The sequence below is a fragment of the Elephas maximus genome, chromosome 9, assembly GCF_024166365.1.
Source record: "Elephas maximus indicus isolate mEleMax1 chromosome 9, mEleMax1 primary haplotype, whole genome shotgun sequence".
Classification (NCBI taxonomy): Eukaryota; Metazoa; Chordata; class Mammalia; order Proboscidea; family Elephantidae; genus Elephas; species Elephas maximus.
Genome location: NC_064827.1, coordinates 64329314 through 64473492, shown reverse-complemented (window position 1 = coordinate 64473492; position 144179 = coordinate 64329314). Strand labels below are relative to the sequence as shown.

General features: G+C 42.5%; 1 protein-coding gene across 7 annotated transcripts; it reads left to right on the top strand.

The window, feature by feature from the left end:
* Positions 1-35140: 35140 nt before the first annotated feature.
* Positions 35141-134551, top strand: TNC (tenascin C). 7 transcript variants are annotated; one of them, XM_049895121.1, is made up of 30 exons: positions 35141-35330; positions 64672-65256; positions 68531-69940; positions 71197-71460; positions 73213-73328; positions 74102-74258; positions 77404-77673; positions 78903-79088; positions 79356-79445; positions 80907-81170; positions 87512-87784; positions 88363-88635; positions 89247-89519; positions 92225-92497; positions 94723-94995; positions 96284-96556; positions 99008-99283; positions 103077-103349; positions 104908-105180; positions 110957-111079; positions 113159-113302; positions 116133-116252; positions 118483-118626; positions 119402-119532; positions 121661-121793; positions 123725-123876; positions 124341-124437; positions 125317-125478; positions 131974-132137; positions 133849-134551. In XM_049895121.1, the coding sequence occupies exons 2-30, from the start codon at positions 64800-64802 to the stop codon at positions 133957-133959; spliced, it is 7155 nt and encodes a 2384-aa protein (XP_049751078.1). In that variant the 5' UTR covers positions 35141-35330; positions 64672-64799; the 3' UTR covers positions 133960-134551. The 7 variants fall into 7 exon arrangements, with proteins under 7 accessions (XP_049751078.1, XP_049751079.1, XP_049751080.1 ...); XM_049895122.1 differs by lacking the exon at positions 89247-89519; XM_049895123.1 differs by lacking the exons at positions 96284-96556; positions 99008-99283.
* The last annotated feature ends 9628 nt before the right edge of the window (positions 134552-144179 follow it).

Here is a 144179-nt window from a genome sequence, read left to right as displayed (position 1 = left end):
CAGATCCCAGATAATTCTTCTGACTCATTCTTTATATAGAACTCTAAGCAGTCACTAACAATTATTCCACACTGATATATAAGTCAACACTGAATTGCCTCCTTCAAACTAGATGACCCTTGAAGTTCATTCCAAAATTGACAATCTGTTTCCATAATTCCGGTACTCATGTGAATCCCAACTTGTTTCATGAATTCAATGCAGACAGACAGGAGCCCACGTGGCACCGTGGTTAAGAGTTTGGCTGTTAAGCAAAAGGTCGGCAGTTCAAATCTACCAGCCAATCCTTGGAAACCATATGGGGCAGCTCTATTCTGTCCTATAGGGTCGCTATGAGTTGGAATCCACTCGACAGCAACAGGCTTCTAAAATTCAAGTTAGTTTTTCCCACTTCTCAGTTGTAGAGTCTGGCCAGGTAAGTCAATGTGAACTTGACTTCCGGTTGCTTTGTATTGTTAGCTCATCGTTACCTCTACAAACATGCTGCCTCCCTTGGGAGATTAAAATAAATTATAGAAAGTGTATCTCATTAAGCAGTTCTCGAACTGGGGTACACTGTACCCCCCAGAGGTACTCAAAGGTTTTCCATAGGCTACTGTTGGCAGAGAGTTTTAAGGGGATTTTGAGATCTTCAACTTCCATTTGTCCTGTTTCTTAAGAATCTGAGGATAACACAGACCCTTTTTATAAATACCTTTCTCCCACTTACAAAAGAAAGTCATAGCTCTCACTCATCTAAAATTGCCTTGGGGTGTAAAAATCTCTGGGTGACTCAACAAAGGTACAATTCAAGTTCTGTGGTAGTATTCAGAAAGTGAATGACGAATGACTGAGTAACAAATCATTTTGCAAGACAGGTGACTTCCAATGCTTTGGTTACAACAAAACTGAGGAAGAACCTAATTCAATCACTGAAAATACTTTTTGATACTTGATCCCTATGTGATTTTTGGCATGTAACTTGGTAGGAGGTTATAACACTGCTATGACAAAAATCCTTCTTTTCCCATCTACTTATTTCCGTGAATAGGTTTCTCAGTGCTTACAATGACAAAGTGAAAAGTAGGAATAGAGTTCACGTAATACCTCTCAGCCTGGCATTCCTCAGCAGATACTTGATCTAGTTGAGAAAAAAGAAAAAAAGCCATAATGTTAAGAAAGGCATTTCCAATAAAACTTTGTTTTATTTCATAAATATTTATCAAAATTTTAATAAAGGTACCAAAAGGTTGGTGGTTCGAACCCCCAGCAGCTCTGTAGGAGAAAAGACCTATCGATCTGCTACCTAAAAGATTACAGCCTAGGAAACCCTATGGGGCACTTCTACGCTGTCCTATAGGGTTTCTACAATTCAGAATGGACTCGACAACACACAACAACAACAACAACATGGTGGTTTGATCAATTGGCTACTTGTAATAATTGTTATGATAATTCAGCCCAGAAGAAATTGTTCGTGTTACGACTTCATACTTACAGAACCGGAAAGTCAATTTTATTTTCTATTTATACACGTTTTGCTCCAGAGAAATACGGTAAGATGATTAGTGAAAGACTTCAAGTATAAAAATATACTACATTAGAATAAACTTCTGTGGAGGAAATGAAATGGAAATACACATTTAAGGAGAAAAGGAAACTATGTAAGTTTTTGACTTAAGTAAAATCTTATTCGTATTTTTTTTTAATGAATGAATGGTGGCATGTAATCACTATAGAATTTGGATTCTAGTACATCTATTTAAAAAGAGTAATACAAAATTTTTATTTTTAAATGGTTATATCCTTTGCAACTATTTACTTAAATTTATAATAAAAACACTTGTCAACTTAAAAAAAAGTACATAGTTTTCCAAGGTTATTTAAAAAAAAAAAAAAAACTCTTGAGGACCATTGCATTTTTGCCACAATTAATTCTCTTTAATGAACACAATTGTTGCTGTCATCTGCAGTTGAGTCGGTTGTGTCTCATAGCGACCCTATGTACAACAGAACAAACATAGCCTGGTCCATAAATACAATAAACAACAACAACAAAAAATCCTGTTGCCATCGAGTCAATTATGACTCATAGCAGCCCTATAGGACAGAGTAAAACTGCCCCATAGGGTTTCCAAAGACTGGCTGGTAGATTCAAACTACCCACCTTTTGGTTAGTAGTCTGAGCTCTTAACCACTGCACCACCAGGGTTCCATAAGTACAAAAGGGAAGGTAAAATGGTATGTGTTCAAGGGACTCTGTTTTGCTGATGGACTAATCTGTTTAAATGAGGTGTGGATGACCCATTTTCTGAGTATAAATGTCACCCTTCAGTTTTAGACAGAGATTGGACTAGGTCTCAGGCTTTCTTGTCCTTCTTTGGCCAGGTAATCCAGGTTCAGTGTCCTTACCCCTCCCTGGATCCATGCGGTCCTGTGTAACTGGGTTCCCTAACTTGCATTAGAAAATTGAAAAATTTCTAAGTCTTGACTCTCTGTTGAGAGGTAAAAATTCTCCTTGATTACAGTACATAATGCTGGTGCCTTGGAATTGATCTCTTGTCAAGCAAAGCAACTAACATTTGTCTCTATCATTTCATAGGAGGTCCTTTCCTTCTTTGGTCTACCCCATACACCTTCTTTTCTCAACAGAGATTGCTGAGCTGGGATGAAAACGAGGAAGGAGGTGGCAGAAGGAAAAAAGGCATGTTATCTACTTCCTGTTGCTATAGTTTCAAGTGGGGTTTACTTATCCATCTATTCATTCAGAAAGTCCTTCCTAAATGCCCACTCTGTGCCAGGCTCTGGGCTAGAATCTAGAACTACAAAGGCCAAAAAGGCATAGATTCTGCCCTTGAAGAAGTTTACTAAGGGAGAGGCAAATACATGAACTAATAATTTAGATACTCTGTAGTAAGTGCTGTAGAACAACTATCAAGGTGCTAGGAATCAGAGAAATGGAGCAATCAACTCTACAAGAGTTGACTGATATCTGAGTGATATCTGAGCAGGATATTAATTAAGAAGTGAGAAGTAAGGGCAGTCCTGGTGGAGGGTACAGCAAACACTTTGACATGGAGGCATATATGATCATGACATTGTGATGAATGATAAGTATAGTGTGGTTAAACCAGAGGGTAGAATCAGCATTTAAGAAGTGGGGCAGGAGATAACGCTAAAGAAGCAAGTTGGGAACAGATCACAAAAGGCCTTGAAGGCCTTGCTGCAGCATTTGAAATTTGAACTTGATCCTTTGGGCAACAGGAAGGAACATAACTAGATCAGGATTTTAGGATAATCTGGTGGGGGCGGGGGGAGGTATGAATTAGAAAAATGCCTAGCCCAGGACTGGACACGGATTCTCCAAAAAACTTTTGTTGACCTCTCAATTCCCTTTTCTCTACCAAAGAAAGCAGGGCACTGAATCCACAAAACAGTGCATCCAGTAAGTATTTTACACTGAAAAGAGAAAATAAATAAAAAATAAGGTAAGAATCACTCGTTTTATCAGTATCAGGTGTCTACTCCTTTTTTTTTTAGAGATATATATACACACACACACACATATACACATATATTCCACCCCCCCACACACAACTAATTGGCCAAGTAGGAACTGTTATCTCCACTTTACTGAATGGACGCTGAGTCACAGGTGGGTTGAATAACTTGCCCAAGGTCACATAACTAATAAGAACTAGACTATTTACAAGCCCAGGCAGTCTGCTTAGGGCACATACACTTAACCACTGTCCTGTCTCTTTTACTATTACTATTTTATTGGTATGAATTGTGAGAATAAAAACACACCAAGCCAGCAGTGAGAGGGCCTATAGGGATGAACTTGGCTTACCTTTGGCTCAATTTCAAGTGAGGGGGTGCATATAAGTACTCATGGGCCAAATCTGGAGATGAGTGGAACATGACCTTGTTTCCTGCTGAGGTCAGGCTCAAAGAGGAGGCCTTTGGCTTCTGTTGCAAGCCTGAGCTTGGACCACTAAGTCCCAACTGTGGTCATTCCTCTAGTCCCATTTCAATAAACTGCATCACTATCCACTAGGCAACCCATCCAAACTTCGCTTCTCTCTACTTTATTCCCCATATCGAATCAATCACCAAGCCCTGCCAGTTTGTTTTTCATATTGCTAGAATCTTCCTATTTCCCTAAATACCCACAGCTCCCACCCTGGTTCAATTGCCATTTTCTATTGTTGGATTAATACAGCAGCCCCTCACTGGCCTCTCGGACGCCAACTTGTCTTCTCCTAAACTCTGTTTCACAATGCAGCCAGGATGATATCTCTATATCATAGACCTATCCTCGTCTCTCTCTTGTTGAAACCCTGGAATGACCTCCTATTAGCTACCTGCAAGGGAAGAGTTCGGAATCCTTAGAAGGGCTCTCAAGACCCTGCGTGAAAACTCGCCAGCCTTGCCTCCTCTCCAACCGACCCCCAGCACACATCCCCACACCCTCACTCTACTAACCTTCCCAGAATGCAACATGCTGTTTCTCATCTCCATGCGCTGGTAGGGCCAGATCCTCTGCCTCAAACAAATCCCCCTACCCTTTGCTTTTGTCCTCTGTCCACCTTAACTCCACATCACATTCCAGTGTTTGTTCAGGTGTAACTTTCTCTAGAAAGCCTCCCTTCTTCACCCTCACTCACCATTGGCTCGTAGGACCTCTCTCTATTTGCCCTATCAAATATATTATCACATTGGATTACAACTTTCACTTTGCCAGTCTGTCTCCTCCTCTAAACTATGAGTTTCTTAAGGGTAAGCCCTCTGGTTCATCTAAATTCCTCCCTGCCCAACACAGTGCTTAACAAATAGCAAGTAATCAGTAAATATGTATTAGATAAATGAATAAACATGCTCATTATCATCCTCACCTTGTAAAGAATGTGATGCGTTGGCAAATTTAGTGATCACAAAAGTCAAATAAACGTCACTAACTTATGAAGACCGCTCTCAGCCTTCCTCTCCCAGGATGGTAAAGGGAGCTGCCTCATCTCCACGGGACAATGTATTCTTCAGTGGGGAAAACAACTCATCTAGATAATTAAAAACAAGGGCTACCAAACACTCCTGCAATTTTTTTTTCTTTCCACTCCCTTTGCAATTTTAAAGGTCTGAACCAGCCTTTGAGCGTGGATGAGAAGATAAATTTTTCACACCTCCTTTCCCAAAAGAGAAAAGAATCCACTCCAAGCTCTGCAAAAAGAAGGGCTCTTGTAACGTTTTCTTTTGGGGGGAAGTTTTCCAATATGGTGGGCCCAGACTACTGAATCAAGTCATTTCCTCACACTTCCCTTTTCCCTGCAATACACACACACACCCTTAGAAGCAGATGTTTGAGGATTTTCGTAAATTAGTAATTGACCCATGGAAGAGCTGTGTTTCACAAGCTGTTTCATGAAGGGAAAGAGACATTGGGCTTGGCAAGGTCAAGAAAGAAGATAAAGGGCAGAACAAGAATTGGTCCCCATGCCCTAGCTCTGCCCCATATTAAGACACACAGCTTTTTAGGGGCAAAAGTTTTTCAAATCTGATTCTGAAAAATATCATGACGTCATATGATGAAGCCCAGAATAATACATGTCCTTTACATCCTGGTATACGCTTATGGCAGAAGCTCAAGATACTTGAAACTCTGACTCCTTGGACACATCACTGTTGATCTTTCCTAATATATCTTTTAACATAAAACAGGCTTGGGTAGATATTATGTTACTTGGGTAAAGAAAAGAAGGATTCCAAGAATTTTAATAACATTTATTTTTTCCCTACCTTGCCCAGGAAACAGTTACGCCTTGCTAGTAGGATCTACAGAGCTGAATAAGGCTCTTTTTTTAATGCCCTCAAGGAGCTTAAAATCTCAAAGCCTCCATTTTCTTGTTTTTAATATGGGGTTATGTTCTAGATTGAATTGTGTCCCCCAACAGTGTGTGTCAACTTGGCGAGGCCATGATTCCCAGTATTGTGTGGTTGTTCACCATTTTGTGATCTGATGTGATTATCATATGCGTTGTAAATTCTAATATCTGCCTGTGCTTAATGAGAAAATATTAGGTTATGTTAAAGAGAATTAAGATGGAATACAAAGCCCTTACTCAGGTTATAGCCCTGATCCGATTTAAGAGGAATTTCCCTGGGGTGTGGTCTACATCACCTTTTATCTTACAAGAGATAAAAGGAGAGAGAAGCAAGCAGAGAAAGAGACCTCATACCACCAAGAAAGAAGCCCCAGGAGTGAAGTGCCTCATTTTGGCCCCAGGGCCCCTGCATTGAGAAGCTCCTAGACCAGGGGAGGGTTGATGACAAGGACCTTCCACCAGAGCCGAAAGAGAGAGAAAGCCTTCCCCTGGAGCTCGAGCCCTGAATTCAGACTTCTAGCCTACTTGACTGTGAGAGAATAAATTTCTGTTTGTTAAAGCCATCCACTTGTGGAATTTCTGTTAAAGCAGCATTAGATAGCTAAGACAGGCTAGTAACATCTTCCCCACAGTCAATTTGAGAAGATATGAAATATCATTTATAAAACAGCTCAGTGCCTAGAACATACAGGCTCATAATAAGTGGTCCTCTCTCCTTATTTTATAATCTTTTGAGAGATGCACACATGGAAGCAATTATTAAGGATCCAGAGTAAAATAATCAAGGAATAGAAGTACAAGTGAAATACAGAGAGGGATTCTGGGCTGAAATATCAAGGAACGATTTTCAGGGAAGGTGGCGTTTGGGTTGAGCATTACGAGATGAAATGGCATTTTAGATGGAATGAGAAGACTGTTTTCTCAGAAGTCTGTATAACTGAAGTGTATCATCTGAGTGTGGAAAGAGATACTTTCTGGCTCAGCTAGTTACTATTGTGTCATTTGTTAACATTATCAAATCTTTTCCATGTGGTTCTGCTTCCTATCCAAAAATAGATAACAAAAGAGGAACAGATTCTACTTGCCATCGCATCCTCATCATTTGTCTCCTCAGTGGATGCTGATGGTTTAAAGGCATTGAGTAGGAATATTCTATATGGGGGCTCACCCTTCTTCTCTGGAGAATGGAAACAGTCAGCAATTCCTCAGGGATAGAGGGAAGAAGAACATCATTGTATGGGAAAGTCCTTGGCAAAACACACAGGAGTACCTACTGAGTAGAGAATCAGTGCTCACTCCATCACACATTGCTATGAGAGATTAGAATGTGTAGCAAAGATTGCATGTGGATGACAGCCGCAAGGGGCACAGGGCTAGCGGAAGCCCCTAGCCTAGTCACATGCACTGGAGGTGATTGTTGTTGTTTTTGTTAGGTGCTGTTGGGTCAGTTCTGACTCATAGCGAACCTATGTACAACAGAATGAAGCACTGCCTGGTCCTGCACCACGCACACAATCATTGTTATGCTTAAGCCCATTGTTGCAGCCACTGTGTCAATCCATCTCATTGAGGGTCTTCCTTTTTTTTGTTGAGCCTTTACCAAGTATGATGTCCTTCCCCAGGGACTGATCTCTCCTGACAACATGTCCAACGTGCTGGAGGTGCTGGTGGTGCCCAAATCACTATGTGAGAGCAGTGATTCCACTTTAGGACCAGTCGTGGGCAGTCCCATCGTGTGCTGTGAAGCTCAGTATTCACAAGTAGATGTCATATTTGGAAGGTCAGAAAAGCTAAATAAATTTCACACTCCTTAGATGAGCATATAGTACTTTTATGGATTGAATTGTGTCCCACAAAAATTTACGTCGAAGTTGTAACTCCTGGGATCTATGAACATGACCTTATTTGGACAATAGGGTCTTTGAAGGTGTTATCTGTTAACATGAGGTCATACCGGAGTATGTTGGGTCCTAATTCAATCTGGGTGGTGCCCTTATAAAACAGCATAAGAGACAAAGACAGAAAGATGGGAAAGAGCCATGTGATGACAGAATTATGCTGCAGCTGAGAGCCCAGAGGAGCCCTGATGGTGGAGTGGTTAAAGTGTAACTGCTAACCAAAAGGTCGGCAGTTTGAACCCACCAGCAGATCCTCAGGAGAAAGATGTGGCAGTCTGCTTCCACAAAGGCTCACGGCCTTGGAAACCCTATGGAGTAGGTCCGTTCTACTCTGTCCTACAGGCTCGCTATTAAGTCAGAATCAACTCTATGGCAGTAGGTTTGGTTTTGGTGCAAGCCAAGGAATGCCTAGGACTACCAGAATCTGGAAGAGTCAAGAAAGAATCTTCCCTTAGAGCCTTGAGAGAGAACATGGCCCTACTGACACCCTGGATTTGAACTACTAGTCTCCAGAACTGGGAGACAATGAATTTTTTGTTTATTATAAACTTATAAGCTACCCAGTTCGCAGTATTTTGTTTAAGCAGCCTGGGAAACCAATACAAATACTCTCCATGATCTATCCCAGCCATATCTCTCCCTCATGGTTCCTGTGCCCATGTCTCCCAAGCTGCTCCCAGGCCCTGAATGCTCTCCCGTGCATCCTTGTCTTTGTACATGCTATGCCTTCTACCAGAACAACCTTCCCCAATGGCTATGCTTTGGGAATGTTTCAAAACTCAATTCAGAGATAAATCAGTCAGTGAAACCTCCCCACTCTGGATTGGCATGTACCTACCTCAGTCAGGGCACTCATTCTATGGGACTGTAATATTACTTTTTCACACTTTACTGTAAGCCACTCAAAGCAGGGCCTTGATCATTAGGTCCCTGGTCCCTAGAATTCTGTCTAGTAGGCACAAATGAATATCTGTGGAATCAATGAATTAACTAAAACATTGGCAGATTCATATGGAACAGAGATAATAGGGCTCCTCTAGCCTTCTTTTCAAAGAGTTCTATTCTCATCCTACAAATTGGTTGACTTAGGCCAGTCCCTAGTCTACCGTTGTCAACAGGAGGCAGGTCTGTATGTAGAAAAAATTAGCCATCAACTGAAGGATGAGATCTGAGGGGCATGGCCAAATGTGTTACCTACCAAAATTTCCCCCAAGTTTCTGTACATCTCTACCATATTCAAAAACAAACTTAGAGCTATCCACTGTGAGAAAAACTGTTTCACTTCCAATAAAATTTATTTTCTCATCTTCCTGGGACATGTAGATAGACTACATTTCCCAGCTTTCCTTGCAGGTAGGTGTGGCCATGTGATTAGGTTCTAGCTAATGGAGTGTCACTTCTGGGTCTAGTCCATCACCCTCTCCCCATACTCCTCGCTGTTTCCTCTTCTGTTGGCTAATTGCAGGTAAGCACAGTGTCCATGGAAGCCAAGATGGTGGACCCATAAGGTGGAAGGGTTCTCTTCTCACTGCCTTAAGGAGAGTTAATCCTCTATCAGGTCTTTACATGATTCAGATACAACTTTCCATAATAGAAAGCCACTGAAATTGTGGCTTGTTTCTGTTATATGTCCATCACTGCTCAGTGGCCACAGGGTCTTGGATTAGCCATGCTCTGCAAATGTTTTTACCCTAGTAAATATATCCTCTATATGCACGTCTCACCTTTGAGCCCAGTGACACTGTTTACCAGATAAGCAGAACAAGAATTCTGAGATGGGCCACAATGAGGACAGGGAACACCCCAAGCCTGAGACAGGAGGTAACAGCAGGAGGTATACATTGGGGGAAAGATAGAAAGCAGGCCAAAGTGAGATGTGCCAAGAACTAGATTCATCTATTTGCTAAAGAGCCAAGATGAGTCACACATATGTCCATTACTGCTCAGTGGCCATACAGTCTTGGATTAGCCATGCTCTCTGCAAAAGATTAGCTCTATCCTCATTAAAACCGAACTAAACTGCCTAGTGAGAGGCATCTAGCCTAGTGGTTAAGACCCACGTCTTGAAAGAAATCAGAAATGGGTTGAAATCCTGGTCTTCCACTTAGTGCTTGTTGTCCTTGGGTGAGCAGTTTTACTGGCCCTCCATTAGGTCAGCACTCAAATGGAGATGCTAATTTCCAAACTCAGTGTTTTAGAATTGAATGAGATAATCCACTTCGGGTGCATAACACAGTACTTGGTTTATTACAATTGCTCAGTAGCCAGCATCCATTTATACTCTTTCACATGAAATACAACTCCCACAATATTTCTATCATTTATGTATTTGTTTTAAGAAATGACTGAACACTTAGCCGCCTGTCATGACAAGCATAAAAGATACATAAACAGAAATAACCAGTCTCTGCCCCCAATGGCCCACTCAACAAAGGATGCCAATACCTTTTTGGATTGTTTCTATTTCTCAACTTCCTCCCTTTTGATAGAACTGCAAACAGGACCCCTCTCCTTTCTTGGGTGAATTTGTGTTCTGGGAGGTGAAAGGCCAGCTCAGAGTGCATGCAGCAACTGTGGGTCCCTCAGAGCTGCAGCTGCCGTTCATGTAATCAGATCTGGCCACAGAGAATGTGACTAAACGAAATCCCATCTGCTGCGAGGTTTCCCTTGGTTCCCAGGAGGGACCAGAGCAGGATATGAGGTGGCGGCGGCAGTGAGGTGAGGGGTCTGCACGGAAATGGTGAGATTTCCCACACGTAGTGTGTCTCACCACAGGCCAGCGTGGGTCTCCCCCAGCATGACATCATCCTGGAGCTCACCAGGGCTCAGGTCCACACACACACTGCTCTCTCCTTTCAGACAGAGGAGCTGGGGTGTGCACGTGTGTACACATGCATTCTATGTGATGTGTATGCATGTGTGTATGTATGGTCCTGGAGGGCATGAACCAGGGTTTCTCAACCCCCACACTATGGGCATTTTGAGCTGGATATTCCTTTTTGTGGCCATTGTCTTGTTCATTGCTGGATGTTTAGCAGCACCTCTGGCCTCTACCCTCTAGAAACCACAGCACGCCCCCTCTCCCAGCTATGACAGCCAAAAAATGTCTCCGATCATTGCTAGATGTCCCCTGGGGGCCAAAATTTCATCCAGTTGAGAACAACTGGCATAAATCAAAACATGAAACAAAGTAGACACTATTAAAGGCAGAGAAAAGAATTCAGGAGAAAAATAAAATACAAATCTCCTGTAACTCCTTGTCTAATTTTAGGAATGAACTGCAGGCTGGGGAGGTAGCCTTGTTTGATAGTTCAGATGATATCTGTTAAATAAAGAGGAAATCTACAACTAATAATAAAACTGCTTATTGTTAAGTCACCAGGGCTCAGGTCCACACACACACTGCTCTCTCCTTTCAGACAGGGGAGCTGGGGTGTGCACGTGTGTACACGTGCACTCTATGTGATGTGTGTGCATGTGTGTATGCATGTATGTATGGGCCTGGAGGGCATGAACCAGGGTTTCTCAACCCTGGTTCCCAGCTCATGGCAACCCTAACTCATGACAACAATATGTGAACATTCTCATTATTTCTGTTCTGGTTGTACGTGTCAGAGTAGAACTGTGCTCCACAGGGTTTTCAATGGCTGATTTTTCGGAAGTAGGTCACCAGGTTTTTCTTCTCAGGTGCCTCTGGGTGGACTTGGTTTGCAAATGAGTGTGTTAACTGTTTGTACCACCCAGAGACTCCTAGAAGTAATAATAATTACTGACTATTTAATAGCATGGTACTAATGCTTTATCTCATTAACTCTTTATGAAAACCCTGAAGGTGGGTACTCTTATCTCTATTTCATAAGTGAGGACACTGAGGCTCAAGAGGTGAAGAGTCTTGCCCAGAAATATACAATTGGTAAGTAACTGAAATAGGATTTGAACCAGGTCTGTATGCTTTTAAAGACAGAACTCAGGGCCATTCAACTTTCTTAGTATATTACTTTGGCATCTGTATTCAATCCCATAAAAATTTCAAGGAATAGCCAACAATTACTTTAAAACAAAGATGCAAATGTTAAGGGGGTAGGGAAACTAGATTAATGGAAATGAAACAACCAGAAGTAATGAGAATGTTCACACATTGTAAAGAATGTAACCAATCTCACCAAACAATTTGTGTAGAAGTTGTTGAACAGGAACCTAAACTGTTGTGTAAACCTTCACCAAAAACACAATAAAACATTATTTTAAAAAAAAATTTCAAGGTCTATGCAGTAAACCAATGAGTATTTAATAAGAACGTCTACATCCAGCATCAGCCTAGACAGAAAATGGATGGATTTGAGTGGAAGAATCAAATTTTCCATGCCTTTACTTAAACAAGTCTAACCCACATGATATATCTATAAATTGACATGAGATAACACGTGACTTGCCCCTATACTGGTTGCACATGTTAGGTACATAAATAGTTGGCTGTAGAGAAAGCACTTATTTTAACCACTGTATTTATTATTAATAAGTGAAACTGTCCCTCAGTGCAGTGACCCTTATTCCACGGGGCTCATCAGCGTGGACTTGGAGTTGAGAACATAGACTTGACATTAGACAGTTCTGATTTCTAATCCCAGCGCTGCCGTTCACCAGTTGCATAACTTTGGGCAAAGCACTTTACAACCAGGAGCCTCAGTTTTCTCATCAACAAATGGAGATTAAAATACTCACCGCTCAAGATCGATGGAGTTAACAAAAACAATATAGCGGGAACTAATGTAGAGGGAAGGAGCTCTGGTGGGGCAATGGTTAAAGTGCTCGGCTGCTAATTGAAAGGTTGGTGGTTCGAACCCACCAGTGGCTCCTCAGAAGAAAAGACTTGGCGGCCTGCTCCTATAAAGATTACAGCATAGGAAACCCTATGGGCCAGTTCTTCTCTGTCTTATAGGGGCACTATGCATCAGAATTGGCTCAAGGGCACACGGCAACAACAACAACATTGTTTGCTCCTCTCTCTGGCTTTCTAAAGTCCTACATCTATATGTTGATATTCTATCAGCTTGTGACATCCTCTCATTTGGGTATCTTCCTGCTAACTTAGGTTATATATGTAGCTTCGATGTCAGTAGGGTATCCATAGACAGGAGAAAGGAATCCATCTGCCGGTCATGGTTCAGAGAACTGCCAGGGACTAGCCCACCCTGAGGCCCTTAAAAAGACCCTCCCCCACACCAGCCTGGCCTGTCTGTCTGTTATGGATTAGATCGTGTCCCCTGAAAATATATGCTGAAGCCCTGACCTCTCTACCTGTGAATGTGATTCTATTTTACAATACAGTTTTTCTTTAGTTATGTTAATGAGGTCATGCCAGAGTAGGGTGGGTCCTAAACCTAACTCCTTCTGAGCTGTGCCTTATAAAGGGGAGTACAGACACAGAAAGAGAGACACACACATGCGGGGAAGATGCCATGAGACGTCAGAGGCAGATCATCTAAAAAGACGGGAACACCATGGATTGCCATCAGCAATCCAACAAGCTGAAAGAGGCAAAGAAGGACCTTCCTTTAGAGCCAATGCCCTGAATTCAGACTTCTAGCCTCCTGGACTGTGAAAAATAAGTTTCTGTCCTTTAAAGCCCCCCATGTGTAGTACTATGTTATGGTAGCCTTAGGAAACTAGACACTGCCCATTGCAAGAGGGACACTGGGCACAGCCTCTTTAAATTTAGCCAGGTCCTGGGCTGGGGTTTATCTCTGCCTCAGCTTTGGTGACAGAGCTTGAAAAGCATTAAGTAGAACCATTATGAAAGTACCTTTTTTGTAGAGCAAATAGGATATCAGCCATTTCATATGAATCAACCTGCTAGATGAATTGGGCAAGCAATATTGCAACTTGCTTAAGAGCCAAACTACCTCCACTTCCCTCAAAAGCAACCATTTACTATTGATTTCTGCTCATTAAGCCAGGTACCCAGAAGACCTCTCCTTGGCAATACTTTGGTAGCTTAGATAAGCTACTGGCAGAATAGACTTCAAAGGTAAGCACCCTTAATTTGTCTTCTCCAGTGCAGCTGTCTCACTGTTCCATCCTGGCTCCCACCCCCTCCTGTCCATGGGGATTATCAAGGCTTCACCAAAATTTCCTTATAAAGTATTTCCATGGAAGAATCTGCTATCATCTGCCTCGGACGATGAGTCATCTATCTATACTCACTTCAGAACACCCCCCGTACACCATTCATCTGCAAGTTGAGTCCAATCCTGGTCTGGGCAGGTGTTCCAAAGAATTTAGAAAGCCTTTGAACCTCCCCTGAAGAGGCTTTTCTGTGAGACAGTGTCTGAAGGATAGGCTTGGCACCTCACGAAGGGGCTCCTTTGGTTCCCAGATACCAGAGCCACCTCTGGTGAGATCACTGAGCAAATGGAAAGCCAGAGGGAAGCCGAAAAGAGAGGCAGGACTTGAACATTGTTCACAGAAGTACTAAGGGAATGGAGAGTCTGGCATGTGTCCACTTGGTCTTCTCCAACCCTTCTTATCTCTTTTCTACTTAAGTAGAAGAATAACAGTATGTTGAGGGACTTTTCAAGCTATAAACACCCTTAGTTTTTATGGATTTTTACACTAATCTAGATAAATCCCTTCCTCCACATGGAACATTGTTTCAAGAATAAGATGACCTAGATTTTAGCCTGTAAATTTACCTCAAATTTACAGTATGTGGGCAAGTCAGGCAAGCTCTTAATTTATTATCTCTAACTTGAGCATGATGATCTTTTAACTCTTTTTAATTTGACAGTGTACTGTGTATGAGTACTCTGAGTTATAGATGAGCAGCTACTCAGATAAATCTGACACTTGTAAAGTCAGGCTGACCCTGGAATGACAAGGATGTAATGTTTAAGTCCAGATTTACTCCTTGCTGTGGGCTAAATCAATCAGCATTGAAAAACCATCAACAGGCCACTTTAAAACTGTTGGGCTAATGGTGCCTTCACCAATTTCTCTTTCCTTCTTTCTCCTCCGGTCAATACCTGCACAGTTATATTAAAGGAGATGTAACAAAAAGGCATTTGATTCAGAAATAAAACCACATATCTGTGATCAACTGATTTTTGATGAGAGTGCTAAGTCCATTCAGCGGGGAAAGAAGAATCTCTTCAATAAATGGTGCTGGGAAAATCAGGTTTCCACATGCAGAAAAATGAAAGAGGGTCTATGCCTCACACCATACACAAAAACAAATTCAAAATGGATTAAGGGCCTAAATATGTAAACTGAAACCATAAAATTCTTAAAAGGAAATGCAGGGGCAAAGCTGCCAGGCCTAGCTTTTGACAATGGATTATCTAATATAATAACAAAAGCACAAACAGCAAAAGACAAAATAAATAAATGGGACCTCATAAAAATTTTAGACTTTTGTTCATCAAAAGACTTTACCAAAAAACAGAAAAGCTACTGACTGGGAGAATATCTCCAGAAACCATATATCTGATAAGAATCTAATAAATGAAATACATATAAAACTTTTGACAACTTAACAACAAAAAGACAAATAACCAAATCATAAAATGGGCAAATGGGCAAAGGACTTATACAGACATTTCACCAAAGGGAACATTCAAATGGCCACCAAACCATGAAAAGATGCTCAGTGTCATTAGTCATTAGAACGATGCAAATCAAAACCACAATGAGATATCATTACACTTCCACTAGGATGGCTAGCATAAAAAAAGAAAGAGAAAAAGAAAATAACAAATGTTGGCAAGGATGTGGTGAAATTGGAAGCCTTGTCCATTGCTGATGGGAAGCAAAATGGTACAGTCATTATGGAAAACAGTGTGGTAGTTCCTCAGAAAACTAAAAATAGAACTACTGTATGACTTAGCAATTCCACTCCTAGGTATATGCCCAAAAGGCTTGAAAGCAGAGACTCAAAAAGAGACTTTCACACCAATGTTCAATGCAGCACCATTCACAATAGCCAAAAGGTGGAAACAACCTAAATTCCCCTTAACAGATGAATGGCTAAACAAAATATGGTACATACCTACAAAGGAATGATACTCAGTCAGTAGGAGAAATGAAGCCTTGATACATGCTACAATATGGATGGAGCTGGAAGACATTAAGCAGAGTGAAGTAAGTCAATCACAAAAGAACAAATATTGTATGACCTCACTTATATAAAAAGATAAGAAAAAGCAAATGTACAGAGACCAAAGTTTATTAGTGTTTACCAGGGGCAGGGGAAGAGGGAAAAGGGGAAGAGATTAACAGTGATGGAAAACTCACATTGATTAAGGGTAGGATTGAACAGACGATTGTTGTAATTGTTGTCAATAAGTTGTACACCTGTAAAAAGTTGAATTGGCAAAAGTTGTGTGATAGACATACTTACAATGACAAAAAAAAGATGAGCTGCTGAAACTGCTTATGTACAACCAACCACGTCATGTGATTTGATTCCTTAATTTGGAGGTTTAGGGTCATGGTTTCATGGGACATCTCAGTTAATTGACTTAATAACGTGTTTAGTGCTTCTGTTCTAGCTCCTAGTTTGGTGCGTAGTGCCTGGGGTCTTAAAAACTTGCAATCGGCTGTCCAAGCACAACAATTGGTCTCTTTTCACCTTCAGCAACAGAGGAAGGAGAGTCAGGAATAGGAGGAGGATATGGAATGTGTGGCTAATTGCCTCCGTGAACACTGCCTACTTTGCCACGAGACCAGAGGAACTGGATAGTGTCCAGTTACTATTACTGAACATTTTGATCAAAGCTTTCATAGAAGAATCTTGATCAAAGCGGTAAAATGTGGAACAGAATTTCAAATTTGCATGAACTCTAGACATTCTGGATCCATAGTTGGTGGATGAACCCCTGAAAGTACTGCCCTGAGATCATCTTTAAACTTTAAACCAAAAATATCCCCTGAAGTCATCTTAATACCAAAGTAGCTTCACTAGTAAAAAAGGTCGGTAGTGAGCATTATGCTTTTTTAAGAACTATCTATACATATTTTTTTTATCTATATGAGATCGAATTGATAATAGCACTTACTGATAAGGATCAAAGACTACAGCCTTCAGTATGGATTACACATCAACATAAAGAAAAATGAAAATCCTCTCAACTGGACTAATAAGCAACATCATGATAAATAGAAACAAGATTGAAGTTGTCAAGGATTTCATTTAACTTGGATCTACAAACAACACCCATGGAAGCAGCAGTCAAGGAATCAAAAGATGCATTGCATTGGACAAATCTGCTGCAAAAGACATTTTTAAAGTGTTAGAAAGTAAAGGTATCACTTTAAGGACTAAGTGTGTCTGACCCAAGACAGGGTATTTTCAATCACGTCATATGCATGTGAAAGCTGGACAAAGAAGACAGAAGAAGAATCGATGCCTTTGAATTAGGATGTTGGTGAAGAATATTGAATATACCACGGACTGCCAAAATAACAGATCTGTCTTGGAAGAAGTACAGCCAGAATGCTCCTTAGAAGCAAGGACGGCAAGACTTCATCTCATATACTTTGGACCTGTTGTCAGGAGACACCAGTCCCTGGAGAAGGACATCATGCTTGGTAAAGTAGAGCGTCAGCGAAAAAGAGGAAGATCCTCTATGATATGGATTGACACCGTGGCTGCAACAATGGGCTCAACCATAGCAACGATTATGAGGATGGTGCAAGACGGGATGGTATTTTCGTTCTGTTGTACATAGGACCCCTATGAGTCAGAACCAACTTGAGGACACCTAACAACAACAACATATGGGATCAAACTGACAATAGCAACTTAGATTAGATAGGAAACTTAGGGAACAGTTTATGTTAATGAGGGAAGAAAAACTCAGAAGAGGAGGTTGAGAATGGGTGCACAACTTAAAGAATGTAATCAATGCCACTAAATTGTACACGTAGAAATTGTTGAGTTGGTGTATGTTTTGCTATGTATATTCTCAACTACAACAAAATAAATAAAATTTAGGAAAAAAAAGGTATTTGAAAATCTAATGGCATGGAATTACCATTTTTAAGCCTCTGATATGCACAAGCAGAGATATTACACTTTATGATTGCTGCGGTAAAAATTACCAGTAACTTAGTGTCTTTTTTTTTTTTTTTTTTAGTGTCTTAGAACAACAGACATTTATTTTCTTACGGTTTTGGAGGCCAGAAGTCTGAAATGAATCTAACTGGACTAACATCAAGGTGTCAGCAGGGCTGGCTCCTTCTGGGGGCTCCAGGATAGAATCCACTCTTTGCCTCTTTCAGCTTCTGGTGGCTGCTGGCATTCCTTGGCTTGTGACCATATCATTTCAAATCTCTGTTCCCTGGTCACATTGCCTCCTCTCCTTAATGTACTCACATCTGCAAAGTCCCTCTTGCCGTACGAAGTAACATTCACAAGTTCCAAAGATTAGGACATGGACATCTTGGGGAGCCGTTTTTCAGCCTGGTGCAGTCTTCATGTCAACTCTGTGAAGTGGGTATTCTCGTGTGTGTTTTACAGGTAGACACAAGATGGGGCTCACAAGAGTGAAGGAATTTGAAAATTTTTATACACTAATAAATGGCAGAGTGAGAGACTGAACCCAAGGCTGTTTAGTTTCAAATACTGAGCTTCTTCTGTTATGTAATAGCACCCTATACAACTAATAATAAAATAACAGTTTGTGTATGGTCTCTGTAGTGGAAACCAAAGAGCCCATATTTTGTGTATGGGGATCTTCTGACAAACCACCCACTGGCCATGTGAATTTAAGCCAGTCTCTGGACATCTGTTCACCTCACTTTCCTCATTTGTAATATGAGGGTAGCCTCAGGGTGAACGCTCAGATAATATACCTGCTTTGTAATGTAGTTAACTAAGGTACCGTTTGCTGTCAAGTCAATTCTGGCTCATGGCACCCTGTGAGTTTCAGAGTAGAACTGCCCCTTAGGGTTTCCATGGCTGTGAAGTTCCAGAAGCAGATCTTCAGGCCTTTCTTCTGAGGCACCTCTGGGTAAGTTTGAACTGCTAACCTTTCAGTTAGTAGCCAGACGCTTTGTCATTTGCACCATCCAGGGACTCCTATTAGCTAATGTAAGTGGGTATGTTTACTTCCTGCTATTGGAAGGTTGTGTGATGAAGGATTACAGGTAAGCATGCCCAGTCAGGACAAAGGGCTAGCCTGGTGACTTGCCATGGAGGGAGGTGACTCACATTCCTGTGTCATGCCAGCGCATCAACCTCTAGGCCCTGCTGAGGGAGCTTCTGGCTCTGAGGCAAGTAATGCTACCCAACTGACTCAATACGGGAGATTTACCTTTACTGGTTTACCAGAAGACACAGGAAACTATGGAAAACAATGAGAGAACAGAGGCCTTAAGTGGATAGGCAAATGTACTTCCACTTTTCAAAGGAAGTTAAGACTATTTCTCCCAGTCAAAACAATCTCTCAGACAAACGTTAAACAACCTTTCAGGAAAATACTCATTTCAATGAGCTCATGTGCACAATGTGTGTGTGTGTGTGTGTGTGTGTGTGTGGTATGGTGTGGTGTGGTGTGTGTGGGGGGTGTGTGTGTGTGTGTGTGTGTGTGTGGTGTATGTGTGTGGCAGGATGGAGGGGGGCTTTATGAAGGGTACTGGAGTAAATGGAGTTGCCAATACACTCAGTTTGGTCAGTCTAGGAATGTCACAGCCAGTCGCAAAAACAGCTACGTATTCTTTATAAGCTTATACATTTTTTTTTTTTTATTAACCCTTCTTACTTTAGTGAACATACTTCTGGACGATATCTCTGAGATTACTTTTTCCTCTGCTTACAGATGAGAAAACAAAGGCCCAGAGTAGCATAAATGGCTGTCCTATAATAGCCGATAGACACTATTTTGAGATAACTTAGAATATGACAAGAAATAGCATTGTTGTTGTTGTTGTTAGGTGCTGTCGAGTCAGTTCCAACTCACAGCAACCCTATGCACAGCAGAACGAAACACTGCCCGGTCCTGTGCCATCCTTACAATCGTTGTCATGCTTGAGCTCATTGTTGCAGCCACTGTGTCAGTCCACCTAGTTGAGGGTCTTCCTCTTTTCCACTGACCCTGTACTCTGCCAAGCATGATGTCCTTCTCCAGGGACGAATCCCTCCTGACAACATGCCCAAAGTATGTAAGACGCAGTCTCGCCATCCTTGCCTCCAAGGAGCATTCTGGCCGCACTTCTTCCAAGACAGATTTGTTCGTTCTTTTGGCAGTCCAGGGTATATTCAATATTCTTTGCCAAAACCACAATTCAAAGGCGTCAACCCTTCTTCCGTCTTCCTTATTCATTGTCCAGCTTTCACATGCACATGATGCGATTGAAAATACCATGGCTTGGGTCAGGCACACCGTAGCCTTCAGGGTGACATCTTTGCTCTTCAACACTTTGAAGAGGTCCTTTGCAGCAGATTTGCCCAATGCAATGCATTTTTTGATTTCTTGACTGCTGCTTCCATGGTTGTTGACTGTGGATGCAAGTAAAATGAAATCCTTGACAACTTCAATCTTTTCTCCGTTTATCATGATGTTGCTCATTGATCCACTTGTGAGGATTTTTGTTTTCTTTATGTTGAGGCGCAGTCCATGCTGAAGGCTGTGGTCTTTGATCTTCATTAGTAAGTGCTTCAAGTCCTCTTCACTTTCAGCAAGCAAGGTTGTGTCACCTGCATAACGCAGGTTGTTAATGAGTCTTCCTCCAATCCTGATGCCCCGTTCTTTTTCATATAGTCCGGCTTCTCGTATTGTTTGTTCAGCATACAGATTAAATAGGTATGGTGAAAGAATACCACCCTGACGCTCGCCTTTCCTGACTTTAAACCAATCAGTATCCCCTTGTTCTGTCCAAAAAACTGCCTCTTGATCTATGTAAGGGTTCCTCATGAGTACAATTAAGTGTTCTGGAATCCCCATTCTTCACAGTGTTATCCATAGTTTGTTATGATCCACACAGTCGAATGCCTTTGCATAGTCAATAAAACACAGGTAAACATCCTTCTGGTATTCTCTGCTTTCAGCCAGGATCCACCTGACATCAGCAATCATATCCCTGGTTCCATGTCCTCTTCTGAAACCAGCCTGAATTTCTGGCAGTTCCCTGTAGATATAGTGCTGCAGCCGTTTTTCAATGATCTTCAGCAAAATTTTGCTTGCGTGTGACATTAATGATATTGTTCTATAATTTCCACATTCGGTTGGATCACCTTTCTTGGGGAATAGGCGTAAATATGGATCTCTTCCAATCAGCTGGCCAGGAAGCTGTCTTCCATATTTCTTGGCATAGACGAGTGAGCACCTTCAGCACTGCATCTGTTTGTTGAAACATCTCAACTGATATTCCATCGATTCCTGGAGCCTTGTTTTTCACCAATGCCTTCAGAGCAGCTTGGATTTCTTCCTTCAGTACCATCGGTTCCTGATTATATGCCACCTCTTGAAATGGTTGAATATCGACTGATTCTTTTTGGTATAATGACTCTGTGTATTCCTTCCATCTTCTTTTGATGCTTCCTGCATCATTTAATATTTTCCCCATGGAATCCTTCACTATTGCAACTCAGGGCTTGAATTTTTTCTTCAGTTCTTTCAGCTTGAGAAACGCTGAGCGTGTTCTTCCCTTTTGTTTTTCCATCTCCAGCTCTTTGCACATGTCATAATACTTTACTTTGTCTTCTCGAGAGGCCCTTTGAAATCTTCTGTTCAGTTCTTTTACTTCATCAATTCTTCCTTTTGCTTTAGCTGCTCGATGCTCAAGAGCAAGTTTCAGAGTCCCCTCTGACATCCATCCTGGTCTTTTCTTTCTTTCCGGTCTTTTCTTTCTTTCCTGTCTTTTCAGTGACCTCTAAGAAATAGCATAACATTTGAAAAAGTGTATTTTCTTTAATCCTGAGAGTGACTGCAAGAAGTGTCAGTTATTATTGTACCCATTTTACAGCTGAGGAGATGATAACAGAGAAGATAAGTAGCTTTCCCAAGGTCCTACTCATTTCACAGCTAGTTAGTGAAAAGTGGCTAAATTAGGATGGGAACCAGAATCCATTTACTCCCATGATCCAGCCAGATGTGGACTTTTCACTGTACCATACTGGCATAGTACCCAAAGCAATATAATCAGTGTGCTCCTTGCCTCATTAGATCTTTATGTACAGACTCTATAGTCACTCACCATGGTCCACCTGCTTCCAGGAATGCCTTTTGGCCTTGGGCAATCGTTAAATTAGCTACATGAGAAAGCACCACAATAGTAGAGTTGGATGCTAGAGTCTACAACCTGGATTTGGATTCTCTTGCTTCCATTTATTACCTGTGTGGCCTTGGACAATCCACTTAGCCTCACTATATCTCACAACTTTTATCAGTAAAATGAGAGGACTAATAGTACCTTCTCAATAGACTCATTGTAAAGATTACAGAATTTAATACATGCAAATTGCTTGAATAGTACCTTAATTGCAGGAACTGCTCAATCAATATTATCCCCTGTTATCCTTTGTTGTCAAATAAACCTAAGAAAAAGCAAGGAGAGAAATAAGTTATACTTCCTCCCAAGTACCTAACCCAGGAAAGAAATTTGATCTGCACTGATTGGTATTCTCTCTGTGCCTGCATTAATCCTCAAGATGGTTTGACTTACTTTTATTCATTGTTGCAGCCTGGATTCAGACCAGTAAACATGACAAAAAATACCTCCCCAGCTTTGTGTAGGGAATATACAACTCCAGACCTTCTAATTTACCTTTGGGCAGTGCTGGTCTTCTAAGCTTTCCCTCTTCCCCTTCAGGCTCCAACTAAGAGGCAATCTTTAGAAGGTGTTAGCAGACAAGATAGTACCAGGTGGCCTCCCTGTCTTCCCCCTGCTAAGCCCTGAAGAGCCTAAAAATGCTTCAGATAGAAGCTGAAGCTCATGTTTTTACAAGGCTGTGCAAAGTGTGAGCTTTTGACTGGGTTTCTGAAGGAAGAAATGTTCCTCCTCATCAAAAAGTCTGTAGAGGGCATCGCAGTTTGCTGAGCACTTTACCTCCACCCCCTTACTTGATCTTCACATCAACTCTGAGGTACTCAAGGTAGGAATTTTGATCCCAGTCTCACAAAGGAGGAGGAATCCGAGCTTCAGAGAGGGGATGTGATTTTCTTGTAAACAGTCAAACTGAATTAGAACCCAAGACTGCTTCTGTCAATCTTATACTTTTCCATCATTCATCCAACCATCCATTCATTCAGTCAGCCAATCAGTAAGTCATTTCATGGGAACACTGACTTTCCAGAGCTTTGGGCATGGAGGAATGGAAAGCACAGTTCTTTTCCTCAAGTAGCCCTCGCAGCCCAGTAGGGGAAATGGATGAAAAAATCAATGCTAGCAGTTAAGGGCTTTCATGATCTAATAATTCATTTCAAGAATATTTTATTGTTTACTTCCAAAATCCACTATAGTTCATATGGCATTGTAAGAACTGTGATATTCAGGAATGATGTTCAAAATAATTAACAAATGGCACTGTACAGGCATCAACTGGTGAGCAGATGAAAAAGCTCAGTACAAACTCTCAAGGATTCCCCGGTCTAGTGGAGTAAGAAGGCAAAAAGAATACAACGTGCAACATGCTAAAAACAGGGGGGTGAGAGACTGGGTATGCATGAGAAAGGGGCTCTTTGAATGTGAGGGGTCAAGAAAACCTTTTTGGAAGAAATAATATGAAGTAAATCTTAAAGAATAAAACAGGAATTTGCCATGTGGACAAAGTAGGGAGAGGAAGTGTATTCTAAGAACAGGTAATTGAAAATGCAATGGCTTAGAGTCCTCTAAATTATTTCTTTGAATTATTTTACTTAAAATATTTGAGTGGCTGAGGGCCATAGAAATCACTCATTCGGTAACCAGGACACTGAGGTCAGAGAAGGAAAGAGATTTGCCCAACGTCATGGAGTAAGTAGCCGGCAGCATCAGGACTTGAACCCCTCCAAACCAAGCTCTTTCCACTCTGCCATGCTAACCACTTGCTGACTGTGCATCTGATTTGCCCTAGTCCACCAGGCACAGACATTCCCATCTGTCTTCCCACTAATTTGGTAAGGCCTTTGGTCTTTTTTGTCCTTTGTTCAAGAGAAGTTAAAGTAGATTGATAAAAAAAGGGCTTTGAACAAAGGCTGCACACAGGAAGCTAGGGACTCCAACAAGGTGCCCACATCCATTTAACGGGGAAGAAACAGCCTCTTTAACAAATGATGCTGACAAAACTGAATATACATTTGCATAAAAATAAAACAGAATCTGTACCTAACACCATACACAAAAACTAACCCAAAATGGATGAAAGATCTGAAAGTTTAAGCTAAAACTATAAAGTTCCTGGAAGATAATATAGGGACAAAACAGTGGGACCTAATTTTTTTCAGTAATAAATTCTTAAAAACAACTACAAATGCATGAACAACGGAAGACAAAATAGGTAACTGGGACCTCCTAAAAATTAAATATTTATGCTCATCAAAAGACTTTATCAAAAGAGTGAAAAGAGAAACTACAGATTGGGAAAAAAATCTTTGGGGACAGTATATCTGATAAGGGTCTGATCTCTAAAATATATAGAAAACTTCAACAACTCAGCAACAAAAAGAAAAACAATCCAAATAAAAATGGGCAAAGGACATGAACAGACATTTCATCAAAGAGGACATTCAAGTGGCCAAAAAACACATGAAAAGATGCTTGCAATCATTGGCTATTAGAGAGATGCAAATCAAAACTACAATGAGGTAACATCTCACCCCTGCAAAAATGGCACTGATCAAAAAAACAGAAAACGGCAAATGCTGGCGAGGTTGTGGAGTAACGGAACATTTATCCACTGCTGGTAGAATTGTAAAATGGTGCAACTACTATGGAAAATGGTATTGTTCTTCCTCAAAAAGCTAGAAATAGGAATTTCTTATGATCCAGCAATACCACTTCTAGGTTTATATTCTGGAGACCTAACAGCAGTGATACAAATAGACATATGTGCACCTATGTTAATTGTGGCATTATTCACAGTAGTAAAAAGATAAAAACAACCGAAGTGTTCATCAAGGGATGAATGGATAAAGAAAATGTGGTACACACATACAATGGAATACTACACAGCTATAAAGAATAATGATGAGTCCATGAAACATCTTATAACACAGAAGAATCTGGAAGGCATAATGATGAATGAAATAAGTCAAGCATGAAAGGACAAATATTGTATGATACCACTTTTGTAAAAGACAAAGCTCAGTATACGTAGAGAAATCAACATTTTTTTTGGTGGTTACCAGGGATGGGAGGGAGACTCACTCTCTAGACAGTTGTAAAAATGGCATGGGGGCAGTGTCTGACCTCCTCTAACTTTATAAGGGGGAAGGAGAACCAGGATCAACAGCCCAAGGCTGATTCCTATGAGGTGAAGGTCAGACCCTCCTCCTCTCTCCTCCACCTCTACCAAGTCTGGCACCAACTGTCCCTCTCATAGCACTCTCTACTAGGCTTGATAATTCATTGCAGTAGTCACTGTCTTAGTCATCTAGTGCTGCTATAACAGAAATACCACAAGTGGATGGCTTTAACAAAGAGAAGTTTATTCTCTCACAGTCCAGTAGGCTGGAAGTCCAAATTCAGGGCGTTGGCTCCAGGGGAAGGCTTTCTCTGCCGAATCTGAAAGAAGGTCCTTGTGATGCATCAGTCTTCCCTTGGTCTGGGAGCATCTCAGCACAGGAACCTCAAGTCCAAATGATGCACTCTGCTTCTGATGCTTCTTTCTTGGTGGTAAGAGTTCTGTACATCTCCCTACTCACTTCTCTCTTTTATATCTCAAAGAAATTTACTTAAGACACTATCTAATCTTGTATATTTCATCAATATAACTGCCACTAATCCATCTCATTTCATCATAGTGATAGTATTTACAACACGTAGGGAAATCACATAAAATGGTGGACAATCACACAATACTAGGACTCATGGCCCAGCTAAGTTGACAGATAATTTGGGGGACACAATTCAATCCATGACAGCCACACAGAACTCACAGGCCGTACTCACAATTATGAGGTTTATTAGGGAAGTAACAGTTATAGTTTAGGCTCAAGAACACTCAGGATACAGTTCTTGCATCAGGATAGCCTTCCCCAAGCTGTGCTCATAGGCATGCCTCTCCCTGACCCTCAGTCTCTGCCCAAAGGCACTCAGCTTTCTCTCTCCATGGGCCAGGAAACTTGCCATGTCATCTTCTGCTGCCAGGTCTCTGCTGCTAGGTCTGTCCTGCTGGTTTCTTCTTCCTTGGTCCTGGTGGGCTCCTCCTCCCTGCTCTGGAATTGGCTCTCACTTAAGACAAAACTGACCAATCCCCTAGGCAGCCACAATTACCCTATCACACAGTGGGAATTACAAGACCATGGCTAGAAAAGCCACACACAAAAGTAATTAATCGCAATGCAACAGTAGACATCTGTTATTTTTGGTGATGGGAAAGGCAATATCAAATGTGGGTGAATTGTGGAAAACTTAACCAAAGTAAATGATGACGTTAAGAATACCCAAGATTAACGGATCTTATTCGTAAATGCTATAACATACACATTTTGGCAACAACAGCATTCAAAAACCCAGGGCCGTCGAGTTGATTCTGACTCATAGCAACCCTATAGGACAGAGTAGAACTGCCCCGTGGAGTTTCCAGGGGGCACCTGGCAGGTTCGAACTGCCGACCCTTAGGTTAGCAGCCATAGCACTTAACCACTACACCCCCAGGGTTTGCACAACAGCATTAGCAACCAAAAAATATGTGACTGGTTGCATAGGTAGATATGTATTCATATATGTGTATAACAAGGTATATGTGTGCATATATGTGTGCATATATAGATGTACCTGTAGGCATAGGCATATACATGTTTGTGTGCATTGCACATATATTTATATACATAATACATAGGGGGTACAGTCACAGATACTACCCAGACATAACCAAACACCTTGCGGAATTGGCTTACTTGGTTGGAAGTCTCAGGGCCATAGTCTTGTGGGACAACTTGGTCAATTGGCACAATATAGTCTATAAAGTTTATGTTCTACATATTAATTTGGTAAGCAGTGTCTGGGGTCTTGAAAACTTGCAAGTAGTCATCTAAGATACAACAATTGGTCTCTACTCATCTGTAGCAAAAGAAAAAGAACCCAAAGACTCAAAGAAGAAACTAGCTTACACTTAGGACCACCTCATCTATCCAGAGACAGAAGAACTAGATGGTCCCCAGCTACCGTTACTTACCGTTCTGACTAGGGACAAGATATATGGTCCTAGATAGAATGGGAGAAAACTGTAGAACAAAAATCTAATTCTTAAAAAAAAAAAAAAGCCAGACTTATTGAACCAATAGAGACTTGAGGAACCCCTGAGACTATCACCCTGAGATACCCTTTAAACTTTGAGCTGAAACTACTCCTGGAGGTCACCTTTCAGCTAAATAACAGATTGGCTCATAAAATACACAATATCGCCTGTGAGTACTGTGCTTCTTTAAAAAATGAAAATAAGTAATCATGTATATGAGACCAAATGGTCAACATTTACCCTAAAGCAAAGATGAGAAGTTGGGGGCAAGGAAACTGTATTAATGGAAGTAGAACAACCAGAACAGAAATATTAAGTTAACAAAATGTGGAAAATATAACCAATGTCACTGAACAATAATGGGGGCATATCTTGCTGTGTAAACTTTCACCAAAAACTCAGTAAAATATCAAAAAAAAAAAAAAAAAACCTGGAGAATCTTGACTCTAAATAAATGTTTGAAGCCATTGTAGAATCACATCAAATGGGATGACTGGCCCAAGTGCTTTGTTAGAGCTTTTTAGTCGCTTTGGAAGAGGTTTCTGGCAATCATAGAGTCATGTGGGATTTTGGACAGGAGTTAGCACATTAGATGAATCCCAAGAAGAAGAGGAGGAGGTTGGAGCAGTGAGGGAGAGGGTGAGCAGGCGTGGGAAGCAGGGAATTCCAATGGTAAGTGGACTCCAGACTTCTCAAAGAATCTCGACTTCCTTGGAGAGTGCTAATCTTGGCCAATTCCATCACTAATGGAACAATCAGGGGAAAAAAATGTATTACGTTTAATAGGCCTTCAAGGAAATGAGAATGATCTCACCCGAGGTGAACCCCCACGCTCCCTCAGACCTCCAAACCACAGCCTCTTATTAGCAACTCATGAATGAGACTTGCAAACAAGCAACAACGGAATTAGTCCTTGGCCGAGAACTCCATGCAGAAGATGATGTTTATAAGCATTCATTCTGCCCTCTCACGTGGAATAAAGTGCTTACATTACGGACGCAACCGTGAGAGATCAGGTGCCAACATGTGCAGCTTCTGCCAAACAGGAGGATAAATGGTTATTAATTCCATAAACATCCTCTGTTGTAATATCTGGTGTGGTTTGTTTGCTCAGTCCTGACTGTGATGGCCATTTGCATGGGAAGCAGCCTTTATGGCCTCAGTAAATCATTTCTCCTCTGTGGGCCCTGTTTCCTCAACTGTGCAATTGTGTTTGATAAGATAACCTCATATTCTAATGGGTGAAAAAGGAAGAATTTAATTATAAATTTTAATTATAGAATTTAATTTAAGAATTTAATTTTTGAAGAATGTAATCAATGTCACTGAATCATACCTGTAGAAACAGTTGAATTGGTGTATGTTTTGCTGTGTACATTCTTAACAACAACAAAATTAAATTAAAAAAAAAGAAATGCATAAAAATAAGGGACACTTTTGGTGTATGCTATAACATATGCAATTTTGTAACAACAGTAATAACAACCAAAAAATATGTGTGTGGTTACATAGTTGATATGTACGCATACATGTGTATAAAACCAAAAACCAAACCCGCTGCCATCAAATCAATTCCGACTCACAGCGACCCTATAGGACAGAGTAGAACTGCCCCATATTGTTTCCAAAGAGTGCCTGGCGTATTTGAACTGCAGACCTTTTGGTTAGCAGCTGTAGCTCTTAACCACCAAACCCCGAAAACCAAACCCACTGCCCTCAAGTCGATTCCTACTCACAGCAACCCTATAGGACGGAGTAGAACTGCCCGATAGAGTTTCCAAAGAGCACCTGACGGATTTGAACTGCTGACCTCTTGATTAGCAGCTGTGGCACTTAACCACTACACCACCAGGGTTTCCTCTTAGCCACCAGGGTTTCCATATATGTGTACAGGAAAGTTTATGTGTGTATATACATGTACTTTTATAGATGTACATGCAGGCATATGTATATGCATGTATGTGTGTGCTGCATATATATTCATATATATAATAAAGCACGTAGGGGGCACAGTTACGGATGCGTCCTGGACATAACCAAACCCCTCCTGGGATTGGTTTACTGGGTTTGAAGGCTTAGGACCATAGTCTTATGGAACAACTCAGTTGATTGGCATAACATAGTTCTTAAAGTTTAAGTTCACATCTTAGTTTGGTGAGTAGCGTCTGGAATCTTAAAAGCTTGTGAATGGCCATCTAAGAAACAGCTATTGGTCTCTACTCATCTAGAGCAAAAGAGAAAGACGAAAACCAGAGACTCAAAGAAGAAACTAGTCTACAGGACTAAAAGCCTGCACAAATCACGGCCCCATCTATCCTGAGACCAGAAGAACTAGATGGTTCCCAGCTACCACTACCGACCGTTCTGACCAGGAACATAGTGGTCCTGGATAGAGTGAGAGAGAAATGTAGAACAACACTCAGATTCTCAAAAAAAAAATCTCAAACTTAGGGACTTGTAGAGACTAGAGGAACTCCCAAGACTATCGCCCTGAGATACCCTTCAAACTTTGTAACCACTCACGGAGGTCACCGTTCAGTTAAATAACCGATTGGCTCATACAATAAACAATATCAGCTGTGAGTACTGTGCTCCTTTAGAGCATTATCTATATGAGTCCAAAAGGTCAACGGTCAACCTTTACCGTAACACAAAGAATAGAAAGTCGGGGAGGGGGAAGGGAAGCAAGATTAATGGTAACAGAACAGCCAGTGTGGAAATAAGGAGAATGTTAACACACTGCAAAAAATGTAACCAATGTTACTGAACAATATATATGTCTGTTATTGTTAGGTGCTGTCGAGCTGGTTCTGACTCATAGCAAACCTATGTACAGCAGAACTAAACACTGCCCAGTCCTGCGCCATCCGCATGTTCGTTTTATGCTTGAGCCCATTGTTGCCGCCACTGTATCAGTCCATCTCATTGAGGGTCTCCCTCTTTTCCTATCACCTTCTACTTTACCAAGCCTGATGTTCTTCTCCAGGGACTATTCCCTGATAATATGTATAGAAATTGTTAATGGGAACCTAATTAGCTGTGTAAACTTTCACCAAAAACACAAAATATTATTTAAAAAAAAATAATTTAAATTTAATTTAAGAATTTAATTATAAAGCACAGCACGTCACGCATTCATTTGTCCCTCCATTCCTTCACCCATTCCATAAATATTCACTGAGCTTTTACAATACCCCAGGCTCTGTGCTAAGCACAGATAAGGCAGGTGTGATCACTGCCCTTGGGAAGCTCAGAATCTAGCAGGAAAAACCAGACAACGCATACATAATTAGACCATGTAGAAGCACTAATGGGCCTGACAAAGTTACAGAATGCCACGGTACGTGGAAACATTTCCTGTGGATGAAATCTAGGAAGCTACTGGTAAGGTTGGGTCAGAATTAGAAAACGAATGAATGTGGGGAAATGGAGGTGAAGGTTCCAGGCACAGCATAGCATAAGCAAATGGGCGGAAATTGGAGAGAACGTGGTGTGTGTAAACCCATTTGCCTGGAACAGAGGCTGCAAAAAGTCCAGAGATGGAAAACAAGTCCTTGGCCATGCCCCCCTCACAAAGCCAAGATGTGGTATAAGATCCAGCATAGGTTTTCAGAGAAAGCTCCTTTGACAAGCACCCTTTTCTAGAAGTACATAAAAAAAAAAAAGCTAATCAGCTTTTATGTTATCCAGAACATACTTCTATGATAGCTGTAAACTTAATGATTACTAATATACTTCTCTGTCAGCTCCACTGGCCTGTTTGCTACCTGTTTCAGTTATCCGGTGCTGCTATAACAGAAATACCACAAGTGGGTGGCTTTAACAAACAGAAATTTATTTTCTCACAGTTGAGGAGGCAAGGAGTCTGAATTCAGGGTGCTGGCTCTTGGGAAAGGCTTTCTCTATCTGTCAGCTCTGGAGGAAGGTCCTTGTCTCTTCGGAGCTTCTGCTCCCTGGCAATCTTCGTGTGGCTTGGCATCTTTCTTCCCCATCTCTGCTTCCATAAACTACTCCTTTTATATTTTGTAAGAGATTGACTCAAGACACACTTTGCCACTAATTCTGTCTTATTGACAAAGACAGCTCATTCCCAAATAGGATTATAACCACAGGCATAAAACCAAAAGCCAAACCCAGTGCTGTCGAGTCGATTCCAACTCACAGCGACCCTACAGGACAGAGTAGAACTGCCCCACAGAGTTTCCAAGGAGCCCCTGGCGGATTCGAACTACCAACCATTTGGTTAGCAGCCATAGCACTTAACCACTATGCCACCAGTGTTTCCAACCACAGGCATAGAGGTTAGGATTTACAACATATATTTTGGGGGGACACAATTCAATCCGTAACAGTACCTTGAGGGCCAGTCTGGTCTTTTGGGCTTATTTTCCCTGTGATTGGCTAAGCCTCTTGCAGTAGGCACTAATCAATGATTGTGGAATATGAAGGGAGTGGCCTTCATAAGAATATGAATATGAAGAAGCCATATTTATCACCCAGTTTGCAAGTGCACTCTACACATTTAAGCACATACGTATAGACACACACACGTACACACACTACATTTATTGCCTGATTTTTGTTTTCTTAATTATACAAGAAATATTATCTCATTCTAGAAATTAGAAAAATGCAGAAAAGCACAAAGATACGTTCAATGAGCACCTGCAATACTGTCACCCAGAGAGAACCTCTGGCATGGTTCCTTCTTTCCTGAGTTCCATTTCGCTATTCCTCTTTCTGTCTGTATTGTCCTTTCCTCATTCTATGCCAATGTTTTTCCTTCTGCTCTTCTCCTACTGTCTTCTCTCATTGCTCACATTACTGTGTTTAATTTTCTGATTTTTGCTGTCTGCAAAACTCACCTTTCCTGGTCTCTAACAATCTCCAAAGGATTCTACACTCACCCTCTTCCTGATCTACCTGTTATTTCTCCATAATCTCTTCTGAGATGCTGGGAACCCCAACTGCAGTGACTAGATTTTAGACTATTTTTATGTCTGAAATGCAATTCCCAAACCCAGCTTTGTCTTCCCCTAGGCCTTTACTCCAACTACCCTTTATTCTCTACTTTTCAAATGTCATTATATTACCCCAACCCTTCTGCAGCCACCAGCTCCGCTCTAGGTGCGATCTAAATCCTTATACACAACAGCAGCAAAAATTCACAAAACTGGAGCATCCACACTCATCATCTTCCTGTCATATGGACGTGCCATATAGATACATTAATAAAGAAATGTCAGTATGCTTTCAAATACGTGTCCTATTTGTCTTATGCACTCTGAAAGTCCTACCACATGGGTAGAATGGGTTTTGCTGTCCCTATTTTGTAGGTATGGAAACTGTATCACAGAAGAAATAAAAACAGCATCCACTTAGATCTCAGGCCAGGCATTCCCACATATTTCATCATATTTCACCCTTAAAACACAAATAATTTAGCTCCATTGTAAAGATTAGGAAACCGAGGTCCCTCAAAGTGAAATACCCTGCTTGGGGTCATAGAAAGCAGTAGAGATGGGATTGCCGCCTAGGTCCAAAACAATGAACCCTGTAACTGAACCAAAAGTTTGTGTTAACTTGGTCCAGGTCATGAAAAAAGTCAGAAGCTGAAGGGAGTAGAACCAAAATCCCAACTCCCAGTCTAACTCTTTCTTCAAGGAAACATTCTTATAGCTGCATTTAATCAGCACCCAGGAAGCAATAAGCACTGTGCGCAGAGGGCAAAGGTAGGACCTAAAATGGAGGAAGCCTTTAAATTCATTTGGTTATACTCAAGAATGCTCAGAGATAATTGCAGAAACATATCGCTTATATGTTATATGTAAATATAGTTTATATGTCACATAACATGTATTATATACTATTTTAATGTTTATACCCTAGCCCAGGAGATAACTCGGTAGACTTTGGAAAGCCAGGAAACACAGAAGTATTCAATACCGACTGAGAGACGCAGCCTCCTGCTACTGCAGTATGCTTTGGCTAAAACATAGAATTAAAAACTTGTAATACAAAATACAACCAACACTAGAATCAGCCAAAATGATTCAAAAGTTCAAATGAGCTGTTTTATGACATGACTGTTTATGGACTTTCTTGCTGTCTGGGAGGGTCATGTAAGCAGAGAATCCTAGAATGCCAGAGCCAGAGGGACCATACAGAAGATCTACCATTTTTTTATGCAAATAATGCACGCTTGCTGTATTCGTTTGCCCGTCACACCCTCCCCCAGCCCAGGTTATTTTTGTAAGTGCACTATGCTAATTTTTTTTTCTGTTACAGCAATATGTAAAACAAAATTGGCATAGTGGCCAATTTTTCCTCAGATGAGGAAACTGAGGCCCACAGCAATGATAATAACTGTGCAGATGATCTCATTCATATTGAAAATCATTGGAAACTCCTTTATTAGTTAATAAAACTCAAGGTCTCCTAACTAGCTCCACAGTGCAAAAGAAATATATTTTCCATATTCAAATATAGAGGTGATTTCTGAAACACAAACATTGTTACAATGTAATAGGGCGTAAAACACCATTTTAAAATCACTTTACAATATTCCTGGACAGTAATATGTAATGGAAAGAACTTTGGAGTCAAGTGTGTAAACTCAACACTTCCCAGGTATATTAACTTAGTGAAGTAACAGTAGTTCTTTGAACCTCAGTTTCCTCATCTATCAAAACAGGGCACATTCACGCCTATCTCACATGAGAGTTGTGAGAATGTAATGAAATAAGGTTCATAAAGTATCTTGTGCAGCAAAATACTTAATAAAGGAGGACTCAGTGGTAGCTACAGGCTCTCTTTTTCCTCTGGAGTCCCTGGGTGGCACAAATATTAAGCACTGGACTATTAACCGAAAGGCTGATACTTCGAACCCACCCGGAGACACCTAGGAAGTAAGGCCTGGTAAACTGCTTCTGAAAGGTCACATGATTGAAAACCGTAAGGAGTACAGTTCTACCCTGCACACATGGGGTCGCCATGAGTCGGCGTTGACTAACAACAGTATCACAAAACTATGTGCCACAACAAGCCCAGAGGTAATGCCAGCATGGGTGCCCAGTCCTTGCTTCTTCCCCACTCCCTCAAATGTTCTGTGTCCTGCGGATCTTCAATGCACGCTAACCAGCAACTGAACAGATGACTCAGACCTTGGAACCCATCCACAGCAGGCTGGAGAAAAGGGAGCAGTTTAAGTCTCCACAATTAAGTTGTTACTCCCCCCCCCCCCCTTTAAAGGCTTATAATGGGCACCTTTCAGCACTGAGAGGAAAACACTCAGAGGCCCTTCCCCCAAGATCCACCTTAGAAGACAGCACCACACACAGGACAGGGACAAAGTCCAAAAGTCACTCCCCCATAGGGTACCGGGGCTCACTGGGACAATGGCTCTACAGGCAGCTGGGCACGGCTGACTTCCACATAGGAGAAGCTGGACACATTAGCGCTCCCAGCACTGTCCCCACCTGCTGAGAACTAATCCTGGGTTATCTCTCTGCTGGCGCGGAGAAACCCGAAACCCTCTGGGCTTTTGAAGGGCTTTATCTCCTCTTTCCAGGAACTGGCTCAATCCCCTTGCTTTCTCCGAGGTACCACTGAGCAGCTGCTGCCCAGAGCCTGGCCAGCCCCTGGTGGTGTTTCCAGCCTCCTGAGTAGCGAAGCCAGAGGGGCTAAACTGCCCCCCTCGCTACCGGGGCTTCAGTCTCACAATCAGAAAACCCGTTTTGGGAGCAAAGCAAAAATCACACTTCACTAACAAGTACTCTGTGTCGGGGGCAAGTGGTGGCGTAAACCGGGCATTTCTACTTTGGCCATAAATTGTATGCAGATGGGTCCCTTTCTTGGCAGAGAGCAAGGAGCGAGTGGGTGTTTCATGAGCTAACCCTGCTCCGCTGGGAGGGCTGTTCCTTTAATTCACCAACCGAAAAAGTGGGAAAGGATATCTGGAGGCGAGGCGTCCCATTACAGAGGAAGGAGCTCGCTATATAAGCCAGCCAAAGCTGGCTGCTCTGGCCACAGCCTGCCAACTGTCACAGGCTTCTCCGGCGCAGACATACACTCGCCTGCCTCTCGGCACAAAGACAGCGCTGTGCTTGTGGCCAGCCCGCTGCTCCTGACTTCCAGGTACTTTAACCCATGGAGCTGGTTCCCTCAAGGATCTAGGCTTTCCCCCTGGGAAAGGTAAGTCTGCTTCACCCCATCCCCAATGATCATTATGATACACTGTTGGTGTTCCTGGTACCAAATGCGCTGTAGCGTTGTAATTGTAAAACTGTTGCTTTATCTTCGCTGCTGGCAAAATGGAATTTATGTAGGATACACCTTGTTTGACTGTTTTCTTCTTGCCCCATCCAGTCTTGTACACATATATATATATATTTAGCTCTATAAATAGTTACACTTGGAAGGAACTTTTTGTAAAGTTTTTATCTCTGTGATTCTCCCTGCCTGGCTCATTCACCTGTGAATAGTTTTTGTTTGGGGTTTAGGTGAGCAGCGTTTGAAAGTGGAGTTTGCTCATGGCTTGACTCGGGTAGGGCAGAGGGGAGATTGACAGAGGAATATAGAGAGAATAACAAAAGTTTATATCTATACAGCCCATACTTACAGTTTACAAAGACTTTTGTATTCATCCTCACAATACCGACCCTGTGGGTCAGACCTGGAAGGGGACAAGGTTTGGGGGTCGATAGGAAGAAGGTGACTCCTAGGGTCAGATAAACAAGTATGAATGACAAGATGGTTGCGGTGGGCACCAGCTTCAGTTCTTCCTGTGGGTACCTCCTGGTTTACACGGCCCGGTGCGCTTGTGTGTCTGTAGTTCTTAGGGACAGCAGTATGCTGTTTCTCTCTCAAACTTCCTCCCCTCCTTACTCTCAGAGCAGAAAGCCCTGAGGACTAAGCTACCTTAGGGGTAGGGAGCTTTACAGGAACTGGTAGGCTGTAGAAAGAAAGTGCAAGTTCTCCTCTCCCTTCAGGGTTGTCCCAGGATTGAGAGCTCAGTTCTGAAGCCTGAGGAAGCCTAGATTCAAATCCTGCTTGCCCTTGTCTCTCTCTCTCTCTCTCACACACACACACACACACACACACACACAGAGTACCCTGAGAAAAATGCAGCACCTCTCTGAACCTCGGTTCCCACTTCTCCAAAATGGGACAATAACTTGTAACATTGTTATGAGGAGAGATGAGGTAGAAAGAGATTGGCAGAGGGAGCGCTCAATGACTGGGAATTTAGATGGTCACGGTCAGTGCTGAAACTTGCCATCACCCTGTAGGTTGTAAGGGGCACATCGCCAATGTTAAATTGTTTCCTGGGAGTGTCTCACTTCCCCAACCCCACCTTTTCATCTCTCATGGTCTGGGGATGTCTCACTAGGCTGGCAGGTCAGAGATTTGGCTCTTTGACAAGCAGGAGATCATGTTGGCACAGGTCTGGAGAAAAGGTAACCGCCCAGGGCTGGCTATAAATGTCAGGTCCTGATTCCATAGCGTCAGGAGGTTTTGAGTTTGGGCATTTGCAGATTCTAAAGCTGTCAGCTAAAGTGTGATGCTGCCAGGGACTTTGGAAACGCTTTCTGTCCGGAGAGAGAGTGGGACTGGGAGGCCCACTTGAAGGAGAATGAATGCCTCTTTCTCAAGTTTTTGTGAACTTTTCCCCCTCTTTTATGGAGCTTTACTGTATGTGCTTTAGACATAAAAACTGCTGCCCACCCCAACCAGTTTCCCACCTTGTCCTGAGATTCCGCAAGCCCAGTTCAGGACTGGCGAGAGGTTTATTCAGAGCAAATAAAGGAGTGGAAAGTTGCTGGCATCATGAGCATCCAGACTTTGCAGTAGGTGCATGTTAGGGGGCCCTGGTCCTGTTCACTTCAGGGAGGGGACGGCCTTTGGGGCAAGAAAAGGGAGCATGATATGAATATTCTCAGGTTTGCCAGAACTGTGAATTGGATAAGAATTGAAAGCAGGTGTGTTGCCAAACTATTGTCATTTTAAAGTTTTTGTTTTTGGTTTTTTACCCCTCTCTGCTTTGGTTAATAAACCTAGCTTCTCTGTCTCATCTCCCACTAATAGTCCTCCACCTGGTTTGGAAGTTGCTAAGCTTCCAGCCTCGGACTTTGTCATCCATACAAAGCGAACAACAATCTATAATTCATAGGTTCTTTTTTTTGTGTGTGTGACATAGCAAGGGCTCAATAGATGGAGGTTTTCACTGATTTTCCTCCTTATCAATTTATAGCACTTGCCCAAGATTAGGAAACCCTGGTGGCATAGTGGTTAAGTGCTATGGCTGCTAACCAAAAGGTCAGCAGTTTGAATCCACCAGGCACCCCTTGGAAACTCTATGGGGCAGTTCTATTCTGTCTATAGGGTTGCTATGAGGTGGAATTGACTCTATGGCAATAGGTTTGGTTTTTGTTTTGTTTTGTTTTTTGCCCAAGATTAACCTTCTAAAATAATGGTTTCAAGCTTGTTTGTAGCAGAAGAAATATTCACTGAACAAAAGTTAGGGCAAAACCATCATCTACAAAACGGGTATAGCTGGGGCTGCTTTGGTTAAAGTGGAGCAGGTCGGGCCAAAACTCACCCCATTGTCGTCATCTCTTGGGACATTTCCCAGAAACCTGATGGACACAAATCACGGTTTAAAATCACAAAGCAGGGCAATGAGTGTTCAGATTGCAATTCTACACCTTGACAAGAATTTTTGCCCCTCGAAGTCATTTTTTTTTTTTTTTAGGTCCCCACCTTCAAAGGGAGTAAGGGTAATTTCCCAACTAATACAGTAGACATGAATCTGTGTGGAAAATTTAAAGCACTTAACAAAGTATGAATGTTCCTTCAAATAAACAAAATTTTAATTATAACAGTAGTCAAAATGTATGGAGAATTTACTCTCTATACCATAGGCCTTTGCGTGCGTCTCACTAAGTGTCAACAACATGTGAGAAATGGGTTACACCTATTCCTCAAAAAGATGGCTTGAAGATCAGAGATTTGAGAAACTTGTCCAACGTCATAGAACTCGGGGCAATGGAATCAGTTTCTAGACCCAAATCCCCATAATCACCAGGTCAGAAACACATTCTGCCGTGTCCTTCTGAATGCTTCGGCTTCTTGCATGCCATTTGAAGGAAAACACCTCCTTTCTTACTAAATCTGTCCTTCCAGCCAGACTGTGGCCACCCATAAATACAGCAGTAGCGTGATCATATAACTGGAATGGAATTTGGAAAAAGAATTCAAGCTGACAGAATGAAAAACATATCCCTTAATCCTACCCTTTCTAATGCTTACAGTGAACTAAGAACACCTATTCTCCCCTCCCCTTGGATTTCTGTAAATACACAGCCATTTGTCTTACAGGGAAAATATTTACTTGGCCTAGTACCCAAGCCCCTCCATACTGAAGCCACTTCAGTTTGAAAAGTAGAAAGTAAATAACTAAATAACAAACACTTAGCTTGCTCTAAATACATAATTCCTTTGTGACTACAAAACACCCCCAGCCACAGTTATCGTTACTATTGAGAGCACTTCTCACATATGACAGGAGGCCTTTGGTTTCTTTGCCTATGGTTTCACATCAATTCTCACTATAATTATAGCTCCATTTTATTGATAGTGAAACTGAGGCCCAAAAGGTTAAGTGACTTATCCAAGTTTTTTCCATGAGTGAGGTGCAGAGTTGGCTTTGAACCCAAACTTTCTGACTAAAACCCTCCTGCTCATTCTTGCCAACTGACCTCATGTAAAACCTCATGGTTGCGGTGGGGAGGCTGGCCAAGATGGCGGAGAAGCCCCTGACTGGCATTGATGTCTATTGATTTTACAGACTAGCCCTGCAGGTATCATTTTCCATCATGTTCAGAAAAGGTCAGCTCATGATGGTGCAAGTCTCTGCCTAGAAGCAGAGAAGTTCCAATTTCAGCCCCAGGAGATGGAAGTATGAGACTAGAGGTAGCAGTCAGGTCATTACTGATGATTTTTATCCCAGAAAAGCAAGCACACACTTTGGTGTGTTCCAAAGGTTACTCATGGAAGCTCTGATTGGGAAAGCAGGGCTGGACCTGTACCCTCTCTGAGAGCAAGCTGAGCCAAGGAACTGAGCGTCTGGCTTTAAAAGGGCTGATTGGAAGATAAAGTGCAATCAGCCTGCTCCAGCCTCAGGGCAGGGAATCCTAGGACAAATGGGAAATGGTTGCTGGCTCCCAGCCAAAAGTTCAGCCAAAGCTTCAGAGATGAGAATATGGTTCAATTACCTCTCACTTTGAGAAGATCACCCGGAATCCCCTTGAACCTAATCCCAAGCCAGTTTGAACACCTTCAACTTGTGGGAAATATTAGATGAAAAAGCTGCCTTCCAAGAAGGAAAACCCCCCTCAAAGGGTGGTGAAGCTAACCTCCCACAAACTCTGGGGCATAATTCTATCCAGTGCAAAAGACACTGATGGCCTTACCTACCATAAAGGGGCCAGATGGTCCTTGTGGCTTCTTTGTAGAGGAGAAATGTCTACCAAATCTACTTGATCATAACCCTGGTGATCAGACTTTTATTCAGTTGTGCCCTTGAGCTAAGCAATATTTTTTTCTGTTTCCTTTTCTCTGTCTCACATTCCCAGCCTCTCTTTAACTTTGCAACAACCTAGCATCCAATACTATCATTGTTCCATTTGACTCTCAATAATGGTATTAAAGAAAAATGCCCAGGTTCAAAGTAGAGCACAAATGGAAAACCCCTTCCACGTGTATTTCTGGTCCTCTTATTAGTGTAAATAAATAATAAAAAAAATTCTTTTCATACCAAGCTTTCTCAGATACTTCAAAGTTTCTAAAGTTCATAGAAAATTATGCAGCCACGGTAATTCCAATGGCTTTGGTTGGCCTTTTAGCCCTACCTAAACACCCTAGGCCAAGAGCTAGAGAGAGTTCATGGGCACTCCAAGTAGAGCCTTGCTTCCTCTTACCCTAGAGGAGATGAGTTGACTGCTGATAGCTTTTGTATGAATATGTCCAAAAAGTTCTTTTAGGAGGGACCTAGGGAATAATGGGAATCCTGGTGGCATAGTGGTTAAGAGCTATATGGCTGCTAACCAAAAGACTGACAGTTTGAATCCACCAGGTGCTTCTTGGAAACGCTATGGGGCAGTTCAGCTCTGTCCTATAGGGTTGCTGTGAGTTGGAATCTATGGCAACGGGGTAGGGGAAAATAGCTAACATTTACAGAGCACTCTACAGGCATTGTGCCATTTAATTGTTGACCATTTAAGTATAATTAGCTCCACTTCACATATGGTGAGCCTGGGCCTGAAAAAGTTTAAGTAGCTTATCCAACACCACACAGACAGTGACTGATGGAGGCAGAACTCAAATCCAACTCCAAGTCCCAAGAAAGTGGTCATAGCCATTAGAGTAAACAAGTCATGCTCAGCACCATAATTATTCTGTTCGTCTCTGAGAAGAGACAGACAGACAGCAAAGCTAAGAAATAGCCAACAGATTATCTTTTGAACCTTGATTTTCTTTTCAGCAAAGCAGCCATTTTTGCTATCTCCAACTTGCTCTTTCAGGTTGCACCTTCCAGCAGAAACTGTAGTTATATAATTAGTATATGATTACAAACCACATGAGGGCAACACATTATCCCCACCACCCACATCCTTCCTAACAGCCTGAGAGCTGAAGCAGAGACACTAAATAAGCAAGTGCTGCCTGAGTGATGACTTGCTTGCCCTGCAGGCTGGGTTAAATCCCCCTCCTCTGGGCCCCCACAGGGCTCTATGCCTCCCCTACTGCGCCATGATTGCCTTCCCAGCCCCAGCAGGCTGCATGCCAAGAGCATCAGTGAGGACAGGAGCTACGTCTACCAAACCCTCCTTTCCCCAAAGCCTAGCAACCTGCTGGAGGTATCAGTAAGTTATTGTGGAAGAAACTCTCCCCTGTCCCGAAGGAAACAGATCAATAACACAATACTACTTTGCTTTTGAACGATGTTATATGATTTATGAAGCATTTTCACATTCAGGATACATTTTTAACAAAGTAGGGTACACATAAATTTATAAATATATAACATTACAAAATAACTTTTCTGTGCATCACCCTCAGATTCTCCCAGGACCTGTATATTATTTTTCAGCTTCAGTTTCCCCATATGTGAAGTGGGGCCAATTATACTTAAATGACCAATGATTAAATAGCATAATACCTGTAGAGTGCTCGGTAAATGTTAGCTGTTATGATTATCACCTAGGTCCCTTCTAAAACTGAGTTCTGGAAAGGTTAAGTTACTTGCACAAGGTAGAAAGTGGGTGGCTAAATCCCCAGACTGCTTCTTCCACTGCGTCACACATCACTCAAGTATTATTCCCTTGTTCCAGATGAGGAAAGAGGCTAGAGGCAGCAGGCTACTTTCTTGAGGAGATTTTACATTTTAAAGGGCAGTGAAGTAGAGAGGGCAATGTTCCACACAATGAGTCAATTCCTAACTGTAGACTGTAGGCAAGGGGATATTTTAGAGGAATGTGTGTTCAAATCTCATCAACCAAGGGATGTGTTCAGAGATAAAACCATATCTGGTAGGTATTAAAAAAAAAAAAAAAAGGTAACAGGTACTGAATATTGAGTATAAGTTACTTTATATTTGTTCAAAGTGCTAAGCTTATAGATGCAACACAGGAAGGCCCTGGATAATAACATGTAACTTCACCTGCAGTAGTGACACTCCACAGCCAGAACAAAGAGCGCCCAGAGCTCCACTGGACCTCCCTCCTTTCCCACCGGCCAGAGAGCTTTGGGAAAACTGCATCCAATGTAGGCACTGAAACACAAAATAATAACAATTTTTAAAAAGGCAAAGGCACAAGTAAATCCAGGGAAGGAAGCCATGACTTTCCACCCAGAGAAGAGAGAGTCCGGGGGAGGCAAATTCCTAAAAAGTTTTAGTGCAGTCAAGGGAGCCCATCTTCTGGGGAGTTCTGGAAGCCAGAAACAGACTCAGCATGGATCAAATGCATCTTTAAAACTGCTCTTAAGGGAAGTTGCCAGTTCTCTGAAGACTTACTCCCTGGGTTCCTGAGATGGTTAAAGAGAGGTACCTCGATACAGAGATGTCACAGAAGAGTGCTCTAACTTGTAGATTGGTTACTTAAAGAAAAATCTCCCTAAAACCCATAGAATGTTGGGACTAAATGTCTCAGAGGTAGCCTCTAAGCTAGGGGCTTGCAGACTGGATTTGAAAATGCTCCTCAGAGGTGATTTGCGTGCTGTCATGGAAAGATGGTTCTTCTTCCCAGTCTGTCTTAGTTTGGAAGCTCAGCTGAAACCTGTCCTCCATGGGTGACCCTGCTGGTATCTGAATACCAGTGGCATAGCTTCCAGCATCACAGCAACACGCAAGCCCCCACAGTACGACAAACTGACAGACACATGGTATTTTCAATCGCATCATATGCATGTGAAAGCTGGACAATGAATAAGGAAGACCAAAGAAGAATTCAGGCCTTTGAATTGTGGTGTTGGCAAAGAATATTGAATATACCATGGACTGCCAAAAGAACGAACAAATCTGTCTTAGAAGTACAACCAGAATGCTCCTTAGAAGCAAGGATGGCGAGACTGCGTCTTACATACTTTGGACATGTTGTCAGGAGGGATCAGTCCCTGGAGAAGGGCATCATGCTTGGCAGAGTACAGAGTCAGCGGAGAAGAGGAAGACCTTCAACGAGGTGGATTGACACAGTGGCTGCAACAATGAGCTCAAGCATAACAACGACTGTAAGGATGATGCAGGACCAGGCAGTGTTTCATTCTGTTGTGCATGGGGTAGCTGTGAGTCGGAACCCACTCGACGGCACTAACAACAACAACATGGGGAGATGGGAAGGCTAAGCAGGGGCTCCACTCAAATTTATTTCTACTAAAGCCCCTCCACTTTTATCTTTTATATACAGTGGCTTCCTCATGAAATTTCATTTGATGAAAGGTATCTGAAAAAAAAAAGTTTTTGTAAATTGCTGACCTAGTTTAACTCCCCTCGTTTTAAAGATGATGTAACTGAGACAGAGAGAAGGGAAGGATCCTGCTAAGATCTCATGCCAGTTGGCAATAGGGTCAGGGCTAAATCCTAGGTCTTCTGACTCTTGCCCTTGGAAGCCAGGGACAATATAAAATGCTTCAGAACTAATATATTCTTTTAGAAAAGAAAAATGAACATAGTCTTATTCTCTGAACAGCCTTGACGCACATGGATGAAGCAAGAAGTCCTCTGTATTAGTAATCTATGCTATATACAAATTATCACAAAATTAATGACTTAAAACAACACATATTTATTATCTTGTAGTTTCTGTGGGTCAGAAATTTGGGCATAGCTGAGCAGAGTTTTCTCCATCATGGTCTCTCAAGAGGCTGCAATCACAGTGTTGGCCTGCGGTGGGGTCTCATCTGAAGACTGGACTTGGGAATATTTGCTTCCAAGCCCATTTACATGGCTATTGGCTGGATTCAGTTCCTTGAGGTTTATTGGACTAAGGACCTCAGTTCTTTGATGGCTGTTTGCCAGAGGCCACCTTAGTTCCTTGCCAGGTGGGCCTCTCCATTGTAGCTGCTTGCCAGTAAAGGAGATCACCTGCAAGCAAGACAGACATCACAGTCTTGTTCAGCCTAATCATAGAAGTGGCATCCAGTCACCTTTGCCATGTTCCATTGGTTAGAAGCCAGCCACCAAATCAGCCCGTACTCAAGAAAAGAGGGTTACACGAGGGTATGTATCCCAGGAGGTGGTATCATTGGGGACCATCTTAGAGTCTGTCTGCCAGCCCTCCAATATCCCTTATTCTTGACAAATTCTTATCAATGACAAGTTCACCCAACCCAGCTGCGTTTCTGGTTAATGAGCAATTAATAATTATGGCAGCCATTGGGTGGGCAGTGTTGTTTAAGCTTCTCATCCATTTTATCTGTTTTGCAACAGATATCATAGTTCATTGGGGAGACACAATTCCTCTTAAATATCACTTCAGGTAAGGATCTTTCAAGTCAAGGACCTCAGATGTATTTTATTCAAAGATAAGACATTCAAAGTGATCAAAACTGAAACTCGGCATTGCCCTTCTCCTTAATCTATTCCTCTCTTAGCAGATGTAATGAAGACTAAAGGAGTAATTCCAGACTCCTTTTCCCTTACCACCCTATACATCGAATCTTATAGCCTCTACTGCCTTGATAAGTAAATCAGTTCACTGCCTCCCACCCCACTCATCATCACCTAGCTCAGGCCTTGGTATCTCACGGATGGATCAGCGCAACAGCTTCTCTATCAGTTCCAATCTCATCAGCCTCCCCCTTCAATCCTTCCAAACAGTTCTCTTTTGCCTACAAGAAAAATTCAAACCCCCAGCCTGGTGTTCAAGGTTTTCCATGATCTAGCTCCTGCTCTCCAAACAGACTCTGTACTTCAGGTGTAAGTTATGCTCTCCACACCAATGATTTCATGCTTTTTCTACTTTTAGATATACCATTTCCTTTTGCCTACATCCCCCTTCCCTGTGCTTTTCACCTACTCACATTCTGCTTTCAACATCCAGTTCAGGCACCACTTCCTCCAGGTAGATAAGATGCCCCTTTGCTGTCATTCTATCCCACACCATCTTTTTCTCTATTGTCATCCTTATCATTCAGGAAGAAAAATTGTATCTGGTTTATCAGGACCCAAAGCCAAGCACAACCAGAATGAAATTGATCTTCAACGACTAACAAGAATCCTTTTTGGGTTCCCAGATTTGGACTGACTTACCATCTTTTGTTCAGGAAACCCTGAGCTTGAAGTTGCTTTCATGCGTTACCCTCTAGGTTCACAACTGTGCAGAGTGATGTCATAACATGTGGCAGGCAGGAGCCAGCTCAGCTCTGGGATGGGAAACCATCTCAGGACACGGACTTCAAGGAATGCCCTTGCTTTCTGAGGTGGCCCCAGGATCAAAGCATGCATGGCTTGGGATTTTGAAAAACCAGTACCAAGGACAGAGGAGGTCTGTTTAGGGATTTGAGACTGAGTCACCAGAGACAGCTGAAAATCTGGAGCTCATAACAAGGGATCAGTCCATACCTAGTGGGAGGAAGGAAAGGGCTTGAGGAAGGGACGGAGACAAAGGGCTTTTCTATCTCAGGGCAGGGAGGAATTTCTAGCCCAGAGGAAAGATTGAATAATGGTTAAGAGCATGGCTTTGGCATCAGAGTTCTGGGTTCAGGAAATATTTACTCTCTATATGATCTTGGAGGAGCCCTGGTAGTGCAGTGGTTAAACCACTCAGCTGCTAACCAAAAGGTTGATGGTTTGAACCCACCAGTCGATCCATGGGAGAAAGATGTGGCAGTCTGCTTCTGTAAATATTACAGCTTTGGAAACCCTATGGGGGAGTTCCACCCTGTCCTATAGGGTTGCTCTGAGTCAGAATCAGCTTGGCAGCAATGGATTCTGGTTTGGTTTATATGATCTTGGCCAAGTTACTTAACTTCTCTAACTTTCATTTTCCTCATCTCTATAAGGGCAAAATAATGATAGCAACTACTTCATAAGGTTGTAGGCATGATTAAATGACACAGTGCAGATACAGTGCTTGGCACAGAAACTGGAACTCAATGTCACCGTTTTATTGTCTTTATTGTTGTTAGCTGTTGCTGAAATGGTTCTTGGTAATAAGACCCCGCTAGACAAGCAATTCCCCCAAACTTTATCATGTGGAACATCGTTCTCATGAGATCCACCTAAAAAGGGGTCCATGGTCAAATAGTATGGAGATCACTTGACACTGTGTTCTATTCTTGGAAATTCAGACCTCATACATCCATTAAACACATAGTTCCAAGGGTGGAGACACAACAGCAAACAAGACAAGCAAGGTTCTTTCACTAAAGGAACTTACGTTTTAGTGGGAGAAGGTAAACAATAAAAAGCAATCAAATAAAGTTATAATTTAATTTCAGGTAGTAACAGTAACTAAGAAGAGATACAAAGCAGGATAAGGGAATGGAAAATGACTGGTGGCGGGAGCAGTGCCCTTTTAGATTGAGTAGGACATGGAAATGATGTTTGAGCAGAAATCTGAATGAAATGATGGGCTGAGTTCTGTGCATAGTAGAAAGAGTTTGGATTTTATTCTCAATGTGATTAGAAACCAATGGAAGCTTTGGGGCAGAAGAATGCATAATCTGAGAAATCCTGTAGCAACCCTTGTGTTGACCGTTGTTGACCCCAGTATCCCCAAGTTTATTTGAACACAAGTACCCTTCTCCACCTGACACCTACCTAACAACATCTTAGAATACAGTCTGGGAAATTCTGCCCTGGATCACAAGGCTTTGTAGATTTTAAAGGAACTGTGAATTTTTCTTTCACTCACCTAAATCTACAGTAAACAGCTAAACAGACCTCATGGGCCAAAACAGGCATGCCCAGAGCAGGAAGGTCTAGCTCTAGAGTTGGAGATAAGCAGCGTGTCTAATTAGCAACCTTTTTTGGCTAAGATCATCAATGAGCACAGCCAGGCCTCATCAGACCCTGAAACCCCATCTTGAGCCATAGGACATTTGCCGACATCTGCCCAGAAGCTAATAAGCTTTTGCCAACAGCACACCTTGGCTTAAGCTTTCTCCAAAGGGGAAATGTGTAAAACTTGAGATTCAGCCAGAGGCTCTGGGGGACAGAGGTCAAAATATTTCAGTGCTTACACGTGGACAGCCACCAGAGAGCTGCTGAAGATCTAGGAAAAGGAACATGAAGGTAACTACTTAGGCACTGCTCTTTACTGAGTGCCGCCCATTTACGTTTTCACCTAATATGAACTGAAGGAAGTTGCTTTAAGGAGTCAGCCCAGTGTAGTTGTTGAGAGCATACACATTAGAGACACAAACCAGAGTCCAAAAGCTGACTCTGCTTATTAACCAAGTCACTGAGCCTCTCTAAGTCTCAATTTAATTCCTAAATAGGTGTAATAATACCTGCCTCACCAGGTTGTCATAACAAATGACAGGATAAATGATAACATGTATAAAAAAGCATCTAGCATAAGGCTTGGCACAAACAGGTATAGAGTAGGTGCTCAACAAAATGTTAATTACCTTCTCATCCAATTCAACCTGTGTTTGGTTTTATAATACTAAAAAAAAAAATAGCTGCCATTTATTGAGCAACTACTATATTTCAGCAAGAGTCAGCAAATGAGGGCCTGTAGGCTACCAGCCTGTTTTTGTAAATAAAGTTTTATTGAAACACAGCCATGTTCATTCATTTATGTATTGTCCAGGCTACTTTCACTACAGTGGTAAAGTTGAGTAGCTGTGACAGTAATTGGCCCACAAAGCCTAGAATATTTACTGGCTGGTCTTTAAAGAAAAACATTTGCTGAGCCCTGCCAGTCAGTGTGCTAAGTTTATATACATAATTTCTAATCTTCACCACAACCTAGCAAGGTGGATGGTATTATATACATATAAAGATTGAAGCAGAAATAAAGGTTCATCTAGGTTCAATAACTGGTGATTTTCACCACCCCAAATAATGCCAAATGCTATACCTGAAGGAAGCTTAGAAGAATGATTTTTAAAAAGTTGTTCAATTGTGTGATTCATTCTCTGCTTGCCCCCGCCTACCTCTGGCTTTATTTCTCTCTGCCTAATTTCTTGATTTTGATTTTTCTGACATATACTGATTTAAACGATTCTGCCTAGAAGGGATTTCCCTCTCTTTCCTTACTTATTTGTTCATGTAAGTCCATGTTTCCAGAAATAAGGATTGTAATCTCTAGCTCCTCTGAAATGCTCTCATACCTTGACTAATTTCTTGGAACCCATACTCTTTTTAGATAATACATAGCGTGAGACCCAATTTTCCAGAAGGAATATTTTTCAGGCCCCCTCTCTGCTACGTCTCACTTTGTCTTCCTCTCACTCACTCATCTTCTCTCCAGCCCAGCCTGGAGGAGTGGAGGCTGTTCTCTGGGAGCTTTGAAGGCTTCCCTGAGATACAATAGTATTTTGGCACATTTTGCTTTACGTTCTGCCATGTGTTCAAAACTGGAAATAAAATAGTCACGTGCAGCCTAATTCCCCAACACCACCCTACCAAGTTGTCCCTTTTCAGGAATTCATCAACTATATGTCAAAGATGGTAGATCCCCCTTTGACTTTTTATTACAGAAATATTAATTCTTTAAACTGAACAATGAACCTTGCTGCAAAAGAGAACTTGATGTAGCAGAAAGAGCATTTGGAAATAGAAGACAAGGTTCTTAATTCTCATTCATTTTACTACTAACTGGTCAATTTTTTTGAGCTTATCATGGCTTCAATTCTCTTAATAGTAAAATAGAAACAACGCTCCCTAACTCATAAAGTTAGTGTCACAATTAATTGGCATGTATAGAGTGCCAGGCCCAGGATAAGTGTTCAATTATTTTTCTTGTTCTTAGTTTAAATTGCTCAAGAACCTCCATCCTAGAGCTTCACACATATCAGACATGTTATCATTAGGTACATCATTACTCCCATCTAGTACATACAATAGTCCCGAGGTAGCGGAAACGGTTTGTGCTCAACTGCTAAACTAAAGGTTGGCAGTTCAAACCCACCCAGCAACACCATGGAAGCTAGGCCTGGAAATCTGCTCCCATTAAGATTATAGCCAAGAAAACCCTATGGAGTAGTTCTACTTTGTAACACCTGGGGTCGCGATGAATCAGAATCAGCTCAACAACACAAACAGCATATAAGGAAAAGAAAGGAGAAAGGGCCAAGGATTTGTTCTGCATCAGCACCTCCACCATTCTGTGCCGTCAAACCCAGTCCCGTGGCATGCTCCAAACACAAAATAATCAAGCGAGTTTGAGAAACGCCATAAAATCTCCTCGTCCCGGAGAGTCCCAATAAACACGAACACAATAAAGACCTTGGAAAATTCTGAAGGAAAGAAAGTTGTGTAACTCGTTTGGTTTAAAATAGCATTTTCCAAATGTGTTTAATTAGGAAATCTTTTTCCCTGCATTAATACCTATCGGTATGTTACAGATTACACTTTAGGAAATGCACTTAAAGTTACACAGCCAAGTTGAACCCAAGTCAAGGGCTAAAAATATCTCTATTTTTCAGGCTCGTGTGCAGCTTTTCTCTGTATGTCATAAAGATCTTTTGTTGCCAATTCTGGATCCCAACCATTGTGTCCTTTTGAAGTTCAGTCCTTTTAACTTAGTCATGCAAACCACCCCATGGCATCATTAAAGGATGGAAGCAAAGCTGGTGTGGTCAAGTATGGGTTCTCTGACTTGTGAGCAAGTCAGCCTGAATTAAATTCCTGCTCCCTCTTTCTAACTGTGTGACCATGAGCTGTGTGGGCCTCAGTTTCCTCATCCATAAACTGGGGAGAATAAAAGTAGCTACTTCAGAGGTCTTGGAGAGAATTCAATGAAATAATCTACATAAAACACATAAAGCAGTGCCTGGCACTGACGTGTTAAATTAATGGTAGTTATTGTAGTGTTTAAATGGCCCCATTTTGAAAAAGAGAAAGTAGACAATGAAAGTATGTTGGTCTTGCCTGGGATCACACACATTAATTACTGGAGTAGTTTTAATATTCCCTGAGAGTCCAGTTTCCTGTTTACAGCCTCAGAGGCATACTTGCATTTCAGGAGGTCTTTTCCATCAAAGGAGCCCTGGTGGCGCAGTGGTTAAAAGCTTGGCTGCTAACCAAAAGTTCGGCAGTTCAGATCCACCAGCCACTCCTTGGAAACCCTACGGGGTAGTTCTACTCTGTCCTATAGGGTCACTATGAGTCGGAATCAACTCGACGGCAACGGGTTTGGTTTTTTTTTTTTTTTTCTTATTGAAAGATATTGACTGTTATTGAACTTGATTCATATAAGTTTTTATAATTGTCAGCAACTCTGTCTGGCACCCTCTGACACAGATCTCAGTCAAGCAGAATTCCACTCATTTAAATACCAAAACTAACTCAGCACATTAGGGCTGGAAAAGATTTCCAAACCTATCTAATCCTGCTGTGTCAAATATTTGGCACACATATCAACATTCCCTCACTTCTGTATCCATGGCAGACATTCCTAAGCCATCACAGCATTTTCTCCCCTTGAGTTCAAACATGGCCCCAGAATCTTTCTCAAAGCAGGTCGACTGCCATTCCAACTAATTAAAGTTGACATTGAAGCTGAGACTTAACTGCCATCCCAAAACAATTCAACCTCCGATTCAGTGCTTAAACCATCTCTTGAATAGTACTGGCTCTTTTTGAACATGTTGATAAGGCCGCTATGAGTCCAAATTGACTCGACAGCAATGGGTTTGGTTTTTTATTTTTTGGTTTAGTGTCATAGAGCTCCCTAATAGGAAAGACAAGGAGGAAAAGGAGGGAAAAAAAGAGAATGGGTACTAACGTGTGGGCACCATTTATTATTAATATGCCATTAATATATCCATTACCCCATTCACTCTCTCCAACTATGCTGGAGAGGTCCCCATTTTATGGTTAAAGAAGCCACAGTTCAGAAAAGTTATAGGACTTGTCCAAGGTGTCCCAGCAGGTAAGCAAAATTTGATCTCAGGTCCTTCTGACTTTAAAGGCTGTGTGTTTTCTCTCTCCCTCCTTGAGATGTCAAAATCTTTCAAGGTTAAATCCCTGTCATTGAGTGGCTAATAACAGTTTTCACAAAGACCACATGTCACAGAGCCTCTTTCAGAAATTATTTGGGGTAGAGTTGTGAGCCATCCTATCATTTACTTGTGCATAGATAAATCTCTTTAATTTCTTGACCTTGGCTCAAGAGATCAAGAACCCATTTTCCAATATTTGTGACAGAACCAACTGGATTTCTTAAAATTTTGGATGAAGGCCAAAGTATAGGAGGTCATTGCTCCGTTGGGAAATGAATTCAAATCTATTTTTGAAAGACTTTTCCAGGAATCTATATTGTGGCCACTTGGTCAGCCCCATTTTTTATTTTCATTTCTTTCTGTCTTAGGCAAGAAATAGAAGAGAGAAAGCAAGTGTTCTGCTAAAGTTTTAGTTCAAAAATTGAAACCAGACCATGCCAGGGCAGTCTGTGGTCTGAATGTATCAATGGATCTGGTTATATTTCACCCAAGCTTTTCTTAGGTATACTAAACCACAATTATGAATCTCGTTATTGTGTCTAGATGGAAATATTTTATGGATTACGGTTTGTGGATTTAATTTGGTTGGTAATGAAACTGCTGTTGGGAGAGGGAGCAAGGGGCCACAAAGCACCAAAATTTCTTATGCCAAACAACTGAAGAAATAAACACTCAGCATTTGGTTTTTTGTACTTACTATCAGCCATTTGACTTAGGTCTAAAGCGAAAGCCAAAATTAAGTTCCACAGAAATATTGCTGAATTAACAATGGATCACAGGTTGCTAGAAGTGAAGAGACCTTAGAATTGGAGGCCACACAGAATTTCTTATTTTACAGGAGAAACTGAAGATGGAAGAATGGTTGTGACTTGCCCAATGTCAGACAATGGATAGTTGGCAGAACTGGTCTCAGAGTTCATCAGTTTGTTGCACTTTCTACTACATGGCCCCACGAAAGCCTCAAATCTCCAGGAACTTGAAACTAAGTAATAAAAGGTCAAAATTAAAAGGGAGAAAGGGTGACCTAAATATAACAAACAACAAATACTGCAGCGAAATTGTAGGGGTTACAGGCTAATAACCCCAATTTATTACCAAAGCTAGGCTTTTGTGCTAAGTATATTATAGGCCTGGCCAAGTCTACCTTCTGCCAGAGGTCCAGTAGAGTTTACTTTGGTCATGCAGAAGAGTCATCTCAAAACAAACAGCACTAGGCTCTCAAGAGCCCTTTGGGTATTGACTAGAAGCTCTTTGTGGGAAGAGCTTGGTCAGTTTTGTACCACCAATGTTTAGCATAGTAAGAACTCGTGAATCGCTGGTAAGAGGAAGAAAATGAACTAATTACAGGGGTGAGGCTGGGATGAATTCCTTGATACATTTTGCCTTAGAAGAGATCACAGGAGAACTAATTGCATTAGGGTCTCAGGAAAATAAGAGTATTTGTTCACTCATTAATTCTACAGATAATGAATATCTGCAATATGTAGTTCAAATCAAAAATACGGTTTTATTTTATTCAACATAAATGTGTCTACTACATTCGAAGCACGGTGCTTAGTGTTAGGTATTCAGAGATGAATGACTCAGACATAGTCTTTGCCCCCTTGGAGCTTAGAGTCTAGTAAGATAACCTAAGTATAAGCTAAAAAAATTGCTAATTTCCCTAAAAGAGGGAGGTATACATACGTCATAAAGCCACCCGAAATCATTTTTTCAATTATATGATGGAAATAATATCAGATCAAGCACTCAGAGAATTCAGAAGAAGGAAAGATCAATTTTGGCTGAAGTTATTAGAGAAAACCTCCAATAATCGTTTTGTTCTGTTTGAGACATGTCTTGAAGGACAGATAGATTTGTCCATTCAGAGATGGCACAAGGACTGTCTAGGAGCCTTTGAGGCAGCTGGCATCCTCTCTGAATGGTAATTGAGACATGACAACTTCTCGAAGGTTCCTGCCAGGTTTCTTCCTCTCCACAGCACACACAGGCTGTCTAGCACCTTACGGCCTTAATTCCAGAGGATTAATAGGATTCCCTTTTGAGCCAGGTGTTGGGAAATTGTAGACAGAGCTTGGGCCTGGTCTTAAACGATAACTTCTTTCCTTGGCCCTTCAGCATAAAAGGTTATATAATATATAAGATGGTGGTTCAGAGTGTTGACCTTGGACTCAAATGCTCTTAAGTTCAAATCCTGGCTACACAATTTAATAGCTGTCTGAACTTGCACAGGATATTTAATTATTCTATGCCTCTGTCTTTTCATCTGCAAGATGAGTATAAAGATAATTCCTTTTATCATTCTGTGGGAATTTGAAATTGGAGATGTAAAATGCTTAGCACAGGCTCTGGCACAATAATCACTCAATAAATGGTAGGTATTGAAATCTTTATCATTACTGTTGTTGCTGTTGTTGTCATCATTATTATTAGTTCAACTTCTCCCTAATCTTCCACAGCCTCTTCATATTTAGTGGTTTTAAGCCCTTTGTTCTCCAGGAAGCCCTCTGTGAACTTCCAAACTGAGTATCCTCATTCAGACCAGCACTACTATTGAACCTCTCTTGTATATGTTCTTCCAGTTACTGAGCTCTCTGGGAGTAGGGTGCAGGTCCTCTCTATTCTTTCCAGCACGCAGCACACTGTGTGGCCCATAGTAGGTAAGCAACAAGTAGCTCTTACGTGAATCTCAACATTTATAGTCTTGCTCTAGGCTGGAGATTGTGCACCATATTCCCAATCTGCAGAAACATTTAAGAATTCACAAATTTTAAATACACAATATGTACATAAATTTTAAAATCAACCTTTTTTTGCCCTTTGGGAGGAATTTGTAAAAATAAAGGAAATGTTTATCTTATTCATTGTTGTAACACTCATGCTTAACTCAGGGCTTGACACATAGTAGGTATTTAATAAATAATATACTGAAAAGATGGACAGTTGGATGGCTGGATGGGCGGATGGACGGGCGGATGGACGGGCGGATGGACGGGCGGATGGATGGGCGTGTGACGGAAAGAAGGAAAAAAAAAGAAGAAAACCTACAGAACCAAGAAGGCTGGGATTCTCTTAACACAGGTGATCTCCAAGATTCCACTGCTGATATTTCTCTCTGGGAACCATTACGGTAAACTCAGACTGAAAACTGCTGGAAGCTTTTCATACGTACTTCTTTTTAAAACCCTCCCAGTGATGTGGAAGAAGAGATAAACCGTGATCAAATTTCTGGAATATCTAGATTTTAATATTAGCTTTGCCACTAATTAGCTGGGTGACCCCCTTGGGATATCAGCTTCTCTAATTCTTAAATAAGTAGATTGAGGTGCAAGCAGATATGTGATAGCCTGCTAACCGAGAAGCTGGTGGTTCAAGTCCATGCAGAGGCACCTCAAAAGTAAGACCTGGTGATTTACCTCAGAAAAAGTCAGTCACTGAAAACGCTATGGAGCACAGTTCTATTCTGGCATAGGGTCACCATGAGTCGGAACTGATTTAACAGCAACTAGTAGCTGGTACGGTATGGGTTTTTTTAGTAACTGGTACGGTGAATAAGTTTTATGTCATGTACGACCTCTACTTGACTGAATGTCATGGCCTGGAGTGATATATTCAGGATGACTCTGAAGTGAAAGTGTGTGAAAGCTCCCCAGAAGTGTGCTGGGATTTATTAGCGATGTCTGCCACAAATACCAGAAGGATTGAGTGGGTGCCATGTATTTCCCACCCCTGGATTTTATGATCTTCTGCAGTGCTTCTAAGCTTAAGCAACTGCTTCTAAGCTCAAGCAGTTGCTCAAGTCTGATTTTGATTCTATGATCTGATGTCTGTCTGTGTCTATGGAAAGTGCTGAGAAGCTGGGCCAAGTGTTTCCCGTCAGGAGTTTTGCTTTGCAAGACTAAACCACAGGCAGCCTGTTCTGGAGAAAGCCCTGGCTTAGCAGCATGGACAACCATCCCAGTAGCAGCACTGCCTCTGAGAAGTTTTGGCCAGGACACTGACCTCCCAGAAAAAGGCCCCACCCCAGGCTCATTGACTTGCTTTTTTCGCTACTGAATAAGGGTAAGCCAGAGGAAAAACAGGGCTGTAGCCACAGACTTCCCAATCTCCTATGGATTTCAGAGTACACTGTCACTTGACAGACTGAAAATACTAAGAATTACACATGTCCATGGAAACAGCAGCAGTTCTCCAAACAAAAGATATAACTAACCATACAATAATAACACATACCTGTTACTAAGATTTCCCTCCTGATAGGCACTGTCCTAAGTGTTTGACATACATTATCTCATTTAATTTTATTTTTTCTCACTTGCAGATGAAAGAATTTTATTGTGGGGTTGATATTAGTGTTCCCATTTTACAGACTAGAAAATTGAAGCTCAGAGAGGCATATCCAAGGTCACAGTTATTCAGTTAAAAAAAAAAAAAAAATCCACTGCTGTCGAATCAATTGCGACTCATAGTGACCTTATAGAACACAATAGAACTGCCCCATAGGGTTTCCAAAGAGCACCTGGTGGATTTGAACTACTGACCTTTTGGTTAGCAGCCATAGCTCTTTAACCACTATGCCACCAGAGTTTCCTGCTGCTAGGTTTAGCCATATGAATTTGCCACTATCCAACCATTTGTGACCTACAAGAATGGCAATTCCATACGGTTCAACTTAATAATAAGTGGCAGAACCAGGGTCCACAAGTGTTTGACTGATTCTATAGCAGATGTGCTCAAGCATTGCAGGGACTCTCACTGGATGTTTGTGAATTTTAGCATTTATCAGTCTCCTCTATAAGTATCCACATATCTACCTCCTTTACTGTACTGTGAACTCATTGAGGGAAGAAACTATACATCACAGATCATTGAAATACCGCATCACTTTTGGGCTTTCCCATAGCCGGGTCTATAGCACTTATTCAACTTATCTTTATTGAATGCCAGAATGAATGATTTTTTTTTTTAATGAATTAATTCTCAGATCTCTGGGATGATTGCCAGATTTCACTAACATCTTAGCCGGGCAACAGTTAAGCCTCCATGCTTCCCTAAGTGGATAAATGCTTCTCAGTGCTGGAATTCAAACACCTAGGGCTTGCAGGGTCTTTGGCTTGGCAGTTAGAGTTTTCTTAGTTTCTTTAAGACACAGGTTGTACTGGACTCACTCAAATGCGGACATCAGATGGTCCTCGGAAAAAAATTCACACTTAAAGCTGTTTCCTGGCTCCTCTCTTTTCCTGACACATTGCAAGAAGGAATTTATGGATGTTGGGAAGGACGTAGGGTGAAGAATTTCTAGAACCTTTAAGAACGCTCATGTAAGCAACTCCATGCTCAACTGACTGTGCACAATAAAATTCCCTTGCCTGTAAATGAGAAGAAATATTTGGTGTGAGCTGCCTCATGTGTTGCCAATGTGATGTGGAAAGTCATTCATCTACATTTCCAAACAGTAGGAATTCCCCTGTCCCCTTAAACCTAGGATACTTCATGTACGTGCCTAAGTCAACAAAATAAATTTATTCTCTGAGCTATTAAGAATGAAGTCATAAGTAAGTAATTCTGAAATATGATTCTAGCCAGTTGGAAGTGTTATCTTTATCTAAAAAATGAAGTTGTTTATTCTCCAGCTGTGACCAAGGGAAAAATTCAAAGATTGTTGACTTCATCTAGCAAGGTTCTTTGTCCAGTGATGAGGGGCCTAAAAATAGCCATTAGTTTATTCCATGCTATTTCCAAAAGGTTAGATACCAAACAGCTCTACTGAAAAAACAAGTAATATTCAGGAACAAGCCAACAGGCATCTTAAAGTATAAATAAAAAGTCCTTGGGATATGGCTGTCATGATACTAGCCTTGGTTTTGCCACCTTTTGAAAAACACAACACAATCATGTTCTGGAAAAAAATCTATAATGCCAAAATCTGGAGAAATCATCCTATACTGGCAACACCTAATACCAAGGAAATTGAAACAAGAACTCAATTCACATGTTTCATCAGTGATTGTCCTAACACTTTAAAAAGATAAAAATAAAAAACTTTCAGCACCATTGTTGTTTTGTTTTGTTTTCTTTCTGTAGAAGATGAGGGAAGGGATGAGGATAGAAAACGTGCCAAATATTTGACGTTCAAGGGACTAAGTACAGAAGCTTATTTTCTTCCCACCATTCTCAATAGATGGCTGACTGTAAGCAAGTAGGCCCCTAGTCTTAGAAAGGTATGACATTGCTTACTGGGTTAAGTTCCAGCTCTTCACATTGACCTTTAATGCCCTCCTCAATATGTCTTCTACCAATCCTACATACACTCTCCCTTTCCATTCCCCTACACGTATTTAACACCCCAGTGGGACTGGACCTCTCAGTAGTCCCTACATATACTACATTGCATGTATCAGGCATCCACAAAGGGAACCTACTATTATTGTCATCTTCTTCATTCTCCTTATCACCCATGGCTTCCAACTTCCTTGCCTTTTCTCATGATGGTGCCTCTTTCTAGACTGCCATAGGGTTCAAATTGTACCTACCCACTGCAGTTATGGAACCCGTGGTGGTGTAGTGGTTAAGAGCTACAGCTGCTAACCAAAAATTTCGTAACCTGAATCCACCAGGTGTTCCTTGGAAACTATGGGGCAGTTATACTCTGTCCTATAGGGTCTCTATGAGTCAGAATTGACTCAATGGCAATGGGTTTTTTTGTTTGTTGTTTTACTGTGGTTATATCCATTCACTTTTCAGAATCCCACCCATTCTCCAAGTCTATTTCAAATGCCAGCTCTCTCAAGGTATCTTTTGTAAACCTGTCAGAAAAATGTGGCCTGGCTCCACTTTGAATATTAATAGACCTAGGTTAGTCAATCTCTTTTGTTACCTATTATATCATTGTTATAGTCTTGAGTGTATCTCTCTACTTCTCCTGACCCTTCTGGATGTAAAGTTTCCTTTCTGACCTATTCTCTATTTGACCAGTGTTGTGATTGTTTCTATTATCATTAGCTACCATATATTAATCACCTACTGTGTGCCACATACTGTGCTAGTAGCTTAACATACATCTTCTAATTTCATGCCATGGTCCCACAACATTATGGAACAGGCATATTTATCACCATGTAGGGTATGAGGCAAGCTAGGCTTCCAAAGTCCATTGCCACCGAGTTGATTCCAACTCATAGCAACCCTACAGGACAGAACAGAACTGCCCCATACGGTTTCCAATAGAGTGGCTAGTGGACTTGAACTGCGAACCTTTTGATTAGCAGCTGAACATTTAACCACTGTGCCACCAGAACTCCAAGTGAGACTTAGAGAAGGAAAATGAATGACCACAAGGAGCTGCTATAAGTGGTAGAGTTGGATTCTAACATGAGTCTACCTCACTCCAAAGACGAGGCTCTTTCCTCTACGTGCAGCTGCTTTATCAACAGCAGTGTTCAGAGGCTGAAGGAAATGGATTGAGTCCCCTCAAAAACTCTGGAGCAAAGTAGTACAGTATCAACAGAGGAATAAGAGCTGTGAGCTGTCCTTGACAACCTCTACCAGCTTCTAAGAGATAGTTGAAACAGGGCAGGACAAGGTGTTAACCTTGGCCAGAGTGGTTCCTGAAGCAACTTAGCTGTGGTTTGATTTGAGGATAAGAGTTTCATGGAAAATTTAGGGCTCTAAGGTATGCAGAGAAAGAAAGATTTCTTCCCCCAAGGATGCGGTGGGGAAGAAGGATGCTTATCTGGCCGCTTCAGATTTGAGGAGGGCAATAGCCTTAAAAGGACCCCTGGTGACTCAATGGTTAAGTGCTAACTGAGAGGTTGGCAGTTTGAACCCACCTAGCAGCTCCACAGGAGGAAGACCTGGCAATCTGCTCCCACAAAGATTACAGCTAGAAAACACTATGGGGCAGTTCTACTCTGTCATAGGAGGCCGCTATGAGTGGAAAATCAACTCAACAGCATCGAACAAAAACAAAAGCCTTAACAACCATTCCTTACTTGTATCTGGATATGTTTGAACACATAAGGTACAGAAACTACAGCAAACATATATGTTTACTAATATTCACATGAGTTACTAAAAAGACACCATCTTCTTTCTCTAGTCCCTTAGCACCTGTGTCTGAGGTACTCACTCATTTTCACTAAACAGGAATATTTAAAAATATCAGAACTTACTTATGGCCCCACATATCACTACTTTGACATCTCTGAGCCTCAGTTTCCTTATTTGTACCATGGGCTCACTATCACCATGCAACCCTATTAAACCAAGAGTACTTTCTGTTCTTCATCTCCGTGGTTTGATACTGTTACCACCATAACCACTAGCCACATGTGGCTATTAACCACTTGAAATGTGGGTAGTGCAACTGAGTAATTAATTTTTAGTTTTATTTAATTATAATTAATTTTTATTGTAAAAGTCATGCATGACTTCTTGCTGTTAGTTGCCATTGGGTCAATCTCACTTCATGACAACCTCACGTGTGCAGAGTTAAACTGTTTCAGAGGGTTTCCAAGGCTGTGGCCTTTCAGAGCAGATCACCAGGAACGTCTTCCGAGCATTTGGAAAGTTCAAAATGCCAACCTTTTGGGTCGAAGTCATGCATTTAACCGTTTGTGCCACCCTGGGACTCCCACAAACGATTAGTGCAACTCTACAGCAATGAATTTAACGTCTTAAATCTCCTAGAGAAATCCTTGTGATAGAGGAATTAAGTTTTCAGAAGTTAACATGAATGCGGATACCAAGAGAGTGTCAGAAAAACAATTCCATGATTTACAGCAGTTCATTTGGCTCTAAGAATTGCTTTTCATAAAGATAGAAAGTGAACTCTGATCCACAAGTGTATTTTTTGGCATTAGGCATATGCCCTGGGACAGAGTACAGAGCAGGGCTACAGCAGAATTTGGAAATAGCCCCTTTGTCCTGGATATGTGACCCCAAGATTTGTCTGTTGAGCCAGTACAAAGGCTGTGCCTCACCTTACAGCCCTCCTTTGCAAACATGGACTCATCAAATCCTTTAATCTCACCATCAAAGAAGAAACAAGGGATACTTGCCAGGGAACGGGGATCCCTGAGAGAGGAGAAGGCCACTTTGCTGCCCAACTCTTATCCTTGCTTAAAAACAGACCTGCATGTGCCAAGGTAGAGGACAAGGGTTGGGAGAAAGAAAATCCTGAAAAAAATACGAACTGAAATTTACATATCTCACTATGTCAAAGAAGAAAATCTTGTGCTCTGTTAGGAGTGAAAGAAAAAGAATTTTATTGAATAATACAGCTCAAGCTGCGCAGTGCTAAGTAAAAATACAAAGCATTCCTCTGTCTATCGAGTTAGAGGTTTTTATTCATAGAGAACAAAGTAAAGGTAGTGGGCTAATAATTGATTAGACTCCAGCTTTGGAGTCCTTGGAAATAAAAAGGTCAGCCATTTGGCTGGCGAGGTAGGGTGAATGGTGTCATCCAGTTGGGTGATACACACTCTTCCTAGGAACAAATTGTTTACAACCTGACACATTCTTCCCAGGAACAAATTGTTTACATCCTGACCTTTTGCTTCCTGTGCATACATGTAGATCCCGACATTCCTGTCCTGAGATGAGTGTGTCCATATTTGAAAATTTCATCTGCAACTACAAAAGTTTCCCATTTATTGAGCTGTTGATATTTGCCAAGGAGTGTGCCATTCCTTCACACATAGTAGCTCATGCACTATTCACAACCACCCTACAAAGACACTTTTATCATATTTTACCAGTGATGTGACTCTGGCTTAAGGTAGTAGGCAATATCTTGCCCAGGGGATTTGAACTGCCAACCTTTTGATTAGCAGCCATAGCTCTTAACCACCATGCCACCAAAGTTTCTATACAAAGAAGAGGAATGGTCAAACAGTGATTCAAACCAGATACAGTTCGTCTATAAAACCTGTGCTTTTTTTTTTTTTTTTAACACTTTTCTGTTTACATTCCAGTGTCTTGGAGCTTGCTACGTTCTCGAAGAAGCCCATTCTATTGTATGATAATGCCAACAAGAAAACTGTTTCTCCTGTTTATTGAAATTTAGCTTCTGGTAATCAACACTTCCCTCCCCATCCACCTTCTCACCTCCCCGCCCCCCGCCCCACCATACACGCCATGGCGCTCCTGCTCCTTCGTTGGAACAGCGTGGAACAGGCAGCCCTGCTTCCCCAGGACTTACACGCTGTAATGCTGTCCTCCTCAACCTTGGTTTTCTCAATTACAAGAGAAACAAACACAGTTCTCCAATCCTTCCTCCCACAAGATACTTTCCAGACCTTTCAATGCCTGATCACTTCCTATAAAGAACCAGCTTGTGTTTTTTTAAGAGTTTCTGAAGAAAAAGTTGCTCATTCTGAAATTTTAAAAGCTCTACTGTCAGGACATGATTCTTCATGTCTAACCTAAATCTCTCAAACTGCAATCTAAAGCAATTTTCCCTAGTTCTCTCCTCAAAGGAAACATAAACCATCCAGTCCTCTGCATGAGGCTATTTTACATTCTTTAAGGTCGTTATTTGCTCCCTATCTTTTTCCTGTCTGGTATAAACATGCCCAGTTCTAACAAATTTATCTTCATACAATGTACCTTCCCACCCATCAGTGATTTATGCAGCTCCCCTTGATCTAGATTCTCTTTGTTGCTGTGTTTAGAACCGGATCCAACTGGGAGGTCAAGTTTAGGCTTAAGCCATGAAAGGAGTCAAATGGCTTGGCCTCTCCTTTCGGAAGGTTGTGTTCTTATGCTAATACAGGAGTGCAACAAAATAGCAACTGCTTTGTTTTTTAACGTGTGCCTACTATGGGCCTGACATCATGCTAGGTGCTTTATGTATAGCTCTCTAAGCGTTACCCCATTCTAGAAGTGTTTTATAATGGTTTAGAGCTGATATGTAGCTTGCCAACATCAAACAGTTAGCAAGTGGCACTTGAAGCCAGTTTGGTCTAATTCCAAAGCCTAGGCGCTTTCTACTACACCAGAGACATATTGGTCATCGTTGCCGATGAGTCGGTCGGTGCTGGCTCAGGGCAGTAGACGTGCTCTTGGCTATAATCTTTATGGAAGCATATCACCAGGATTTTCTTCCACAGCACTTCCGGATGGATTTGAACCACCGACCTTTGGGTTAGCAGTTGACTGCAAACCTTTTGCACTACCCAGACCACCATAGGCCAGCGTGAAGTACACGGCACTCAAGAATCACATTTCCTTCCTTCAAACAATGTAACGTTTTGTTTGCTAGTGCACATCTCTTACAAACACAGATAAAAATCCTCACCCCTGCATCTAGTCTGGTCATTATTACTCTAGACTCATTGCTTTAGTCTCAACCAGCAACTCTAATAGCCTTTTTTGATGGAAATTTAAGTCATTTAGCAACACACACAAAAGTGTTGGATACAAGTCCAAAAGCATTTCAGGCTTGGCTCATGGCCCTTCCTCAAAACGAAGAGCTAAGAATTGGTGAGAAGGGGACAGAAGAAAGGACTTTGCGGAAGGCAGAGAGAGTTAAAGCAGCCCTTCCATAGAGCATGCAATCAATAAATATTTGCCCAGTAAACAAATAAGACGGCCAACCTGTTTGAGAGAAGAGAATGAGCCAAGCTCTGCTCTTCATAATAACCTTCATTCACTGGATATACCCACACTCATAAACCCACAAATTCTCCTTTAGGAAATTAATTTGAATGAGAAAGCATGCTCAGAAGAGTTTTTTTTTTTTTTTTTTTTTTTTTTGCCTAACCAAGGAATAGATGTTCTGAGTAGATGTTCTAAGTTGTAAGTTACATGGATAGTTGGTAAGACATAAAATATGCATATATTTTGGGTGATAGTGGGCGTGGAGATGTATATAGGACATTCTTGATGAAATGCACAGCTGGTGCTTTCTAGGTCTACAGCCCTTCCCCACCCACCCCACCCCGTGCAGTCCTACGGAAATGCTTCTCGGTTCAATTTTCCCTACCACAGTCTCTCTCCAGGTTTTGCAAAGATTTTCTGTCATCATGAAGGTGATCAGTTGGGATAATATTGATGCGTTCTATTCTTGGGATAATCGTTCTGGGAAAAAAGTTAGAAAACCTCTTACAGGATAAGCAATCCAAATAGCAGTGCTGGTTGACACTTGCTGGGTAACTGCAAGGATAACATGAACATAAGGAAATGTCCATTTGTGAAATGCCTGGTTAATAATCAAAAAGCTCTTCAGTTATCTCCTTGAACAACATTCAGATATATTTACTAATTAAAGAAGGCCATGAATTTGACCTCATGCCACGTTTAGATGATTCTTGCATGTGTCTGAGGATTAGTCAATATTATGCTATCCAAAGTTAGCCATCTCTTCCCACCTTTATTCTATGGTTTTTTAGCTGCCTTTAACAGCCCCCCTTTCCTCTGATACCCGATTGTCCGTACAGATGAGCGGCCATAGGATAGATGAATAAGACAACTTGGCAAAGTGAGAAATGCCTCATGGTAGCATATCCTCCTCCGTACTCTATTTCCATCTAATCCTCTGCACTCTTTAAGGTTCAGCTTAAATTCTGTCCCTTGCAGTAATCCATGCCCTACCACCCTTTTGACAATCCCTTTTGTTTTTCAAACTCCATACACTGTTACATCCTGTATCACAAAATGGATTCTTTGCATTCCTTCTTGCTTTCTTCCTCAAGTTTGAATGGATGATTCCATTTTTTTCTTAACTCTATCGTAAATCCTCTGAGACTAGACACTTGGTCTCTTACTTATTTCTGTTATGCACAGAATTTTGATTATTGTGGAAAACTGAGTAAGAATTCTATAAGGACTTGTTGATTGGACAAACCATGAGAGGCGTATGTACTTCTTTTCTGAGCCATCCACTTGCCCTGAAGCACAGTTTGGACAACACGGGCTCAGGGATACTTTGTCAGACTTTTCTAAAAACTTGACTTTTTAAGGTTGAGAGATAAATCAAGGATAAAGGAAGCTGAGGTTCACAGAGGTAGAGTCATATGCCAACAGGTGCATAACTAGTGAGAAGCTCATCTGGGATTAGAACTCTATTTGCCTTCTGTATTCCTTTACTTTAGCCACTGCCTCCCAAGACATAGGTGAGCCAGAAAACGGCATTGAGCTAGTTTAGAGGGTCAATACTAAGAGGCAGGAGTTTCTGAACATTGACTGGGACTATGTTTTTCATCTGACCATATTGAATCACTCAGAGTGCTAAGCTAGTAAATATTTAAGGCATGAATGAATATATGAATGATTCACTTACATCAATATTTTGACCCTACTATTAGCCATTAGGAAACCCTGGTGGCATAGTGGTTAAGAGCTATGGCTGCTAACCAAAAGGTCAGCAGTTCAAATCCATCAGGCACTCCTTGGAAACCCTACAGGCCAGTTCTACTCTGTCCTATTGGGTCGCTATGAGTTAGAATCGACTTGATGGCAATGGGTTTATTTTGGTTTGGTTTATTAGTCATTATGAGCTTCACTGTACAAAAAGATAAATAAGGCAAAGCAAACTTATATAACTTACTTCAGGGCCCAGAGCTAGAGCTAAGATTAAAACCCAAATCTGTTGTATTCCAAAATTTTGCTCTTTCTCCTGTAATTTGCTGTCTACTTAAATTTCCTGAAGTTGAAGAATGAGTGAAATCATTCCTCCAAGATTGCAAAATTCCTTTTCAGGCCATTTTATATCAACACTACAGTGAATACTGGAAGGAGTATCAGGAGAGCTTCAAACACCAGAGGTGTAAAATCAAAATTCACTTGGCACTGCAGATATAATACATTGATTTAGTAGTGTATACTAATAAGCATGTTTTCCTTTGTTTACTTGTAGACAATAATTTCTTCGAGAAGATAAGGAACAACTGATTTGAATTCTACCCTGTGCTTCCAAGCTTCCAATTTGAGCCTGAAAGTGAAAAACCCTAAGGCTCCAGCAGCATCCAGCCAACACTCCTCACCATGGGGGCCACAACTAGGCTGTTGGTGGGGATCTTCATAGCTTTGCTTGCTCTCCCCACCAAAGGTGGGGTCCTTAAGAAAGTCATCCGGCACAAACAACAAAGTGGGGTGAACCTCACCCTGCCAGAGGAGAACCAACCAGTGGTGTTTAACCATGTCTACAATATCAAGCTGCCTATGGGGTCTCAGTGTTCAGTGGATCTAGAATCAGCCGGTGTGGAGAAAGACCTGGCCCCACAGTCAGAGCCCAGCGAAAGCTTCCAGGAGCAGACGGTAGACGGGGAAAACCAGATCGTCTTCACACACCGCATCAATATCCCTCGCCGAGCCTGTGGCTGTGCCGCCGCCCCTGATATCAAGGAGCTCCTGAGCAGGCTAGAGGAGCTGGAGAGCCTGGTCTCTTCCTTGCGGGAGCAGTGTACCACGGGAGCAAGCTGCTGTCCTCAGTCTGCCGAAGGTATGAGCTGGGGATCAGTGCAGTCTTCTTTTCCCCACCCCCCCCCCCATACAGATGGGAGAAATGGTGGGCTTAACGGGAGCCACCAGTTATTTCCAAAGTGGCTTCCCAGAAAAGTTGTCTCACGGAGTGTTCACCATAGATTTCATGGTGAAGTAAATGTGGGGAATGTAGCCATCTCTATCCTGCTCTTGAACAGTCATAGTGACAAATGACTCTCAGAGTAATTTTCAGGCCTCTGAGAAGTCCTGCTTTAAAAAATACATATACTTTAGTTACAAGTTTCTAAAACTTACTTAACCATGAAATCTATTCCTTCTCTACCCCAAAACCTAATAACATACCATGAAATTCCTGACCCAAAAAGTACACTTGGGCACATCCTGATATAGGCCAATCACTTCATTGTACAAATAGGGAAACTGAGACCCAGAAGGATGATGGGACCCCTCAAAGTCCCGCAGTGGGTTGTTGAGTTGGTACTTAAACCATATTGTTCTACACCCCGGTATTATTACAGATGTGTAACACTGCTCATGGTGACACTAAGTCTCTGGGGTTTGAAAAAAATATTCCAATTTAATGGTGATCGCGATCACAACCATAAACTGAGCCTCCTTTATGTACTAGATGGAGTCCTGCACTCAACTGCTAACCAAAAGGTTGGAGGTTGGCATCCACCCAGAGGTGCCTTGTAAGAAAGGCCTGACAATCTACTTGCAAAAAATCAGCAACTGAAAACCCTATGGAGCACAGTTTTACTCTGACACACACAGAGTTGTCATGAGTCAGAATCGATTCAATGGTAACTGGTTACTGGTATGTACCAGGCATTGTAATTTGTTATCTCATTTAATCCTCCCAGCAACCCTCTGAGATAAAGTTTTGCAAATCTAAGAATTAAGACTCAAAGAAGTTAACCAACTAACACAAGATAACACAAAGAATGATAAGAGATAAGGTATTTGTCTCCGTGTCTCCAGAGCCCACATTCTCCCCAGTGATACCCTGCTCCCTGTGCATCCTATTTTAAGGAATTCTGCCACTTTGGAATTATGCCACCATGTCCATTCCCTAATGCTGATAGAACTACAAGTAGTTTCAACAATTCTAATCAGACATGACAATCTCTATTTCTGCCACTCAGAAGAAATCACCAGAAAGTATTTTGACAAATTTTTTAAGAGTAGATCTAATCGCCATAAGTGAAGAGTACTACAGAACATGACATAAGTTTCCAAAGCAAAAAACAAAAATTTTTTTTGCATAAAATCATTGATATTCCACTTCTGTCAACTCCCTGACCAAATACAGAGGGGAGTTACACAGTGGGAATACTGCTAAAGAACTGGTTGAATTACCCGAAGCCAACTCTTCAGACAAAGATTAAACTGGACTATGAGACATACAATGATACCGGTGAGGAGTGTGCTTCTTAGCTCAAGTAGACACATGAGATTAAATGTGCAGTTCCTGTCTGGAGGCGAGATGAGAAGGCAGAGGGGGACAGGAGCTAGTTGAGTGGACACGGGAGGGTGAAAAACAGGAGGGTACTGTCACATTGTAGGGAGAGCAACTAGAGTCACATAAGGATCTGTGTATAAGTTTTTGTGTGAGAAACTGACTTGAATTGTAAACTTTCACTTAAAGCAAAAATAATGGGTTGAAATTATCGTTTAGAGCAGTGCTGTCCAATAGAAATATACTACAAGCCACATTTGTCATCTCAAATTTTTCAGTAGTCATATTTTAAAAAGGGAAAAAAGGAAGATAAAATAATTTTAATCAACTGTGTGTTATTTAACCCAACATAACCAAAACGTGAGCTTTTCAGCATGGATTCAATATAAAACTTATTAATGGGATATCTTACATTTTTTTCCTTTTATATTAAGTCTTTGAAATCCAATGTGTACTTCACACTTACAGCACATCTCAGTTTGGACTAGTCACAGTTCAGGTGCTTAATATCTGTGTGTGGTTAGTGGCTGCCACACTGGACAGCAGATCTAGAATCTAACTTTCCAAGCTGACATTTCCCTTGAATGTCCTTCCTTCCTGCTGTCAAGAAGGAAATGAATCATGTTAATCACAGCTGTATCCAGGAGCAGAGAAACTGGAGGTGAGCTTTGTTTCCTGTTGTTGGTTCCACAGAGATCAGACCAGTGGCTGCTGAGAGCTGACAGGATAAAGATTTAGGCGCGGGGAACAGGGTCATGCAGCCCTGACCATGCAGCCGTCAATCCACCCTCCACTGCAGCCTTCGGGATAAAACAGGAAGAAAAGATAAAGGCACATGTGTTTTCTGGGGGAAGAGCCAGATTGAAACGTGCCTTGTCGGAATTAGAGAGCCACTGCTTAGCTGCCTCTTTTCCGTTATGGAAAATTAGGAAGTTTTGCTCACGGAAACCCACATACCAACTTGAGTTAACCCTTACTCCCTCCCCACCCCCTGCAAAAAAAAAAAAAAAAAACCTTAGGAAGAGAAAGCAGAGTAAAGCAAAACAGTAGGCTCTTAATGTCCTCATTTCACCGTCATGCAGCCCAGTGAGGTGGGCCTGTTGGTCCCACTTTTCCAGTGAGGAAGCTGAGCTCCCTCCAGTTCTAAATCCCTTCCCATCTGCTGTTCAGCTAGTAAGTCAAAGAGTCAGAATTTAGTTCAGTTCAACAACTATTTCTTGGGCATCTCCTTGTGCCAGGCCTTGGCTAGGTATGGAAGTAGCAACACAAGCACAACATAGTACGTTCTGTAAGGTGGTAACGGTGATTTGTACTCATTTGCACTCAGGAAACTCCTTGAAAATCTGATTAAAACTATGGATCTTCTCCCTGGGAGTGAAAACACACACACACAATCATTGCACACAGTTCTACATGGTCAGGGAGTACATGGACCCCCTGAAGTTCCAGGTGAAGAAGAATTCCTACCTGGTGTAATCCGAAAGGTTGGTGGTTCAAATGCACTCAGAGGTACCTTGGAAGAAAGGCCTGGCAATGTACTTCAGCCACTGAAAACCCTACTGAGCACAGTTCTATTCTGACACACGTGGGGTCGCCATGAGTGGAAATCCACTCAATATTAACTGGTGGTGATGGCGGTAACTGAATGTGAGTCTCACCTGACTTCATACACTGAGCAACTGGTACTCAGGCCAGATGGGGTCGGGGAATGCATCCATCCTCTGGCCGAATTTGAATCTGGGTTTCACTGGTAGATACAGAGAAATCCAGCCACTTAAGCTCAGCTGAGCACATCTGTTCTCTTGGTTGGCAGGCCGCCTGGATACCCGGCCCTTCTGCAGTGGCCGTGGGAACTTCAGCACCGAAGGATGTGGCTGCGTGTGTGAACCTGGCTGGAAAGGCCCCAACTGCTCTGAGCCCGAATGCCCAGGCAACTGTCACCTGCGAGGCCAGTGCATTGAGGGGCAGTGCGTCTGCCCTGAGGGCTTCACCGGAGAGGACTGCAGCCAGCTGGCCTGTCCCAGCGACTGCAACGACCAGGGCAAGTGTGTAAACGGCGTCTGTGTCTGTTTCGAAGGCTATGCGGGGGCTGACTGCAGCCAGGAGGTCTGCCCTGTGCCCTGCAGCAAGGAGCACGGCAGGTGTGTGGACGGACGGTGTGTGTGCAAGGACGGCTTTGCCGGCGACGACTGCAACGAGCCCCTCTGCCTCAACAACTGCTACAACCGTGGGCGGTGCGTGGAGAACGAGTGTGTGTGCGATGAGGGCTTCACCGGCCAGGACTGCAGCGAGCTCACCTGCCCTAAGGACTGCTTCGACCGGGGCCGCTGCCTCAACGGCACCTGCTCCTGCGAAGAAGGCTTCACCGGGGAAGACTGCGGCCAGCTCACCTGCCCGAATGCCTGCCATGGCCAGGGCCGGTGCGAGGAGGGCCAGTGCGTGTGTGACGAGGGCTTCGCAGGGGCGGACTGCAGTGAGAAGCGGTGTCCTGCAGACTGTCACAACCACGGCCGCTGCGTCGCCGGGCAGTGTGAGTGTGACGATGGCTTCACGGGACCCGAGTGTGGAGAGCTCAAGTGCCCCAACGACTGTAGCCATCACGGCCGCTGCGTCAACGGGCAATGCGTCTGTGACGAGGGCTACACCGGGGAGGACTGCAGCCAGAGGCGCTGCCCCAACGACTGCAACAGCCGGGGTCGCTGTGTCCAGGGCAAGTGTGAGTGTGAGCAAGGCTTCCAGGGCTACGACTGCGGTGAAATGAGCTGCCCCAGTGACTGTCACCAGCGTGGGCACTGTGTGAATGGCGTGTGTGTCTGTGACGACGGTTACACGGGTGAGGACTGCCGGGACCTGCGATGCCCCAAGGACTGTAGCAACCGGGGCCACTGTGTGGACGGGCAGTGTGTGTGCGAGGACGGCTTCACCGGCCCTGACTGTGCAGAACTCTCCTGTCTGAATGACTGCCACCAGCAGGGCCGCTGTGTGAATGGGCAGTGCGTGTGCCACGAAGGTTTCATGGGCAGAGACTGCAAGGAGCAAAGGTGCCCCGATGACTGCAATGGCCGGGGCCGCTGCGTGGATGGCCAGTGCATCTGCCACGAGGGCTTCACAGGCCTGGACTGTGGGCAGCGCTCCTGCCCCAATGACTGCAGCAACTGGGGACAGTGTGTCGCAGGCCGCTGCATCTGCAATGAAGGCCATGCCGGGGAAGACTGTTCTGAGGGTGAGTACCAGCACTCAAGCTAGCATGAAAATGGCTTGGGCTAGTGTGCACCTGTATGGACAGCGATGTGTTATACTGCACACACATACACACACATATGCACACACACACTGACTCTTTGAGGGGGCTCTGGTCATCCACCTATTACAAATGAACATTCTCAGGTTTAGAGAGGTTATATAATTGTCTCCAGGACACACGGCTAACATGTCACAGAGCTAGGGTTTGAGCCAGCCTGATTTGCCTACACTGAATTCAATATCCAGTGCCAAAGATGAGGTTGATGAAATGATAACCTTCCTATTACTTAACATCAACCTTCTTTCCTACTCTCCAGAGACTGAACAGATAGTAGACAAAACCTTCTATTACAGATAGAAATAAAAATTTAGCTAAATTGAATGGGAGAGTGAGATTACATAAGACAAACTGTTTTAAATGCCCACTTAGCTAAAGGATAAATGCTGATCACCCACTAGGCTGACTTGCCTTTTAATCATCTTATCGTTATTTCTTTTATCCCAAGGACTGTGAGCTCCTCAAAGGAGCACTATCCCAGGCAGTTAGCACAGGGCGTGGTTTATAGTAAGTGCTTTGGAAACAGTGGTTGAATGAAAACATAAAGAATGATAATAATCACATACATTGAGAGTCTTCTTTATATGTCTCTCATCCACCCACATATGTGATTGTTGTGACTGAGAATTTCTACCTTGATTAAAGCTATTGGTATCTAAGGATAAATAAGTGACCCTGTGTTTAAGGTGGTCTACTCTGGTTGGATACAATACCAGGTTGGCAGAGGGAAGAAGTGAATTCCAAACTTGATGAGATAAGCAACCTTGGCAAATGCCTCTCCTCGCTGGTCTTCCATCTAGAAAATGAAAGCTTTGGACCAGATGAGTCCAAAATAGCCTTCCTGTGCTAAGAACATATGCCTCGAAGTCCAAAGCAGGGGACCAAAGCCAGGCCACACTTTCCCATGCCAATGACCTTAATCTGAATTAAGACCCACTGAATGCCGGACCACTGACCTTGAACTTTAACCTGAAGGCAATGGGCACCCACTGAAGGTTTTTAAGTTGGGTCACAGCAGGGAGTCCTTGATGGGTTTTACAGCTTAGAAAATGAAAATTGGATTTCAGGGGGGAGGCCTCTGTTACTGGCAGTGAAAGACAGAAGTCAAGAGAAACAAACCTAGAAAGAATCTGCATTGTATATTACTGACCCTATATGTCCTATCTTATTCTTGCCAGTGTCCCCTCCCAAAGACCTCGTCGTGACAGAAGTAACAGAAGAGACAGTGAACCTGGCCTGGGACAATGAGATGCGAGTCACAGAGTATCTCATCATGTACACGCCTACCCACGCAGGTGGCCTAGAAATGCAGTTCCGAGTCCCCGGAAATAAGACATCCACCACCATCCGGGAGTTGGAGCCTGGTGTGGAATACCTCATCCGTGTGTTCGCCATCCTGGAAAACAAGAGAAGTATTCCCGTCAGCGCCAGGGTGGCCACTTGTGAGTGAGCAGAACTCTTCTGGGCCAGCTTCCACCACCCTCAGCAACTCCAGCATACAATGTCCCCCATGAGTTACTCCCTTGTCTTTGCCCCACAGACCTATAGCTGCCTTTTTATAATCACACCAATTAAGAAGAACCTGGAATCCAGTTGTTGTGTTGTTGTGTGCCATTCATTTAATTCTGACTCATAGAAACCCTATAGGATAGAGTAGAACTTCCCCATAGGTTTCCAAGGAGTGGCTGATGGATTCAAATTGCCAACCTTTTTTTTTTTTTTTTTGGTTAGCAGCCAAGCTCTTAACCACCAGGGCACAGTAAACACTTAACAGGTTTTTTTTTTTTTTTTTTAGATAAAGGTTTACAGAACAAACTAGTTTCTCATTAAACAGTTAGTATACCTATTGTTTTATGACATTGGTTAACAAACCCATGACATGTCAACACTCTCTCTTCTCAACCTTGGGTTCCCTATTACCAGCTGTCCTGTCCCCTCCTGCCTTCTAGTCCTTGCCCCTGAGCTGGTATGCCTCTTTAGTCTCATTTTTAGCAAGTGTTTACTATGCAGTAGGCTTTGTTTTAAGTAGTCTGCGTATGCTAACTCATTTAATCCTTATAATAGTCCTCGGAGTTAGGTGCTGTTGTTAGCCCCTCTTTACAAATAAAATTAAGAAGGGTTAAATCTTGTCCCAATACATAAGCTAGAAAGTAGTAGAGATGGGATTTGAACTCTAGCAACCTGGATGCAGAGTTGATGCTCTTAACTACCGTACCCACTTACCTTCTCTGTAGCTCCCTGTCCATTCATTAAAACAAATAAACAAAAGTCAAAACACTGGAAACCCTGGTGGCACAGTGCTTAAGTGCTACAGCTGCTAACTAAAAGGTGGTTGGCAGTTCGATTCCAAGGCTGTCCTTGGAAACTCTATGGGGCAGTTCTACTCTGCTGCTATTTAGAGTTCAAGTTATTCCTTTAAGAGTCCAACTCTTGCATAATTACTTCCACACCTGAAAAACAAATTATGGCTGGAAACTGGTCTTCTCTTGCTTAGTAATAGTAGCAGTGACTGCCATTGATTGAACTCTTGCTAGATGCCAGGAACCACGCCCTGCGCTTTATGTGGATTATTTTACGTAGTCCTCAAAACATTTCCTGGGGCAGGCATATATACTCCCTTCTCATGGGAGAGGAAGCCAAGGCTCAGAGCATTTTGTATTTGTCTGAGGTCACAAAGGTAGCAATGGTAGAGTACAGATTCTTGCCCAAGTCTGTCTGATTCCAAAGCCCGGACTATTATTAGGTTAAACAGTATGAAATTGCCAATATTTAATCATATGGTTGGAGTCCCTGGGTGGCACAAATGATTAAGTGCTCGACTACTAACTAAAAAGTTGGTGGTTCAAGCCCACCCAGAGGCACCTTGGAAGAAAGGTGATCTGCTTCCAAAAGGTCACAGCCTTGAAAATCCTATGGACCACAGAGTTCTACTCTGTACGCATGGGGTCACCATGAGCTGGAATCAACTTGATGGCTACAAGTTGGTTCAGGTTGATAATCGTGTGGTTGGTCCTACTATTGATTTTCCTATCTCCTTGCAATAGACAGTTTCATGGAAGAACCCTTAAACAGACCAGCTGGTGACCAGCCCCAACCAAGGGAGACATCCACCCTTGGGGTTTCCTGAAGTCATGGCTGTCTTGCCCCATCACAGCTGCCTTGTCCTCACCTCCTGTTTGTCTTGTTCCTGACAGACTTGCCTACACCTGAAGGCTTAAAATTCAAGTCCATCAAGGAGACATCTGTGGAAGTAGAGTGGGATCCTCTGGACATTGCTTTTGAAACCTGGGAGATCATCTTCCGGAATATGGTAAGGAGCCCGAAGACCCAGGTGTATTTGACCACAAGGATCTCAAAGATGGCCGAAGGGCTCTGCAGACTTTCACATCAACTCTGTTTCTCCTACTTTAGTTGGGGGGCAAGGCTTTAAAATGAGCAATCTGTGTGTATGCATATATATTTGAAGTGATGTTGGTTTTCCCCTGATTTTAATAAGTCAATAAATGTAGTTCTTAGGGCTAAGAGAGCCTAGGCAAATAGAAATTAAGTCATCTCTCAGTTCCAATGCTCCTCACAGTATGGCATCTCATCTCAGAGGCAAAGAAGAGAATAACTGGTTGCTGTTTCAAAATGCCTCTTGGCATTTCTCAGGTTGGGCATCCCTTCTCTCTGGGCCTAAATGTACATGTGAGACAGGGAACTGAGTTCCTGAGTTCAAGCCTAGGATCTGTCACAGCTGTGTGACTATGGGAGAATTGCCTGACTTCTCTGATGCTGCTCCCTTAGTCTATCAAAGGAGGGGTTCTGGCTTCAGAATTTCTCTGACTTTCACATCCTGTCATTTGACTTGGGTGTCAAATTGGTGAGTAGAGAGATTTACCAGAGGAAGAAAAGAACCTGAGAAATGTCTTCTTAATCATCTTTGTATCCTCAGCATCTAGTGTACTGACCTGGTGCTTTCTAAGTGCTCAGTGAATGGATGAAAGAATAAATGGGGAATGAAAGATTGGGGAATGAATGATTCACATATGAAAAGAGGTCAGCAATTCCTTTGGGTCTTACCAAGTTGTCTCTATCTTTCAGAATAAAGAAGATGAGGGAGAGATCACAAAAAGCCTGAGGAGGCCAGAGACCACATATCAGCAAACTGGCCTAGCTCCTGGGCAAGAGTATGAGATATCACTGCACATCGTGAAAAACAACACCCGAGGTCCTGGTCTGAAAAGGGTGACAACCACCCGTAAGTATCACTTTAATGCCGTTGATACAATGATAAAGCTTATGAAACCTCACAGCACCTTCTGGTTGATAAAGTACCTTCTTATATCCCATCTGTATCAATTAGCTTTTGCTAAGAAACAAATAAGCTCAAAGCTTAGTGGCTTAAAACAACAATTCTGCAGGTTGGCAATTTGGGGCTGGGCTCAATGAGGAATTTTTCTGGTCTTGATTGGGCTCACTTATGCATCTGTGTGGATAGGACTGGTTGGCCTAGACTGGCCTTTCACCTCAACATGATCTCTCATGCTCTAGTAGGCTGGTTTGCGCCTGTTCACGTGGCAGCTAAGCAGACGCCCTAAAAGAACAAGAGGAAGTGTGCAAGGCCTCTTAAGATTTAGGCTCAGAGCTGGCACCATATCACTTGTCCCATTATACTGATCGAAGTAAGCCCTAAGGCCATTTCATATCTAAGGGTGGGGAAACGGATACATCTCTTGATAAGATGAGCTCAAAGTCACGTTTCAAAGGGATATAGAGACAGGAAGGGAAATAACTGAGGCCACTGCAAACAATCTACCACATTGCCTAATTTAATCTTAGCAACAGTCCTGTGAAAGAGGCAGGGAAAATACTAATGTCATTATTTTTCAAGAATAGCAACCGAGGCTTAGAGAAGTTAAATCAGTTTAGCTAACATCACATGGCTGATAGTAACAGAGCCATAACTTTTTAAAACTTGAACCCCATCACCGCTAGCATCCACGAGGCTCTGATTTATGCAGCATGTTTATCCCATGTTTTCAACAGGAAACTAAATAAAGTTTTTTTCAGTACTAATGATGTCAGGGATCCTTGGGGGTAGAAAGGATTTAGCATTGCTAGATTGGGGTGGGGAGGATCTGAATTTGGAGTTATTCTGCCAGGAAGCAAATTTTAAAAAAAGAAAGAAAATCATTTTGCATTGCCCATTTCGTGAAACCTCTTTTTATCTTCTTCAAAACAACACATGCACCTACAGTTTAGGGATTTAACTCTTCTAGGCAGGGGGTTGTTTGAAAAGTTAAATCTGTTGGCTAATGACAAAAAAGAACATCTTGCATTTAAATATGTGCACATTTTGCCTAGCTCAGAGCCAATTCATAGGACTGTCTCCTTAACAAGCAGGTGTTTTCCATCATCCTGACAACATTGCTCTGTGGTAGGTAGAGGCAGGTACCAACAGGAAAAATTAGATCACCAGAAAGGCATAGAAAAGACCTACCAATGCTTATTTGCAGGGAGAAGCTACCCTGAAAATACAAAAAAAGATTTCTTTCATCTTCCTCTACTTAATCTAGATTTGGGGAGTGGCTGTTTTATTTTCTTCTTATTGCAGGATGACCATCCCAACATTTGAAGTTGCAGAATCACATAAATATCAGCACTGAGGGGAAGATGTTTACCTGTTTATTTTGTTGCTATCTCTAAACTTCTTCCACTTTTAAAGGAACGTAAACTTTTGGTAGCAAAATAATTTCTGCTTCTTCCCACTGGTGTTTATATAGCGGTGGTACTATAACCACGTTTGATATGTGAATATTTTCAAGAGACATCATTATGTTAAGGGGAAAGAGCACGGGCTTTGGATTCAGACAGCCCTGAGTCTGAATTCCAGCTTCTCCCCTCACCATCAGCTTGAGCAAGCCCTTTCCTTGGAGCTCAGATGCAACATCTGGGATACGAGTTTATAGGATCCTCCTCATGAGATTGTCTTGAGGGCTAAGATACGTCTTAGCATATGACAAAGTGTCATGGTTGGCACATGATAAGCACAGAGTGTTAGTCCCCTCTGTTCAAGGGTCCAAAATTCAGGGGTAGGTCGGTGTCTTTGGCTGACTCCCAGCTTCTGTAATGACAGGGGTGCTAAGGAAGGCACTGTGTTTTGGGTGCTTGCTAGCAGCTATAAGAACATAGGACAGGTGGCTTCATTGTTGATTTAAAGCATCATTTTCACTGTGCGTTTTAGGGGGTCAAAAGATAGACTCTGTAACTTTCTCACAGTCAGCAATGGATTATTCCTCCTTCATGTTGCCTGTGTAAAACAAAGTCCTTTTCATCTGATATTGTTTATTTAACCAACACTGAAAGCACAAACTGAACTAACTTTTGTAAAAGGCAAGAAATAAACATTGACTGAATGTCTCATATGTGCCTAACTATGATGGGGCTTAAGAGAAGCCTAGGACCCATACTATAAAAGAGTGAATGAATGAATGATTCCATCTAAATTGATAAAACTGTAGGCGAATCTTTTAAAGAACAGTGAGATAAGAACAGTGTTAGAATTCTCTTTAAGGGCAATAGCAACCACAAGGAGGGAGAATGTATTTATTTGATTGCAGCAGGGTCAAAGAAAGCTTCTTTTAGGAGTTGACATAATGAGGTTTCGAAGGATGAATAGGAGACCTTTGGGGTAGGGTAATCTCAGGGAGAAAAAACAGGAACAACATGTGCAAGGACCAGGAGGTGAGAAATAGCTCCACGTGCTTCCGGAATTCCGAGCAGCATCCATTCGGAGCACGTGATACAAGGGTGGATAGGGCAGGAGGAAAGACCAAGATGAGGATACAAAGATAGGAAAGGCTTGTGACAGAGATGACTTTCTTCTCTAAATTCTCTTAACCAAAAATAACTTTCCATACATGTGGAGACAGTCATTGTCTCAGCCTTCTACACCATGACTGTGGGGGTACACTGGAGAAGAAATCAGTAACCCAGGAAGTTTTGTCTAATTAAAAACTAGAGATACTAAATCAAATTTTTCAAGTGAAATAACCTCTAAGTGTGTTTCTTCAACTTACGAAAACAGGAATAATCATATCAACAAAGCAATGACCATTTATCATGCAACTGCCATATGCCAGGCGTCATGCTAGATACTTTGCAAGCATTATCTCCTTGAATATTTGAAAAAAACAAAAACTCCTAAGAGGTAGCTGTCATAATCCCTACTCATAGCTTATCCAACTGGAAACCGAGGTTCAGAAAGGTAAACTAAGGTCAAATGGCCAGTAAACAATGCCGAAATGTACACCCACAGTTCTGAGTGGCAACAACGCCCTCTCTGGTCAGCCACTGACACTGGCCCTGATCTCTGAAACCATTCTGCCCTCTGCCTGTCACAGGCTTGGATGCCCCCAGCCAAGTCGAGGTGAAAGACGTCACAGACACCACTGCTCTGATCACCTGGTTCAAGCCCCTGGCTGAGATTGATGGCATCGAGCTCTCCTATGGGATCAAAGACGTGCGGGGCGACCGCACCACCATCGACCTCATGCCTGATGAGAACCAATACTCCATCGGGAAGCTAAAGCCAGACACTGAGTACGAGGTGTCCCTCATTTCCCGCAGGGGTGACATGTCAAGCAACCCAGCCAGAGAGACCCTCACTACAGGTAACAGTTACAGTAGAGAAAGGATTATGAGACTTCCATGCCACTCCATGTTGGAATGTGTGTCAGTCAGGGTTCACCAAAGAAATAGAATAGGAGATATACACATATACCCAGAAATACAAACACAGATTAGAGATTCAGATAGGATACAAGTACTGATACAGATAGATGTAAAAAGATTATTTTAAGAAATTGACTCACATGACTGTGGAAGCTAGCAAGTCCGAAATCCATAGAGCAAGACCACAGACTGGAAACTCAGGCAGAAGCTGATGTTGCCTTCTGAGTCCAAAATTCATAGGATAGGCCAACAAGCTAGGAACTCAGGCAGGATTTGATGCCGCACTAGTGAGGGATAACCTCTTCTTCTCTGGGAAACCTCAGTTTTTTCTCACAGGGCCTTCAACTGACTGGATGAGGCTTACCTACATCACCTAGGGTAATCTTTACTAGAGAGTTAACCACATCTACAATATCCCTTCACAACAACACCTAGACTAACGTTTGATTAAATAACTGGGTACCATAGCCCAGCCAAGTTGACACCTATGACCAACCATCATAGGTGACTCCCAGAGCATTTCACAGCAGGAAAAAGGCAAGATGGGATTTTCATTCCTTTAAATTTTATTTTAGAATATTGTAGTGATTATTTTATTCAAAGGAAAAGTGCCAAAGGATACTTTTTTATGCACATAGAGGATGCTGATCTGACGTTCTCTGTCTGACAAAAGTTCTGGTTCAAATAAAAATCAAATAAATGTTTTAATACTAAAATACAATATGTGGAAAAGATGAATGGCAAAGATGCCTCCTAACCTCTTAGTCAATGGCATCATTTTAAAAGTATCAAAGTTCCAGGCATTCATTCAATCAGTATTTTTTTCAGTGTTCAGTAGGCACTATGTGAGTTTTTAGAAATACAGTGATGAACACAACAGACCAGTTCTCTCTTGTAGAGCTAATTTGTAATCGTTTTTTTAAGAACAAAATCTAAGGAAAACATGAATGACTGAAATGGCACACAAACTAATAATGGGGAAAGGTGCCAAATATGTAGTATTTGTTTAGATTTGTGCATCCACTACCAAGGCAGAGGGCTATCTGTGTTATTCTGTCATCTCTCTCCAACGGCAGGCACCTTCTCTATGACAGGTTGAACTGTCAAAGACTCCAGCTCTCCTGGCACCTGGTATTTTCATACAAAGTTTCCCTCCTCTCCCCAACAGGCCTGGATGCTCCCAGGAATCTCAGACGCATCTCCCAGACAGACAACAGCATCACCCTGGAATGGAGGAACGGCAAGGCTGCCATCGACAACTATAGAATTAAGTACGCACCCATCTCCGGAGGTGACCACGCAGAGGTTGACGTCCCGAAGAGCCAACAAGCCACAACCAAAACCACGCTCACAGGCAAGTTCTGCTTCCCCAATCCAACTGTTCCCAGGGGTCCTCAAAGGGCTGGCAACCTGCTCCCACATATCCCTGTTTTGCAATTCTCCAGAGAGAGAACTAAGTCCAGTTCCCAGCAATCCCTTCACTTGGACTGCAGCAAGTTGGTTTTCAAAATATTTTGGGCATTGAGAATCCTAGCCTTCGTGTAGCTCAGAGCCATTGTCATGGTCCTCTGCAAGTCTTTATGATTTCAGACTGAATCCTAACCCACCCATTTTCCTGTAGGTCTGAGGCCAGGAACTGAATATGGAATTGGAGTGTCCGCTGTGAAGGAGGACAAGGAGAGCAACCCAGCCACCATCAATGCGGCCACAGGTGAGAAGCATCATGGGTTCCACCACCACAGAGCTGGCAGGCAGGATAGGCAGACAAGACATGGCCAAGGTGGCAGAAAACCTATTTAAAAAGTAAAAGTAGAAGTTCAAATGAGACAGTGGTCTCTGAGATCATTTAGCCCACATGTCTAAATTCAAAAGTAACAAAAATGAGTAAACAGGAAGAGTGAGTGGACACCCCATTTAAATGATGCCAATGCCACTCATGCCATGCCAAGAAGGGAGCCAAGGGATATTTTAAAGAAAAACTGGAAGCAGATTTTATAATATGCAAATGTTTTCGAAGTTGCTAACTAATTCCATTTTTTTGTACAAACTGTTGTCTAATTGAAATGTATTTGGGGAGTTCCCTATTAGAAAATATCTAAGTTTTATATTCCCAGCCAAGCAGATTATAAATGGCAGAACCAGCATTTAATTCAGGTCCTGCCTCCTTGGAAGCGTCTGCACTTAACTCATTACATCCTGTAGCTCCAGCCTCCAGGCGATTTGAAGCAAGTTTTATTCTGGATAATTCACGCTTCAATAAGAAAAAATTTCCCCCTGCCTCTCCACTTACCTCAGTGTCACTCTTGCCAGGTATGTGAGGAAAAAGGAGGCTGGTGTGTAAGAAGAACGTATATCCTGCTTTATTAAGCTTCCAAATTATACAGGATCCAATGCTGGGCTCTGAACATACATATTCTTCTTTTTTTTTTCCTTTGGATATTATCGATTCACATGCAATTGTGAGAAATAATACAGCAAGATCCCCTATGTTCTTTAGCCATTTTCCCCCAGTAGTAACATCTTGCATAACTGTAGTATAACATCACAAGGACATTGACATTGGTGCAATCCATTGACCTTATTCAATTTTCACCAGTTTTACATGCACTCATTTGTGTGTGTGTGTATTTAGTTCTGTGCAATGTTATCGTATGTGTAGATTCTTGTGTCCACCACAACAGTCAAGACACAGAATAGTTCCATCATAGGGATCTGTCATGCTACCCCTTTATAGCCACAGTCACCTCCCTCCATCTCCTCATCCCTAAGCTCTGGCAACCACTAATCTGTTTTTTATCTCTGTAATTGTGTCATTTGGGAGCAGTACTATGTAAATGGAATCAAACTGTATGTACCTTTTTGAGACTGACTTTTTTCACTCAGTGTAATTCCCTTGAGATCCATCGAAGTTGTTTCTTGTGTCAATAGATCATCCTTTTAATTGTTGAGTGTCATTCCAGGGTATGGATATACACACCATATTCATTTTTAATCTTCCAAAATATATAATGTATAATGCATGATGAGGACCCTTTTACAAAGGTAAAAACTGAGGCTCAAGTGAATTGCCTGAAGCCAGTTCCATGGCAGAGCTAGGATCACAGCATGGAACCTGCCAACTTTTAGCTCTTGAACCAGCCTGAAAGGTGCTGTCTCTCTGTTTTCCTTCCAGAGATAGATGCTCCCAAGGACCTCCGGGTGTCAGAAACTACGGAAACCACCCTGAATCTGCTCTGGAAGACACCCCTGGCCAAGTTTGACCATTACCGCCTCAACTACAGCCTCCCCATGGGGCAGCAGATGCAGGTGCAGCTTCCCAGAGACACCACCTCCCACGTTCTGAGAGGCCTGGAGCCTGGACAGGAATACACCATCATCCTTACGGCAGAGAAAGGAAGACACAAGAGCAAACCCGCGCGGGTAAAGGCATCCACCGGTGAGTCTTGCCTCGGAGCACCTTCCAAACCCCCTATTGATCCTGAGGTTCGTGGATCCCCTTAGCCAGCTTGTTTGCACATGAGAAAGCCAAATGGGTAGACATGCTACTTTCTCTACTCATCATGTCACTAAACATCACTTTAAAAAAGCCCCTTCTTGTCTTTACTGTGTATTGACTTTTCTTTTTGTCAGCAATAGCCCCTCACTGAGCAATAGTGATTTTTAAGTGGCTCTTTCTAGTAGAACTTAAACATTAGGGTTTGTATTTGTTTGTTTGTCCTCAGGTTTTTGTTTTTTTTTTAATTATGTGTGCGTTTTTAAAATTATTCTAAATTGTTTCTCATTTTTCTTCCCCTCTTCAACCTAACAATTGATTTATTTTTCATTTCATTTCTTTTGAAGGTGACCAAGATAATGATAATAATTCTTTTGTTATTTTCCAGTAAATACTTTTATTCCAGGTCTCCTTCTTCCATCTAAGATTACCACTGGGAAGTTGCACATGATCCTTTGAGTCTCCCAAAGTGCCCTTCCATTTTCTCTTTTGCTTTAGTCATTAAGAGATGAACCCTGGTTTTCCAAGACAACAGCTTAATCCTGACCTCCAATGCCCCTTTAACCCCGTTATCCTCCTCACTGACCCTCCTGCCATGTTTCCTCAGTGGCTAAATTGAAACAACAAAAAGGGGGAAAAAAATGGTTCTTCCTATATGAAAAATATGCAATTTAATTTTGACCCCAAAATATTCAATCAAGAAGTGTAAGTGGTAAATGTTATTTCTCCAGGGTTTGGCAAGTAATAGTCTTTATTTTTAATTTAATTAGGGAGCTTGCATTGAGCACCTACTGCATACTGTGTATTATACTGATCCTTGAGGGAGAAGTGGGCCACATAGTAAGCATTGTTCCGTCTGCTCATGTACTCCAGCTCACAGTTCTTGGGGAAGAGTAGATACTCAGAATATTAGATGGAATTTAATCAAAGAAAGGGAGCCATCAGGGGAGTGAGAAGCAGCCAGGAAAGGTTGGCTGAGGTGCTATTCCACCTGAGCTTTGGTAAGCAAAGAAGGGGTTATAATAAAGAACATACTTAGAAATGCCTTGAGGAATCTTTTTCATTATGAATACCTCCATCTGCATATGACAAAAATTTCAAATAATAAGTCACTTAAGTAAGAGAGAGGTTGGTTTCCTCTCGCACAAAATAAATCTGGAGTTAGAGGTTCAGGGATGGCATGGTGCAAATTATCAGAGACTCCTTTTATCTTTATTTTCTACCATTCTTAATTCCTGGCTTCCATTTTAGAAGACACCTCAATGTCACAGCATGGTTGTTGCAGTATAACCTTCACACCTGTGTTCTAAGCAATATGCAAGAGGAAGAACCAAACCAAAAAAAAAAACTAGTCCCTTCTAGATGATTCTTTCTAGAAGCCTCACCAATGACTTCTCCTCACATTTCATTGGCCACTAGTAGTTGTAGATGAAGCTGGGAAAGAGAGTCTTCTGCCTGAGCATTATACTGTCCATATAAAATCATGGTTGGTTGTTAGTAAAGAAGAGAAGGAGAAGAGATATTTGATAGAGAGAAGCCTCTGCCAGGAGTCTAAAATGAGTTCAGGTGATCAATTCTATTGATTCTGTTCATGGACTGCTTCTACCCAGGTATGAGACATGAGGACAGTCTACAAAGGGCCATGAATATCATGCTAAAAGGCTTGGGCTTCATTCTTGATAGTGAAAAAGAGCCACTGAAGGGTTTTAAGGCAGGCAAGACTTTTAGTTTCAGTTATCTTATTTTGAAAAAATGAGATTGAAGCAACTTAGCCTCCCCTTTGGGGTAGTAGGGCTTGGATTTGACCATCTCCCTGCTGTGAGAGAATCACTCTTTGTCCCACAAGTGAACACTGAAAGTGGATTTCTCACCAAGCTGGTATTTAGTGCTCTCATCCAGCCATGAGATACAACTACCGTCTATAAGACGGTGGGAATCTCAAGTTGGCTCTGCCAGAAATTCCTCTAGGTCAGCTGTTTGCACCCACCATAAGCACAGAAATGGGATTTGGGGACTGTAATTTCCCAGGCCCACTGACATTGTTCAGCGAGTAGATTCCGGTGAACAGCTGTAAGAAAAAGACAACAGCCTTTTCATAAAGAAATGCCGAGAAATTCAATGAGGAACTGCACAACAGAAACACTTGGCCTCTGGGGCAGTAAGCCCACAAGACTGTCCTTTAAATGGAAATGTATATTCAGCATTTATGTAGAGACTCTTGGTCCCCGCCTCAACTGTTGTCTACTGTGTTTTCATTCATATTATTCCTCCTCTTTTCCTAATTCTTGCCCCTTTCCCTTTAATTTATTTATTGATTGCATTCATGAAAGTTGCACCTCCTACTGTCTGACTAGCATTAGTTTAATTAGTCAAACCACCATTTCTATTACCTTAAAAAAAAAAAACCCATTGCCGTCAAGTCAATTCCAACTCATAGTGACCCTATAGGACAGGGGAGAACTGCCCCATAGGGTTTCCAAGGAGCAGTTGGTGGATTCCAACTGCCAGCCTCTTGGTTAGCAGCCTCTTAACCACCAGGGCTCCTCTATTACCTTAAGTACTGGATTTCTCAGGATTTACGCACCAAGTGCCATCAAGCTGTTCTTCATGCTTTGAAAGGTCAGTAGGATTAGAACATGTTTTCAGTTCAAAAACATGTGCATTAACCTTTCATACTTTGCATGTACTTAGAGAGAGTGATAAAAAGAAATTGTTTTCTTCTATTTGCTTAGTCAACAAATATTTATGAAGCACCAGCTCTAAGAGACAGAAGTACTGCAATGAGCAAAATGAAGTTCCTGCCCTCGTGGAGCTTACTTCCTTTGGATGATAAATAGATAGATAGATAGATAGATAGATAGATAGATAGATAGATAGATAGATAGATAGATAGATAGATAGATAGATAGATACATACATACATACATACATACATACATACATACATACATACATACATAGGTAGATACATAGATAGATACATAGACAGATAGACAGGCAGGTAGAGACAGAGGTAGAGAGAGAGATAGAGAGAGTTGTAGATTGTTCTCGTTAGGTGCTGTTGAGTCAGTTCCACCTCGTAGCGAACCTATGTACCACAGAATGAAACACTGCCCCATCCTGCACCATGCTCACAATCATTAGGCTTGAGCCCATTAGATAGATTTTTTTTTTTTTATTTCATTCTAAGGGTAAAGGCAAGTCATTGGAGGGCTGAGAGCAGAAAAGAGATATTTTTAAAAGACTTTTCTGGCTGTTCTATGGGAATTAAACTGTAATGCAGCAAGTGTGGGAGCAGAAAGACCAGTTAGGAGGCCATTGCATAGTTCAGATTAGGAATGATGGTAGTTTTGAAAGAGATGGTAGCGCTGGAGAAAATGAGTACTGCACTGAGCAAAATGAAGTTCCTGCTCTCCTGGAGCTGACTTCCTTTGGAAGATAGATAGATGATGATAGATTGATTGATCAATTGATAGGTAGATAAATAGATGGATAGATAATTGCCACCATCAATTCTCTAGAATGGGGCAAAGGTAAACTTTAGCAGCCAACACTTCCAGCAGCTGGAAAGTGGGTGGTGTCCTCTTGGTGAACGGACCTGAGTGGGGCACCAACAGCATCCACTACAGACATAGCCACAGCACCTCCTTTCTAAATAATAAACGGATTCTCTTAATTAATTTGCCTACCAAAAAAAAAAAAAAAAAAAGGCAAGAAAGAAAAAAGTGGAGGAGTAGGTGAAATATTTTGGTGGAAATATCATCACCATGACTATTAGAGCAACTTGACAGTATGTGAAAGTAAACCTAACAGCTGTATGGACAGCTGAAGCAAGGATCAGAGGCCATTGTATAAAAACATCAGTGATCTCAAAAACCTGATTCAAAGAGAAAAGAAGATTCCCTCCAGGAAGAGACAACTTTTAATGCGTATCTCCTCCTTCCCCGTGCATCTTTAGTGTAACAGCTGAACAGGCAATCCCATAATCACCTTCTTCCTCTCCCAGGTAGGTAACTCTCCTCACATCTCTTGCAATCTGGAACCTGAAATTTCTTTCATGAAAAAAAATAAACAAAATACCTTTCATGACACAATTAGAGGTAAGGCTAAAAAATGCAGATAGCTGGAGAGGAAGAGCAGTGATTAATTCACGCTAACAGGTAAATTGTCAATGTCAGATAAGTTCCTGACAAGCAATTTTTGATAGCAGAAAGAAAAAAAAGAGGAAAGTAAGGTAAGAAGAGGAGTTTAAGGGCCATAAGAATCGTAAGAATCAATTTCCTTGACTTTAGACTTGCTTTTCTCCTATACCCCTTTTACACACGGAGACCTGTGGCATATTCAGATAGGACACCCTCCTGAATGTAGTTGTGCTTCAATCCAATGTTGAGGATATAACTGTGATATCTGAGAACACTGCCCCTGACTTCACAAGGACCAGCCGATTTAAGGACGGCTGACCCTTCCCCAAAACTAGATAGACCACTCTAAGTTTTGAGCCTCTCTTTCTCCAAGAGACCATGTTTGCATGTTAATAACTGCTATGAGGCCTTGAATATGAGTTCCAGGACATGAATCTGGGGGAACTGAGGAGCCCATAGAACGCAGGTCAAGACCAGAGATAGGCAAACATTTTCTGTAAAGAGCCAGAACAATTTCCATAGATATTTTAGACCTTGCAGGCCATATAATCTCTGATGCAAGTTGTCATCTCTGCCATTGGAGCACAAAAGCAGCCAGCAACAACACATGAATGAACAAGCATGGCTGTGTTCCAGTAAAACTTTATTTGCAGACATTGAAATTTGAATTTTACATAATTTTCATACTTCATGAAATATTCTTTCACTGGTTTTTTTTCCCAACCATTTAAAACTGTAACAACCCTAGCTTACTGACTGTCAAAACAAGTGGTGGGACAGATTTGGACCTCAGGCTGTCCTCTGCTCATCCCCGTTCTAGATCAAACAAGACTTGAAGGAGTGTAAGCTTTGCCGATATGAAACAATTAGGGAGAATATTCTCCAGAATTTAGAAAAGTCTGTGTTAAATAGATTCTAGAAAGGAAACGTATTCCCTTCTGGAAGGGTCTTCCTAATCAAATTGTGAGCTAAGATTTTCAAGTAAGAAGCCTGTTTAATGGATACATAGGGCTCATTTGCAATTAGCAGCAATGTTGGGCATTCATAGAAAAACAATTTATTCTTTTAAATGAGCAAAAGACAGTTTCTACACTCTTGTTTACAGGACCCATTTCCTGAGAAAACCCTTTCTTCCTAGGTCATGCAAAGTCCACTTAAGCTCAGCTCTGGGCAAATTATCTTCCTTAAGGCAGATTTTGTAGTCTATTCTGTGTGTTCAGGAAATGAATGAAGATGGTGCATTCAATTTTAACTGCGCTTTGTAAGTCGTTTTTCCCAAGACCTCAATCTTTCTTTCCATCCAGTAGGGGACAATTTTTCAAAGACTCACTGCCTTCCTCAGTTCTGCCTTACTTGTACTATGTTAATTTATCCTTACTCTTTACAGACGTGGTTTGAGTATATTGGTTTGAACCCCAGAAATTTACCAAATCCCAATATAAAGAAACTGTAAAATAGGCCTGCCAGAAGAGACTGAGGAGGCATGAAAAGAAAGGGAAAACAGAGGAGCCAACTGACTCAAAATATAGAAGGCAGAACAGCTCAGATCAAAGCCACAGACAACCTGAGGGTTCCTTTTTTATGATGAGAGGCACTTTCCAAAATGGAAACTAAATCCCAGAATGCCACTAACATATACCTATAAACCAAAAAAAACAAAAAAACCAACTCATTACCACTGACTCTATTCTGACTCATGATAACTGCATGTACTGAGCAGAACTACTCCATCGGGTTTTCTTGGTTGTAATCTTAATGAAAGCAGATCACCAGGCCTTCCTTCCCTGGCACCTCTGGGTGGGCTTGAACCACCGAACCTCAGGTTAGTAGTCGAGTACAAACCATTTGCACCCACCAAGGACCTACATATACCTATAAAGCATTTAAATCTACAGGATACTGGTCAATAAGAAAATACTGTTTCTCAAAAACTAACCCAATATGCATGAAGACAAAATAACCACACTGATTTTTCTTTTGGTATTTTAAGGAAGAAAGGACCACTAAGGGATGGAGTGAGCAAAACACAACCCCAGGCTCTGGTGGCCTGTCCTCACTGCCAGCAGGTTTTCCATCTCTAGGTTCCAGGATGGACGTGTTTCGAGGGCTGATTTAACTGATTCCATCTCTGTCATTATTCAGAACAAGCCCCTGAACTGGGAATCTTCACAGTGACTGAGGTTGGCTGGGATGGCCTCCAACTCAACTGGACCGCAGCCGACCAGGCCTATGAGCACTTTGTCATTCAGGTGCAGGAAGCTAACAAGGTGGAGGCAGTTCAGAACCTCACGGTGCCTGGTAGCCTGAGGGCTGTGTACATCCCAGGTCTCAAGGCTGCCACCCCCTATACAGTCACCATCTATGGGGTGATTCGGGGCTATAGAACACCAGCACTCTCTGCCGAGGCCTCCACAGGTATCTCTTACCTCTCTACTCATAGCTTTGTTTTTCTCAACAGGAAACTACCCAAAGATAGTCAGATACAACTATCTTTTGAATGGCCTTGTTCTTCCATATGTTGTAACACTTCCTTTGGTGTCTATTAATGGAGGCCAGGCCATCGAGTTGCACAACGCAGAGGCACTGTTCAGACTGTACACATGTGGACAATGCCTTCTGGAGTTGTGCAGAGTCCAGCCTCTGGGGTTATATACACAGCTCCAAGGGAGGAGCCCTTTAGCCTCATAAACAGGCTTACTCCTGTTAGGGATATTAAGGCAATATATTTAACGGGGGGAGGAGAGGGAATCACAAAATTAATCCCCTCATCCCCTGGAAGTTTGCGCTAATCCCTAATAAGATAAGAAAACAAATATTTTCCTACACCTCTCCCTCTTTGCTATATTTCTAAAATTTAGGAGACTGCATGATAACGGTGCTTATCTAAAGAAAGACACATTTTTCAAGTAACATAAAGTTTATTCTTGTGTTAAAGATTCCCTGGACCTTGTTGTATGATTTGATCATTTAACTAGTTCTTTGTTCTTCTCCAGGGGACACTCCCAAGTTGGGAGAGGTAGCAGTGACCGAGGTGGGCTGGGATGCCCTCAAGCTCAACTGGACCGCTCCAGAAGGGGCCTATGAGCTCTTTTTCATTCAGGTGCAGGAGACAGACACATTAGAGGCAGCCCACAACCTCACAGTCCCGGGAGGACTGAGGTCCGTGGACCTCACTGGGCTCAAAGCAGACACTCATTATAGCATCACCATCCGTGGGGTCACTCAGGACTACAGCACAACCCCTGTCTCTGTTGAAGTCTTGACAGGTATCCTACACTAATTCATTAATTTTCTTCCTTATCTTTGTCTTTTCTCAGGAGGGATCAGAGCCCTGTCCTGCTCTAAACTATGTTCAGCTCTTACTATGTTGGGCGAATACCCATGAATCATCCTTGCTTCTTCCCAAATGTCATACTCCCTTATATGGCCTGGTCCTAAGAGTGGCGTGGTAGCCCATCCCATGGAAAATTCCACATACTCTCCCTGTACAAAACTGAGAGGTGGCTTTTCTTTCAAAGCAAATTTTAGTCATAATATATAAGAAGTTGGGAAGCACAACTTGAAAGTGAAAATTTTAAAAAAATAGCTCTGAGCTCATTTTCAGAGTGCTCCAGATGACTCCCCAAAGCCCGATTTACATATCAAGAATGGAAGTTGTGAACAATTCCTGAAACTATATTTCATTCCCGAAAGCTGAATAGAAAAACTCTGGCTCTAGCACCAACAATTAGAGTGCTCGATACCTGCTGTAAATTATGCACCGTACTCAACATTAACCAGACAGCTCATCCCAACCTTAGTGGAAATACCAACTCACCTGAATCCCACCATACAGTTGCCTTCTTTAGTAACTCAGTAACTCTATGTCCTTGTGCAGAGGAGGTTCCAGATGTGGGAAACCTCACAGTGACCGAAGTTAGCTGGGATACCCTCAGACTGGACTGGACTGCCCCACATGGAACCTATGAACAGTTTGTCATTCAGGTCCAGGAGGCTGACCGGGCAGAAGAGGCTCGCAATCTTACAGTTCCTGGCAGCCTGCGTTTGGTGGAAATCCCAGGCCTTAGGGCTGGTACTTCTTACACAATCACTCTGCAAGGTGTGGTGAGGGGCCGCAGCACTCGACCCCTTGCTGTGGAAGTCATCACAGGTATCTGATCCTCCTTCCAGACCACTTACGAAGACTGTCATTGCAATAGAGAAAAGTCCCCATAAGGCAGGGTCCTACCTTGATGTTGTTGACAGGTAGCATGAACACAAGCTCTAACTAAGGAAGATCTGGGTTAGAATTCCACCTTACTGACTGAATATTCTTGGGTAGATCAGGTTACATCTCTAAGCCTTCTTGTCTCATCTTTAAATCAGAGGTAATACCCCTACTTCAGAATACTGTCATGAGCAATAAATGAGATATTGAATGAAAGTGCTTAACAATATCCCCAACACACAGCAGGTATTCAACAGTTCAACAGTAAATAGCTAAATGTGTTGTATGGCAACAGACTCATAACAACAGCATAAACCATAAGGCTATGGCACAGGATAAGACCAGAGGTTTCTAGAGAAAGTTTATCAGTAGTGGCCTTGGAGTCACTAATGCCGTCCAACTTGTAGTCACATCTCTGCAGAATAACCTTTGCAAATGTTGTAGTCACCTTCCACTGAAATTATCCAAGTCTCTCTAACAAATACTCAAGGCTGAAACATTTCCAAGGAAGGGCAGCCACATTTGACCTCGATGTTCTTCATTCAATTTGAGGGGAAAAAATAATCTCAATTTGTCCCCTGCAAATATGCTGCCCCATCTGTTATAGAAGATGGTGGGCTGTTCATGAGGATTCTAGAAATAGCTTTAAAAAGAGCCCTGGTGGTACAACGGTTAAGTGCTTAGAAGCTAACCAAAAGGTTGGCAGCTCAAACCCACCCAGTGGCTCTGCTGGAGAAAGATCTGGTGATCTGATGCCATAAAGATTACAGCCTTCGAAACCCTATGAGAAAGTTCTACTCTGTCACGTGTTATCACTATGAGTCAAAACTGACTCAAGGGCACCTAACAACAACGGACAAATGGACCAAAATTTCGGTAATAGTGTTTTTTTGCCCTTCTCTATAGACCCAGGGTTTTGACAATGCCACTCAAATCACCTAATTCAAATAAAATCATTTTCTTGCTCACAAATGCCAAATAAACTTGGTCCTTGGTGGAAACTTCACACAGTTGCAAAAATATGAAAGGTGATAGATACTGTGAGACACCTAAGCTGACCAAGTTGTCCTGTATTTCCTGGAATATTTTCACACGAAACAAGAGCAAAAGTACCTTTAAGACAGGTGAGCTCCGGATGCTGGACACTAATAATCTATATCTATAGTTTTCGAACTTCTTTTAGCAGCAACACTCCTTTTGCAAATGTAATCTCACAAGGAGCCCCACAATTTGACAGATAAAAGAGCAGCTGTTCTCTCTGAGCTGGGAAGGAGGAGGGGCTGCCCACCGCCCATGTCCCCACTCCAGTTCTTCCAGAAAGACCCCCCATCTATGTAAGCACAGTTTGAGAACAGCCGCTGTAGGAGACAGAGGCTTCCCAGACTCTTGCACTGCCTCTTGCACTGAACCCTGGGATACTTGAGAACAAATATCTTATACTTTTTTTGGTTGCAATCCCCAGAGATATTGACGTATCTCATTGTTAAACCACGGCCACTTCAGCCTTAAAGACAGAGACTGAGAGATTGCATTTAACTCTAAGAAGCATCCCACTAAGCTCTGGGCTTTTCCATATTCCAAATCCAAGCTTTCTCAGTCAGGGGTAATAACTACATCAAATTTCCATCCTACATTGTAAAAAATAATAATGTCCCCTTCTCTGAACCAGTTACTGAGAAAACCATAATCACTTTTACTTAAAAGTAGGCACGCTCATTTCACACAAACGGTCTCGCTTCGTGATGTAGCCATTCTTCATTCAGACACAAAGCGAGCACCACTGGACTAAGGCAGGAGGAGAAGAGCCAGCCAGCATTTTGTACATAATCTCTGATCCCCAAGCTCTGAGAAAAATCCAGAGCAAAAACAACATACTTGTCAAAGCTTGAAACAGCACATGCTTTATAAACCCAGACAGAGAGCATGAGCCCAGCAATGAGATCTCTCTAATTTCAATAATGAAAAGAAGCAGGCAATTCTCCCTACATGACTAAGAAGTTCCAAGGAAAAACAGCTAAACAAGGGTATGTATTTTTAAGCTGCCACCTATCAGGCTTTCACTATATCTCAGGATAAGTTTATCACTTATTTTCTAAAGGAAAAAATATTTGTAAGATGCTTATAAATATTTTATCATTTAATCACCACATAATACAATGAAATGGGTACGACTGGCCCATTTAAAGATGAGACTGAGCATCGGAGAGAAGCAGGGTGACATGCCCAAGATTACGCAGCTAGCAAATATCAGCGTTGGAATTCTAACCAAGGTTTATTTGCCTCCAAAACCTGCATGTCTAACCATTCCCTACCTCCCTCACCCTGACCCACAATCCTATCTTTTCCCTGTGCCCTTAGCTGCTGGTGGCACAGACTCAGAGGCCTCCCTACGGACCGTGCATTGCCCAGATGTCATCGCCATCTTGGGGATGATAGATGCAGACATTCCCTTTTCTGGTCACATCAGTTCCTGAAGAAAGCTGTGGTCAAAGTACCAGGGTTCAAATTGGAAATGCCCAGAGACCAGGACTGACCAGAAAAGCCCTTCTCTCACCCCTTTCTCTCTTTCCTGGAGCTGGGCTGTGGGACGTTTGGTTTCCTCATGCTCCCTTTTGAGAACTGACCAATACTTCTCTGTCCTTCTTCAGAGGAACTCCCCCAGCTGGGAGAGTTGGCCGTGACTGAGGTTGGCTGGGATGGCCTCCAACTCAACTGGACCGCAGCCGACCAGGCCTATGAGCACTTTGTTATTCAGGTGCAGGAGGCTAACAAGGTGGAGGCAGCTCAGAACCTCACGCTGCCTGGTAGCCTGAGGGCTGTGTACATCCCAGGTCTCAAGGCTGCCACCCCCTATAGAGTCACCATCTATGGGGTGACTCGGGGCTATAGAACACCAGCACTCTCTGCCGAGGCCTCCACAGGTATCTTCTTCTCAAAGTTTCCCCCTGCCCGCCACAAAAAAAAAAAAAAATTCCCTGCTTCTTTTCAAGAGACCTTGCAGGAATGAGCTTCTCTCCATAGCTGACTTCTCTGTGCCCTTCAGCTGCTGGCTATGCATGCTCAGACACCTCCCAGTGAGCTGTGCCTTATTCCAGATACCATTGCACCTCAAGGGTGAACAATGCAGATGTTGCCAGTCCCGGCCTCCAGCCTCCCAGCCTCTCTCCTCCAAACTCTGCCTGGCTGATCTTACAACTACATCTCTTTTAAAGCATGGCTTTTTTGTTTCAAGAGACAGCCTGGAGGTTTTAATTCTCCAGTGCTTGGTTATAACCGAAAGCCCATCCTTCCCATCACATGAGCTCTGGTGGAACACAGATTATTTACTTTAGAGAGGCTTTTGCTAGTTGGAGATGGTGCTTCCCCATCTCCAGGTCCTTCAAGGGCTTAGGTACTGTGGTTCTTGCATTTATAAAATGCTTCTTTAAAATGCACTGAGTATATAATAAGAGAACTGAATTAGCCTCCTCCGGGTAACTGTCTCAGATACTAAGTCATTGTTAGAACATCAAATTACCAAACACTAGACCAAAAAAAAAAAAAAATCACAATTATGACTGGAGACTGTACCCAAGAGAAAGCCATTCATTAGCAGAAGTACACCCAACAGTATCTGGCACAAGGAACGTCCCAGGCTGTGGATGTCAACAAACTGATAGCCCTTTTGCCCTTCTATTCAAGAGCTGGCACATGCCCTACCCCAGACCCAGGAGGGTACATTATAGTTGACTCATCACTGTTCCGGAGTCACAAGGCATTCAGTGTTTCTTCAGGAGCCTGCTGAAAAGAGCAGCCCTTCCCCAACACGGTCTTCAATTGCTTATCTTCCTATGTGCCTAGACTGGTTTGAAGCTCGATAGCGACTTGGTTGTTTTGTTTTGCATATGCCTGCCCCTCTATTTATATGCTTATTGCAATTAAATTTTCATGACAAACCTATAGGTCCTAGTTGATTGTGGCAAACACACATCCACAGTCAGCCCCAATCATTTCAGTAACTCTCACTGAGATAAATATAAAACACAGACAACTTCTAATGACAATGGCCTCGAAGTGCCTTGAAATTGGCAGCTCTGCTGAGGCTGCCCTGAATGTACAGGGGCTCTTTATCTGGCATCCACAAACCTTCCCTTCCCAGAAGGCAGAGAAGTCACCTGCCACTTCTGATCTTTCCTGCCAATCTAGTGATTTGGATGACTTTCATTTTTTTTTCTTTTCTTTTCTTTTTAATGATAGCAACATTCTTACTTTTGATGAGTTGGTCTGTGTCTCACCAAAACTGTTGGGTTGGCCTCAGAGATTAGGACTCTTCTCCTTCCTTGCTAACCAGAAAGTACTAGCTTTTCAAACCCTGCTTCTGCCTCTCCTCTGCATGTTTTATTCCTGTCATTTCTTGGCCGAAAAGGCTTACCTGAACTGCCTTGTCTTGGCTTAGCTCTCTTGACTGGCAATGCAATACTAGCCTTCTTGGACCACATAGAAGGTGTTAAGAGAGATGGTGCTATTTTAATAGGATATGAGAAAGGCTGACCTTTTTTCAAACTATAAAGAAAATACCAAGAATTGCACCGACAAAATTGCCAATTCCCTTTAAGGCAGAAAATCAGAAGCCTCAAGGTACCACCTTGAGAGAGTAATGGCATCAGAATTATTTCATTCTTATTTGAACAGATGGGAGCTCTCTCAAAGCAAAAGATGCCTGCAGGAGGGAGCCAAGTAATCTTGGTCTCCTGGGTGCAATTTAAGAGCCCAGAAGCTGCCAGCACTCCTATCTTTTGACGGATGGCCAGCATCCCTGAGGTGGGGCTCCGGGAAGCATCCAGAGCTGAGGCACAGGAATTCCTGATGAGATCATTCAGTTCTTCTTCCTTCATCAGGATCTCTTGGCCAGGGCCTGATCACGTGTAACAGCTGCAGAGCTGAGGAATTTGTCATACCCTCCTCGGTTGCATTTTTCTTTTAACAAAGACTCTTTTTCTATTTCATTGGCGCCGGTAACATTTTGCTTCATTTTGGCCCTAACCCTGAGCTAACAGATCTTTGTATCCAGCTACGGTTCTATTAACAAACTCAATCTTAAAACATAAGTCAAATGATTAACACTAATTTGTCTTCTTTTTCTTCTCTCCCATCTCTCCTTTTTCAGCCAAGGAACCTGAAATTGGAAACTTAAATGTTTCTGACATAACTCCTGAGAGCTTCAATCTCTCCTGGACAGCTACTGATGGGGTCTTCGAGACCTTTACCATTGAAATTATTGATTCCAATAGGTTGCTGGAGACGGTGGAATATAATATCTCTGGTGCTGAACGAACCACCCATATCTCAGGGCTCCCCTCTAGTACTGATTTTATTGTCTACCTCTCTGGACTTGCTCCCAGCATCCGGACCAAAACCATCAGTACCACAGCCACAACAGGTACATGTGCCTTCTCCCATTTCTAACACCTTCTCTCCAGAGTATTCTTTGCAGGGTGAAGCTACTTCCTCTCCTGGTGCGTCGAACGAAGCACAAGCCACAGTGCACTAACTCTCCCATGGTACCAGGTTGGAGCACTATTTAACGTATTTCTTTCTGACAGCAGCCCAGATGGTGGCTTTCCATACAGCCATTTGCCTGAATAATCAGCAACCAGAACAATTGCAGAATGAAATGTAGTTTGGTCCAGACTGTCATACGGAAATCAGGAGAAAAGAATTCTACTCTTCAATAACTAAAAAACCATAACTAGAGTTGTCCTTGATTCGGAAAGATGTTTGAATGAACCAAAGAGGTCTTAAAATTTATATTCTTTGTTAACCTAATGCCTTTGACCTTCTAAAACCCAAATATCCTAATGATTTAATGGAATTCGGCTCATCGTGTATTTTTTTTTTTCCAAACTGGGAAAGTGAAGAGAAAGAGTAGTGACTGCTCATCAGATGAGTATAGGAGGTAGCCTTGCCATTCAGACCACCCCAATTCCAACACTATGTCTAGAAGAAAAGACTGGGCCATGCTGTCTTTTTCCCATAACAGTGAATGGCAGATGACAAGAAAGTAAAATAGTCTTGTTGAAACAAAGAACTTGGCTAACAAAAGAATAAACTGCTCTCTCTCTAAATTAGGGTTTTTGTGAGATACATACTATGCCAGGTTCCCTCGGGCATGGAGCCAAAGAGAACCCTACATAAATTTAGAAAGGAGAGATTTGTCCATTCAAAATAGCCTTAACACATTTTGGTCAAAGGTCATGGCCATCTTGACAGATAAATAAGATATCACGAACTGAAAATAAACAGGATATTTGTGGAATAAACACAGGGGCATTTCTCCTTATAGTGCCTCATATTTTGGGAAATCCAAGAAGAGGGTTAACACTAACATCGAAATTATCTATCAGCTAAGTTTCCCATGGTTAAGAGAGAACTTCTCTGTAATCTATGTGAGACTACAAATTGTTATCAAGGTGGTCCATAGAAAAGGCAAAGAGATGGCATTATGTAATTCCTATCTCAGCCAGACTGAAGTATTCAAAAACCTAGAGGAGAAAATTAGTCAAGCATATGTATTTGTTTTTCAAATTGTTTTTCAACAAAGGGCAATTTCTTTTACTGGAGTGGGCGTAAATCTAAAACTTTATGGATTTAGTCTTATGTGTTTTGATTTTGACCCTATAATTTGTTTTAAATTGACCCCCTTTCATATTTGTTTCTTCTTTCTTTAGTAGCTGAACCTCTGCTTAGCCACCTCACTATCTCAAATGTGACCTGGGACAGTGTGTCTATCTCCTGGAAGGCTCAGGAATCCTCCTTTGATAGCTTTCTTGTAGAAGTTAGGAATTCTGACCACCCCCAGGAGACGGTGGTGTACTCTGTGCCTGGGGTGTCTCGCAGCTGTGTCATCACCAACCTCAAAGCTTCCTCTAATTACACTGCCCACCTCCATGGGCTGATTGGCGGGCAGCACGCTCAGACCCTGATGGTCCAAGCAACCACAGGTATTTCCATTATGGCTTGTTTACACTCTGTTGAACTTCAGCATTCCAGAAATCACCCGCTACCCAGTTTTCATCCTCACAGTCCCTCTGGATCCTTCTTGGATTTGGTAGAACCATCCAAATCAGGGCTTTAAAGCTTTCAAATAACTCTCACCCCAAATTAAGGAAGTTCAGTGTCAGCCTCTTTTTTCCTAAATATCCACTCACATCTGGATTGCTCTGTTTGTTTGTATATCATTAACCTGACTTGCTTTGGTCGAATTTCTAAATCATCCTTTCATCTAATCTTGAATAATCTTTTCCAATACCGCCATTATCATCTGCCTGTGGTCTTTTTAATCAAGAGTTGCCTATGTCCTGTTCAAAGTGATGTATGCACGTCACACTTTGTTCCTTGTTCAGAATGATCTACTCTCTCTTTCTCTCTAGCAGGATCTTAAATCATGTAACGTTGGCGCTCCTAACATGCTAAGAAGAGACTCTAAAACACACTCAAGCAACTACATGGGTCTCATCTTGTTCTTGAGACTTTTATTTGTCCGGATTCCCTCAAAACGGACTTCTCTTTTTTGATGTTTCCTCTGTCAAGCATGTTTTGTCACCCATTGGTATCTGTCACATAGTGTCCAAATCTTACTGGCATCCATCATCTTGTCCAAATCTTGGTGCATGTGGTGAACACTCAGAGCATTACATTTTTTTCAATGTCTGTCTTTCCTAGAATCAGACAGCATGTCAAGGAATTGTTTTAAAGAATTAGCAGAGGCAGGAGAAGAATGTCCCTTGCTTGTATGGCACACTAACCATACACTAACTACCTTTTTTTTCCTGAGTTTTTTCTTACGCCCCACTTTTCAGCTTTTTTGCATCTTTTGCAAAGATAGCTGGAGATCAAGGTGACCTCAAGACCTTAGGTCTTATTCTGCACGGCTAATGTGTTGGCACTGCCAGTCTCTGTCTGATAGCATGGGAAGAGTCCTAACATGTATCCTTAATTTGGGAGATTATTTCTAAAGCAAAATGTAGAGAAAGAGCTAACAGATTTTCACTTGGAGGATTTTATCTTTGGTGTGGTTAGGGTATTTTGCCAATCTTTTTGCTGAAAACCGTAGCAGCATTAGCTTCTCAAACTAATTGCAAAGTAGGAAATCCAACGCCATGGCACATGGCTATGCTTTGCTTCTGAGTCAGATTCTTTCATCCTTAGAGACTTTGTGACATCAAATTATGCTGTAAATTGTCCTTTTAAAGTTGACTCAAATGAGTCCCTTCTTTCATCTGAATATTAAAGCTGAAGAAAAAGAATACCCAAGTCCTTGGGAAAAATATGGCTTTTTCCCAGGACTGAATCCTGATCCTAGTATCCCAATCCTCCTGGATTGTTGCCTCTTTCTAAAATGCAGACTGGTTCGAATTCATTTTGTTACTATGATGTCATAAATAAGCATTTTGGAGGCTACTTCCATATACATGTTAGTTGAAACTAACTCTATGGGCCCGCTACATTAAATGAGTTGCTGTCATCACTGATAGTCTGAACTTTAAGAGAGAAGAGAACTATAACCTCAGTAGAACCATTCATCTTTCCAAATTATCCAATAAGTGAATTTCCTAATCAAGAAACACAATGCCTAATCTCCAGTTTTCGTTTAACTTGTGCCTCCACCAGGATTTTTTCTTTTTTTTAATGGAAGCCGTCTTCACCTTTAAAGTATTTAGGGTGATATATAGATTTTCCTATAGTCCATATACCTTTGGGTTTCTAAATACTCCAGAGAATTTCTCTTGTATGAATATCAGCCTTTAATTTGTGCAACTCAAATAAATCAAAAGATGACTAAGTACGGAAAACTCAAAATAGCATTTTCTAAAGTATGTTCAGTGGAACACCAGTTCCTTGAGATGTTCAAAGAACACTTCTCAGAAAAAGGCATCCATTGATCAATATGTTTATTAAATATTGGATTAGACAAACTTAAATAGATCTCTTCCCAGAGCCAGCCTTTTAGAGTCCTTAAAATACTAATATGCTTTGTGAATCTTTAAGGTGAGATACAGTATACAGTGTTTACCTTACATACGTCAGAATGAGGTTATCTTTTCTTGGAATATCTTACAGGGCCAGTGCCCCACTACAAACTTTGGGAAATGTAGCCTTAATACCCTTTACATTAGTCTTACCAATATAATGGCTAGTTTGCATTGTTCATACATAACTAGCAAATGGTCATGTGTATACTTAAAAGCACACCAATCCGTGCCTTCAGAGAAGGCAATTTATCCTCTAACGTTATAAACAATGCTGGTGTAGACACAGCCTAATATACTACCTTTGCTCCAAATATTTGGAGGGATTGATGTTTTTGTGTTCTGTAGCTACATTCCAGAGAATTCCTGCTTCCTCTAATAATGCCTCTCTCTTTCTCTCTGCCCATGTTCCTTCCCCTTCAGAGCCAGAGCCACAGTTGGGCACTCTAATCCTTAGCAACGTTACTCCCAACAGCTTCAACGTGTCATGGACCACGAAAGCTGGGCCTTTTGCAAAGATTGTTATCAATGTTAGTGATTCTCACTCGCTGCTTGAGTCTCAGCAACTCACAGTCTCAGGAGATGCACGACATGTTCACGTCATGGGCTTGGTGGAGAACACTGGCTATGATGTTAGCGTGGCAGGGAGCACCTGGGCTGGGCACACCACCAGGCCCCTCGCTGCCTTTGTCATGACAGGTACTCACTCAAAGGCTCTTGGTTATCTATTTAGAATTTTCACACAGGGAAAAGGGAAGAAGGTTGATAGGCATTCTGAAAGGGAAAATTAACTGAAAATACAGTCTTTGCTCCATGTGTAGACTTCTAAGTGAAGAAAAAGCAGTGACTTTTGCTAAGAAGTCTTTTTTAGTCCCTCTTAGGAAGTGTTCTCAACAGCTGTATAAAGTTTTCAATGATTTCTGTGCTTGGTTTTATAGGTTATTTGATCCAAAGTTTGGAGATTCTGGATAAATAGTGCATTCTAAGTTAGTAGAGACCTAGAATGGAAAGTTTTTCCGTAAACCTCATGCTAAGTAACTCAGTCCCTAGACTATTGTTCCCAGAAATATAATACCCTATATTTAAAAAATATTTCTTCCTCAAGTAGTTATCTACAACAGATTAATGAAGGTTCAAAGTAGGATGGCAGATGAATCCTAAGTTTAATTAAGCATCACCCCATTCATTGAACTTGACTTCTGACTACACTTTGAATTACATAAAGAAGTGGTTCCATTTTCTTTCCTTAGATGATCCTAAATCAATGGCAAAGGTTGCGAAGTTGTCAATTTACCAAATCTCTTGCTTGAACAAACTCAGAAATTATTTAGAAGTCTCTTGCCTTCCACGATAGTAATTTCAGAGGACTGATATTGCTGTTTGATTTTCACATTGAACCAGATCTCTCCCAGGTTCTAGCTTTGCTATAAATAAGAAGAAAGCCCTGTCAACCTAATTTCAAAAAATCAGACTTTGAAAACCCAGTGGAGCCCGGTTTGACTCTGACACACATGGGGTTGCCATGAGTTAGAATTGACTTGACAGCAATTGCTTTACAGTAAGTGCAATTAAATATTTAATTGGAAATGGCATGGAGTCCTGGAAGAGTAAGGATTGTGAGATTAGGCTTGTGTGGTTTCTAATCCCCTCCCACCACTTTTTAGCTACATAATATTGGCAAATCTCTTAACTTCTTTGAACCCCAATTTTCTTATGTATGAAGAGAGGTTACCTACAGGTACATCTTGCAGCCTTGTCTCAGGAATTAAATGTATATGATGAAATTTACCTGGCTCCCAGGAGCCCTACTGGCACGTTAGTTAAGGCTTTGCCTGCTTAACTGAAAGACTGGCAGTTCGAACCCACCCAGCGGCTTTGTAGGAGAAAGACCTGGCAATCTGCTTCCATAAAGATTACAGCCTAGCAAACCCTATGGGGCAGTTCTACTCTGTCATATGGGGTCGCTGTGAGTCAAATCTACTCAAGGGCACCTAACAACAAAAATAACAGGTCCATTCTGCTATCTCCCAACAGTGTGAGGAAAGCTGTGTTCTTGAAAATAACCTACAAGCCTAGCTGGAAACAGAAGGCCTGTGCTATCACCACTTTCCTGTTATTTTTAAGAGAACATTGGGCATGTTTTAATGTAAACTTAAAAAGTAGTTCTTTTTCCTGTCCAGTTATCTAATATAAATTGAATTGTTCAGATCAGTCTCCAAATGTAGGAAATGGTAATTTCTCAGGCAGAAAAAAAGAGTAACCATGAGGTGAGAATCTCACTTCCCAGGAGGAGAAGAATGACCCTGAATCCCACCAGCCCATACTTGTAGTCTCTTGCATGACCTTACACAGAATAGAGAGAAGAAAGGGACCCTGGGAGAGCCCAGGCTTTAGGAAACCAAGATCCAGTTACAGCATTGTGGTAGCTAATCCATGATGTGAAAAGACTTTGCATTTTAAAAAAAAAAAAAAAAAAGCTGAACAAGAGAGATTATAAATAACAAGCCCTTGATTTATTAATCAACCTGAACGCCCTTATTTTGATCGGAATTCGCTGCTTTGGTGGAGTGGAGGTGCCAAGAGGCCAGCTGTTAAAGAGAGGTGCCACTTATCTAAACAAACCTCGTAACAGAAATTTAGACCCTTGTCTCTCAGATAAAGAAGCCTGTTTGTACAGTATATGTAATTTCATCTTTGCCTTTGATAGAGTTGTGATTCTTTGGAGATCTTTATAGAGGGAAATAATGCCTCAAAATAAACACCAAGTGTTTCAAAATAAGTACAGGATGTCCAAACCACAGCGAAATTGAAATCACTGTTTAGGGGATGGGAAATCCTGGTGGCATAGTGGTTAAGTGCCATGACTGCTAATCAAAGGGTTGGCAGTTCGAATTAGCCAGGTGCTCCTCAGAAACTCTATGGGGCAGTTCTACTCCGTCCTATAGGGTCGCTATGAGTCGGAATCAACTCGACCGCACTGGGTTTGGTTTGGTTTTTGTTTGTTTGTTTGTTTAGGGGATGAGGGCATTCATTCACTTGTTCATTCAGTCACCAAACGCTTTTTTTAAAAACATTTTTCTTTACATCCCATGGATTAGACTCTGGGCATTAGTGTAAGGTCATTTACCTCTTTGAAAATTTCCATTAAGCTGCAATAGAAACACAGGCTGTAAACTGTACGCAGCTGAAGTAACCTTGGCCCTGGAATTTCTGTCCCCATGTCCCCTCTGATTTTAAAAAAAATACATTCACCATTACCGTGTTTCGTTTTACCTTCTTTACTAATACTGTTTAATCCTCAGGATCTGCCAACACTAGTAAAAAAAAAAAAAAAAATTTTTTTTTTTTTTTTTTTTTTAGTGGGGCCTATTGATTAGACATTGGCTTGAGGTGTGGAAAGAACATTGAACATGGAGTCAGAAGACCAGGCTGGATCTCAGCTTAACCACTTAGTAGATGTGTGGTCTTGGATAAGTCATTTGACCTCTCTGTTTCCTGTCATTGTGGGAAAGGGGTAGGAGAATAGCAATATCCACTACCCTATAGGATCACTATGAGTTGAAATAGACTCAGTGGCAACTGGTTTGGGTTTTTTTGTTTGTTTGTTTACAGTGTCATTATGAGGGTTAAATAGGATAATGGATGTGAAGCCTTGACAACTAAGAAGTATTAAGAGAAACTTAGCTAATATAAGCTTACTCTTTTTAGGAACCCCAATACATGAAAAGACCCCTTGGTATCTGAGAAATAGGAGTACTTGGCGAATGAATAGGATGCTTGGTGAATGAATAAACAAATAATGATGATAGAATTTACTGAAGATCCAGATATACCCCTGTCTCCTAACTTTATCCAGGAAAACAAGCAGCAAAAGAATTAACGAATTTCAGCATACCTTACTGGGACATAGCTATAAGTTGTTGATTTTTGATATATAATAAATTTTATCACCTTCCCTTTTTATACGTCAGCTTGTGAGGATGTGTATGACTAACTGGCCTACTCAGCTTGATTCAAAATGTGAACTAAAAATGGGATAGAAGCATATGAAGGGTACCAAAAAGAAAGTATAATTGCAAACAAAGCTGATTTGTTTCAAGACCAAAAAATGATTGGAACTAGAGAAATAGGTCCAAACCCAATACAAGAGAACTTATTTGAATAGGGAGAAATTTGTGGTCTTTGACATTAGACCTAGCTAAAAACCTGACTCCATCACATACTAACTCTGTGACTTTGGCCAAGTCAGTTAATCACTTTGAAACTCAGTTTTCTCATCTGTAAAATGGAAATAACCTTTTTCATAGGCTTGTTATGAAAACTACACAAGATAACACCATCTGACACCTGACAGGCTCTTGCTAAATATTCATTTTCTAAGCATATAACACATTTAATGATTGATCGGGTATCAATGTTCTTGGAGACTTGTGCTATCCTGGCAGAGTCATTGCTGCTAACTTGAGTTATTTTCACCCCTCCCTTCTTTCAGAGGCCCTGCCCCTTCTGGAAAACCTAACCATTTCCGACATTAATCCCTACGGGTTCACAGTTTCCTGGATGGCATCGGAGAATGCCTTTGACAGCTTCCTAGTAACGGTGGTGGATTCTGGGAAGCTGCTGGACCCCCAGGAATTCACACTTTCAGGAACCCAGAGGAAGCTGGAGCTTAGAGGCCTCATAACTGGCATTGGCTATGAGGTTATGGTCTCTGGCTTCACACAAGGGCACCAAACCAAGCCCTTGAGGGCTGAGATTGTTACAGGTATTTCAATTCAAGTGAGCCATTTTCTCCTCTTCCTGGTCTCCTTCCATGTAATCTGTCTACCAGATCATCATGATTTTAACATCCTTGTCCATACCCCCTATTTAATCCACAGACGTGGCCTCTTCTTTTGTGTTCCCTCCACACTGTCCCTTGTCTTATGTATCTAATGAGCACTCACCCTCTCCCATCTCAGACGTGAGAAGGTCGAAATGTTTCCACTTGGTGTCTCAAATCCTTTAGAAGATGTCTTGTCCATAGCTTTTACGTGCTTACTCCATATCACCCTCCCTTGTGTTCATCCTGGCTGGTCCCCAGCTGCATTTCAGCCTTCTCAAAAGAAATATGCAAATGAGTATATTTCAAAAACTTATTGAAAGCACTTGCCATCTGGAAGTCTTGACTATGATATTGATAAACTTATCAATGGGCTCATCATTGGAGATCAAATGTGGACTTAATATGCTGGTAAACACTGATATCAGAGAGAATCTTAACACAGACTAAATCCATAATTTTCTCAAGACTAATGATTCTTAAAGAAATATAACATTAACAACTTCAACAGTCAAAACTCTCTGTTTCCAAAAGTCTTTCTAGAGATTACTAGCTCCATAGAATGTTCAAGGGTCCTACTTGCTAAATAAGTTCCATTCTCAAATAAGTTTTGGAAACACTGAGTTAAGCAAAGTTAAACAGGACTCTTGACTACAAGGCTTTTCAGAACATCCTAATGTGCATTGTGTGTCTCCAAGAGGGACTTTTCCAGGTTGTATTTCCCAAACTTATTTGACATGGCTACCTTTTAAGGAAGAAGAGTTGTTTGCTCTGAGCACTCTTTGGGAAACTCAGCTCTAAATTTACTTTAACATTGAGTTGTGTCTAGTTAAGGTAATCTGAAACGTTGGGTCCAGAATATGTAGCACAAGAGGTTTCAAGCCTCAATTCTAACATCTGAACACTTATCTAATGGTGAAGAAAGGGGGGAAAAGGGAGAAAGTCAAGAGAAGAGCCTTCTTTAGTAGCTGTCTTTAGTAGAGCTCCAAGAACAAAGAACCATAACATTTTAAAAGCCATTTTGCTCAGGCTCCAGGGAAATATAATCAGCAGCGTCATTAAGGGCAGCTGTAAAGATCGTTAATGCTGGTTTATTTGTCTTTTCAAAAAGAAGGGAAAAAGGTCTCAGGGAGGATGGGCACTCAGCCACTGGAAGACAGAGAGCAAATGTAAACAAGTTACTAGCTTTGAACTTGTTTAATAATGCATGGGAGGGGCCAATCCTGGGTCCAGATGTGGATTTATAGAAGTGCTTTTAGACAAAACTCACATATGGAAGCAAACACTTGGCTTGGATCAAATGTGTCAACTCATCTTTCTCCTCTCCTAGCTCTCCTAGACTTGTTAATGTTGAATTGTTCTATTTTCGGTATCTCAGGACACTTCTATCTCTGAGAGCCCGGGTATCACTGCATACTGATAGCCCCACTGGGCAGAAGATTGCACTGCTGGTGAATGATGTTCTCTTTCCTCCTTCTTCCGCCATTTTCTCCCCCTCTAGAAGCCGAGCCAGAAGTTGACAACCTTCTGGTTTCAGATGCCACCCCAGATGGTTTCCGTCTGTCCTGGACAGCTGATGATGGAGTCTTCGAAACTTTTGTTCTCAAAATCAGAGATACCAAAAAGCAATCTGAGCCACTGGAAATAACCCTCCTTGCCCCCGAACGTACCAGGGACATAACCGGTCTCAGAGAGGCCACTGAATATGAAATTGAACTCTATGGAATAAGCAGTGGAAGGCGATCCCAGCCAGTCAATGCTATAGCAACAACAGGTACAGTAATTAAACAGGAGAGAACAAAGAAAAGTCATGACTTGGGATCTCCTGCTCGAAGGGCTGGGTAACTACAAGAGCTTTGGATCCAGACAGCTTGGGTTCAGATCCTAGCTCTTTCAATCATAAACCAGGAGACCCTGGGCAATTTGTTTATATCTTTTTACAAAAAGAGAATGATGCTTTAGCTCACAGGGTTGCAAGGATAAAATTAAATAATTCATGTAAAGCACATAGCAAAGGGCCCAACCCATAGCAAGGGCACAGCAAATAAGAGCTATTTGCATTTTCATTATTATCATTAATATGTCATCATCATTTAAATCATCACATTTGTTTATTCCAAAGACCCGTCCTTCTACCTATTATCCCATCATATTTTATCCAGGGGTACACTTCCTTGTTCTTTGGTCCAACGTTCTAACCATAACCTGCAGGGAAAATGGACAGTGGTACCATCACCTATACAGTTAATATTTATAAAATGCTACATGTGAATAATCAGTACTGTGATCCATGAAGGAAAAGGCAGGATGTAGCTCAGTCTCTTCCGTTAGCACATGAAGAATCTGAGGTCCAGAAAGGTGAAGTGACTTGGTTAAGGTCACATGACTAGACTGGGAGTAGATCTCAAACAGCCAACTTATTTTAATAGTACTAATAAGCACAGATAACCAATGAATATATGTCCTTGCCATCTTTGGCAGGTATGAAGCACAAGCCAAAAAAAAAAAAACCCCAAACCCATTGCCTTTGAGTTGATTCCAACTAATAGCGACCCTATAGGACAGAGTAGAACTGCCCCATATGGTTTCCAAGGTGCAGCTGGTGGATTGGAACTGCTGACCTTTTATTTAGCCCCAAAATCTTAACTACTGCGCCACCAGGGCCTTGCACAAGATTAGCCAAAATTCCACTTTGGCTAGAAATGGTTATTTTAATGTGTCAAGTTTCAGAACCTAACGAGCTCCAAGAAGCCACTTGTAGAAGTCATAATATTTGTAGCTGAGCAAATGCCGCTAGGCAGGCACTAATTGAGCCAGAGGAGAAGCCCTGTTCCTTGTTAGCAGGGACACCCCATCCCTGGGACTCGGGCCCTCAGCTCCACCTCCCTGTGGCCACCCATAAAACAACTCCAGATCAGAGGAAGAGCCTGATTTTGACCTTAGTTTATAAACAGCGCTTTTCAAAGTTTATTTCTGATCACTGATTTTGTTTTGTTGGTTTTTTCCCCCCAGAGGCCCTGCAGTTTTAAAGCAAAAAAGAGAATAAATAATCATAAGATTTTTCTTTTTCTTTTTTTAAGAACAAAAGCGATGAAAAAAGAAAAGGCAGGCCCTGCTCTTTTGGAAAGCTTTCTCTTTGATTTCCTTCTCTGGGGCTCTGTATTTCACAGCCAAAGAGAATGTGTGTGTGTGTGTGTGCGTGTGTGTGTGTGTTCATGTGGGTGCCTGCACGCGTACACTCAAGTGTACTAGGAAGAGGATGGGTGACTCCAGCAAAGCAGAAGTCTGATTTACACCTTCACTTCATCATCACCTTTATGAAGTTTCCCTTTCGTTTTTCATTCTTTCTCTGCTTTTCTCTTTTCTCCTTTGCACAGTTTTAGACTCTTCCCTGTGATGACCTATTCCTCTTTGTCCCAAAAAGGAGCTGCTTCGGCTCTTCCTCTCCCTTCAAGACCCTGCTCTCTGAGCACAGGCTGCAGCCCTGAGTGCCCTGGGCAGTTGGAAGCAGTATAGCCTAGTGGTTATGTGTGCAGCCTCAGGGCAGATCCTTGGAATCTAATTTTGACTCTGCCTCCTACCATCTGTGTGACCTCAAGCGACTCTCTTTTCCCCTTTGAGCTTCCATTCCCTCATCTATAAAACGGACCTTACCTCAAAGGTCAGCCAGGAGGGTTAACTTAGATCATAAATGTCAAGTAGTTAGCAGAATTTGCTTCTCCATAGTAAGAATATTAGCTATTATTATGTTGGGTTATTTAATGTAAATTTTATTTTTAATGGCCCACTTGGTTCAAAATCAATTTTAAAAAGAATATACCATAAAGTCTTTATTCTACTGAGTCCCTGCCACCAGTTTGCCTGTTCAGAGGCAACCAAAGTCCCCAATTTCTTGTGTATTCTTCCCAAAACATGGTATATATGTTGGCAAAATTAGATATAGATTTATATTCTTTTTTACCTTTTTTTTTTTTGCACAGTCATTAACATATTACCCATTACTCTACATTTCGCTTCATTTTTAATTATTATTAGAGCTTGGAGGTGATCTTATAAATAGCTTCTTTTTTTTTTTTTTTTGCCATTGCCAAATGATGGACACTTAGGTTATTATTTTTATTGTTCCCTTTGTCTGTCAATCCCTGCATTTGCAATGGCTCCTCTTCTCCTCTGTGGTTTGAGCCATTTCTTTGCAATAGTCTTGGTCTCTCTTTGGGAGGCTCAGAGTTGCCAGGAACTTCTTTTGCCTCCAAAGAATTCAATGCCAGCATGCCTCTGTGAACCATCTGAAGGGTCCCCCAAATAGACAGAAAATAGGAAAAAAATTCCAACAACAAAGTAAGATGACTCTGTCATTCTCTTCTGGTGTTTCCTACAGCCCATCTGATCCGAACTCCTTGCTGTCAAGTAGATTCTGACTCACAGCGACCCTATAAGACAGAGTAGAGCTGCCCCATAGGGTTTCCAAGGAGGGCATGGTAGATTTGAACTGCCTACCTTTTGGTTAGCAACTGTAGCTCTTAACCACTACGCCACCAGGATTTCCATAGCCCACCTAGGGGTCTAGAAAGAGTAGCCAGAAATGCTTTCTTAAGCTTCCCCCATCCTCACACCCAGACACACATTACTGGTGCTATCTTCCATCCCAAAATCAATGCTGGTGAGGCCCTTCTTCTAATTTCCAGGATGTGCCCCCTCCCTGCCCTGCCTTTCCCCTCCAAGTCTCAGCTCAGTTCCAGTTCAGATCCACTAGAGACCACACACCACAGAGTCACAATGGCATTGTGCCCAGGGGCCCTGGCCAGTAGGTTTGCAAAGACACTTGTTTGCCAATCCTTTTCCTTCTGAACCAGCCTCTTTGTGCTTGGTGCCTCTGGCTCTGATTCACACGTTTTCCCCCAAGAAGCATAAAGACAATAACCACCAACTGTACAGCACATACTTGATGCCACGTAGAGCAAAGTACTGACACACTTTACCTCACTGAATCTCCATGACCTAGCCAGATAAGGTGAGTACCACATTCAGGCCCATCTCACAGATGCAGAAACTGAGACCCAAGGGGTAGAAGTGTCTGCAGTTAGTAAGGCCAGAAGTGGTATTCAAACCCAGGTCAGTCTAATTCCAGAATCCCTGCTCTTAAGCCATATTGGCTACAATGGCTGTCCCCTTAGGTCAGCACAGAACCTGACACATGTTAATGTGTTTAATAAAAATATGCTGAAAGGGGAAATATATTATTTAAAATGGCCACATAATGAAAGGCATGTACTCCAGATTTTGAGGTCCCTGGGTGCTGCAAGTGGTTTGTGCTCAGCTGCTAACTGAAGGGTTGGCACTTCGAACCCATCCAGCAGTGCCATGAAAGGAAGCCCTGGCAATCTGCCTCCATAAAGATTGCAGCCAAGAAAACCCTATGAAGCAGTTCTACTCTGTCACCATGAGTCAGAATTGACTTGATAGCAAAAGGTTTGATTTTTTGGATTTTTGCTCCAGATTTTAGGAATCAACTCTTTTTGCAGAGAGCAAATAGCATCCCACTTGAACTTCCTTGAGAGTTTATAGCAACTCCAAATGTTTTCTTACTGGAGTTTTTTTGCAAATCAGCAGTCCCTTTGAGAAGAGAGACATGGGGCATTGCCTTGCATGGGTTTCCCCAACCTTCCAGTAGCTGTGATTTAGTTGTTCTGTGAGGCTCAAAGTTCAGGTTCCAATTGGCCTTCTATTCTGCTGTGAGACTGGAGACCTAGGAGCCCTATTCATGGCAGAAGGAGACAAAGAGTCTTCCACACTAGGAGGGCCTGTTGTCCAAAAAATATCACCCCCATTGACCCTGGAATTCCAACGTTAATCTGCCATTCCTTCAGGCTACACACGACTATCTTCCTGCCACCACTTTTACCACCACATGCCCCAATAACTCTTAAGGCTTATAAGAGGAGGCAGAGATGATTGCCATTTTGAGAATGAGAAGCCTGGAATCTAGAAAGGAAAGCTATGGTCACAAGATACACCTTCTAAACTATGTCAAAACATCCATCAGTGGGATTTGCCCTCAGAGTGACCCATGCTGCCAGTAAGAGAGCCCTTAGTTCTTGAGCTTACATACCTCACTGGGGTGTCTTTCTCAGCTAGCCTTATATGGATCTTTCCTGGGGGCTGCCTCAAAATCCAGGGTAGCCCACAGAAGAAAGCACCACATGGGAAAGTACAAGGAGGAAAACTGTGTTTACTGAATTCTTAGTGGGGGCCGGATGCTACCCTAGTTGTTTCACTTCCATTATCTCGTCTAAGTGTCACAACATCCCTGTGGGTAGAAATCACTTTCCCCACTGGGCAGATGGGTCAACTGAGGCTCACAGAAGTGAAGAGACGTGATCAAGCTTGCCCAACCTCTCAGTGGTATTTGGACAATTGAAATCTTCCAGGCTCCAGAGCTCTGTGGTTTCCAAAGTTTTCCATAGAGAGGGCAAAAACACAGCACCCACAGAGTCTGGGGGTGGCTACCAGGTCACAGGAGACTGTGGTAGGAGGAGATGTCTTGGATGAGAGAAAAAAGAAATGAGGGGAAAGAAACCTCCCCAAAGTGGACTGTGGGTTTCGGAACTTAATGATCAACGTGGGCTGGAGAAGGGAAAAGATGAGGAAGTGAGCTCCCTAGAGATCTGAAAATTGTTTCCTGAATTCTCTTGTTAGGCCTGGTCAGCTGAAGAGGGCAAAAATCTAAGCCAAAAACTACACAGAGAAAAGCCAAAGGAAACTGGGTTTGAGGGGAGGTATTTTTTTTTTTTAATTAAGGAGCAGAAACTGCCTCCTGGGCACAGCTTTCCCACCAGGTAGACCTAGTGTTTGTTGAGTATTTGCTTTGGTAACGGGCCTGAGGTCATGCCCTTGGCGCTGGACCTCTTTTCAATTCTGGGAAGGGGTTTGTCAAGGTTAGTTTCCATGTGAACATTGTTTCCAGCATCCCAAGGCTATGTTTGACTCTGATGCCCAGTCCTGGGACCCAGGAAGGCTACATCTCAAGAGTAGTCATTGCGGAATTGAGCCTCATTTTATTCCTCGGTAAAATGACCACAACCACATCTTCTTCAAAGAGGTTTCTATATGAGAATTAAGTAAAGAAGAATATGCGTGAAGGGACCTTATAAAGTGCAAAGAACTCTACGGTTGTCAAGTCTTGACATCATAAAAGGAACTAGAAAGCAAAGATTTGAAAATATGCTGAAAATCAAAAATAAAAAGGGCCATATTCCAGCCTGTGAGATAACTTTCCCTCATTTCCTTAGAACTCAAATGTGGTGCTAAGATTTCCCCTTGAATAAAGCCTAATAGCTACTCTACAGCACAAAGCCCCATACTGAATGAAGAACTATTGTTTCTATCAAGTTATAACATGACCACGGATCACAACATTTTCCCTTCTCAAGGCCTGGCTCAGATACAAACTCTAGAGCCTAAGTTTTCCTTGGTAAGGATTCCAGGATGAACCTCTGATGAACAAGTTCATTAACTGTTTCTGCATTTCTCTTGTGCTTTCTCCTTGATAGCCATGGGCTCTCCGAAGGAAATCATTTTCTCAGACATCACTGAAAACTCAGCCACCGTCAGCTGGAAGGCACCCACTGCCCAGGTGGAGAGCTTCCGGATTACCTATGTGCCCATTGCTGGAGGTGAGGGACTTGGAGGTGGGGAGCAGCCTAGAGGGTTTGGGTGAAATAGCAAAAGAGGCTGGTAACTCCCATCCTCCCAAACTTCACAGCCGAAGAAAACTACTTCCTTATTTTTGAAAGCACTCAGAGTGACCCCATTTGTAATATGCTATAACCTTAGGAGCCCTGGTGGCACAATGGTTAAGCACTCGACTGCTAACTGAAAGGTCTGTGGTTCGAACCCACCAGCTGCTCCTTGGGAGAAAGATGTGGCAGTCTGCTTCTGTAAAGATTTAGTCTTGGAAACCCTATGGGGCAGTTCTACCCTGTCCTATAGGGTCACTATGAGTCAGAATTCGATTCAACGGCAAGGGGTTTGGTTTTTTGGTTTGTACAAGATTGTTCGCAGAAACTACTTTGTGAATATAAGAAGATTCTAGCCTTAAGATTCTAAGAGCTTATGAGAAATAACCCATTGCCTTCGAGTCAATTCTGACTCCTAGTGACCCAACAGGACAGAGTAGAACTGTCCCATAAGGTTTCCAAGGCTGTAAACCTTTGCGGAAGCAGATTGCCACATCTTTCTCCCATGGAGCTGCTGGTGGGTTGGAACCACCAATCTTTTAGTTAACAGCTAAATGCTTAACCACCGTACCACCAGGGCTCCTCCTATGAGAAATTGCTGTTGTTAGGTGCCATCAAGTTGGTTCTGACTCATAGCAACCCTATGCACAACAGAAAAAAACATTGTGCAGTCCTGTGCCAGCCTCACAATCGTTGCTATATTTGAGCTCATTGTTGCAAGTGATGTGTCAATCCATCCCTTGAGGGTCTTCCTCTTTTTCACTGACCCTCTACCTTACCAAGCATGATGTCCTTCTCCAGGGACTGGTCCCTCCTGATAACATGTCCAACGTATGAGAAAGAGATCCGCGATAACGTTGACACACAATGACAAAATAGTCTAAGCACAATGACCTTTTCCTCTTTGAGCACACACTTATCTGAAAAGCTTGTATTGACCTGGATATGTACGAGCGCTTGCCCTTGGGTCCCCAAACCTATGGGTCTCAGTATAGGATGGAGAGTTGTGACTTAGCAGAGTTGGAGGTGCTATTTCAAAGCTTCCTTGGCCCAACATGATGTTGCTGACATAGAGATGTCTAAAAGGCTTATTCAATCTAACAACATGAGTAGAATTGAAGTGTCATGAGCAGTGCACACAGGAGCCTCACTCTGTTCCAGGCTGTCAGTCCACAGCTGGCACATTCAGTTCTGGTGCCATACTTTAAGGGCAGTGACTCAGGACCATGCTGCATGAGAAACAGGTTAAAAACCCTGGACTGTTTAGTCTGCAGAGAAGGAGACGTAGGGGCTGTGGCATTTGTTTTTCAATTGCTGAGGAGTTGTATGTAGGCCCCATGAGCTACAATAGAGACCACAGGGAGGAAGCATAGTCAAATCTGTCTAAAGACAGGTAGTGAGGTCCCTGTTATTGGAAGTGCATAAAGAGAATGTGGTTGGTAAAGTCTTCAAAGGAATACTGCATCATCTCTATGGGAAGTTTGACCAGCTGATTTGCAAGCTCCTCCACAGCCTTGAAATTCTATAGACTCTGATTTCTTAACTATAGGAGCACAAATTTGAATATGACCATCATCTTTTCTTAAATAGAATTCTTGCTAGTAACAAGAATTTCCCAGGAGGGAGTCTATATATTCCTAAGCCAGGACAATGGATTAAATAGATGAGATGTGCATTACATAGTGAGCTTCTGGTATTCTTAGCAGAAAGAAAAAATCAAATTTGCACAACATGGCAACTCCCCACTGAATGGAAATTTGCCATTTTTAGTTCACTGTGACTTCATGTTTTTTCCTCTCCTGGCTTGGTTTTTGGCATCTGCACCAATGGAAAAAAAAAGTGTACAAAAAGTAAGACCACTTCCCTTATGCCAGAGGGTAGGAGAAAATGAGAGGGCAAGAAAATTACATTGGATAAAGATATAGTTTCATTTCCAAATGGATACACCCACTCTTGGAGGCCACAGAAACTTCAGCAAGGTTCACCATTCCTGATCTTGCTTCTCCCATGTTCCAGGTACACCCTCGGTGGTCACTGTGGATGGAACCCAGACTCAGACCCGGCTGGTGAAACTCATTCCTGGAGTGGAGTACCTTGTCAACGTCATCGCCATGAAGGGGTTTGAGGAAAGCGACCCCATCTCAGGATCACTCACTACAGGTTTTGTTTTGTTTATTTTGTATTTTGCAGAGACCACTTTTGTGTGCTATGTGATTTCCCAACTTCAGCATTTTTGCTCAAGACTTTGCAGCTGGAAATAAGTTTTTATTTATGGAATCCTACTAGACTGGATTTGAAGTGCCAGAGCCTTCATTTCTGGCCCCATCCCTGGCCTTTTATGAGCTGGGTAACCTTAGGTGTATGCTCAATCTCCCTGGGCCTCAGTATTCTGAATTATTGTTGAAGAAAGAGCCCAAGTTTGTAAGTCATACTGACCTGGGTTGAAATCCCAACTCTACCACTTACTAGCTACATGAGCTCTCAGCTGTCTTTTAATTTGGGGGGTTCCAGTTGCTTGTCTATAAAATAAGTATAACCCTGTTTTCTCCACAAGGGGCATCACATGAAGCTGTATATGTAAAGCATCTGCAAATGGAAATAATTATGCACATTAGTCCATCACCTCCTTCCCTTCCTTGTCTAGTTCTCAAAGCCATTGTGAGGACCCACTGAAGCAGGTGCTTCACCTAGACATGGAATGGTTACAGCCGTAAAGTAGCTCCCCTCCATTTGGCAGCTACTATATTATATTCCAGGCACTGTTGATAAGCCCTTCAGGTCTAATCTCCATGGTTATTACCATTCCCATTTCAGAGAGGAAACAACTGAGACCTGGGAAATTAAATACCTTGGGCAAGGCAACACAACTAGTAAGTGCTGGAACTAAATGCAAACCTAGGTCAGTCCGACACTAAACCCTGTGTTCTTCTAAAATAAAGGGTTATTTTCCTATTATGACATGATTTGTACAGGGCACTGCAAAGAGGAGGAAATAATGAATTGTATTGAAGGAGAATGAAGTGGAAATTTTCTCTTCAGACAAGCTGTTACAACTAAATCTCTAAACAATTTACCCTTTGATACATGAGAAATTATCCAGTCCAGTCCATTACAGGGATCCAAAGAATGGTCCTCATAGGAAATTTTAAAAACATCCTAATAGCCTAAAAGACTTGATAATATGCAATTAAAACATCCCTCCAGGACCCAGAGTCCTGTCCACCCTGCAACACAGGCCCTTATTTCCCCAAAGAAATCTTTCATTCATGGATTCTTCATGGCAACAGATCCCAAAAGTTGAATGTAATTTCTCCCAAGGCCCAATTGTCCTCACCCGTTAAAGGAGTTTCTGTATATGCAAGATGAAACAGGAAGGAACTCGAAGGGGACCGTGTGGGCTCCCAAAATGACTCAGCTACACCCTGACTCTTGGGCCGGTCATTACATCTCTTGAGGCTCAGATGCTTCATCTCAAAAATGAGCTGATGGTAGCTGCTCTCTGTCCTCTCAGGCTGACCTGGGGAGTGATTAGTGAATGTGAAAGCAAGAGGAGAAAAGTCACTGAGGTTGGCTTCTAAGGAAGAGTTGTTGGGTTGTGGGAGTGGTCAGGTAAAAGAGGCCAGAGCTAAAAACCCTTTGCATATTCATGCCTTCTCAGTATAAGTCATCTGGAAGTCATATCTAAGACTCCAAATAAGTTAAACAGTACTATTAATAATAATGGCAGTTATTGAGAGTTTCCTCAAGCATATCATACACACACTGTCTAGTTAATCCACACAACAGCCACCATCTGACAACTGAAGAAAGAGAGGGTTAAAGAAGGGAAATAACTTTCCCAAGGGCACTAGGCAGAGAAGCCAATTGTCTTAGTCATTTAGTGCTGTTACAACAAAAAGAAGACAAACAAGTGACTTTAATGAACAGGAATTTATTTTCTCACAGTTTAGGAGGCTAGGAGTCTGAATTCAGGACACTGGCTCCCAGGGGAGGCCCTCCCTGTCTGTTCTGGGGAGAAATTCCTTTCTCAGCTTCTCCAACATTCTTCTGGGCATTCCTTGGAGATCTCCAGGTGGCATCTCTCTTCACCCCATTTATGCTTGCTTCTCTGTGCCTAATCTACTCTTTGTATATCTCAGTAATGGTTAGGTTTAAAAGACATCCTGCGCTATAAGACCTGATTAACATAACAAAGAAACCCTTATTCCCAAATAGGATTACATCCATAGGTATTAAACCCCTTGCCATCGAGTCCATTCCGACTCATAGCGACCCTATAGGACAGAGTAGAAGTGCCCCACAGGGCTTCCAAGGAGTGCCTGGTAGATTTGAACCACCGACCTTTTGGTTAGCAGCTGCAGCTCTTAACCACTACACCACCAGGGTTTCCTCCACATGTATTGGGATTAGGATTTACAACACGTATTTTGGGTAGACACAACTCAATCCATAACACCAAGGTAGAACCCGGGACCACCAGTCTTGAGAGCCTAGCTCCATATTATCTACAAGTCACCTCCTAGAGATTGCTCAAAACCCAGAAAAGCCTCGAGCAGTCTTAATTACATAAATATTCCCTGTTTCTGTAAGTTCTTTCCTTGGGGAAAATGATACGAACAATAATGATAATCTTTGTCATGAGTTTAGCCCTTTTTTCAGTTTATACACCACTTTTCCACCCATAATTTCATGTGAAAAGCAAACTAGCACTGGGGATAAGCCCAGACAGAATTATTATCCCCAGCCTGACTCCAGGTCCAGGGCTCTGAACCACCCCATGCAGCTGGCACTATGTCCCAACACGAGGAGGCCACAAGCAGTGCAGATACCAGAGTAGCTGTGGTCGCATATCCTACCCCACGACTGTCTATCTCTCCAACACGTCACTCCCATATCCTATCCCACAACTGTCTATCTCTCCAACACATCACTCCCATATCCTACCCCACGACTGTCTATCTCTCCAACACGTCACCACCTTTCTTTGCAGCTCTGGATGGTCCATCTGGCCTGGTGACGGCCAACATCACCGACTCAGAAGCGTTGGCCATGTGGCAGCCAGCCATTGCCACCGTGGACAGTTACGTCATCTCCTACACAGGGGACAGAGGTAAGGTCCTGTCCAAGGCTCTCCCCACTTTGAGGAGTGTCTGTTTTGCTGGAAAATCTTCCCGTTCTCTCTTCTCTGTTCCACATTTGGTACAGGATAATAAAAATGTGTGGGTTGGTTGGAAAAGTCAGTAATGTCCTTACGGCTCTTGAATACCAATTGCCCTCAAGTAGATTTTGACTCATGGTGACCCCATGTGTGTCGGAGGGAACTGTGCTTCACAGAGTTTCCGATGGCTAGTTTTTGAGAATTATATCACTGGGCCTTTCTTCTGAGGCACCTCTGGGTGGATTTGAACCTTTTTTTTTTAGTTTTTGAGAATTATATCACTGGGCCTTTCTTCTGAGGCACCTCTGGGTGGATTTGAACCTTTCAGTTAATAGCTGTGCATGTTAACTCTTTGTACAACCCAGGGATTCCGGCTCTTGAATACAACCTCAGAATAGACTTATGGGCTGGGGCTGGGGGTAGATGGTGGGGTAGAAGGACCTGTTCAGGGGGTAGCAAGGGAGGCCTCACCCATACTTCTCTCTTTGTTGTCCAGCTAAAGAGCATAAATATTGTAGTTACACCAAGTGAGTGAGTCTAGTAACTACTTGAAGGGAAAAAAGTACATCTCCAGCCTCCACGTATTTTTTCAGCCTCTTCCTCCTCTCCTGCTGGTCTCTCTGCCTCCCAGAGCCAGCCACCTTCTCTAGGAAGTAGCTGTCATCTCTGACAAGGAATCCAAGATCTAAACTCTTTAACAGGCAGTTTCAGGCAATGCTGGGAAGCCTGGGTTCCTCAGAGGCCACAAAGGAGACCAGTTGTAGCAAACTTGATTTTAAACAGAGAACTGATTTTTCCTCGTTTGTGCAACCACCTTAACTGATTGACTGAACAAGCAGATTAAAACTCGCTTAGGGCACCAGAAAAGCATGGCCACCAGAAAGTAAAATAAAAATAAAAGAGAGAGGAGGAATAAAGATTCCTTTTCAGTGAACAAAGCCATAATTTTGTGATGAGCTACTCTAAAAAATAAATTTACTATTTTTATTTCAAAGTCTACATAAGTTTCATATTTTATGGCTTTATCTTGTTCTACCTTCAGTGATAATACAAGAGGGTGCCATAACTTGCCTGTACCTAGGGCCTGAAAATCATGATTCAGTTCTGGCAATCACCTAAGGGAATTCTTTATGATGACAGGGCAAAGAGGTGGGGCTTGTATGAATTTATTCTTTTTACTTTTCAATTCTTAAACATTTCCTGTGAGTAAATTCTTCCAAGTCAGAGAATATGATATCTCTTGAACCCAGCACCTAAAACAAATCAGGGTATAACTCACGGGAATTATGGAAATTGTGGATACATGGCTAGCAAAGAGCCTGGTCCACACGGGCCGGTGGATAATTAGATAGAGGGACCAACTTGCCCCAGTTTGCCAGGGACCATCCCAGTTTTAGCACAGCTTCCAGACTAAGATGGACTAGGAAGAAAAGCCTGGCAACCTGCTACTGAAAATCAGCCAGTGAAAACGCTATGGATCACAACAGTCTGATCCACAACTGATCATGGGAATGACACAGGACCCTGCATCATTTTATCCCATTGTTACCAGCTAACACCACCACCACGCTGGGAAACCCTTCAGTCCTCAGCAAAGCAGACCATTAGCCACCTAGGAAATAAATGAATACACCTGGCACCATGGCTTCATTTCCACAGTTGGGTCTGATGCAGTGGGGCTGCCAAGTAGTAACCAGGCTCCCGTGTGGCTGCTGTTGCCTGATTTGTGTGATCCTTCCACTTTTTGATCTGACAAATGTTGGCAAATTATGAAAGGATGTGTGAGTAAGCAAAAGAGAGGCTGGTGATCAACAGGACAAGGTGAATTGGAATAGCCCGGGGCTTGAGGATGTTACCTGCAGCTCCCCTCCAGCTCCTTCCTGTCTCAGCTGCAAAGCTGTTCCAGCCGGTACCATGTGGAAAACATCTCCTGACCCCCAGTTCCCCTTCCTTCTGATGTGGTGCCTGGAAAAATCTAGTCTCTATATGATAAATCCTTTGTACATGAAGCGAGCACTCAAGAGAGAGAAGGGCGTATGAGTCATTGCAGAAATCAAATCTGCCTTTCCACAGGGTCACTGAAAGTTTCTGTATTAGAAGTAGGTGTGTGTGCTGTTTGCCAAGTCTGCCAGTGGTCCAGCCCATGAGAGGTAACTGCCTAGCATGTGGATTTCTTGTTTAGTGCCAGAAATTACACGCACGGTGTCCGGGAACACAGTGGAGTACGCTCTGACCGACCTCCAGCCTGCCACGGACTACACACTGAGAATCTTTGCAGAGAAAGGGCCCCAGAAGAGCTCAGTCATCACGACCAAGTTCACAACAGGTAGGGAGGCATCAAGAGCCAGAAGCCCTCCTTTCTGAGACACCCACCCACAGCCTCCATCTTAAACAGTAACCCTCCCAACTCTTCTTTCTGAAGTCAGGTTCTTGCAATGTGAGGATGCCAACAGCAGCTAAATTCACCAGTGCCCACTCACTGGAGACCTTAAGAAACACACCATTTCCTTTTGAACTGAAATGACCTTGGTCTCCCCATGGACTAGGAAAAGGTTTTAAGAGGAAGGTTTTTTAAGTAGAAAACCAGTCTCCATTGGCCCTAATCCCAAAACTCAGTATTTAATGATCCATGTTCTAGGCAAGGAAATATTTTTAAGAGATTTTTCAGGCAAGTTTTCCTAGATGCCCACTGGATTTTTATACATTGAGATCTTTTTACAAACTTCAGCAAGCAAGGAAACAGGAGAAATGTTCTCTAGGTAGGGGCGAGCATCAATATTAACATTCATCTGTCCTTTTATTTAGAAAAAAGGAAGGGCTGGTAATTGTGTTCACAGCTGTATCTTTCTCCCAAAATCCAGCCAGGACTAGTGGAGACCATGGTGGGCTCAGGAAAAGCTTGCCCTTAGGGTAAGGTGAAGCACATAGACTTCATGCCTTCACAGATTACATGGCTCAACCCTCTCCTTTACGGTTGGGGAAGGTTGTGGCCCAAGGGCAAATAGGGAAAAGACTTGAACCCAGGTCTCCTGATGCCTCGCTAGGGATTTTTGTCCTACACTTACTGATATATTTGATATTAAATGTCTTATCTTCTACAGACCTCGATTCTCCAAGAGACTTGACCGCTACTGAGGTTCAGTCAGAAACTGCCCTCCTCACCTGGCGACGCCCACGGGCACCTGTAACTGGCTACCTCCTGGTCTATGAATCTGTGGACGGGACAGTCAAGGTATCTTGAAGTACATAAACAACTCCCCAATGCTACAAGCATTTTCATAAACCCCAGAGTAGGGAAGAATTATCCCAGTGCTATTTCTCTGCCCCAAGGCAAATGGGGAGCAGTGAAAAAAAAAAAAATTAGTGGGGACTATACTACATGCCAAGGAGCCCTGGTGGTGCAGTGGTTAAAGCAACTGACTGCTAATTTAAAGGTCAGCAGTTCGAAACCCCCAGTTGCTCTGTGGGAGAAAGATGTGGCAGTCTGCTTCCATAGAGATTTACAGCCTTGGAAACTCTATAGGGTCACTGTGAGTGGGAATTGACTCTGCAGCAGTGGGTTTGATTTGGTTTGGTACTGTATGCCAGACTTTCTGAATCACATGCTGTACCCTCTCTCATTTTAACCACATTCACAGGCATCAGAGGTTAGGACTTCAACATGTCTTTTGATAAGGACACAGTTCAATTCATAATACTATCATAGCCCTTCCCCTAGGTGGTCTAACAATGAACCAACTCACTGTGTGACCTAAGGCAAATCCTTCCCTTCTCTAGGTATCAGTGTTCACATCTGTAAAATGAGAAATAGGACTCACTGATCTTTAAGTTCCCCTACTGGTCAGGCATTCTAGGATCCTGAGTTTACCGAAGCCATGAGTTTCATTCTAATTTACCCTAGTTGCCCTGGAAAGGGCTTTGCACAGCAGCTGAAAGAGCTGACAGGTAATTGGATCCCCAAGTAATTTGATCAGCCCAGCTTTGTACCTGGTAATTGATCCAAAGCCTCCCAAAGGTCGCTGGGTCTTTGATATTAAATGAGCACTCACCCCAGTTTCCTTCCCTGCATGTCCAATCCCCAGCTTTATATGTCTCACTCGGGAAAAGCCTGGTGAAGGAGAAATAGGTACTGGGAGACCGGGATGTAAGGCCATCCCCTGCCACTGACAAATTGTGAAGCTAGAACAAAACTTTTAGCCTCTCTGGGACTTAATTCCCCCGTGAGAAAAACCAAGATGACATACCTGCCCCACTCTGAGGATACGGGAGAGCTTTCTCAGGGCCCCTGAGCTCATTTTTTTTTTTTTTTTAATCCAGTCTGTTGTGTTTTCGGTCGTAGAGAGCCATGTTGTGTTTGGTTTAAGAGGAGTGTAGGTTGAATTTCAATCCCAGACACCAAGGTCACATGCTAAAAGGTGATCCCACAGGAATTGGAAGCTAGAAAGAAATTTAAAAAGAAAGAGGATCTCCTGCAAACTGAAACCAATGACCTCCTGGGGGTAGCAGCTCAGCAACCAGAAACAAGCTACCAAAGTAGTGAGCACAGGTCCCCTAGCAGCTGCACACATCTGCCTCTCCCAGATATCTCCGTTCTAGAAAGGAAACACACTGGGCCAGCTCAGACCTTCATTTTGCCGCGTCTACTGGGTTTTTTGTTTTTTTTAATTTTTTTTTTTTTACTGGGTTATTTTAGTCAACTGCTGACTCAAAAAAAAAAAAAAAAAAAAACTGAATCGGAATCATCCAGTACCTTCTTAAATACACACCTGGCCTGGTCCCTCTCCTGGCTGTTAGGATTCAGTCAGTCTGGATGGGGCACAGGCATCACATGGATTAAAAGCTTCAAAGCGGACAATGAGAGCTGTATTTGGGGGCCACTTAGCTAACTGCTCTCAAAGTCTAGACCTTTGCTCCCTGTGAGATTCATGTTGCCACCAGATGAAGCTTCTTAAAGTACAGCTGGGTTCATTCATTCACTTGTTCAAAAATCTTTTGGGACCCCCCCATTCCTTGTAATGATAAACTTCAAATTCCATAGCGTGGCATTTAAGGACCTTTGTAACCTGGCCTTCGCCCACCTCATCCACTGCTCCCCAACCTGAAACCAAGTATGGCTGAGGTAATTGCCTCCTCACCTTATTTAATTCATTCTGCATCTTCTGGCCCCAGGGCCTTTGCTCAGGATGCAACCCTCTCCAATTCTGACACCCCAGCATGGGGCCTGGCACAGCGTGGGTACTTAGTAGATTTTTGTTGAATGAATAAATGAAAGGAGGGATGAATGAATGAATGAGTGCACTGTCTACCCTGAGAATTTCTGTGAATAGAAGCTATTTTTTTTTTTCTTCTTCTGCCCATAGGAAGTAATTTTGGGTCCAGACACCACCTCCTACAACCTGGCAGAGCTGAGCCCATCCACCCACTACACAGCCAAGATCCAGGCATTGAATGGGCCCCTGAGGAGCAAGGTGATCCAGACCATCTTCACCACAAGTAAGGGGGCCCTGGGGAGTGACCAAGCCTTGAGAAACTAACCTCATGAGACTGAGTCAACCCTCCACTTCCCTGTTGACCTTGACTTTAAATTTTTCAAATACGTCTCTTAAAAGGCTCAATTCCTTGCTACTGCCTGAAAGCCCAGAGTCCCTGGGTGGCGCAAAAGGTTAAGTGCTCAACTACTAGCTGAAAGGTTGGCAGTTTGAACCCACCCAGAGGCACCTCAGAAGACAGACTTGGTGATCCAGTTTCAAAAAGTTGCAGCCTTGAAAGCCCTATGGAGCACAGTTCTACTCTGCACACATGGGGTCACCATGAGTCAGGATCCACTAACAACAACCTGAAAGCCCAAGGATGTGGATGGAGAAGGTTATAGGCACCATGGCGAAAGGAAAGAGGACTAGTAGTGAGCACAACTGGATCAATCCCCATCTTCACGACTTGCTCTGTGTAACTTAGGAAAGTTACTTTCATTTTACAAGGCTCAGTTTCTTCATCTATATAATCGGATTAGTAACCATCACTTCCTCATAAGAACCTCGTGTGGGTTAGAGGAGGTATTGGAACTCCTAACCCAGTAAGTGGTCCTTTGTCAAGGCTCATTATAAGCTCAATGTCCCTCCCCTCTCCTTCAGCACTTCAGAGGTTATAAATATCTTTTGCTTTCATTCATAAGCTTAAGCAGTGTTCCAGCCAGCTGGTACAGGGGCCAGGATTATTGTGTTTGATTTCCTGGGAGGCAAACGGAGACTCCCAGGGACTAAATGACCTGCTGAAGGCTACACTGTGAGTTAAAGTCAGAGCTAGGGTTTCAGGGTCAGAGGACATTTCCCTGCACCCTGCCACCTGGCGTCTACTGCTGATGGTAAACGTGCATATTGTTCCTTTGCTCCTTTCTTGAGGAAGGGAAGATCCGGTCTTTGGACAGCCCTGAAAGTGGGATACACTGAGTGTTCCCCAGCACTGCTTCCCTGCCTCTCACATTTCACTCAACTCTCTTTCTGCTCCCGTCTGCTTCCTCTGTGCCAGCTCTTACACCAGGTGCTAAGGGCACAAGAATACGCACCTGCCCTAAAGATGCTCTCAGTCTTAGACTGTGAAATAAGCAAGAAAACAAGTAAATAATGATAGATCTCAGGGGAGGGCTGGGAAGGTAAAGCAGAGTAGATGAGATATCAGATCAAAAAAAAAACCTGCCCTGGCTGACAGTTCTCAGGCACCTACTGAATACAGCCCCAGGTGGTCCATTTCTACCGGTGGTTTAATTTTTCCTCTCACATTGTCACACTTGGGAACGTCTTAAGCATTCTTGTTTTATCCCTCTAAGATTGCCAAGGCCCAGAGCAGTTAAATGACTTCTCCAATATCACACAGAAAGGAAGTGGCAAGTTCAGGACTAAAACCTTGGTCTCTGACTTCAGAGTCCTCTGAAGAGGCTGAGATGCAACTATAAACATGGATTAAAATGTATTTGGGGAGATCAAATATTCAAATCTTTTATCAGATTTTCAAAGCAGCCTGTACCCTAATCAAGGTCCCTGATCGACAGTGGGCCACCCCCCCTGTGTTAGAAGCCCAGGCATGCTGACCAGGACCCCTGGCGTTCAGTGGGTGCTGCGTGGCTGCTCCACAGAAGTCAATCAAGGTTGACCAGGCATATGCTGCTCAGCTCTCCTCCCACTGATATCACTGACTGCTTCCATCAATATAAGAGACGGAGATGTGTCCTTTATATGCATAACCTCTAAACCTCCTAGCACCCCCGAAGAATAGGTTTTGTCCCTATTTTATGCAAGGAAACAGAACCTCAGAGAGGTTAAGTTGCTTGCCCATAGGAATCTCACCAATAAGCAGTTGAGCTGCCATTTGAAAGTTCTTACCCCAGTCCTCCTGCTTCTGAAAGAGTCACTATTTCTTCTTATCCACAGTTGGACTCCTGTACCCATTCCCCAAGGACTGCTCCCAAGCAATGCTAAATGGAGACACGACCTCTGGCCTCTACACAATTTATCTGAATGGCGATAAGGCCCAGCCCCTGCAAGTCTACTGTGACATGACCTCTGACGGGGGTGGATGGATTGTGAGTGTCACCAAGGTGGACTCTAGAGCTCTCGAGCATTGAGGGTGGGATGGGTGGTGGGTGGAGTTAGTGGGGGGTGAGGGTGGGGGAAGGGGGAGGTCATCCCTGTGTACTCTGACACCCTGGCATAGGTTTTGCAAGATAGTGCGTGCCACACTGAAGCACTCAGTAATTACCTATTAAACAAAGGAAAAGGAAAGAAGCTGGAGACAAAAGACAGGGAAAAAGGATTTTCTAATAATTTATCTCATCTGATCTTCCTCAAACAACCCTATGAAGTACAGTTGGCATCGATCATGGAGCCCATTACTGATACGATTTAGCACTGACCAAGCACTTACTATCTACCAGGCACCATGGGAGTTGATGTTCTCGCCACGGTCCAATGTTCTTCCACTCAGAAAGGTGCCCTCTCTTCCCTTCAATAGCATCAGTGTACCCAGATTCATCGGTTATGTTTGTAGGTGTTCCTGAGACGCAGCAATGGACGCGAGGATTTCTATCGAAACTGGAAGGCATATGCTGCTGGATTTGGGGACCACAGAGATGAATTCTGGTTGGGTAATGTCACCCCTCATGTTGGGTTCTGCCTCAAAATGCCCATTGCTGCCTTTTTCATTTGTCCTGACCCACAGTGGCCTATGGGAGAGACATGGGTTAGGAGGAGGCAATAGCTCTGATGGTAGACAGAGAATTTTGCATGCTCAGGGGAAGACTGCTCAATGCTATGGGTCATTAAAATTAAAAATCTAATGGAGAACCAACAGCCAGGCCTTAAGAATTTGCTTGATCCTAAGTCATTCACTGAACCATTTATAGAATTGCCCTCACTGATATCATTGACTGAGTCTGTCCTGGGCACTAGGAGCTGAGATGGTTATATGGCTATATGGATATGATTATGTCCATAACCTCTAAACCTCCTAGCACACTCTCTGCCCCCAGAGTAAGTTTTATCTCCATTTTGCACAAGAGGAAACAGAGCCTCAGAGAGGTGAAGTTGCTTGTCCATAGGAATTTCACTAATAAGCAAATTGAACTGCAATTTGAAAGTTCCAAAATTAACACGATAATGCCATTATCCATCCATGCATGCAACTCACACTTTCCCACAACCTGCCTCACACAGAGCACCGTTCTGTGCGCTGTTGCCTGGGCTGGGGATATTTAAAAGGTGCTTTCAGCCCCTTATCTCCTTTGATTTTCACAATACACTAGGAGGTTGGCAGGGCAACAATTATCAACTTGATTTTACCTAAGGCTCAGAAACATGGTATCTGTTGCCTGGCATTGCACCAGCAAGGGGCGGACCAGGCTTGAAGCCCAGGTCTGCGGGACTCAAACCTCTTTCCAGTGCAGCTGTGGATGTTGCAGGGTAGAGTAGAAATGAGGGCCTCGGCCACTTGTGCTTCTTCACCAACCCTTGCCTGTCCTCAACAGGGCTGGACAACCTGAGCAAAATCACAGCCCAGGGGCAGTACGAACTCCGGGTGGACCTGCGGGACCATGGAGAGACAGCCTACGCCGTCTACGACAGGTTCAGCGTGGGAGATGCCGGGTCGCGCTACAAGCTGAAGGTGGAAGGGTACAGCGGGACAGCAGGTACGGGGCAGCAGCCCCAAGAACCTAATTCATCCATTCACCATTCCTTCCTTCTTTCCTTCATTAATGCATCCATTTATGGATTCAACAGCTATTTGAACACCTAAAAAAACATCAAAAGGTTACCATCGAGTCAATTCCAACTCATGTCAACTCCCACGTGTGTCAGAGTTGAACTGTGCTCCATAGTGTTTTCAACCGTTGATTTTTTTGAAGTAGACTTCCAGGACTTTCTTTCTAGGTGCCTCTGGGTAGACTTGAACCTCCAACCTTTTGGTTAGCAACTGAGCGTATGAACAATCTACACCATCCAGGGGCTCCTTTGAATACTGTTATGGATGGAATTATGTCCCCCCAAATTGTGTGTTGTGAATCTTAACCTCTATGCCTCTGGTTATAGTCTCATTTGGGAATGGATTGTGTTTGCTATATAAATGAGGTAGGATTAGTGTACAGTATATCTCTGGAGTCAATCTCTTTTGAAATATAAAACAGATTAAACTAGCAGGCAGAGCAGAGACCAGGGAGGGGCATGCAAGCCACATAAAGATCGCCTGGGAGCAGAAGCTCAAAGAGACAAAGACCTTCCTCCAGAGCCCACAGAGAGAGAAAGCCTTCTCCTAGAGCTAGCACCCTGAATTCGGACTCTGTGAGAAAATAAAATTTCTGTTTGTTAAAGCTACCCATTTGTGGTATTTTTGTTATAGTACCACTACCCAAAAATAGTACCACTAAAAAACCACTAAAAAAAACAAAACCACTAGATAAGATAAATACCTTCTTGTTGTTGTCATTGTTAGGTGCTGTTGGGTTGGCTCTAACCCATAGTAACCCCATGTACAGCAGAACAGAACACTGCCTGGTCCTCCACCATCCTCACAACCATTGCCATGTTTGAGCCCACTGTTGCAGCCACTGTGTCAATCCATCTCGTTGAGGGTCTTCCTCTTTGTTTCTGACCCTTTACTTTACCAAGCATGATGTCCTTCTCCAGGGACTAGTTCCACCTGATAACATGTCCAAAGTATGTGAGATGAAGTCTTGCAATCCTTGCTTCTGAGGAGAATTCTGGCTGTACTTCTTCCAAGACAGATTTGTTCCTTCTTCTGGCAGTCCATGGTATATGTGATATTCTTTGCCAACATCATAATTCAAAACTGATATATCCATATCAGTTCTTCTTTGGTCTTCCTTATTCATTTTCCAGCTTTCTCATGCATATGAAGTGATTAAAAACACCATGGCTTGGGTCAGGCACACCTTAGTCCTCAAAGTGACATCTTTGCTTGTTAACACTTTAAAGGGGTCTTTTGCACTGTATTTGCCCAATGCAATACACCGTTTGATTTCTTAACTGCTGCTTCCATGGGCATTGATTGTGGATACAAATAAAATGAAATCCTTGACAACTTCAATCTTTTCCCTGTTTATCATGATGTTGCTTATTTGGCCAGTTGTGAAAATTTTTGTTTTCTTTATGTTGAGGTGCAATCTATACTGAAGACTGTGGTCTTTGATCTTCATCAGTAAGTACTTCAATTTCTCTTCACTTTCAGCAAGGAAGGTTGTATCATCTGCATAACCCAGGTTGTTATTGAGACTTCCTCCAATACTGATGCCTCATTCTTTTTTGTATAGTCCAGCTTCTCTGGTTATTTGCTGTGCATACAAATTGAATAAGTATGGTGAAAAGATACAACCCTAATGTACACCTTTCCTGATTTTAAACCAAGCAGCATCCCCTAGTTCTGTTTGAACAACTGTCTCTTGGCCTATGTACAGGTTCCACACGAGTACAATTAAGTGTTCTGGAATTGCCGTTCTTTGCAATGTTACCCATAATTTGTTATGATCCACACAGTCGAATGCCTTTGTATAGTCAATAAAACACAGGTAAACATCTTTCTGGTATTCTCTGCTTTCAGCCAGGATCCATCTGACATCAGCAATGATATCTCTCATTCCGCATTCTCTTCTGAACCCAGCTTGAATTTCTGGCAGTTCCCTGTCGATGTGCTACTACAACTGTTTTTTATTATCTTCAGCATAATTTTACTTGCATGTGATATTAATGATATTGTTTGATAATTTCTATATTCCATTGGATCACCTTTCTTTGGAGTGGGCACGAATATGGATCTCTTCCGGTAGATTAGCCAAGTAGCTGTCTTCCAAATTTCTTAGCATAGACGAGTGCGTACTTCCAGCATTGCCTCTGTTTGTTGAAACATTTCAATTGGTATTCTGCCAATTCCTGGAGGATTGTTTTTCATCAATGCCTTCAGTGCAGCTTGGACTCCTTCCTTCAGTACCATTGGTTCTTAATCATATGCTACCTCCTGAAAAGGCTGAACATGGACCAATTCTTTTTGGTACAGTAACTCTGTCTTCCTTCCATCTTTTTTTGATGCTCCTGCATCATTCAATTTTCTGCCCATAGAATCCTTCAATATTGCAATAAGTCTTGAACTTTTTCTACAGTTCTTTCAGATTGAGAAATGCCGAGAGTGTTCTTCATTTTTGGTTTTCTAATTCCTGGTCTTTGCACATTTCGTTATAATACTTTACTTTGCCTTCTTAAGCTGCCTTTTGAGATATCCTATTCAGCTCTTCTACTTCATTATTTCTTTCTTTTTTTTTAGCTACTCTAGATTCAAGAGCAAGTTTCAGAGTCTCTCCTGACATCCACTTTGCTCTGTTTTTCTTTTCTGTCTTTTTAATGACCTTTTGCTTTCTTCATTTTTGATGTCCTTGATGTCGTCCCACAACTCATCTAGGTTGTCGTCATTAGTGTTCAATGTGTCAAATATATTCTTGAGATGGTCTCTAAATTCAGGTATGATATACTCAAGGTCATGCTTTGGCTTTTGTGGACTTATTTTAATTTTCTTCAGTTTCAACTTGAACTTGCATATGAGCAACTGATGATCTATTCCACAGTTGGCCCCTGGCCCTGTTCTGACTGATGATATTGAGTTTCTCCATCACCTTTTTCCACAGATGTAGTCTATATGATTCCTGCGTATTACATCTGGCAAGGTCCATATGTATAGTCACCATTTATGTTTAGGGTTTATGTTTAGGGTGTAATTATAGGTATGGCTACAAATATTGAAGAGGATGGTGCCACATTCATTGTCAAAAAGAACATTTCAAGATCTATCCTGAAATACAACATGCTGTCAGTGATGGGATAATATCCATACACCTACAAGGAAGACCAGTTAATAAGACTATTATTCAAATTTATTCACCAACCATCAATGCCAAAGATGAGGAAATTGGAGACTTGTACCAACTTCTGCAGTCTGAAATTGATCATGCAATCAAGATGCACTGATAATTACTGGTGACTGGAATGGGATTGGAATGCAAAAGTTGGAAACAAAGAAGGATAAGTAGTTGGAAAATATGGCCTTGGTGACAGAAACAACATGGGAGATAATATAGAATTTTGCAAAACCAACAACTTATTCATTGGGCATACCTTTTTCAACAAGACAAATACCTACTAGATGCTAACCCAGAAGAACTGTAATTGAACAGGGTTGGGTGGATACTTTGGTCACAGAAACATAGAATAAGTTGGGAATCAGAACAATCAGGATTGAGTTGCAACTACAGTCACTCAGAAAATGTCTTTTTCTTATCCATTTTTAGATGTCAGCAAAAGAAAAACAGTCTTTTTCGGAGGTCTTAATAATCACCTAACCCAGTGCCTTTCAAATTTTAATGTGCATCTCACTTGGTGGGGATCCTATTATAGATGGTGATTCAGCAAGCCTGGGGTGGGGCTGAGATTTTGCATTTCTAATAAGTTCCCAGGTGCTGCCAATATTGCAGGTCTGTGAACCACTTTCAGTAGCAACGATGCACTCTATCACCTAACTGCTTAAATCTCTTCTAAGACATCCCTGCCAAGTGGTCATTGGTCATCAGCCTCAGTCTTTATAACCCCTCATGACCAGGAGCTCACTACCTCCCAAGAAGCCCTTTCATTCCTTGTCTGAGTCATAATCTGGTCCAGGTTTTGAAGATTTCTTTGAGTAGAAATGGCTTTTGCTTGCTTTTTGGCTCCACATTAGAGAAGGAGTTAATAAGAAAACAACACATACTATGGCTTACCAGGTAGCATCCTCTTTTGTAGATGTTTAACACACATTCCCCCATTTAATTCCCACAAGGAGTCCCAGCATGCTGCAAACAGTTAAGCACTGGGCTATTAACCAAAATATTGGGGGTTTGAATCCACCCAGAAGCACCTCGGAAGAAAGGCCTGGCTATTTACTTCCAAAAAGTCACAGACTTGAAAACCCTATGGCAACTGGTTTGGTCTTTTTTTGTTTGTTTTTGGCTGTTGTTGTTAATTCCCACAAAGCCCATTCCAGAAAGATACTGCTATTATACAGATGAGGAAAGATGTCACCTTGAGCACGCACCTGGCCCAAGCCATGGTATCTTCAATCACCTCATATGCGTGCAAAGGTTGGACAATGAATAAAGAAGACTGAAGGAGAATTGATGCCTTTGAATTATGGCGTTGGCAAAGAATACTGAATATACCATGGACTGCCAGAAGAAGGAACAAATCTGTCTTGGAAGAAGTACAGCCAGAATTCTCCTTAGAAGCAAGGATTGCAAGACTTCATCTCACACTTTGGACATGTTATCAGGAAGGACCAGTCCCTGGAGAAGAACATTATGCTTGGTAAAGTAGTGGTTCAGCGAAAAAGAGGAAGACCCTCAACAAGATGGATTGACACAACGGCTGCAACAATGGGCTCAAACATAAGTAGCAACGATTGTGAGGGTGGCACCGGATGGGGCAGGGTTTTGTTCTCTTGTGCATAGGGTCACTATGAGTCGGAACTGACTCGATGGCATCTAACAACAACAATACAGATGAGGAAACTCAGACTCCGAAAAGCTCAATTCTTTGACCAAGGCGAAGCCACTTGTAGAGGGTGAACCCAGGATGCAAACCTGGCTGCAGAGAACTGCTGCACACCAGTGTTCTTGGTAACAAGGAGGGATTGGTCCTGAGAGTGTGGACAGCTCCACACCATACACCCCCACTTTGGGTAGATTTCAGTTAAGCCTATAGAAATAGAAAACACAGATGCTATGGCATATTCCCACCCTCTCTGATCCCTGAAAGAAAACATCCATAAAGGGAAAAGTCTACAGACAGAGCGTACCAAAAACCAGGCTCAGCCCAGAGAGGCACAAAGCTCTTTTGAGATGGCAGTTCTCATGAAAGTTGGTGTCAGGCACAGAGATACCCAGAGGCTACAGTTGTTTTCATTCTTGCATCACTCAAAGAATTCTAACATTTTATTACCTGGCAATAAATATCTCTTTGACTGAGATGGCTTCAGGCGAGAAGGATGTTGTTGCAAAGCAAGCAAATTCAGCAAGCAGCAGGAATGTGGCCCCCACCAATCTCTTTTTGTGTTTCCAGGGCAAGAATGGGCCACTATATTCCCCTTTACTAAGCTAACTCTTGCAAGCTGCATTTCCTGTGTCCTTTTGGTTGTAGGCTTAAAACCAGCTATTCCCTCAGGAGAGTATCTGCTTTCATCAATATTACCTGCAGCCACGTTCTCTTGGTAGCATCATCAGTTACTAAGACATCTGAATTCTTTTGGCAAACTGGCTCCAAAATATTAGGGTAGAAGTCATTGGCATATTCAAATCTTTGTGTATAGATTTGGCCAGGGTTGGGGGTGGCGGGACACAAAAGGAAATGGCACTTAAACGCTTCTTTAAAATTTAATAAATTGAATTACAAATTAGATTTCCAAATAGTAGGACATATAAATGGATTTCTTGTCTAAGAAGAGAACACTAGTCAGACAGACTCTTTTAAAATAACTGTGACTTGGAATCAACTCGAAGGCAACAGGTTTGGTTTTCAGTTTATACGGTACAGAGGCTATTTGGTGACATCTGATATCTGAAGGGTTTCATTATAGATATGGCTACAGATATTTGTATTTAGAGCGGAAAGCACATCGTTATTTAAGTGCAGATTCGCCCCTTTACTCTCTGAGGTCCTTTATGTAAAAGGAATGCAGAAAAATCTAAAGAATAAGACAACTGTAACAACCATTCGCATACAACTCTTCCTGTTTGTAGTACACCTTCATACCAATTGTCACAAAGTACTGTTCACTGGCAAATAGAATCGATGTGCTAGACCCATTTTAAAGATGAGAAGACTGAGATTCAATTAGAAGTTTGTACAAGGTTACACATAGGGAGTGCAAGAGATGGAACTCGAACCTGGACCCTCCAAAGCCACCTACAACCCCCTTTCTACAAAGTTCTGCTGCTTCTGTCAGAAATTAATCCTCATGCCCTACCCAATATGGTGTTCCATGCTATGTTCAAGGCCCAGGACCTCTCAGTTGTCACCTCTGGTCCTGCCCTTTTCAGCTTGGAAGGAAAGCTCCAGCTAGGATTTCTCAGATCTGTATTTTCCCTCACTCCCAGGTGACTCCATGGCCTACCACAATGGCAGATCCTTCTCCACCTTTGACAAAGACACAGACTCAGCCATCACCAACTGTGCCTTGTCCTACAAAGGAGCTTTCTGGTATAAGAACTGTCACCGCGTCAACCTGATGGGCAGATATGGGGACAACAACCACAGTCAGGTGAGTGGGCTGTGAGGGCCCAGGCGAGGGCCCAGGGAAGGAAGTTGGTTGGGGCTGATAGGGGACCAGTTCAGCTTGTCCCATCCTGGCTGAGCTTAGCAGACAGGAAGCTCGGGGAGCATGACAACACTCTAAGAGGAGATCTCAGTGACGCGGCAGGTCAGGTAAAATCATAGAAACAGTACATGTGAACCCATGAAGACTCCAAGGACAGCACTGGTCAAGTGGAGTCCAAACATGGAAAGCTTCCCTCAGACAAAATCTTTCTCTGACCCCCAAAATGGAAAACAGAGAAAAGTGGAGGCCATTTAGGTGAACCAAGGGAGAGATGAAACAGGCAGGAGTAATTACAAACGTATTTGCCCATTAAGAACTGGCCATTCTTAAATCCCACCTCCCTGTCAGACTCAGAAACCTCTCGATGTCAGTAAATTCCAAATACTTAGAATCAGATAAAACGTCTCCTTTTTTTCCCTCATTTCACCAGTCATTAACTTCTCCACGAACATCTTTCTTTGCAGCCCTATGTAGCTTAAAGAGGGGTTCAGCGCATGGGGTGGTGGCTTCACAGGAGCACTGTAGGAAGTCGAAGTTACCACATCCTGAGTCTGCTCCTTTCCCCAGTGGGACAAGGGGCCATTTGGACTTGACAGGCAGACTACCCATCTTTGGCCTTTAAACCAAAAGCTCGCCATGGAGTCGATTCTGACTCATGGTTACACTGTCTTTATTCTCCTCTATAAAGAGTCAAACAGGAGTCCCTGGGTGGGGCAAAATGTTAAGCACATGACCACTAACTGAAAGGTTGGTAGTTTGAACTCAGCCAGAGGCACCTAGAAAGAAAGGCCTGGTGAGCTACTTCTGAAATAATCAGCCATAGAGAACCCTATGGAGCACAGTTCTACTCTGCAACACATGGGGTCATGATGAATTAGAATCAACTCAACAGCAATAGGTTTGGTTTTTAAAGAGTCAAACAGGGAACCTGAAGGCCTGGACACAAACACAGCCTTGTTGAAAATCTTTGGCCCAAATTCCAAAAATACTTCTCCCTAATTGAGGTTAAGGAAGTAATATTTATCCAGAACCTACAATGTGCCCAGCACTATAATTGATCTTTTGCAAACTTATTTAATCTTTATAGCTTCCTTTCAAGGTAGGCATTACCAATCTGGAGGGAAAAAAGGTAGTGAAACTGAGGCTCAGAAAGGTTTAATAACTTACTCAAGATCATTTAGCTCTCAAATAACCCTATATTCATGTTGCAAAACTTTTATTCCACCTACATTCTTTCTGCTATTCCATAATACAACCTTATTAAAATATTCTTTAGGAATATCAGGAATTATAGCTCTCCCTGTATATAGCCACTCAATCCTGCAAAGCTCCAATTATGATCTGAGTTCTTTCAGAATCTATTTCTAATGATGGTGAGTTTCATCAGCCACTGTTTTGTTTCCAGATGGCAGCTCAAAGCTCAATGCAAACTCAGGTGACTTCCGACTAAAGTAAAAAATTAGGTCTGATTCATCCAGTTCTTTTGAAACTTTTAATGATACAGACTGATGGATAGATAGGAAAGAGGCTGCTGTGAAACATCAAATGCTGAAATTGAAACACAGCTCATTTCATTTCGTTGACTTAATAGCAATGGTCAGTGAATGTTTTGCCTAATGGAAACTAACCTAGAGGCCTTCTCTATTTTTTGCAGGGCGTTAATTGGTTCCACTGGAAAGGCCATGAACACTCAATCCAGTTTGCTGAGATGAAGCTGAGACCCAGCAACTTCAGAAATCTTGAAGGCAGGCGCAAGCGGGCATAAATTCCAGGGACAACTGGGTAAGGGAGGAGTAAGGCCCAGAGAAAGGAAAGAATTTTACCAAAGCATCAATACAACCAGTCCAACAATCAAGCCACACCTGGGCATTTGGCAAGAGCAAAGTTGACCATGCACCATCAGGGCCAACAGTAGCAACAGTGGCCCAACCACTCGGCAATTACTTCCTTGGCACCAAAGACAACAGTCTCAATAGGTTTCTGTTTTGATTCAGCAAAAATCTTCTAGCGACGGCATCACAATGATTTTTACTTCTCTTGGGTGGCTCTGGGAATGGGAGAGGGGTAGGCTGTATGTTGGTAGTTTGTTTTAGAACCAGCCATATCTTACACAAAGCTGTATAATTAATGATCATTATTTTTGGTAGCAACGTTTTAAATGTGTGTCATTGGAAGACGTCCCTTTTTTACATTTCATACACCGGAAACCAGAAAAACCAACACCGTTTTGATTTTAAGGACATGATTAATATTATTAATATAATAATAATGGTGATGACGAAAACTAAGGATTTTAAAAGAGATCTCCTTTCCAAAACACAGCTGGACAGTACCTGATTGTATTTTTTTTTTTTTTTTTTAATAAAAGCACAAGTACTTTTAAGTTCGACTGTTATTTTGCCTTCGTCGTTGAGTCTGAATTCCACCAACATTGATGTATTTGAACACAGGGAGGAATGTTGGAAGGAAAGGTAAGAGATAGTGGTCAAGAGGAAAGGAAACACTTGAAGCTTAATAAAAGTTAATTAAAAAACAAAAGAGGAAAGGAAGAAGAAAAGAAAGATTAGAGGGTGGGGTAGAAGAACACTTTTTTGAACAAAGTTGAACAAGATTGGACAAAGCTTGCAACTTAAGATTCAGCTTCTTGCTCAATACTTCTACAACTAATAACTTATGGTTTAGAAGATGCTTTTATGCCCATATTTTATTGTAACCTCCTAACAATGATTGTTATCACACAAAATAAGATTGTTATCATACAAGGGTTGAAATCCCCAGTGTCGCATTTCCTGAGTTCAAATCCTGGCTCCACCATTCCCAAGTTTCTTAATCTCTCTGTGCCTCAGTTTCTTCATCTGTAATGTGTGAATAATAACAGTTCTTACTTCACAGAGTTTCTTTGAAGAATAAGTAACCGCATTTGTGTGAGGTTCTTACTACAGTGCTTGACATGCATGAAGTGCTATAAGTCCCTGGGTTTATGCTTGACTACTGACTGAAAGGTTGGCAGTCCAAGTCCACTCATTGGCACCTTGAAAGGCAAGGCCTAGTTCTCTAAGATCACAGCCATTGAAAACCCTGTGGAGCACAGTTCTACCCTGACACACACGGAGTTACCATGAATCAGAACTGACTTAACAGCAATGAATTTGGTCTAGGTTTTTTTTTTTTTTAATCACTACTATTATTTTTGCTCTGTCGTACATAGGGTCACTATGAGTCAGAACCGACTCAACAGCACCTAAAAACAACAACTATTATTTTATATATGATGGACTTGGGTTCAAAGACATGCAATGACTTGCCTGTGGCTTCTTATCTAATTAATAATAGCCATGGAGTGAATTCCAACCCATAGCAACCCTACAGGACAGAGTAGAACTGCCCCATAGAGCTTCCAAGGAGTGCCTGGTGGATTTGAACTGCCGACCTTTGGTTAGCAGCCGTAGCTCTTAACCACTATGCCACCAGGGTTTCCAGTTAATAACAGAAAACCAAAAAAAAAAAAAGAAAACTAACCTGTTGCCATCGAGTCAATTCCAAACCATAGCGACCCTATGGGTCAAAATAGAACTGCCCCAATAGGGTTTCCAAGGAGTAGCTGGTGGACTCGAACTGCTGACCTTTTAGCAGCCATATCTTTTAATCATTGCGCCACCAGGGTTCCATTAATAACAGAGCTAGGATTTAAACTCAGGCCTTTTGGGCCCAATTTTCCTGCTCTCTCCCAGGCCCCAATGAAATTTTCTCCTTCCCTGAGGAAATAAGTGCCGTGGGGAGGGAATACAGGTTGTAGAACGGGGGTGTGGGTTAAGCTCTACTGCATCCTTTATCCTCCTACAATCCTGTAGTCTTAGGACTAGAAATCGTGTTAGGAATAGCTCCTTCCCCCCTACACCGTGCCCCCTATTAAGGCAGGAAGCCCAGAGTTCTGCAGCCTGTGCCTGAACACGTGCAGTAATAGGGAGCTTGCTGCCAGGACCACAGATCTGTTTGTCCTCAGCAAATGCAATGAGTCAGAGCCACACAGTGCTCAACATTTCTCTTCTTAAAAAGGGGTAAGGGGAGATGCAATCCCCAATTCATTCTCTTGGGGGTTTTTAGCAAATTGACATTTTGAATGAAAACGTTGGGCTGATAGACCTCCTTCAGACAGAATGTGATGGCTCAGAAGAGAGGATCAGAAAGAAGAGTTTATGGCCCAAGTGAAGGCTTTGCTGCTGAGTTCATCTTGCTTTAATGAATGTTGTCATGTCATATAAACAAGTTGCTGTTGCAGATCATAAGACTTGCTGCCTGCAATTCAGCCGCAGCAGCCAGGGCTTCTAAGTGGTTGGTTCTGGTGCGAACTCCTGCTCAGAATTTGTATTTCTAACAAGTTCCCAGAAGAACCAAAAGAAAAAAACACAACCAACCCCTTGCCTTAGAGTTGAATCTGACTCCTAGCAACACCACAGGACGCAGTAGAACTGCCCCATTGGGTTTCCAAGGAGCAGCTGGTGGATTCGAACTGCTGACCTTTTGGTTAGCAGCAGAGTTCTTAACCACTGTACCACCAGGGCTCCCCCCAGTAGAGCACTGGTTCTCAAAATTTATTTTACCTAAGAATCACTAGGGGATCTTGCTAAAATGTAGATTCTGATTCAGTATATTTGGGGTGGAAATGCAAATTCTTAGCAGGGGTTCAAACCTAAGGGAACCAGTTCGAGTCTCTGATGTCCTAGCCAAACAAATGGGCATTCTGTAACAACCAAGCTTCAAGTGGGAAGCTTAATCCCTCATTGGCTGCTGACTTCAGAGTCTCTCAGCCCAAACCCTACACCCTCTCCAGACCTGTATATACCTAAGCTGTTAAGGTATTCCCCAGACGCCACACAAGAATCATATTCTGATTGGTGAAGAAGCCACATGAAGTAGGAGTCCTTAATCATTGCCTTTGGAAAGTTGTAGATGGCCCTAAATAGGCATCTGGTAGGCAGAAGGGCCCAAGGCCACACTCTGTGAACCACACACTCTGGCCACAGTGTGCCTCCTCCATCTGGAAAGGCTGCTGAAATTCCACTCCAGTCTCAAGGTCCAAGGTCCCTTCTCCACCCCTCACCTCCCAGGGAGCCATCAATACATCTCCATTAAGAATTAATTTCCATGGCACTCCAGGTCTTCTCTTCACCCCTTCAGATCCTGGGCAGCCACCCCACGTGAACTATCTCTGGGGAACTCTGTGCCCTCTGGCTTCCAGTTGGGTATCAAAATAGGAAGCAGCAGCAGAATACTGAAGGACTGGAGGACTGGAGAACTGGAGGAGTGCAGACCAGTCAGAACATTTCCCAGCTCCATCTCTACATCATTGGCATAGATTGAAAGTTTCCCCATAAGAGGGCCACAGTGCCTGTCAGGTGACTGTCTCCACACAACTCTCTGTTCGGGTTTCTCAGCTAAATGCTTCCCTTCAGGCTCCAGCTGTTGTTAGACCTGGGAACTGCATTAGCCCTTGTAATTTTCCTCCAAACTGGCCACACATTTAGAAATAGTTCCTCTATTTAAATTCTCCTCAGGAGGCCTGATGGACACATCCCCAGTCAGGTGTGTGTATGAGTGCCACACAGTACCACTGTGAGAGCTACCTGCTTGTCTTACCCCATTTTTATTTCTGCTCACACCTCTCCTGTAGTGGATGCTGGTCATTTGATGGCTTCCCAGCACCCAAACTCCCTTTTAGTTTTGAAGAATTTCCAATTATGTGAGGACCCTGACTCTTATCATGGAAGCCAAGAGGGGAAAAAATACCCTTTCCCCCTCCCCCTGGCAGCCAGGACATGACCTTTGCCAACTGGATACCCATAGAAAGACTTTCACCTTGAGCAAGGAATGCAATAACAAAGGGCCTGTGAGATTGGCTTTACCACCTTCACAGTATCTAGCAACAGTGGCCATTTATTAATGGAATCTGTGGCCAGCATCTGTGACAGGGTACACCAGTGTCTTTCTTTAACGGCAATGGCTATTGCCAGCAATGGCAATGACATTCCGGCTGATTATTCCTGCCACCTGGCCTTCTTTGGCTCCCGAGTGTTTTCTGAGCCAGCTCCTCCAAACTTTCAGTGAATTTCAGGAACTCCTTTATATCCTTCCAGCCAATTCCTCTCCCGATTAGGTCGACAGCCCCATATGGTTTCTGTAGCTCGCATGCAGATACCTTGATTGGTCTCTTCCTTCCCTACACCGTGAGCCCCTCATGGTTATGGACTCTAGCTTTGGCACTTTAAACATTTTAAGTCATTCGATAGCAACCTTTAAGACAGATAAAATTATTCTATTTTATTTAAGGAAACGCATCCTCAAAGGGGTCAGGTGACTTGCCCAAAGTCACACAGCTAGTGCCAGACCAAAATTTAAAGCCAAGTTGCCTGATTCAAAATTCAAGTTCTTTGCAGACAGAATATCTTTTTCATCTCAATAAGCCACATGAAATCGATAACAGTACTTCATTAATTTAAAAAATGCACCTCCCATATCAAAGACACTGTTCAATATGCTTGGGATTCATTCATCAGTGAAGAATGTGAAAAAAATCCATGCCATTATGGAACTTACATTCTAAGTTATATTCTGGCGGTGGTTAAAAGCTGTGGCTGCTAACCAAAAGGTCAGCAGATCAAATCCACAAGCCGCTCCTTGGAAACCCTGTGGGGCAGTTCCACTATGTCCCACAGGGTTGCTATGAGTCGGAATCAACTCAATGGCAACAGGTTTATTTGTTGTTTTTATATTCTATGAGGAAGAACAACAAACAATGAACATAATAAACAAGCCAATTAGATAATACATTAAAAGGTAATAAGTGCTATGGGAAAAATTAAGAAATGGAATAGGGTATGGGGGATAGGAAGTGCCAAAGAGCATACTGTAATATTAAATAAGGTGGACAGGCAGTGTACGTCTTATTGAGTAAAGACTGGGAGGAGGAACAGAAGACATATTCAATAAGTATTTGTTGGATGTACCCTCAGGTCCTACAGGGGATTCTTCCTGGACATGGGTATAAATTTCAATTAAAAAAAGGAAGCAGGGAGCCGGAGTCAAGGTCCTACTTCAAGGACTGCAGGACCCTGGAGCACTATGACATCACTCCTGGGAAATCGGTCAGGGTAGGTGGAGGAGTCAGGAGGGGCTCCCTACAGGCCACTATGGTTGGACTGAAGATTAGCTGTGATGCCAAGCTGAGGCCTATGGCAGGAATGCAAAGGACTAAAGGGGTGGGAACTAGAGATGAGGTTGGTGGGAGGATCTTGCCATGAAAGCTTTGCGTCCTCTGAGTGCAGCTGTGACATAATCAGCTTTTCTCTTTAGAAAGCTCTCTTCTGCACTAGGAAGGCATTAGCCCAATCTCCTTGAGTTCTCTGGCCTCAGTACAGTACCAGGAGTCTTCAGGACTGCAGTTGCTAGGGTTTGGGCTGGTGTAATATATTAATGGCCAGCAGAGGGTTTACTCCCCTGGTTCTCTTCCCTTCCCAGGGAACCTTACACACGAATTTAAAAGCTGGGTAAGGTTCTCATTTCGAAAACCTGTGTAGCCTCGCTCCAATCCCAACCAGGATTGGAAAATGAATTTTAATGTTTACACAAAAAATAAGTAGCATCCACAGTTGCCCAACACATTGCAATTATGAGTTAAGAAATTGGATCTCAAGAAGGGTATTCACTAACTAGAGAGTACCCAGTGCCCAGTGCCGACGAGTCGATTCCGACTCATAGCGACCCTATAGGACAGAGTAGAACTGCTCCATAGGGTTTCCAAGGAGCACCTGGTGGATTCGAACTGCAGACCCTTTGGTAGACAAGAAGACAAGAGAGTAGACAAGAGTTATCTTAGGTGAAGAGAAAGAAAACACACAGTACAGGGGAAGTCAGTACAACTGGACTAAACCAAGAATTAAAATTTTTCCTGAATACAACCAAACACTTTGAGGGACAGAGCAGCAGGGGCAGGGGTCTAGGGACCCTGGTTTCAGAGGACATCTAGGTCAACTGGCATAACAATTTTTATTAAGAAAATGTTCTGCAGTCCACTTTGGTGAGTGATGTCTGGGGTCTTAAAAGCTAGCAAGCAGCCATCTAAGATGCATCAATTGTTCCCAACCTACCTGGGGCAAAGGCGAATGAAGAACACCAAAGACACAAGGAAAATATTAGCCCTAGAAACAGAAAAGGCCACATAAACCAGAGTCACTATCAGCCTGAGACCAGAAGAACTAGATGGTGCCTGGCTACCACCAATGACCGCTCTGACAGGAAACAGAGCAAAGAGTCCCTGACAGAGCAGGTGAAAAGTGGGGTGCAGAACTCAAATTCTAGTAAAAAGACCAGACTTAATGGTCTGACTGGAGGAACCTCAGAATACATGGCCCCCAGACTCTCTGTTAGCCCAGAACTAAAACCATTTCTGAAGCCACCTCTACAGACAAAAACTAGACTGGACTATAAGGCATAAAATGATACTCGTGAAGAGCGTGCTTCTTAGTTCAGGTAGATACATGAGTCTAAATGGGCAGCTATTGGCCAGAGGCAACATGAGAAGGCAGAAAGGGACAGGAGCTGGTTGAATGGACATGGGAAACCCGGGGTGGCAAGCAGAAGTGTTCTGTCACATTATAGAGAGCACAACTAGGGTCACATAACAATGTGTATAAATTTTTGTATGAGAAACTAACTTGAGCTGTAAATTTTCACTTAAAACACAATAAAAAGAAAGAAAGAAAGAAACTGAGTCTCAGAGCAATGAAATGAATTCCTCAAGTCCACATGGGCTCTAAGTGCAGAGCTGGGACTAAAACCTGGGTCTTCTGTCCCCATAACCCAGGCTCTTGACATCAAGCTGCATGCCTTGAGGAGCGTCCACCCCTAGACTGATTCTTTTATCAATTCCTCCATTCAGTGCACTTAGAACACCTGCCATTTGCCACTTCCCTCCTAACACTTTACAGTTCGCAAAGCCACTGTGATCCAAAAAACTTTAATCATTTTTGTAGTCAGAGCTGAGCTTGAATTCCAAGTTTCTAGTTACCAAATGACTTTGGTCTAGTCACTCAATTTTTCTGAGTTTCCCTTAAAATGAGAATGAAAAATACTTACCCTGATGATAATTGTGATGATTTAAAAGAGACAATAGGTAGCTCCTGGTTTGGTGAAAAAGTCGTCAAAACAGATGTCTTTCCTTAAAATTCAAAGAAGCTTTGTCCAAAGTAGAAAGCATCTGGGTAAAATACTTAAGTTAACCAGCAGATGGCACCCTCCAACCGACTTTCAGAGGCGCTAAATGTTGGAGCTCCCAGGCTCAGCGAGATTTTGAGGAAAACGACTTCTTCGCCTTCACTTTAATCCCTCTATAATACCCGTTGCCATCAAGTGGTTCCGACTCACAACAACCCTACGCGACAGAGTAGAGCTGCCACATAGGGTTTCTAAGGAGTGGCTGGTGGAGTTGAGCTGCCAGCCTTTTGATTAGCAGCCAGGCTTTTAACCACTGCACCACCAGGGCTCCAGTCCTTCTATAAGAGGCTCAAAACCTGCCCAGGGGGCAGTGGGGAACAGGCAGAACGTCTCTTCTGTTCTTGTCACCCCACTTGCTGCATAAACTTCCAATCAACAAACAAAAATTTCTCCAGCTTATGACCTCTTGCAAATACATATGGGGGGAGGGGGAATAGGAAAGTGGGCTACAAACAGGGAGAGCATGTTTCAGGTTCAGGTGCCCAGCCTCCAGTCGGACTCTGGAAGAACCACGAAGTGAGGACCACCAACCAGCTCTAACATGTCTAACAGCTCCCTGGTATTCATGTCCAGCATCATTTACTTTTATTTACTACTCCTTTATTGTTGGCTGTAGAGGCCAAGCTCACACATTTTCTGTTGTCCCGTGCTTGTTTCTTTGTCCTTGAATCCTCAGCGGCAACACTCTATACTCCTCTTAACTTTCTAGCACAAAGTGAAGCACAGACAGAAATGTGGACTTACTATAATCATTGCTGTCACTATTGTTTTACTTTGTCTTCATCCCTGGAGCCTATTTTAGATGGTATTCCCCTGGATTATTCTGAGGAACTTGAGAAACATTGACAATGAAGGCAAGGAACTGTTCGATTCACCTGTGGTCCCAATGGTTGCCTCCTAGAGCCAATCTATACCCCAAAGAACTGCAGGCTGGTTTTCCTGAAACACTGAGTGACGCCATACCATTCAGCTGCTCAAAACTCTCCAAAGCTTGCCTTCCTGCTCAGAGTGAAGCCCAAGGCCTCACAGGGGCCCTGGAGGCCCTGAGCGATCTGCCTTCATATTTCCCTGGCCTTAGCCCTTGCCACTGTCCTCTCTCTGGTGACGCTCTAAGAACACAGACCTCCCTGGGTTCTTCAAACCCAGCAAGCTCACTTCCTCTCAGCCCTTCACCTGGAATGCTCCTCTCCCAACACATGCTCACTTTGAAAGTATTTCTGCTGTTGATTTTTAGCCTCCAGCCTGAGTCTCAAAAGCAACAAAAGGATGGGCAATCATGAAAGAGTTAAGACATCGCAGAACAGAGCTTTTAAGAAGGTGGCCCCTTGGGGAGACAGGAGGGGGAATGGAGACAGAAGCGCTGGCTGTTCCTTTGCACAGGCAGGGCTTTTCCTCAGGGGAACATGCCAGAGAAAAGGCATACTTGCAAGCCGACAAAACCCTAAAAACTTGTGAACACTCTGGGTATGACTAGTTTCCCTGAAGCAAACACCTTACAGAAAGAGATGTCTGTAGCCTTGGCCATGACCAGCTGCCTGAGAACTTTCACTGCCTCCTAGGCCAGGATAATGGCTGCCAGAGATTGCTCAGGACCAATTTTCACTTTTAGATGATCTTTTCTAAACTTCACTTAGGAAATTACAGGTAGTTTGCTCAAAGATGTGATCTCCTTAAAGAAGACCTTTAGTGTTAAAAGAGATGTGATGTCATCACTCAGCTCCCAACCTCAGTCACCGCTTGATCCAATTTTTCCACTTCATATAAATACCACAGTCTTTCATATGGAATTTGAGTGGTTTGATATATGTGTAATACATGTTTTTAATACTAAACCCTGAGATAGGGTATAATAAGACCACTGACGCAGAGTCAGGAAACTCTCCCCTCTAGACTCTGGGACCTTGGGGACAGGAATGGTTTCTTGGCAATCTTTGTATCAGCAGCACTTGGCGTGAGGCCCAACTCAGAGAAGACCCTCAATGGCGAAGTACTGGACCAGTGAATGAATCCATCAGTCCATGGGTTCAAGCCCAGGTTCTGCTATTGAGCTAGCCATGTGGCCGTGGCCGAGTTACCTAACCACCTGAGCCTTACATTATTTCTTTACAAATCAGAGATAATAATGCCTGCATGTGTGACCATTGAGGATTGAGTGCAATAATCTACGAAAAACCCATTGCCTTCAAGTCGATTCCAACTCCCATAGGGACCCTAAAAGACAGAGTGGAACTGCCCCATAGGGTTTCCAAGGAGCGGCTGGTGGATTCAAACTGCTGACCTTTTGGTCAGCAGCCAAGCTCTTAACCACTGGGCCACGAGGGTTCTATAATGTGCAAAAGGGTCTGGCATATAGTTAGTGCTCAGTAAATGGTATCCCCCTTTTACTCCCTTGAAGACAAGGGCTGAGTTTTGTTCTCTCTGTCTCCCTAGAACTGTACTTCACACAAAGTCGATGATCAATAAATATTTCACTGGGTGATCAGTAGGTAGAACTATTATGAATGTTCTCAGGTAATTTAGAAGGAAGCACAAAGAAGTTTAGGACATGTGCCAGGGCTCATGTAGCTGCTTCATGGAAGGGCAGAGGGAAGGATAGAAACTCAGAGGCCACTAACACCTGTACTTGTCTTTCATTTACACTACGACTTCTGCCTTGGTACGTGAGTCCCCAGAAGCAAAATCCCCAAATCTTCCAGAGGATTCACATAGCTCCAC

Excerpts from the sequence above, each read along its gene's own strand:
- TNC (XM_049895121.1), top strand. The coding sequence starts at position 64,800 with ATGGGGGCCACAACTAGGCTGTTGGTGGGGATCTTCATAGCTTTGCTT. Across the intron at positions 71,461-73,212 it reads CAGCGCCAGGGTGGCCACTT|ACTTGCCTACACCTGAAGGC; the intron begins GTGAGTGAGCAG and ends TGTTCCTGACAG. Across the intron at positions 119,533-121,660 it reads CTGTGGACGGGACAGTCAAG|GAAGTAATTTTGGGTCCAGA; the intron begins GTATCTTGAAGT and ends TTCTGCCCATAG.